General features: G+C 42.5%; 6 protein-coding genes across 11 annotated transcripts; 4 read left to right on the forward strand and 2 right to left on the reverse strand.

Moving 5' to 3' along the window:
* Positions 1-1,157: 1,157 nt before the first annotated feature.
* On the forward strand, positions 1,158-22,923 carry LOC115132074 (mitochondrial carrier homolog 1-like). The gene is made up of 12 exons (XM_029664305.2): positions 1,158-1,423; positions 3,213-3,297; positions 3,388-3,494; positions 3,751-3,828; positions 4,277-4,334; positions 5,783-5,834; positions 7,156-7,215; positions 7,529-7,622; positions 9,488-9,535; positions 9,746-9,813; positions 20,705-20,780; positions 20,905-22,923. The coding sequence occupies exons 1-12, from the start codon at positions 1,262-1,264 to the stop codon at positions 20,977-20,979; spliced, it is 963 nt and encodes a 320-aa protein (XP_029520165.1). The 5' UTR covers positions 1,158-1,261; the 3' UTR covers positions 20,980-22,923.
* Positions 22,924-23,659: 736 nt separating this feature from the next.
* Positions 23,660-29,549, forward strand: LOC115132073 (BTB/POZ domain-containing protein KCTD20-like). The gene is given in 8 exon segments (XM_029664303.2): positions 23,660-23,845; positions 26,956-27,183; positions 27,334-27,436; positions 27,994-28,114; positions 28,467-28,664; positions 28,963-29,073; positions 29,163-29,365; positions 29,368-29,549. Coding segments are annotated over 7 exon segments (966 nt in total). The 5' UTR covers positions 23,660-23,845; positions 26,956-27,049; the 3' UTR covers positions 29,464-29,549.
* A 2,790-nt stretch (positions 29,550-32,339) lies between these two features.
* Positions 32,340-48,370, reverse strand: LOC115132075 (serine/threonine-protein kinase 38-like). 3 transcript variants are annotated; one of them, XM_029664308.2, is made up of 13 exons: positions 48,293-48,370; positions 45,376-45,512; positions 43,992-44,043; positions 42,500-42,622; positions 42,312-42,395; positions 42,046-42,169; positions 41,503-41,657; positions 41,175-41,277; positions 39,234-39,295; positions 38,986-39,103; positions 37,417-37,636; positions 36,414-36,508; positions 32,340-36,171 (listed from the first exon to the last, which is right to left on the reverse strand). In XM_029664308.2, the coding sequence occupies exons 1-13, from the start codon at positions 48,293-48,295 to the stop codon at positions 36,032-36,034; spliced, it is 1,416 nt and encodes a 471-aa protein (XP_029520168.1). In that variant the 5' UTR covers positions 48,296-48,370; the 3' UTR covers positions 32,340-36,031. The 3 variants fall into 3 exon arrangements, with proteins under 3 accessions (XP_029520168.1, XP_029520166.1, XP_029520167.1); XM_029664306.2 differs by having other exon boundaries at positions 41,166-41,277; positions 48,293-48,369; XM_029664307.2 differs by lacking the exon at positions 48,293-48,370 and adding an exon at positions 47,794-47,949 and having other exon boundaries at positions 41,166-41,277.
* Positions 48,371-52,749: 4,379 nt separating this feature from the next.
* On the forward strand, positions 52,750-74,083 carry LOC115132076 (choline/ethanolaminephosphotransferase 1-like). Its single transcript, XM_029664309.2, has 9 exons — positions 52,750-53,022; positions 53,624-54,157; positions 62,695-62,842; positions 63,263-63,404; positions 65,249-65,333; positions 65,814-65,945; positions 66,348-66,506; positions 66,911-67,036; positions 71,019-74,083. Exons 2-9 carry the CDS (start codon positions 53,738-53,740, stop codon positions 71,193-71,195), a joined length of 1,389 nt encoding a protein of 462 aa, XP_029520169.1. The 5' UTR covers positions 52,750-53,022; positions 53,624-53,737; the 3' UTR covers positions 71,196-74,083.
* A 671-nt stretch (positions 74,084-74,754) lies between these two features.
* Positions 74,755-79,276, forward strand: LOC115132077 (DNA damage-regulated autophagy modulator protein 2). Of its 3 annotated transcripts, none has more exons than XM_029664310.2 (8): positions 74,755-74,843; positions 75,110-75,282; positions 75,653-75,720; positions 76,829-76,971; positions 77,348-77,525; positions 77,887-77,969; positions 78,361-78,453; positions 78,684-79,276. In XM_029664310.2, exons 2-8 carry the CDS (start codon positions 75,152-75,154, stop codon positions 78,804-78,806), a joined length of 819 nt encoding a protein of 272 aa, XP_029520170.1. In that variant the 5' UTR covers positions 74,755-74,843; positions 75,110-75,151; the 3' UTR covers positions 78,807-79,276. The 3 variants fall into 3 exon arrangements, with proteins under 3 accessions (XP_029520170.1, XP_029520171.1, XP_064876740.1); XM_029664311.2 differs by having other exon boundaries at positions 74,756-74,843; positions 75,147-75,282; XM_065020668.1 differs by lacking the exon at positions 74,755-74,843 and having other exon boundaries at positions 74,844-75,282.
* Positions 79,277-79,381: 105 nt separating this feature from the next.
* Positions 79,382-113,390, reverse strand: LOC115132078 (DENN domain-containing protein 2D-like). 2 transcript variants are annotated; one of them, XM_029664312.1, is made up of 17 exons: positions 113,025-113,390; positions 109,389-109,461; positions 108,978-109,064; positions 108,743-108,847; positions 95,848-95,907; positions 95,173-95,262; positions 88,836-89,011; positions 88,214-88,326; positions 88,014-88,083; positions 87,829-87,906; positions 86,617-86,757; positions 83,358-83,506; positions 82,213-82,384; positions 80,867-80,917; positions 80,594-80,675; positions 79,889-80,137; positions 79,382-79,733 (listed from the first exon to the last, which is right to left on the reverse strand). In XM_029664312.1, exons 2-17 carry the CDS (start codon positions 109,444-109,446, stop codon positions 79,666-79,668), a joined length of 1,749 nt encoding a protein of 582 aa, XP_029520172.1. In that variant the 5' UTR covers positions 109,447-109,461; positions 113,025-113,390; the 3' UTR covers positions 79,382-79,665. The 2 variants fall into 2 exon arrangements, with proteins under 2 accessions (XP_029520172.1, XP_029520173.1); XM_029664313.2 differs by lacking the exons at positions 108,743-108,847; positions 108,978-109,064; positions 109,389-109,461; positions 113,025-113,390 and adding an exon at positions 101,964-102,171.
* Between the last annotated feature and the right edge of the window lie 30,789 nt (positions 113,391-144,179).

Here is a 144,179-nt window from a genome sequence, read left to right on the forward strand (position 1 = left end):
TTGAACAGATTGGTTGATTGCTCAATTGGCTTGTTGACATTTACACTTTTGTTTAGTGTAGCTATATTCCCTATATCTCCCATAACCATTCATGTGGAACATGGAGAATTTATCATGGTCTGGGATTTAATGTACTAATCATTTGGTGTTATGTGTATGAAACTTAGTACTAGGGTAAGGCCATACAAACTTGCTTATCAGATTTTTTTTTTTTTTTACAAAGTGACGTGAGGGAGCAAGTAAAATAGAGAAATACAAGTGGACCACCTTGTTAAAATACTATATCGACCTAAGGGACCTTAATACTATAGCGAACTTATACCTAGTGACCACGTCAACAGATCTGAGCCTTTTCATGTAATGGTTAAAGTTTGGAAATGACAGTCACATGGATCACGGTTTGAGTCCCAGGCGCTGAGGCACAGTTCATTTTTCATCCTCTGAGAGTACGTTTGTTCTGTATTTCTTTACTGAAAGCTTGATGGCATTATTTACTATAATCTTTAAACTGTTCAGATGTGTATTTTATTTTTGAGAAATGTGAGAGGCATCTGTTAAACAGTTAATTCAATTTGTTATACAAGAGTAGCCTATCATATGTTTTTAAAGAAACACTGGATTTAATAACCAAGATAGGAGGAAAACACTTAAAAATAGATCTTATTTAATTGGCAGTTTAAAAACCTTGACATTCCTCCTTCCAGAAATGCAGAAATAGTCCTACAGTTTTTCCAAGGTGCAGGACGGTTTTTAATTATATATTGATCTCTTTTTCCATAAGTCAGATCACAACAAATGGTATATGGCTGAGGAACGCTCAACTGCATTCTCTTATATCGAGGTGGAGTTAAGTTTTGATAACTAACTGGTCGTGGTATTTGCTAGCGCCAAAATTGATTTTTTCTTTTAAATCTTATTTTAAGGTTAGGTTAAGGTAGATAGGGTTAGCAGTGTGGTTAGGTAAAAAAAAACTGATTTTATGACTTTATGGCGGTGCCAGCTACTGTCCAGTCTGCAGCGCTTCCTCATGAGTCATCGCAATAAATGCCAACCTGCGTATTGCACTGTCAATTGTCTTTGACAAACACTGCCATCTGCTGGATAGAAAAGTGCATGCAGCTCATTCCCTCTCCACATGGATGAAAAGTAGTCCCGCCTCCTGTGTTTTGGTGCGCCGAGGAATCACGTGACATGTCTATATTCTTGTTTTGATCATCTCATTTCCTACACAGTCTCCGAAATTCTCAATACCGCCGTAAAAATGGTGACACCGGAGAACTTGTCCGGCGAGACAGGTGCTCAAAGGGAGCCCAAATTTGACCGGGATGCGTCCACGACCGCCGTGGACACAGCAATCGTGCTTCTCGGAGCCGGGGTGACAGCGATCACACACCCGCTGCTGTACGTCAAACTGCTAATTCAGGTAGCTAGCTAAACTTGCAAACTCAATTTATCTAACTAAATCCACATACTTCGTTTGAGTTATGAATTATTTAGCTAGCAAGCGCGAAAGCTATCACTTTGAAGTGCCACCTCATTGGGGCGTTTGAGTTTGCTTGACGCCGGTGTTGTCCCGAAAATCCTCTCCCCCTCCGTTGTCAGTTTAGCATACATTTCACTGATCTTAGTAGCAGAAAGCATTTGTCTGCAGTTTTTGGTTTTGCTATTTGTTTATGTGGCGGTTCTAGCTTGTATGTCGCCCTGAGCGAACCCCCCTCTGTCCCATATCTTATTCGACTAGTATTTTTGAAAGTGTAAGGAAAAGAATTCAGCCAATAGTTGTTCTGAAATTTTACTCCCCCTTCTATGTTTAATATAACACACATACATTACTTATTAATTTCGGTTGTTTGTTCTATAGAAAGTATTTGACTCTGTATGCCACAGAAAGTATTGGACACTAGCCACAAAATTAAGAAAATTAGAAGGGGATTCTGGCAGGGGGGAAATTTTCGGCATAACACCGGCTAGCTGGGTGTCATAGGGCATCATCTCTCCTTTTGCCTAACCTCAAATAAACCACAATGCTCTCTCACATAAGTAAGTGTGTCTGGGGAAGACATAAAGCAATATTTTCATATATTATTTACATTAAATGTTAATGTAAATCATCATCCCTTCAAGTTCCTGTCACAATTAGATTTATTTGTTATTGTTTGTTTATTGGTATACACAAAATAAAATGAAAAAACGAAAAAGCTATGCTAAAATACCCTGCCTGGCGACCTGCCCTCTTTTCATAACTGTACTTGTCAAGATGCCACCCTTTCTTCTAACTGCAAGTGCATGCCAAGGTCCTAACACTACAACTAGCTATACAAACAAACATATAAACGCAACAATTGCAAAGATTTTACTGAGCTACAGTTCATATAAGGAAATCAGTCAATTGAAATCAATTCATTAAGCCCTAATCCATGGATTTCACATACCGTAGAAAACAATTGGGGCGTGGATCAGAAATCTAGTCATTATCTGGTGTGACCACAATTTGCCTCATGCAGCGTGACACATCTCATTTGCATAGAATTGATCAGGCTGTTGATTGTGGAATGTTGTCCCAATCCTCTTCAATGGCTGTGAAGTTGCTGGATAGTGGTGGAAACTGGAACACGCTGTCATAAACATAGATCCAGAGCATCCCAAACATGTCTGGTGAGTATGCAGGCCATGGAAGAACTGGAACATTTTCAGCTTCCAGGAATTGTGTCCAGATTCTTGCAACATGGGGCTGTGCATTATCATGCTGAAACATGAGGTGATGGCGGCAGATGAATGGCACGACAATGGGCCTCAGGATCTCGTCGCGATATCGCTGTGCATTCAAATTGTCATTGATAAAATGCTATTTTGTTTTTTGGTCTGTAGTTTATGCCTGTTTATGCCATAATCCCACCGCCACCATGGGGCACTCTGTTCACAATGTTGACATGAGCAAAATGCTCACCCACACAATGCCATACATATGGTATCTGGTTGTGAAGCCAGTTGGATGTACTGCCCCCCCAAAAAAAAATACACCCTTGCCTTTCGTGAACTAACACTCGCACTTTACTTTTTTCCTTCTTACTAGCACTGACTTTGCTGATGTACTTACTATGACTGAGATACTGTATGTGGTTGTCCCACCAACCTATCTTAAGATGAATGCACTAACTGTAAGTCACTCTGGATAAGAGCGTCTGCTAAAAATGACTAAAATGTAAATGTAGATTGGACATGAGCCCCTCACCCCAACTGTCGGAAGCACCATGTTTGGGAGGAAAGTGTTGTACCTCCCTGGATTCTTCTCCTATGGTGAGTGGGTCTTAATGGCTTATCATCCTAATTCCTCACCCTGAATGGGGAAGAAGAGGTGACAGGAATGTGATGTCTATCTGTCCACAGCACAGCACATCATAAGGGTGGATGGAAAGAGGGGACTCTTCCGAGGTCTGTCCCCTCGTATTATGTCCAGTGCCATCTCTACCATGGTCCGGAGTAAAGTCAAACAGGTGAAGGAATCCTAGACCCAGAGGAGAGGTAGTTCATACTCAGTAGTAACATATTACAACTGCTCTCAATCGGTCTTTGAAATGCGCCACAAAAGCTTATAATCCAACCAATCATTGGCGCTTGCTAACGTACAGTCAGAGTATCCTTATCAAATGAGAGAGACAGATGTAATTAAATAATACCTTTGTGACAGAATGCTGGAAGTACTTAATTTATGTAATTATTGAAGGCCTGACATGTTTTTTTTCTCTCCAGACCATTCCAGCAGAGGAGGTAGAGAATGTATCTGACAGAGATGACTTGAACACCTCCATCAGGAAAGTGGTCAAAGAGGTGAGAGGTCAAAGTGCAATAGGGCACATAAAATGAATGTATCAAATGTCAGGTGGGTCTATGTAAAGCCATTTGAGTTTAGTAAATTGTGAGGAATAGTTTTGTGAATCATTCTTTTGTGAATCATATCATTCTCCCTTTCCTAAACATTCTTTAAGTATTATGATTACGATAACTGTGTGTGTGTATATATTCCTATTTAAATAAACTCATAAATAAAATAACTTGAATGGCCAGCATACCTGTAACAAGTAATTAACAAATCCACTCTTACGTTTTAGTTGATAAAGTATAACATTATGTTGAGAAATTCTTAATTTGCTGGTCTTATCTTTGTGTTTGCACTAGCTTCCAGTATAGCCTACATTGGTGATTTCTGAACGGATTAGATGTAGCAGTTTTGCATAACTATGCCCGCTGCACTGTTTGATTTCCTCTTTCTCTCAAGACCTCACATGAGATGGTCATCCAGTGCCTGTCCAGGATAGCCACTCATCCCTTCCATGGTAAGTCCTAAGGCTATTGCTGTTTTTGTCTGTTTATTTTCTCTGTTTGCAAGGAGTTCATAGCTTTGTATTTTAGTGGACACTGCAGATTGGCCTTATTTATTTGTTAGCTCTAAGGTTTAGTTTCCTTGTGATGTTCTGCAGATCCAGTCACTAGTGAAAGCCTACACACCCCTTGCAAAGTCTTCACATTTTGCTGCCTTAAAATTTGATCTAAAAAGGAGTATATTTGTTTTTTTCCTCCTACTGATCTACACAACCTACTCCACATTTTCAAAGTGAAAGAAAAATGTCTAAATTTTGAATTTGATAATAATAATTTTAAAAAATGTGTATATATATATTTGTCTTGATTGTGTATGTCTTCACACCCAGAGTTAACACTTTGTGGAAGCACCTTTGGCAGACATTACAGCTGTGAATAAGATTTTACCAACTTTGCACAACTCTTGCACAGCTCAAGATGAGTAAATTTGGTTGGGAATCATTGATGGACAGCAATATTCAAATATTGTCTCTGATTTTCAAGCAAATATAAGTAATGATTGATACTGGACCACTCAATACCTCTTGGAGAGCCTTTCTAGTGTGTCTTTGGCGTTAACATTTGTGTAACTGTCTAGCTGAAAAATGAAACTATTGTAGGTTAGGTTTTCAGAAGATTGAAGTGGGTTTTCCTCTAATCTTTTACATGGGCTTTGCTCCTTTTATATTTATTTTGATCCTGATAAACTCCTAAGTCCATGCAGGTGACAAGAATACCCATAACTTGATGCTGCCATCACAATATTTTAAAATACAAAGGATCAACAACATTGCATTCACGCCACATTACTGGCCTGTATGACAAAGTGAAAAGATGAAAGCCTGTGTTAAAGAAATCCACTCCAAATCATCCATTCAGTTTTTTAAAATTAATTAATTTTTTATTTAACCTTTACTCAACAAGACCGTTAAAGCCAGAGTCAGTAAGTCTCAATTACATCATTTGTGATTATGAAATATTAAACATTAGGGGCGACAAAACAAACCCAGGCAAGACGTCATAACGTGCTCTATCTGAAAGTTCTCAAGCGGCCGCTGGGCCAGCTACCCTTTGATCGGTCAGTATCAGACAACTGGTGTTCTCGTTTGCTTGTAGCCTACAAAAGTTGTATTTTTCAGCGGGACAATTACACAAATGTTAATGTCAAAGACACACCAGAATGGCTTTCCAATAGGTGTTGAGTGTTCCTGAATGGTCCAGTCCACCCCCAAAACCAAATTTACTGAGCTTGAGCAATTTTTACAAAAACAATGGATATACTGTACACTACCGGTCAAAATCAAATGTTTTTTTGTTTAATTTTAAGGCAGCAAAATGGGAAGACTGTGTAAGGGGTGTGTAGACTTTCACTAGGCACTGTAACAATGTTTGCTCCCCTGATGTTCAGTTGTCCTGTTTTTAGTGATCTCAGTGCGCTGCATGGCCCAGTTTGTGGGGAGAGAGATCAAGTACAGGTAAGGTGTGACACATGCAGCATACCTCAGATTTTGTATGCAAATTTACAAAAAGAGTAGTTGACTCATACAGGGAGGAGGTGAGGGCTCTGGGAGTGTGGTGCCTGGAAAACAGCCTCTCACTCAAAGTCAACAAAACAAAGGAGATGATCGTGGACTTCAGGAAACAGCAGAGGGTGCACTCCCCCTATCTACATCGGCGGGACCGCGGTGGACAAGGTGGAAAGCTTCAAGTTCCTTGGGGTACACATCACTGACAAACTGAAATGGACCACCCACACAGACAGTGTGGTGAAGAAGGCACATCAGAGCCTCTTCAACCTCAGGAGACTAAAGAAATTGGGCTTGTCACCTAAAACCCTCAAACTTTTACAGATGCACAATTGAAAGCATCCTGTTGGGCTGTATCACCGCCTGGTACGGCAACTGCATCAACCGCAAGGCTCTCCAGAGGGTGGTGCGGTCTGCCCAATGCATTACCAGGGGCAAACTACCTGCCCTGCAGGACACCTACAGCACCCGATGTCACAGGAAGGCCAAACAGATCAAAGACATCAACCATCCGAGCCACTGCAAGGCTGGGACCGAGAGACTTAAAAACAGCATCTATCTCAAGGCATCAGACTGTTAAACAGCCATCACTAGCACATTAGAGGCTGCTGCCTATAGGCATAGACTAGAAATCACTTGCCACTTCAAGGAATGGAACACTAGTCACTTTAATAATGTTTACATATCTGGCATTACTCATCTCATATGTATATACTGTATTCTATACTATTCTACGGTATCTCATTCACTTAATGTTTACGTATCTTGCATTACTCATCTCATATGTATATATTGTTTTCTATACTATTCTACTGTATCTTAGTCCGTTCTGCTCTGACATTGCTCGTCCATATGTATATAGTCTTAATTCATTCCTACTAGCTGTGTGTATTGCGTATATGTAGTGTAATTTTGGGGGGGGATATTACTGCACTGTCAGAGCTTGAAGTACAAGAATTTCACTACACCCGCAATAACATCTGGTAATCACGTGTATGTGACCAATAAAATTTGAATTGATTTGACTTACCTGAATTCATCAAACATTTGGGAAGAATGTCATTACTGCAACTTAATGATTCTACTAACATGGTGCAATGCAGAATGTTTACTTATTATGCAAAAATGCTATATTAGAGGTCTACGTAGGTTGAAGTGGTAGAATTGATAGCTTAGTTGCATTAGAGGCACTCAAGAGGTTTTAAACACGTACATTATTAACACTTGGCTGAAACTTCGTCTTTATTTCCTCTGGGATTGACTCTGGAAGGGGGTTGTTCAGCTGCATAGCCAACATCTTCAAGGAGGAGGGCGTTGGGGGATTCTTTGCGTAAGTCATGCTTTTTCATACCACTTCGTAAAGTAATTTCATTTCTTAGCAGTTAGACAAGTCGGAGAAGTGAGACACATTTACTCTTTGGAAATAACCATCATTCTCACTGACTACATGACCGCAATGTTTATGTGGGTGTCCTAGTTTGTGTAGCACTATAGGTTGAAGGACATCATTATCCTTTATGTATACTACCTCAGCAAACCAAATTCAAATCATGGTATGACTCAATATTACTGGTTCAAACCCTTTGAAATGGTTTTGGCCTGTACTATATTTATGGCCTTGTCTATTATTGGTTTGTTTGCAGGGGGGTTGTGCCCCATGTCCTGGGTGAGGTCATCTTCCTGTGGTGTTGTAACCTCCTGGCCCACTTCATCAACACCTACGCAGTGGACAACAATGTAAGCACAGTACAGACACCTCTAAGCACTGGTCTAAGATCAACTGTCACTAAAATAACCTCGGTTGTAAACCCCTGTGAGAAATTGTTGAAATTGTAGATACTTGACGAGGCCATAAGGGTAGGAAGAATACAATAACCTACTTGTCTTGTTACCCACTCTTGAATAACATGAAGAGAATTCTTAAAACATATTCTACTTCATCCTTTGTCCAGTAACGGACATGAGTTTCCATCCGATGCAATCAGGGGTTGGAACCAAATGTGTTTTATAAGCTTTTTATTCTGAACAGAAACGTTTGTTTTTTTCCGTTCCACTTTTCAACCAAACAAAATACAGTTCTGAACAGGTTCGAACCAAAGAAAAGTACTGGTTTATATCATTCCTTTCTGTAGCTCTTTAACCTGTGAAGTCAACAGTTTTTAGCTCATTAAATTACTTCACCAATCAGTGTGGATAGAGCAGGAAACTAGTTGTTTACATGCGTGATGGACAGACAAGTGTAGCATATGGCGCAAGATGCGACTGAAATTTTTGCCGGTGGTGAGAGATTGTTGATGAGGAGGCTTGACATGTTGTTATGCCATGCAATATCGGAATTAGGTACCCAGAATTATACCTAGGAGGAGCGGCTTCAATTAAGTAACTTTTATTGTAACTTGCTAGCTCACGCTTGCAAGCTAGCTAAAAAGCTTGTGTGTATGCACAGTGGCACCAGAATTAAAAACCCGTCCTACCCTTTTGTAGTTAATAAATCCAACGTGAAACTTTAATCCATTCATCTCAAACTAATAAAAAAATAATCTCCCTATCTTCTGAATCGCACTCGTAACGTCAGTATAGTAGCCTATGCTTCGGATGTGGGAGGGACCGGTAGCCTAAACACGCGCCCACACACACAGGCAAAGATTTTCAACTGGCACTGGAATATGTTTCTGAGTGACAGAATAAGGGCTTTGCATAGGCGCTTTGTGTTTTTTTGTGGGACTATAAAAACATTTGTCTGAAACGTAAAATAACGTTATTAACTGGTTCTCGTGCTTTTAAAATAAAGTTTATGTTCCGGAATAGTATGGATCACTTTCGTTCCGTTTCTATTCATTAAAAAAATGATGTTTTCTTTCGGGTTCTGTTCCTGAATCGGTTCCATCCCCTGTCTGGATGCAATGTATTCTTTCTACTTTTTAATGATCTCAAATGGATAGGAATAGTCAAATATCATCATCATGCTATTCTGTTTAAAGTGAATGTGCACAGAGGGTGATGGTCCAGGGTTCAAGGCCTTCCTTGAATCTGTCTGCGGCAGGGTCTGGTAATCCAGTGACAATGGGGTACAGAGTAGGGGTTGATACCTTTCAGCTGAACACTGGGCTGGAGGGTCTGATCAATCCAGCAATGACTGGGTAGCCAGTTGACATCTGGCCCGCTCAATACTGGTTCAAGATCTAATAGCTCAGGGCAGATGCCCCAGAGTCCTGGGATGATAGAAGAGATCATGACGTCATGTGTTGGAATACAGTATGTTCATGACGGAGCACAGTAGAAAACCAACATGATGAAGCTAAATTGGAACATTTTCTGTCCACAAAACTCCCCTTGCAAAAGGTGACGACAAGAGTATGGAGTATAGTATAGTAATATTATGAACTCTAGTGAGTGTATCGCATGAAATACATTTTCACTGAGTTTAAATCCTCTTAAATAATCACAGCTTGCTCATGGACACCGTAAAATAAACAAGATACATTTTCACTAGAAATGTGAATAATACCGTATTTGTTTTGCATATTTCCGAGCCGTTTTGTGCGCAGAAAATGCCTAACACCATTATTTTATAAATGCTTCCCGCTCACACCTTTTTGCAGTTCAGCCAAGCCCCAGCAGTGAGAAGCTACACTAAGTTTGTGATGGGGGTAAGTTCAGCTGCACAACCTCTGCATGTCATTGTACTATATCTTTCTGAATGAACTGTGGCGGTGGGGCTATTTTGAGTATCTGTTTCCCTTGTTTATCACAGTTCTAAAAGCCTCCTTGTTTTACAATGCTAATCAGATGGTGTTGCACCTATGACAGTTGTGTTCACCTTGTTGTCCCATGTTTGATCTCCCTACCTCTGTCTTCAGATTGCAGTGAGTGTGTTGACATACCCATTTATGCTGGTGGCAGACCTGATGGCAGTGAACAACTGTGGGTAAGTGATTAGTAAGGCTGGGAATCACACCTCAGTTTTTCTGTCTGTTTAAAAAAAGTTGAAACGTTTTTAACTCAAGATGACCTGAGCACTCACAATAAAGTGCAAAAACGTGCACGCTTCTCATTGAAAGAATAGAGCTTTGATTGTCTGCTTAAAATATTCTGTTGGTAGGTATAATGAAGATCAAAATGCTGCTGCTCTTGTTGAAAAGATTGGGCTGAAATGTTGATTTGGGGTGTTTATGGTCATCAAGATTAGTTGTAATGAAGCACAGTTGAGATCAAAATGATGCTCCTGTTGGGAAGTGCTTGCGATCTCATCGAAGAGAGAACTTTGTCTGGCTCTGTAAAGCCTCTTCTTCCTTTTGTTTAGTTTACTTATGTGAATTCTCAATTTACTCTGTTTGACAGTCTGCTGTGTTATCAGACTTCTTTGCTATTCCCTTTGCCTTATTCCTCTCAGCAATTCATCATCTATCAATGGGGATTTGGCAGTTCTAACATTATGTTTCTTGATGGGCGCAGTTTCATACATGATACAGACTAACAAATATTTTCTCACATCTTCAACATAGAAGTCATTGCAAAACCTCTTGTATGATTGCTTATACACAATTTTAGGCCGTCTTTGGAGCTTTGTTTTTTCTAGATATGACTGTTATACTATGATCACTACATTGAATGGGTGTAGATACTGTTTTAGAACAGATTTCAGAAGCATTAGTAAAGATGTAATCAATACACGTGGGTGATTTTGTTCCTGTTCTGTTTGTAAATACCTTGATAGGTTGACTGATAACCTGAACCAGATTGCAGTCGTCGGTTACAGTTGAAAGCTTATTTTTGAGTGGGAAGCTTGATGACAACGAGTCAATATTTAGGTCACCTAGAAAATATACCTCTGTTGATATCACATAGTGCATTCGGAAAGTATTCAGACCCCTTGACTTTTTCCACATTTTGATACATTACAGCCTTATTCTAAAATAGATTAAATTGTTTTTTTCCCCTCATCTACACTCAATACCACATAATGACAAAGCAAAAACAACTTTTTAGAAAACGCATTCAGACCATTTACTAAGTACTTTTGGTAGCGATTACAGCCTCGAGTCTTCTTGAGTATGATGCTGCAAGCTTGGCATACCTGTATTTGGGGAGTTTCTTCCATTCTTCTCTGCAAATCCTCTCAAACTCTGTCCGAAGCACTTCTGCACAGCTATTTTCAGGTCTCTCCATAGATGTTCAAGTCTGCGTTCTGGCTGGGCCACTCAAAGACACTTCATAGACTTGTCCCGAAGCCACTCCAATATTGTCTTGGCTGTGTGCTTAGGGTCGTTGTCCTGAGCGCTCTGGAGTAGGTTTACATCTGGGATCTTCTGCTCTGTTAATCTTTCCCTCAATCCTGACTAGTCTCCCAGTCCCTGCTGCTGAAAAACATCCCCATGGCATGATGCTGCCACCACCATGCTTCACCGTATGGATGGTGCCAGGTTTCCTCCAGACGTGACGCTAGGTTTTCAGGCCATAGAGTTCACTCTTGGTTTCATCAGACCAGAGAATCTTGTTTCCAGCTCTAGGAAGAGTCTTGGTGGTTCCAAACTTCTTCCATTTAAGAATAATGGAGGACACTGTGTTCTTGGGGACCTTCAATGCTGCAGACATTTTTTTGTACCCTTCCCCAGATCTGTGCCTCGAAGCAATCCTGTCTCAGACCTCTAAGGACAATTCCTTCAACCTCATGCCTTGGTTTTTGCTCTGACATGCACTGTCAACTGTGGGACCTTGTATGCCTTTCCAAATCATGTCCAATCAATTGAATTGACCACAGGTGACTCCAATCAAGTTGTAAAAACATCTCAAGGATGATCAATGGAAACAGGATGCACCTGAGCTCAATTTCGAGTCTCAAAGCAAAGGGTCTGAATACCTATGTAAATAAGGGGTTTGTGTTTTTTTTTACTTCTCTAAACCTGTTTTAACTTTGTCCCTATGGGGTATTGTGTGTAGATTGATGAGGCTGTAACGTAACAAAATGTGGAAAAAGTCAAGGAATCTGAATACTTTCCTAATGCACTGTACATTATCCAACATTTCACACATATAGTCCAAATCCTAACTATTATTGCTCTGTGGTCTATAGCAATTTCCTACGAGAATAAGCTTTAGGTGAGGCAGATGAACCTGTAGCATATTACTTCGACATAATCTGACATGAGATCCTCTCTGTCTAACAGGAATAAGACTCTGGACATGCATAGCAACACCTCCTATATTTGCATTTCTATCTTTCCTATATATTCTATAACCATATATAGCTACTAGTGCATAATCAAAGGAATTATCGAAGTGTGTTTCACAGATGGCCAGGATATGAATGTTTTCTGATGTTAGTAGGTTGTCAATTTCATGAACCTTTGTTTCTCACATGCTGACCACCATCGCTCGCAAGTTGATTTTGTTCACCCACACCAGAAGCGATCAGGACACGTAGGTTGAAATATCAAAACAAACTCTGAACCAATTATATTAATTTGGGGACAGGTCAAAAAGCATTAAACATGTATGGATATTTAGTTAGCTAGCTTGCTGTTGCTAGCAAATTTGTCCTGGTATATAATAGGGCTGGGCGGTATACCGTATTTTATGATATACCAGTATTGATACAGGGACCGGTTTGGGTTTTTACTTTATTATTTTTTATACTTTACTTTGCTACTTGAGTGATCTCTCTCCACTCTTTCTCTCGGTGCCACTTTCCAACAGACCTAGCCACGCCCCCTATCACTCAAGATGCGCATTTGATGTTCCTCACGAGACACTTGCGTTCAGTCTGCATGGTCAATGCAGCACATGCAACAATGTTGATGACAACAATGCGTTTATCACTTTGCTTCTAAATAGCACTAGCGTTCTATAATTACACTAATAGTTTGTTTCTTACATCAGCAAACAGCTAGTTTGTCTTTTCTTAGCAAGTTGCCCTAAATCTTGACGCTAATTGTTAACCGCTAATGCTAATAGCTAGCTAGCTAATACGTGTACTGAGTAAGAGCAAACGTAGCAAGCTAATACAGCCTGATAATACCAGTGATGGTGTAGACCTAAATCAGCATGTTGTTTGTGCAACTGTATCTTCTAAATCAAAGATAAATATGCAAAGCAAGAATATGTTAGCTACATGAAGTAGCTAAGAGCTTATAGGGTCCACTAGGAAACACTTATCAACACTTTAGTCCCTACCATGTCACAATAACTCCTCCCTGGCATTTCAATTCCTTGTCATCTCAAACAACACTGTATTCAAAGTGCCCACTATTATATTTTAACTATAGAATTAGAATAGTCTCTCTATTTCCATAATTCCAACAGTTTTGCTCAAATTCACAAGTGAAATCGCAATTGCAACCTTTGGTTAAAAATAAATCGTAGATTATTTGCCCATATCGTACAGCCCTACATGGCAGTGTGGAAATTATCCAATTGAGCAGTTGTGTAAAGTACTTAAATGATTTGTACTTAAAGTACTACTTAAGTCATTTTTGGGGATATCTATTTTTATTTTTGACAACTTTTACTTTACTGCATTCCTAAAAAGAATACTGTACTTTTTACTCAATACATTTTCCCTGACACCTAAAAGTAATCGTTACATTTTGAATGCTTAGCAGGACAGGAAAATGGTCCAATTAACGCACTTGTCAAGAGAACATCCCTGGTCATCTACTGCCTCTGATCTGGAGGACTCACTAAACACAAATGCTTTGTTTGTAAATTAATAGTGCTGGAGTGTGCTCCTGGCTATCCGTAAATTTAAAAAACAAGAAAATGGTGCCGTCTGTTTGGCTTAATATAAGGAATTAGAAATGATTTTTACTTTTGATACTTAAATACATTTGATCAATTACATTTACTTTTGATACGTAAGTATATTTAAAACCAAATACTTTTAGACTTTTAGTAGTATTTTACTGGGTGACTTTCACTTTTAATTGAGTAATTCTCTGTGAACGTATCTTTACTTTTACTGAAGTATGACAATTGGGTACTTTTTCGACCACTGGAATTGACTGTAGGATCACTCACTACTCATAAAGCAAATGTAGAACTTTTATTATTCAAAAACTAAAAATTAGTTTCTCGTCACCTCTCCTCCTTCCTTCTTTTTCTTCTTTGGACTTTATTTGGCGGTTGGCAACCAACTTGACAGCATTACTACAGCCGACCAGAGTGTGGACCTAAGTTCATCTTTCAGTCACCCTCAAACTGGATGGACATCAGAAATAGAGGAAGGACTAAAAACAAACAAAATATAACTATTGTAAAATAGATTGTGTCTGTAAAATGTGTATAAGATGTTTAAACTGAAGGTAGCCTAAGTGTTTATTAGTTTACTCCTCTCTAGAATTCTGAAAACATTCTGCATACGGAGATCTGATTCTCCATGCTGATGTGCGGTGGTTGAGTCGCGGCAAGGTGCTCCAGCATTTTCTTGATTTGGTGCCTGAGAGTATAGATTTTCTGGAATCGAGGAACGAGGAGTATGAACAGCTGTCAAAGGACTCATGGTTGCTTGACTTGGGGTTCCTTAAAGATTTAACAGCAAAACTGAACCAGCTCAACTGTGAGCTGAAAGGGAAATACCGAAACACCCACATGATTAGCGCAGTGAATATATTCAAGGTCAAGCTGGGTATGTGGACCTCCCAGCTAAGGAATTGGAGGCTGACACACTTCCCAAACCTTGAAAATGTGTCACAAAACATTGAAGACAAAAACGCCTTTCATCCTGAATAATTCTATGCCGATCTGAACAAGCTGGCATCAGAATTCGACTGGCGATTTCAGGAGGTAAACCAGATGGAGAAAGTTGTTGCTTTTATTTTAATCCCTTTCCTTTCATTGACATTGAAGAGCTGTCAGCTAAAATGCAGGGGTTTGCTTTACCAACGGGAGCTGACATGGAGATACTTGATTTACAAAGTGACATTGAGTTGAAAGCTAGATGGAGAGACAAGGACTTGTGAGTAGAGCGAAGTATTCACTCGTTTCATTCTGCATTCTTAAGGTGGAGATCTTCTTTGGATCCACGTACCTCTGTAAGATGGCCTTTTCAGAGATGAAAATCATCAAGTCCAAATACTGCACTCGCCTTACTACTGCACATCTAACAGATTGCATTAGACTAGCCGTCTCAGACTATGAGCCGGATTACAAAACGCTTGCAGGAAGTGTGGAGTCACAGCCATCACATTGACTGAATGAGTATTGTACATTGTTTTTCAGTGTAAATATTGAGCTCATAACAGACAGAGAGATTGTTACTGTGGGGCCTCACTTTCATATGTAGTCTATATTGAGCCTGTCAGAACAGATTTAATGTTCTTGGAACAGAGATTCAGGACTGGTGCATTACTTTCCTGTGTATAGTGCATATTGAGCCTGTCATTGAACAGTTAAAGTGTTGTAACATAGACAGAGACCTATTCTTACTATTACATTTAAATGTTTTAAACATTTTATATAAATAGTGAAAATAACAGGTCTTAGTATTGACCCCTATGGAACACCTTTATGACCTGAGTCCTGTCACTAAGATAATTGTGAAACCATGACATGGTGTTAGAGCCCAGGCCAATCAAGGACAACTTGTTCAATAAAAAAGCATGATCAACGGTATCAAACGCATTTGACAGGTCCACAAACAAGGCAGCACAATTCATTTTAGCGTCTAAACCATTGACAATATCGTTAACAACTAATGTGGTTACTGTGCCCTGGCCTAAACACATATGTATTTATATTCAAAATACCATGGTCAGATAAAGTTTAGTTGCTTATTTAGCAAAGATTCAAGAATCTTAGCTAGATATGGAAGCCTGGAGATGGGATGATAAAAAATCAAGATCACCACTATCCCCACCCTTATGTAGTGGCAGCACATATGTTGTTTTCCATACTTTAGGAATATTTCCTGATAACATTGTTAGATTTACGATATGGGTTACTGAGCCAGCAATAAGGGGGGCTGCACACTTGGGATTACCGGGCTCCAATTGGTCAGACCCTGTAGTGTTCCTGGTATCAGTAGCAAGTAAGCCATCAATTACTTATTTTTCTGTGAACTGCCAAAATGCAACTACCATCTTCGGAGTCAATCTGTAAAATTCCAGAATCAGCATTTAGGTCTAGACGCTATTTCAAAAAGATAGCCTGATTTTAAAAAATGGCAGAGTTGAAAAAAAAAAAAAAGCCATATCTCAGACTGGCCAATAAAAAGAAAAGATTAAGATGGACAAAAGATAAGATACTGGACAGAGGAACTCTGCCTAGAAGGCCAGCATCCCGGAGTCGCCTCTTCACTGTTGACGTTGAGACTGGTGTTTTGCGGGTACTATTTAATGAAGCTGCCAGTTGAGGACTTGTGAGGCGTCTGTTTCTCAAACTAGAGACTCTAATGTACTTGTCCTCTTGCTCAGTTGTGCACCGGGGCCTCCCACTCCTCTTTCTATTCTGGTTAGAGACAGTTTACACTGTTCTGTGAAGGGAGTAGTACACAGATTGTATGAGATCTTCAGTTTCTTGGCAATTTCTCGCATGGAATAGCCTTCATTTCTCAGAACAAGAATAGACTGACGAGTTTCAGAAGAAAGTTATTCTGGCCATTTTGAGCCTGTAATCAAACCCACAAATGCTGATGCTCCAGATACTCAACTAGTCTAAAGAAGGCCAGTTTTATTGCTTCTTTAATCAGCTCGACCGTTTTCAGCTGTGCTAACATAATTGCAAAAGAGTTTTCTAATGATTAATTAGCCTTTTAAAATGATAAACTTGAATGTGCTATTGGAACACAGGAGTGATGGTTGCTGATAATGGGCCTCCATACGCAGATGTAGATATTCCATGAGAAATCGTCCATTTCCAGCTATAATAGTTATTTACAACATTAACAATGTCTGTATTTCTGATCAATTTGAGGTTATTCTAATGGACCAAAAATGTGCTTTTCTTTCAAAAACAAGGACCTTTCTAAGTGACCCCAAACTTTTGACCGGTAGTGTATATCTATCTCTATAATTTGGGTATATCGGCGGGGCTGTAGTGGAGCGGGTAGAGAGTTTCAAGTTCCTTGGTGTCCACATCACCAACGAACTATCATGGTCCAAACATACCAAGACAGTCATGAAGAGGGCACAACAAAATCTTTTCCCCCTTAGGAGAAAAGATTTGGCATGGGTCCCCAGATCCTCAAAAGGTTCTACAGCTGCACCATCGAGAGCATCCTGACCGGTTGCTTCACCGCCTGGTATGGCAACTGCTCGGCATCTGACCGTAAGGCGCTACAGAGGGTAGTGCGAATGGCCCAGTACATTACTGAGGACATAAAATTGTCAGAGACTCCAGTCACTCAAGTTATAGACTGTTTTCTCTGCTACCGCATGGCAAGCGGTACCGGAGCGCCAAGTCGAGGACCAAAAGGCTCCTCAACAGCTTCTACCCTGTTGCGGATGGGTCAACTTAGCTGTGGTTTGTCACTTCTAAGCCTTAGATTTCAGTTAGCTGGTTTGTCACCTAACACCCGAACGAAACCCATATTCACCTTTGTGTATCCGAACAATACCTATTTCTATTGTGTGGAATCTTGGAGCGAAGCACATTTAAGAACAACTCAGTTACACCTAACCTATCTGGTTCTTTATATCTCAGTGTTGATACCTTTTCCTTTTTAGATATTTAGTTAAACTTATTCCTTTATGGTAGTCTTCTCTCCCCTTTCTATAAGCCTAGGGTACTTCTCACCCTATGAGCGTTCTCTTTCGTCCTTCGTCGATAGCCTATATACTTAGTCCAACTATTCTTGTACAAAATAATTATCTCCCAGTTTATTTCTTTTTAGACCAATTCCTTCTTGATTCCCCAATGGAACCTTTTTGTTTTGTTGTCATTTATTCAAGCGTTATTCAATCAATTACATCAGTTGGGCAACAAAGCTTGTCAAGCAAGTACCCTTTTAACATCAACCACAGTTTTACAGAGTAATTCCTAACTTTTGCCTATATCAGCGGTACATTGTGTCTATCAGTGCATTTTTTTATATTTACCAGAAGTCAGTCGATCCTGAGGAGGGTAGATACTGTGCCCGGAGTTGATCTGAACAGGAATTTAGAATTTGGCTGTGTTCCTAAGTTTGGAACTCTATCGCTTACACTGGACGACACTCAGTACGTAGTAGCTTTCGCTGTAGACTCATATTCAGTCGACCGGCTAGAACCGTGTATTTTTGTAGTTAACTACATCACTTTCCAGTGGATTAGTGACCGGTAGACACGTTTATCCTAACAGGTTGTAGGTATGGTACTTTGAAATGTATAGTCAGGAAAGGACTAAGGTACTTCAACGAGCGTATAAGTATAAAACGAACTACGGTTTCCAATTGGTAACAGTGGTAGTTTTAAACAAGACAAGTAGTCTATGAGTTCAGAACTCCAGGTTGTGACCCTGTTCTCTCCTTTTAGCACAGTGTATATACCCTTTCTCAGTAGTTAGACCTTGAGTACTCAGCTCTTTGTGGTCACTACTTAGGCAACTCTAACTCCCTCATCAGAGTCATCCACACTTCCTCTTCGTTAGATTGTTGTGTTTCTAACAGAGGCGTCACTAACGGAAGCGGTTTCACCAAAGCCATTTTTGGTGCTATTGCGTCAACCCCCAAGCCATAAGACTGCTGAACAATTAATAAAATCGTTACCGGACAATTTACATTGACCCCCGCCCCCCCTCTCTTTTGTACACTGCTGCTTCTCGTTGTTTATTATCTATGCGTAGTCACTTCACCCCTACCTACATGTACAAATGACCTCAACTAACCTATATCCCTGCACACTGACGCAGTACCGGTGCCCCCTGTATATAGCCTCGTTATTGTGTTACTTTTTATTTTAATGTTCTTGGTAAATATTTTCTTAACCAACAGTGCACTTCAAGAAGAGTTAAGGGCTTGTAAAGTAAGCAGTTCACAGTAAAGTCTACACTTGTATTCGGTGCATGTGACAAATGAAGTTTGATTTGATTTTAAGTTTAGTCACAATTTCTGAGCAGCCTGAATAGTTTGCCACCTTTTTGGCATCATTTATTTTAACCATACGATTTTTCAATTCCTCATCGATCCAAGGGGCTCTAACAGTGCTCACAGTTAGTTTCTTAACAGGTGCACACTTGTCAATAAATTGGCAAGAATAATTTTACAAATACTCTCAGGTGCTGCATCTGGATTCTCCTCCTTATACACATCAGACCAACATAAATGTTTTACACCTTCAACAAAAGAGTCCTGAGAAAACATTTTGTATGATCTCTTAAAAACTTTAGGCCCTGCCTTTGTTACTTTGGCTTTCCTTGTTATTGCTACACTGTTGTGGTCACCACAGCCAATGGGGAGTGATATTGCTTTGTAGCAAAGCTCTGCAGCATTTGTGAAAATATGGATATCACAGAACCAACACTATTGGTATACACTGTAGTTGGTTGAGTGATAACCTGTCATGTTACAGGCATTAGTCACAGTAAACATTTTCCTCTTGAGAGGTCACCCAGAACATATATTTCTCTGTTCGCATCAGAGACCGTATCTAACATCACACACACATTCACCAGATTTTGACAGTTTGCACTTGGTGGCCTATAGCAGCGCCCTAAAAGAAGATGCTTCAGATGAGGCAGGTGAACCTGCAGCCACAGCCCTTCTACTTCATTTGTCATGAGATCCTCTGAGCTTAAACAGGAATGTCTCTGAATATATACAGCAGCCCCTCCCCTGTTTGACATTCCTGTCTTTTCTTTAGATGTTATCCTTGTATTCTTACTGCTGTATCATCAAAGGTGCAGTCTAAATGAGTCTCAGAAATGGCTGATATATTCATATCTGAAATGAGCAAATTTCTAATCATGAACTTTGTTTCTGAAGCTACATATATTTATCTGAGAGAATGTAGAACCTTTCCTGGGTAGCTTATCTAAAACTGAACCTGTAATAATATTAAAGGTTGTGTTTCTAATTCTATTTCTGAGGGGGTATGAGGTGCTCCCCTGTCGGCATGGGGCGGTAGTGGCGGGGGGGTATGGGGTGCTCTCCTGTCGGCATGGGGCGGTTGTGGCGGGGGGATGGGGTGCTCTCCTGTCGGCATGAGGGGTAGTGGTGTGAGGGGCTGCTGTCATGTAAGCATGGGAGGTAATGGGGTGTGGCGGTGCTGTCATGTCAGCATGAGGGGTAGTGAGTGGGGGCTAATGGGGTGGGGGGTTTCTGGCCTCTCTGGCCGAGTTAGTGTCTGGGTTTTATCATATAGTTGATTGGTTGGGGTTGGTAAAACTAAACCATTGCTAGAGTGGATATATTTAGCTGAACATTTTTAAATGCAGGCAATAAGAATAATAAATTGATTAGTTATCACTGTTCAATTCCCAACTGTCTGTGTACAACATCTGTCACAAAGTGTCATAGTATTATTTGCTGGAAGACAAGATTACTGTACATCATACATCATTTGTTATTACATAGGTAATTATTCAATTCCGTTTGTAAGGGTTCCAAGCATACCCGAGTCAGTGATCTCTCACTGAAGCAAGCCCAGCTTCTTTAAGTCAAGAGCACAACAACAGTAGAAAGTACCACTGATTATGCCCTTGTTATGGTCTGTTTTCTGTACTTAACTGTACTATAGCTGGTGCCAGTTGAAAATAGTAATAAAGTTGTATCTGTCTCAACTTTCATATGAAGTCAATACATAGACTTGATGGGATATGGTTTCTATTGATTTGTTTGATGTCCATTAGATCAATCCTTTAGCTTGTGGGTTCAGCTTTTAATGGATCTCTGCCTTGTGTGTTCACAGCTTAGTGGCTGGTGTTCCCCCTAACTCTCCCATCTTCAAGTCCTGGGTGCGCTGTTGGGCTCACCTGAGCCATGAGGTACAGTCCACTTATGTGGCGCAAATGGAACCCACTGATACTGGTTGAATTTGTGTGTGAGTATATTTTTGTTTTCTCTGGTAGCGCATGTCTGAAACCTGTCTTTTTGTGCCTCACCCACCAGGGCCATCTCTTCCGAGGATCCAGCTTCTTCTTCCGCCGCGTACCTGTGAAAGCGATGGCCTTAACTGAGGAGTGATGTCATCAACCGCCGCACAACCTGTGCCACTGTTCTCCCTCCTAACTGGTACCTCAGTGAGACCAACGTACAGCCCACCAAGTCAAACCTCCCCCTCACCTTAAACACCCTGGGGGGTACAGCAGGAGCAGCAAGATATCAATGGGCTTGGTGATCTACTGATCTTTTTTTTTTTTTTGCTGAATCAAAGTTACTTACAAAAGAAGTTGTTTTGTTAATTTGGTTTTTAATCTTAAGTATTAGTGTAGCCACTCAAAAGTAAAGAGGTTGGAGAATTCATGTGAGCAAATCAAAATGCTATCCAATAGATGTCCTCTTGGTTGAATGCTGAGAGTATAATCTCCTTTTACTATCCCAGCCTAAAGTTGCACAATTATTTTATATTTTTTTATTCAAATCTATCACTTCATTTAGCCATTTATTTATTTTTATATACAGTTTAATTAAGTTCTATGTAAGCTTTGGAATTGGATAGGTGATAACGTCATCTATTGAAATATGCCAAATGTTTATTTTTCAAATGATCTTCTTCCCAGAAGCATGATAAGTGTGCTTGCATTCAAAGGGGATCCTTTGTCTCCTATCAGAAGTGCTTTAACCAAGAATTATACCTATTCAGAAACATCATAAACCCACGATAACTGGAGTACTCTCCTTTCAACCATAAGATTAATTAGACAACTGGTTTCTCGCAAATTCTTACAAATTGCAGCTCTAGTGTTCGCCTGCCATGAGGAGTATGAAACGGGAGGAATTCAGAGGGCAACCAGTGGTTTTCAGGGATGTCTAAAAACTTAGCCTGCCATGAGGAGTATGAAATGGGAGGAATTCAGAGGGCAACCAGTGGTTTTCAGGGATGTCTAAAAACTTAGCCTGCCATCCAAAAAAGGTTTTCTCTGTGGCCATATTGACAACTGTCCTTAATGTATAATATATCAAAGAAGTGATATATCTAACTGGTGCAACATTATGGGTATGTTTGTGTTACCAATGACAAAGAAATGCTAAATTATGTGATGACAATGGCTGAGCATATTATGCATATTACGATACATTTTGCAGTCAGGCTAAGGGTGTGTGCCTGATCTTTGAACCAACCATTTCTGTTTGTTCCTTTTTGACTGCAGGTGAAGATCCCAATTAACCTGATAGTTTAGTTAACCACTTGTAGTAGCATATAAATAAAAAGGAATCACCTTACCTCCTCGTTAACATTATCATATTGTGTCTCCCCCTGCCCCCATGATCAGTGTTAACCACACAATGATCTTGACCGGGTTTGGTATAGGCTGTTTTTGTCCTTATTCCAGATTTTTTATTGCTCTAATCATGTCTACTTGAAATAATGTGTGGGAAAAAAGCTTGCAGAAGAGACCTGCTTTGCCAAGTGTGTGAGTGGGTTTATGATGTGTGCATCTTTATACCATGTAATTGAGAATATGATGTCCAGTGCTGTAATCTTTCTGTAATGTTTTTTTTCTTCTCAAAATGTCATGAGCATTCACTCGTGTGTGTGTGTGTGTGTGTGTGTGTGTGTTCCAGTCAAACATTCCCTGTAAACTGTGATCTCCGAAAGAGGGAGAAGCAATGTTGCTTTGCGACCTTGCATTTCCGATGTCTATTTCCCTGAAATAATATGAAACCTGGCATTCTTGTCTATTCTACAGTATCTGTGTTTGTTTTTAACCTATCGTTTGATCTGGTTTTATATTTTTTTTAAAAGAAATTACATGGATGATGTGATGGTCTACAAGTAGTCATTTCTCTGTGACCAACTGGGCAGACACACACACATTTTTGTGCCAGGCAGCAGCTTGAATGAGAGGGTCAAAGAGTGGTAATTTCCTGTAAATGTATTAGCTGGGACAGACACATACGTTTTGTTCCCTGCATAGTTAATCATTCATCAGCTTTTCATTAAACCCATTTGTAATATAAAATCTATCTGACCAGTTAAAATCCATTGTGCATGCCAGGAGTTGTTCTACATGTCCAGTCTGCACAAAGCAGTCTTTCTTTTACCCAGTGGGTCACAGCGGTGACCTGTCTTGCCATGAATGATGTTCAAAACCCCAAAAGAACTGGTTGTCCCTGTTGGTGAAATAACATAAACAAGGCACTCACCTTGCAACAAATCTAAAAAGGTTGTGTGTTTCTGATCCTAGCACACAAAAAAAAGTAAAATGAGCATGTTAAACTTACAATTTATAGCCAGACCAACAGAGCTCTTGCAAGGATTTAATAGAAGATGGATTGAAAAGAAGAGTTTTAGACTGTTCAAGACCCCCTGGGCAACATGTTAGCAACCTGCCAGACTGTTGGCCTAATGATGACACTAAGGTGAAATCTCTGGGCAGCTCCATCTCTAGGATTTTGTATATTTTACATGAGTAACAACTATAATATATAGTTGATACATGCTATATATCATTTAACAATGTGTTTATCCAAGCAGATATCCAAAATTCGTATATGTATACATTTGAAAGGGTAGAGGCACTATACTTTGTTGTTACACTGAGGTTATTCAATTGTTTATCATTTGTTTATTCCTGAATTAGGAAAAAATATTTAAACTCAAATACATTGATATGAACCTATGGCAATATAGATACAAATGTATTGACAAACACGTTCAGTGCCGCATTCAGGTTCTTGCGCAGCTGAGGCTAGAAGACTTCCCCTTATGACAGGCGCAGTATTCTGGCCATCATTGGTTCAGTTTGTACAGTACAAGGAAAGAACCTAAATGGAGCATATTTGAGTCATGGCGAAGGTTTTTCAAATTACTTGAAACCACATGAGGTGGCACCATGGCACATTTGAAATTTTGAACCGACCGGAGCACCGAGGGCATGAAACTGGCGTAAGTTTTTATATTTTAGGTACAGTAGTCTATGCAACATGTAGCAACTTGTCGCGGTAGTCCAAGTGACTATGCAATATTTGTATTTTCTCAGAGTAAGCAACGAAGCTAATGTATCAATGATTTGACTAACGAATGGCTGGACGAAGAGACGAAAGCAGAAAGATAGCTGACTGACCGTTTTTAAACTAGTTATCTGAATTAGGGCTTTCCTTCAGGACAATTATGTGCCTATCGACTAATGTAGACCTATTTATGAATGATGACCAGGGACAATGCGACTGTATTACAAGACTTCAATGTAAAAGTCACATGGTGTTCTCACAATAAAGGTTCCACACTACGTTCTAGAACTCCGGCGATACTGTAGATTGTAACACACATATATATCCTATTTAATTACTAGAGCGGGCTTGTCATAAACCCTAAACGTTCCAGAATGGTCCAAAAATGGCAGCCATTGTGGTCAGGGAGAAATCCAACCCAGTCTAGTTGCAATGAATGGCAATAGTCATAGGTTATTCATTTCCTGATTTTACTTATGCAGGAAAATAAAAGTAAGGCAGACATCAGAAATTATGTAATATTATTGTCAACGTAAAATATTGTCATATAAATTATAAACTATTTTTTGGGACACATTTTCTGTATAAATAGCCTCTAAAATATAAGTAAACTGACCATACATTTCGGCAGATTCCAGCCAATGTATGGTAATGGATTGACTGCATTGCTTGAATGGAATGTTGGCAGTTATTTAGCAAATTTATGGAATCATTCCTCTAAAACTGTCAGGCTAGCTAGCTAACAAACATACAGTGCAGATAATCTTCTTTACACTATCTTATCACAGCAATGGCTGACCATGGTTGACTAACTCCCTTACCAAAATGGCTGACCTTTTATACCACCATAAGAATGTTTATGTTCTAGTATTCTAATTCGTAATTCTATGGTAACACATTTGATATTACATATACATTTATGGTAATTATTAAACAAATAATTATTTTATGAGAGTCTAGGCTATTTAACTTTCAATTCTATTTTAGACAGCTAGACTGATGATTCAGAGGACAGTAATGTAGACTTGTCTAGCTGAACAGGAATGTACAAGTTGGTTCTGGTTGGTAAAGGGGCCGGGACAAACTCAATATTTATGCTGTTCACGAAATATGTTTCATAATTGTAACGGGCATGTTCCGTTTTTACAGTGCCTTCAAAAAGTATTCACACCCTATGACTTCAAAAAAATTGTGTTACAGCCTGAACCTCAAATGGATTAAATTTATATTTTGGGGTCACTGCCCTACACACAATACCCCATAATGTCAAAGTGGAATTATGTTTTCAAAATGTTTACAAAATAAAAAAATTAAAGCTGACATGTCTTAAATCAGTAAGTATTCAAATCAAATCAAATCAAATGTATTTATATAGTCCTTCGTACATCAGCTGATATCTCAAAGTGCTGTACAGAAACCCAGCCTAAAACCCCAAACAGCAAGCAATGCAGGTGTAGAACCCCTTTGTTATGGCAAGCCTAAATATGTTCAGCAGTAAAAAATGTGCTTAACAAGTCATAATAAGTTGCATGGATTCACTCTGTGTGCAATAATAGTGTTTGACATGATTTTTGAATGACTACTTCATCTCTGTAAATTACACATATAGATAATTGTCCCTCAGTCGAGCTGTGAATTTCAAACACAGATGACCGGGGCGGTTTTCCAATGAATTGCAAAGAAGGGCACCTATTGGTAGATGGGGGGGGGAGCAGACATTAACTTCACCATGCTCAAAGGGATAGTCATTAATTACACTTTGGATGGTGTATCAAAACACCTACAAAAATACAGGAGTCCTTCCTAACTCAGTTGCCATAGAGCATTTCGCTACACCCGCAATATCATCTGCTAAACACGTGTGTGACCAATATAATTTGATTTGATTTAGAGTAAGGAAATAGCTCAGGGATTTCACCACGAGGCCAACGGTGACTTTAAAACAGTTACAGAGTTGAATGGCATTGATTTGACAAAACTGAGGATTGATCAACAACATTTTAGCTACTCCACAATAATAACCTAATTTACAGAATGAATTACAGAATGTACATATTTTCAAGCATAGTGGTGGCTGCATCATGTTATGGGTATGCTTGTTATCGTTAAGGACTGGGGAGTTTTTCAGAATAAAAAAAATGTATGGAATGGAGCTAAGCACAGGCAAAATCCTAGAGCAAAACCTGTCTCAATCTGCATTCCACCAGACACTGGGAGATTAATTCATTTTTCAGCAGGAAAATAACCTAAAACACAAGGCCAAATCTACACTGGATTTGCTTACCAAGAAGACAATGAATGTTTCTGAGTGGCCGAGTTACAGTTTTGACTTAAATCTACTTGGAAATCTATGGCAAGACCTGAAAATGGTTGTCTAGCAATGATCAACAACCAATTTGACAGTGCTTGGAGAATTTTGTAAACAATATTGGGCAAATGTTGCACAATCCAGACATACAGACTTACTCAGAAAGACTCACAGCTGTAATCGCTGGCAAAGGTGCTTCTACAAAGTATTGACTCAGGGATGTTAATACTTATGTAAATGAGATATTTCTGTATTTGATTTTCAAAATGGTTTTCTAAAATGTTTAAAAACATGTTCACTTCATCATTATGGGTTATTGTGTGCAGATGGTGAGAGAGAAAAATCAATATAATCCTTTTTTAATTCAGGCTGTAGCACAACAAAATGTGGAATAAGTCAAGGCGGTATGAATACTTTCTGAAGGCACTGTATGCTGCTCATTGTAACAGCAGTGCCATGTGAATAGGCTACTGTAATGTAGCCATGATTAACTCATTCTTGAAATCACATACAGTCAATCGGCCTAAAGTCAATTTAAATGTAGAATAGCTAGTTTCTCGTACAACAGAACTTCATCTAATGTTGGTTTAAACTGGATTCTAAAGCATTTTCATGCTAATATCGTTGCAGCCCATTCAATATTCTCTCATGAAATCATCAGAATCCTGTTGATTTTGGAACAGACCTCAGAGCAGCTCACAATGGCATCCTCCACAGTATTTTTTTTTTTTTTACAGATCTTAAAAACAGCCAATCCTACAGTGATCTCCAAGTGGCCAGGTCCACCCACAGTAGAGGGAGAGACGGCTACAGGTAAAGAGACGCCGAAAGATGAGCGGATTGAAAGAGGGAAGAACGGACCCGGGTACCGTTCACCGTGAGAGGGTCACTCTGGTTGTGGACGGTAGCCATTTTGCGGTGGACCCCGCCACCTTCACTGCACACCCCAACACCATGCTAGGAAGGTACAGTGGGAAATTAACTTAAATAACTCTATTTTATTTCACTTACTTATGAATGTACAGTACATACAGACATGAAAATGTTACTTAGAGAAAACATAGTTGGTTAAGGTATCAAGGTTTGGGTTACATTTTTTCAAGTTGTCATTGCAGAATGTTTGGCCCAGCGCGACAGCACAACTTCACCAGGCCCAATGGGAAGGGCGAGTATGAACTGACAGAGGGCATCAGTGCCAGCATCTTTCAGGTCATACTGGTAAGTTGGCACAACTTGAATATAAGAACACTGTCCTAATGTTGAGTGGAACCCAACCTTTTGCAGGAAACTGTTGAGCGTGAAAACCTCAGCAGCGTTGCAGTACTTGACACAGACCTGTGCGCCTGGCACCTACTACGTACCCTGTTCAAAGGAACGGCACACATACACAACCCATGTCTCAATTTTCTCAAGGCTTAAAAATCATTTTTTAATCCATCTCTTCCCCTTCATCTAAACTGATTGAAGTGGATTTAACAAGTGACATCAATAAGGGAGCATAGCTTTCACCTGGATTCAACCTGGTCAGTCTATGTCATGGAAAGAACAAGTGTTGTTATAGTTTTGTATACTCAGTGTATGCTTTATAGGCTCGACTCAACTAACTTCTGGAGACCTTTTAAGTGCAAAACTTAAAAGCTCTCTTCCAGTACTTGTGATGGGACTGGCATTTTTAAAGCCAGTCTCTCATCTCAGTGAAATGACAGATATTGCCACAGCTGTAGAGGTACCAAAAACAGTCAGTTCATTCATTCCAATGTGTATTTCTCCGTTAGAACTTTTATCAGACGGGTGTTATGAGGTGTCCCGATGGCGTATCAGTGTCGGAGCTGAGAGAGGCTTGTGATTACCTCTGTATCAACTTCAGTGCCAGCACAGTCAAGTGTCGCGACCTCAGTGAGTATAACCACCCATTATGTGTACTCCATGTGTAAACTGACCAGATTACGGGATTGCCCAAGGTAGGGGTAGTGGCAGGCAAAAGGAATGGGATATGCAGTACAGCAGCCATTGCAAATATATCTTTACCAGTATGAGCAACTCTTATGACAGCACAACACGCCACATCTATGAATCTTAACAAGAACAAGTTGAGGTACTAAATGTTTTGAGTGAATATTTTGTTTGAGAATGATTGCAAAATGACTTCATAGCATTCAAACCTCCTGCAGTCTCAACAAAGACACATCCTTCACTTGATTATCATGATAGTGAGGTTGGTCAAGTGACTGTCTCTTTCTGTTCCCAGGTGCCCTGCTTCATGAGCTGTCCAACGATGGGGCACGGAGGCAGTTTGAGGGATTCCTGGAGGAGCTAGTGGTGCCTGCCATGGTGTCATGTGCCCAGGGAGGGGAGAGGGAGTGCCACATCGTGGTTTTGGCCGACGATGACATTGTGGACTGGGATGAGGAACACCCTCCACCCATGGGAGAGGAGTATTCCCAAAGTAAGGCATCAGTCACAACACACACATCACAAATCCTAAAGTACTCTGAAAAATTACCAACTTCCAAAATCCATGTCAATTCAAAATTGGTCACATTTAAAAGGTTACGCAACAGGAGACACCTCGTCATTTTTGGAAGCATGTTTTTGACGCAGCAGTGTTAGGGTTTCTGTCAAGAGTGTACGTAGGAGTGGTTGCTTATTAACTGTTAACCTTAGGTAGCTAGCTAACCATCTCGCCTAACTGTGCGCCGGAACAACTTCAGTGTTGAGTGAATTAATGTTTCTCTTCTGTCCAGTTTTGTACAGCTCCAAACTCTACCGCTTCTTCAAGTACATCGAGAACAGAGACGTTGCTAAAACCCTGCTGAAGGAGAGAGGTTTAAAGAACATCCGGATAGGCATTGAGGGTGAGTCGGGCTTGTTCTACCCAAGCTACCCCCAGTAAAATATTAATTGATATACATTACACATGGATTTCCACTGATCTGTGTCCCAGGGTACCCAACCTATAAGGAGAAAGTGAAGCGGCGTCCGGGAGGAAGGTCAGAGGTCATCTACAACTACGTGCAGCGGCCCTTCATTCAGCTGTCCTGGGAGAAGGAGGAAGGGAAGAGCCGTCACGTTGACTTCCAGTGCGTCCGCAGCAAGAGCGTGCCCAACCTTGCGGTGCCAGGGGAGGGGGGCGGAGGTGGGGCGGCCTGGGGGGCACCATGCCCTCCCCGCAGGTGGATGAGCTGGACAGGCTCAACGGGCCAGCGCCCTCTCAACTCCACCAGACTGCAACCAATGAAAGCTGAGACTCTCGGACCACACTCCCACCTCAAATCTGCTGCTACCCATCTCATCCCGAGGCTCTTGGACTATTCCCTTCAAACCAGTGGAAGTCGTTATTCCCTTGGAAGCAAGCATATTGGCAAGAGTACAGTGCTTGTCTTCAACAGGGGGCACATTAAAAGTTAAGGTATTGTTGGCCATGTTGGATATATTGCACCTCTGATAACTGCAAGACTGTCCTCCCATACAGAGGGCTATGTTACAGTTCTAACTAGGCACTTTTATTGTTTGGAATGCGAAATCGTCATTTTGGTGGATAGCTTTGAATGTCATATGACTATTTCAGAGATAGCTTTTATACACATACATGTGCAATATATGCACATTTTATGACGTTATGTGTCGTCTGTGATGGTACGCATTTAAAATACCTGCTGTTTTAGTCTCTGTTGTAGGCATGCAAATGAGATGTAGGCCTATGAATGAAGCCAATTTGTTTTACATTCCATTCCAAATGACATGTTCCCATGGCAACATGACCTTATGAATGTGTGCCACGTTCAACATGTTGATGCGTCTGCCATGTTACACTGTCTCCCTGAGCCTGTAAATCCTATAATCAGTTGTAGGCTAGATGAATGTGTGCCTTGAGTAATTAAAGAGCATTATACATATTTTTCATGACAAATGTGATGTGACATGGGAAGTAGCTATGCTGCAGTTCTTTCTTAACCCCTTTTATACCTTGTGCTAACATGTGTCCTGATCTTGTCCACATGTTTAAACAGGTGGTGTAGATCTGAATGTGATCAGAGCTTCATGACCATCACCAGAGGTAGTCTGGGATTAATTGATTGGTTGCATGAAAGCTCAGTGGGCAGAGCTTAGTGACAGGTTAGTGGGTGGAGTTTCCAAGTGAGAGTAAAATAAAGAAATTGGCTCCAGGGAGGTAGGATGGAGGTGGATGAAGGGTGTTAAAAAGAGTGTCGTAGGCCTCCCGGGTGGCGCAAGGCGCTAGCTGTGCCACCAGAGACTCTGGGTTCAAGCCCAGGCTCTGTCCCAGCCGGCTGTGCCCGGGAGGTCCATGGGGCCACGTCCATAGGGAGGGTTTGGCCGGTAGGGATATCCTAGTCTCATCGCGCACTAGCGACTCCTGTGGCAGGCCGGGCGCAGTGCGCGCTGACCAGGTCGATAGGGAACACCGTGCACCTCCGACACATTGGTGCAGCTGGCTTCCGGGTTGGATGCTCTATTCTAAAACAGATTAAATAAAACAAAAATCCTCAGCAACACACACACAAAAACTACCCCATAATGACAAAGTGAAAACAGGTTTAGATGTTTGTGTATTGTGTCGATTGATGAGGGCAAAAACAATTGTCCATTTTAGAATAAGGCTGTAACGTAACAATGTTGAAAAAGTGAAAGGGTCTGAATACTTTCCGAACGCACTGTACATCACCCCCTCTCTTTGAAACTTTGAGGGACGGAAACTAAGAGAGGAAATGTGGAAACAAATACACTTGTTTCTTACAAGTCCTTCTCCATAGTGTATCAGACAAATTATAGTTAGAGGGGTGGAATCCAAAAATACATGGGTAAAGTCGTAACAATAAATTTAACTAGATGTGCTAGACATTCTATAGAGAAAAAGGTGGTTTAAAAAAAAAAAATTGTACATACTTTGAGGAATACGAGCTATTTCAGAGGGGTTGTGGCTGATTTCAAAACCGTAGGATTCACCGGAGCATCCTTCGCGAGGAATCTTTACACTGCAGTTATTCTGCATCAAATACCAGCCAACTGCAGTTACAAAACTGCAGTCTAGGGGGGAAACCCTAAAACTGATATTTCTTCACTAATCTAAACCAACTGTACCCCTAAAAGACAAGGAATGAAAAAAAAGACATAGCAGGTCAGTAATGCTACCATCAGTGAAACAAGCGGACTGCCATTGACTGGCTAAATGTGCTCTTTCAAGGGAGAAACAATATAACTAAAAGCCCATTTAAGCCGGATTCGAAAACATGGTCAGAGGGGACAAATGGATGGTGTGACGCAATTGCGGAGCCTCCAGAGGCATTCAGAGGCCAAATTGAGCGCCATACTGCATCGCCTTGTGCCTCTCAAATTTTGTAACAATGCAGAGGGCTCCGTATAGCTCCACGTTTACATGTTTGGTTGACGGTAGGTTCTGTATAAACAAACTCACTTCCTTAACAAAAGCTCTGCATTGCTCGGCGAAGTGCAAGAAGTATGAATTCCCTGACTTCTGCAGAGACCATATCCCCGTAAATGCTGCATGGCCCAATGCAGACGTCAGATTGATCATACAGCCACTTTTAACCCACTGTTAAGTGGCTACCATATTCAAAAAGGATGCATGGTGGGTGATTCAAAATGAACAGAACACCCACCTCACCCTTCTTTTCGGATTGGGGGGGATTACTTAAAAAAAAAAATTTTTTAACTGGTTCCACTTAACAGTGAATCGGTTGAGTAGCAAAATGTGGAAGCCAAATTAGGAATAATTAATATTCTAGCCTTTTGCCTCAAGCTGTTAGTTCACTGCGTTTCCATAATTCCACCTCAGAACTACAGAAAAGTGCCAATTTAAGTTGTGGTTAGTTTGTAGTCAAAACAATTTCCAGAAGAAAATGTATAAGTCCTGCACATGGCTAGCTTGCTTGTTCAACCAGTAAAATGGCATTAATTCCACTGGTCCATCAAAACAAACACTCACTACAAAATTCTAAAGACGGAAGATTTCAGAGGTGCCCATTCTTTTGCTGTACAAATCAGACAGACATTAAGTGCAGGGTTAGTTATTCATTGTCAAATATTCCCACGCATTAAATTACAACCCCCTACTTTTGATTAAATGTTCACACACCAAAAGTTGACACATTCAAGAGTTTATTTTTACAGTTTTCTACATTGTAGAATAATAGTGAAGACAAACTATGAAATAACACATATGTAATCATGTAATAACCAAAGAAAGTGTTAAATCAAAATATATTTTAGATCCTTCAAAGTAGCCACCCTTTACCTTGATGACAGCTTTGCACACTCTTGGCATTCTCTCAAACAGCTTCACCATGCTTTTCAATTAGCAGGTGTGCATCATTAAAGTTAATTTGTGGAATTTCTTAATGCGTTTGAACCAATCAGTTGTGACAAAGTAGGGGTGGTATACAGAAGATAGCCCTATTTGGTAAAAGACCAAGTCCATATTATGGCAAGAACAGCTCAAATAAGCAAGGAGAAACAGTCCATAATTACTTTAAAGACATGAAGGTCAGTCAATACAGAACACCAAGAATTTTGAACGTTTCTTCAAGTGCAGAGAAAAAAACATCAGGCGCTGTGATGAAACTGGCTCTGAGGACCACCACAGGAAAGGAAAACCCAGAGTTAACTCTGCTGCAGAGGATACGTTCATTAGTTACCAGCTTCACCACTCACTCAGATCGCAGCCCAAAAAAATGCTTCAGAGTTCAAGTAACAGACATCTCAACTGCGTGAATCAGGCCTTCATGGTCAAATTGCTGTAAAAAAAAACATTACCAAAAAGAAGACTTGCTTGGGAAAACACGAGCAATAGACATTAGACCAGTGGAAGTCTGTCCTTCGGTCTGAGTCCAAATGTGAGATTTTTGGTTCCAACTGCAGTGTCTTTGAGACAGAGTAGGTGAACAGATGATCTCCACGTGTGGTTCCCACCGTGAAGCACGGAGTAAGTGTGATGGTGCTTTACCGGTGACACTAATTTAGAATTCAAGGCACACTTAACCAGCATGGCTACCACAGCATTCTGCAGCAATACACCATCCCATCTGGTTTGGACTTAGTGGGACTATAATTTGTTTTTCAACAGGACAATGGACCTCCAGGCTGTGTAAGGGCTATTTGACCAAGGAGTGTGATGGAGTGCTGCGTCAGATGACCTGGCCTCCACAATCAGCTGAATTCAACCCAATTGAGATGGTTTGGGATGAGTTGGATCGCAGAGTGAAGGAAAAGCAGCCGAAAGGTGCCCAGCATGTGGGAACTCCTTCAAGACTGTTGGAAAAGCATTACAGTTGAAGCTGGTTGAGCCAAGACTGCAAAGCTGTCATCAAGGCAAAGAATGTCTATATTGAAGAATCTCATTTTTTGGTTACTACATAATTTTGTGTGTTATTTCATAGTTTTGATGCTGTCACTACTATTCTACAATGTAGAAAATTGTAAAAAATAAAGAAAAACTTTTGAATGAGTAGGTGTCCAAACTTTTGACTGGCACACACAATTTATGCCTGGGGAAAAAGAACAGCATACACACCGTTGGGTGACATCTAGAAAATAACTTGAGGTTATCAGTGTGGGTTAATCAAACATCTCATTTTTACTGAGCATATCAACCATTCCTCTGAAGACAAGCAAATCACACACCAAGCAGCATAAATTAACAATACAATCATTTAAAAAGTCATATGCACATTCCCACCTCATCCGCCCAAATAGTTTTTAAACCCAGCATTACAGAATCATTTGGACATCAAGCATCAGTAAAATGATTAGAGACCAGTCTCGAATCAGCTGTCGCTCAGTTGTAAAAAATAAATAATCTGGCTATTAAATTTCAGCAAGTACTCTAAACTACCCAGAATACCATACAGGGATTTAAGAAAAGACCAGATGACATCTTCCCTGAGTGACAGAAACCTACCACTAATGGTGGCTGTGGCTACATTCCATTCAGCATTTTGGAATTAACATGGCATGAAATTAATCTGCCACTACACCTTGGGGATTACATTCGATTCAAATGACACAGCATTTGGGATTTTGTTTTAAGGACAGTCACATATAGCCCTGGGTAGAATTAAGGTCAGAGTTTCTCCCTCACACCTCTTGAAAAAAGTAAGGAACTTCCAGGTGACATATCCTTGACAAAACTTGAGACAAATGAAATGTTTAAAAACATTCCTCAAAGTTCAGTTGCTAAGAAAAAAAAAAACAAGCGACAGCAAGAGGAAACTATAGACAAGACAAGTAGTGAACGGTGACGTGAATGATCCGAACCTGGGGTCAGAGTACACAGAGTCAGAGTCCCTCAATCTAAAAAGGTGCTCCTTTTCTATTCCCCGTTCCTTCCAGCTCCACTGAACCAACTTGCCCTGCCTGCCACTTCACCTACCAAGCCCCTACAGACCAATGGTCAGGAAGTTGTTTTTTTTAACGACAAGGAAAGAGAGAACAAACAGAAGATTGATGTCTTGGCCTTACTTCTAGCTCCCCTACCACAAAAAGGTAAATTGAAAAGTAAACCAAAGAAATGGTCGGTACATGCACATTTTTGCATTTGACTTTGTGCTCCAGCTAAAGGATATGCATATCCAGAAAAAGTTATAGCGCTAACAGATTATTGGCAAATAATAAAAACTCAGGACAACATGAATGCTACCCTTCAAAAGTGGATGATTGTCAAATCTAGAATGAATCTAAACAAGTGGGCTTCTGGGAGGTGTAGTTCCATTTCAAATGGAATCATATTCCAGAGAGGTGATTATATTGCTATAAACACTTGCATAAATCCATGTATAAAAACAGCTCTGCCATTGATGGTATTGAAGTGACAATTACATGGGGACAAAGCAATTACATTGAAACCCTAAAATAATAATATTTGGTTAAGAGTTGCCTTGTTGCAACAGGCAACCTGTTGGAAGGCCTAGCACCCAAGATGCTTCAGAGAGCTTACTAAAAACTCATTAGTTCCCGTCAAATGACACTCCATTTCTAATAGTTTCAATAGGGGGACCTAATTTCTAAAGATGGAGAATTCGATTGTGTGTGGAGCATTTTTCTCTTGTTGAAAAAGGACTGAAGAGAAAAAAGCTAGCCCTTTGACAGAAAAGCGAGGCATATTGGATCCCAGGCCCTTGATAATTGGCCGCTCCGCTAAGACTTCAAAGCCCGTTTATGACGGGAGAAGTGAAGGAATGCGGGTATAGCCAGTTGAGTGTGGTCCGCTGGTGTGACAACAGGCTCTGGCCCCAAGGGTGACCTGTTATGCTGGTATCTTGGTTCGTTCCTGTGGAATAATGAAGCATAGAGAATCAGTCTTGGCCGAGTTGGACCGATGCTAGTGGAGATCCGAGAGATGTTCCCCAAACTAAGGAAATAACATCTCAAAGACTGCTCTTTGGTGGATCCCACTTGAAAAAAAGCTATGGGAAATTAAATACTGGGGCGGAACAGCATGTGAGTTTCCATATAGAAAAACAATTATTCCATGAAGAATTGAGCTTGCAGACAGTATAATGGGAACACCGTCCTTATCTTCCAGCACTGTACTGGCTTTTTTTTTTTTTTTAGATCGACACAGACTAGAGTTGGAGTAGGCCACACTTCTCTACACGGAGCCCTTCAACAAGTCCCATGCAAGGGAAGGAGGAACGTCCCTTCAGCAGGAAGGGCCCAAAACAAGGTTAATTTAGTGTCTTTTGGAGCTAGAGGAGTGGTCACTGGGCTCCATGGTGTATTCCTTTTGAATGCCAGTCTGAGGGGCAGGTAGAGTGAGTGAGTGAACAAAGAAATTATTCATCTCTTCCCTGTCTTCATGTAGGAGGGGATGGTCCCTCGGGCTGTGAGGCCCTCGAAGCGCTTGTAGGTGTAGTTGATGAAGACCCAGTCCTTGTTCTTCAGGTCTGCCTCAGAATGGTTAGACACCACAGGGGCAGCTGAGGAGGAAAAGTAAAGGATAAAAGGTACCAAATGAAAGAGAACTGACAACCTGGGAGGGACTACCAGGGGTGTATTCATTAGTCGCAGACTACTGCAAAACATTTTGCAAGGGAAAATGTTTACTCTAGGAACCAAACAGAACAGAAGGAACCAAAAAACAGGGAGGGACCTAATGAACATGATCCTGTTGATCTATGACTACTGACAGCCACTGGTGTTGTGACAATAAGCAACGTACCCGTTGGCTGGAGGATATCGGAGTCTGGGAACTCGTCAAAGTTGGACGTGTCGTCGATGCTTTTGATCTGGATGGGAATGGCAGCAGGCCTCTCTCTGTAGGGACAACACGGGACTCGTTTTACAAAGGGACTGTTCCCACCCGTTTTTTTAAATGCACCGCTACATTGTCAGAAAATTCTAGCCAGGATATTATGGAGGTTGGTAAATAACCAGCTAATAAACTTTTTAAAACATTTTTAATTGTTTGGATGAAAATACAAAGACCGGTCAACCTTGAATCATTTTTACAAGTACCAATTCACAGCACACGCAACTACAATGCTCAAATAATAGGAACATGCTAATTCATGTTTTGCCTAATAATGATGTTGGCAGAAGACTGCCTCCATAGGAATAGTAGGCTGTACAGATAGCTACTGAAGAGGGGGGGGGCAGTCAACTTAAAGTTGGAGAATTTTGCATTTGAAAACATGTAACTGCCATTTTCTGAAACCTAGAGTCTTAAATTATATTAAAAAATGTAGCCAACACACAAGTTTTGGGTTTGAAAATTAAATTGTGGGTCTTAATGACACTTGCATATTTTTCTTGGTAAAATTTAGGGGTAATGATTATTCTAATTAAATCGGTGTCTTTATGTGGTTAGCCCCTAGAAAATGTAAACTGTCTAATTTTGTTTGGGGAGACATTTTAATATTTCAATTACTGGTGGAATGTAGTAGTCTAGCTTACAGTAGGCTATTTGGAATATGAAACAACTGAACTTGGCCTATATGCGCTGGTTTCAGATCTCCATGTTCTCGCCCAAGTACTGACTCCACCTTCAGACGGTTGAGTCAAAAAACACAACATGACCATTTTTTACATATTATAGGGTAGTTTTTCATACCAGAGTACTTTGACCTCAAATTGCATGCATGGTATACAAAATGCATGCATGTTGGCAGGTCTGCACACACAAAGAAAAAAGAAAAGTGAACTATTCTTTTAAGCCCTCCTACCTGATGTGGTCGTAGTCCACCCCTTCGAAGAAGGCGTTGCCCTTGATGTCCTCCACCCCCGTCGCTCCAATCCTGTGCTCCTCTTCACAGCAAAACCTGAGGATGAGGTCCTTGGCCTTCTCGGAGATGGGCACTTCCGGGGGAAAGGTCAGCGTTTCCCGCCAGTTCATCACCTTCCTGTAGGTCTCCTGGGGGGTCTCCGAGCAGAACGGGGGATAGCCTGGAGCATAATACACACAAGGGATCAACACATAAGCCAGAAATTGGCCAAATGCATAGGAATGGCATCATTTTGTGACATTCATAATATGCACTATATTAGACACAAAGTATGTGGACACCCCTTTGGCGGTTTCAGCCACACCTGCTGCTGACAGGTGTATAAAAATCAAGCATACAGCCATGCAATCTCCATAGACAATCATTGGCAGTAGAATGGACTTACTGAAGTGCTCAGTGACTTTCAACATGGCACCGTCATAGGATGCCACCTTTCCAACAAGTCAGTTGGTCAAATTTCTGCTGTGCTGGAGCTGCGCCGATCAACTGTAAGTGCTATTATTGTGAAGGAGCAACAACAAGGAGCAACAGCTTAGCTGCAAAGTGGTAGGCCACACAAGCCCACAGAACGGGACCGCCAAGTGCTGAAGAGTGTAAAAATATCCCGTCCTCGGTTGCAACACTCCCTACTGAGTTCCAAACTGCCTCTGGAAGCAACATCAGCACAATAAGTGTTCGTCGGGAGCATCATGAAGTGGCGTTCCATGGCCGAGTAGCCGAACACAAGCCTAAGATCATCATGCGAAAAGCCAAGCGTCGGCTGGAGTAGTGTAAAGCTCGCTGCCACTGGACTCTGGAGCAGTGAAAACACATTCTCAGGAGTGATGAATCAAACTTCACCATCTGGCATTCCGACTGACGAATCGGGGTTTGGCGAATGCTACTTGCCCCAATGGACAGTGCCAACTGTAATGTTTGGTGGACGAGGAATAATGGCCTGGAGCTGTTTTTCATGGTTCAGGCTAGGCCCCTTAGCGTTAAGATTTCCCTTCTGAAACTACAATGACATTCCGTGCTTCCAACTTTGCGGCAACAGTTTGGGGAAGGCCCTTTCCTGTTACAGCATGGCAATGCCCCCGTGCAGCAAGCGAGGTCCATACAGAAATGGTTTGTCGAGATCAGTGTGGCAAACTTGACTGGCCTGCACAGAGCCCCGACCTCAAACCCATCGAACACCTTTGGGATGAAATAGAACACCGACTGCGACAGGCCTAATCGCCCAACATCAGTGCCCGACCTCACTAATGCTTCTATTCAGGCACAACAGCAAGTCCCTGCAGCAATGTTCCAACATCTAGTGGAAAGCATTCCCAGAAGAGTGGAGGCTGTTATAGCAGCAAAGGGGGGGACCGACTCCATATGAATGCCCATGATTTTGGAATGAGATGTTCGACAAGCAGGTGTACACAGATTTTTGGTCATGTAGTGTATGTTTGAAAGACAATTTCCAAATACTACCATCAATGGCTTTGAGGAGGCTCCAAGTAGAACATGTCAATGAGATCTTACCTATCAGCATCTCATACATGATGACTCCCAGGCTCCACCAATCACAGAGCTTGTTGTATCCGTTCTGCATGAAGACTTCTGGGGCGATGTAGTCAGGGGTGCCCACAGTAGAGAAGGCCTAAAGGGAGAGAGCAAAAACACTTTATTCAAGGCTTCATAGTATTGTATAAATGTGACTATAAGACCACACCAACACAAGTGTGTCGGTGTAGAATATGCTGCCTTCCCATCTAGCTTTATTTTCTCACCAGCTGTCTCCTGTTCCTCTTCCATGTCTCTGCTTTCCTCTTTGAGTTCATGTTATTGAATGCTGTAAAGAAAAATTAACAGTTCTATAAAATGACGCAACTTACATAGTGGTTCAACCGGTTTAATTCACCTTCAGGTTAAGATACAGTGCATTCGGAAAGTATTCAGACCTACACTTTACGTTAGTCTTTCTAAAATGGATAACTTAATTTAAAAAAAATAAACAACCTAAATCTACACAATACCCCATAAAAAGAACTGTTCGCTTTGTTATTATGTATAAAAAGTCAGAAATACCTTATGTAAATAAGTATTCCGACCCTTTGCAATGAGACTCGAAATTAAGCTCAGGTGCATCCTGTTTCCATTGATCATCATTAAGATATTTATACAACTTGTTTGGAGTCCACCTTTGGTGAATTCAATTGATTGGATATGCTTTGGAAAGGCACATACACAGCTGTCTAGATAAGGTCCCACAGTTCACAGCGCATGTCAGAGCAAAAACCAAGCCATGAGGTCGAAGGGATTGTCCGTAGAGCTCCGAGACAGGATTGTGTCGAGGCACAGATCTGGGGAAGGGTACCAAAACATTTCTGCAGCATTGAAGGTCCCCAAAAATCACAGTTGCCTCCAACATTCTTAAAATGGAAGAAGTTTGGAACCACCAAGACTCTTCCTAGAGCTGGCCGCCCGGCAAAACTGAGCAAGGGAGGTGACCAAGAACCCAATGGTCACTGAACGAGCTCCAAAGTTGGAGGAGTGGCCAGACGGTAGCCATGACAGCCCGCTTGGAGTTTGCCAAAAAGCACCAAAAGGATTCTCAGACCTTGAAAAACAAGATTCTCTGGTCTAATGAATCCAAGATTGACCTCTTTGGCTTGAATGCAAAGCGTCATGTCTGGAGGAAACCTGGTGCTAGCATCATGCTGAGGGGATGTTTTTAAGCGGCAGGGACTGGGAGACTAGTCAGGATCGAAGCAAAGATGAACGGAGCAAAGTACAGAGAGATCCTTGATGAAGACCTGCTTCAGAGCTCTCATGACAGCAGACTGGGGTGAAGGGTCACCTTCCAACAGGACAACAACCTGGGGTGAAGGGTCACCTTCCAACAGGACAACAACCCTAAGCATACAGCCAAGACAAAGTAGGAGTGGCTTCGGGACAAGTCTCTGAATGTCCTTGAGTGGCCCAGCCAGAGACCGGCCTTGAACCCGATCGAACATCTCTGGAGAGACCTGAAAATAGCGGTATAGTAACACTCCCCATCCAACCTGAAAGAGCTTGAGGGGGATCTGCAGAGAAGAATGGGAAGTTTCTCCCACAGGTGTGCCAAGCTTGTAGCGCCATTCCAAAGACGACAAGGCTGTAATCGCTGCAAAAGGTGCTTCAACAAAATACTGAGTAAAGGGTCTGAATACTTACGTAAAACGTGATATTTAAGATATTTTTAGACATTTGCAAACATTTCTAAAAACCTGTTTTTTGCCTTGTCATTTATCAGCTCTAATCCAGTGATTTACAATCCGGATATATTCAATGACTTTGTTAGTAAGCATTGTAAACATGCAACAACAAATATGTACACACTGGTAAATGCAACAACTTTTTATTTTTATTTTTTTTTAACACCTTTTATAGAATATAAAAACATACCTAAAAACAAATCTAAGTTCTTACCTTAAAAAAAAAAGCACATTTGAAATCAGAACCAGGTTTGTAGAGAAACATTAAAAAGGCTCAATCTGGGACATTTCCTACTGTTCAAATACATTTCTAATTCATAGAATTTATAAATTCCTATTGAGCTTAGTGCATCAGTTTTACTCCATCCTAACCCAAATATTACATCATTGTCATTTGAATGTTTGCAAACAAAGTGATACAGGGTGTTAGTATGTAAAGTAATGGATTGATTGGAGATGCCTGACTTTGCTTACTGAAGTCACTGGGGAGGCTGTGGTTGAGGTTCTTGTAGAACTCCGTACGATGGGCCCTCTTCAGACCCGTGCATAAACCAAAGTCAGACAGCTTCACATGGCCCTGGAACAATCAAAAAGGCACCTTCAGTACAGGATCATATTCATTGTTGCACACCAAAGCAAAAACTTTCTGCACCACAAAATGAAAACAAGCATTTCTTATTGGAGAAGTTTAGTCCGTTTTCTTCAGTTTGGTGCCTTGTGCACAACTGGGTCGAATTCACCTTATCCAAACCACCAGTCTGAGCTCATATTGGTGTGTCTCCATGTTCGTGCTCAAACTCACCCTGGAGTCTAGTAGCAGGTTGTCAGGTTTGATGTCTCTGTGGATGAAGCCTAGTTGGTGGATGGAGTCGATGGCTATCACTGTCTCAGCGATGTAGAACTGAGTGGACTCCTCAGTCAAAGTATCCTTCTTCATGAGCAGGGTCATCATGTCACCTGTAGAGGGCAGCGACATGTTAAAAATCACCACATTGCAACTGGACTTTGAGGCGTATTCAGTGAGGCGTTTGTTTTGGTGGAATTTCAGATAGAAATGTGTTAAACAATTCTGTGCATTTTGGACGATGGCAGGTTGCTTATTCTATACAAAACGGGTCTTTCTGCAACATTGCTTCTCATTACTGGGATCGTATTCAAAGCGTCTCAGATTAGGAGTGCCGAGTTTTTGGAGTCGAGTAGGCATGCCTACAATGAAAAACGATGAATACAAGCCCCAAGGTCTAAATACACATGCAAGACTCGCTAATCTGAGAGTTGCTCACTGGACAATAGTGCCTTAGTGTGGAGACTCTTCTGGTTTTCGGGGAGGGGGAAGGGGTCGTACCGCCAGGCAGGAACTCCATGATGAGGTAGAGGTTCATCTTGTCCTGGAAGCTGTAGAACATCTTGACCACCCACAGGCTGTCTGCCTCCACCAGAATGTCTCGCTCGGCACGGATGTGACCCACCTACGAATACACGCACGGCACCATACATTTCTTTTCTCAATTGCATGACAGGCACTCATGTTTGTATCAAAGACACTGCTTTGGATATTTGAGAGAAATTGCTGGCCATCGATGTATACCTCCCCTACTCCTTCCTTCTCACCTGTTCCTTCTCCAGCATGTCAGCCTTACGGAGGATCTTCATAGCGTACACATGGCCCGTGTCCTTTTTCTGCACCAGACGCACCTGGGGACAAAGAGGACCAGAACGTGCCAATAGTATATTGAATAATAAGATGAAACTCTGCAAGACTACATAAAATAAGTTTATACAAAGGGGATGATGCCTACCTCTCCAAAAGCTCCTCGGCCAATCACCTTGAGGGACTCAAAGTCCTCCAGGCCCAGGCGGGTTCGTTTGAGACGCAGGAAGTCGGTCTCTTTCCTGGCGTGCTGAGAACGCCGGATACACTTCTGCATAGGTAGAGGGGGCAATGGTTAGTGTCAAAAGGTTTGTCGTCTGTCAGGGTTTCCATTAGCTGGCTTTCGTCTGAAAAATATATTGAAAGCAGATCAAATTGGCACCAGCCAATTGTCCAGGAGAAGGAAAAGAAATCCCATTGTGTAATAATGCTTTTTAGCCTATTCATTGATGGAAATACATTTGACTGGTGAGGCTTAAAAGTCAATAGGTTATTTGCCCGTGTGTACAGCATAGTCGTTACCTTATCACATGCGTACAGCAGAGAGCCTTTGAGTGGGAAATCTGTCAGACAGCGTAAGCGCAGCATCTTGTGGTGCTTTCAAGACAACTGGGAACTCGAAAATACGTGGTCAAATCATGCCAGTGATCTTCAGGTCGGAAAATCCCCCCCCCCCCCTTAAAAGATTTAGATGCACTATTGTAAAGTGGCTGTTCCACTGGATGTCATAAGGTGAACGCACCAATTTGTAAGTCGCTCTGGATAAGAGCGTCTGCTAAATGACTTAAATGTAAATGTAAAATCGGAGCGCTAGAAAGAGGCCCGATTCCAGAGTTGGAACTACGAGTTGAAGACTATTCAAAATTATTTCCACCCCAGTCGGAACTCGTTTTTATTCCCAGTTGTCTTGAATGCACTGAAGCCTGATTTGAGTTGTTTTGAACACGGCATCAAATGGCAATGGAAGGCAGGCTTCATCAGCACGTCACATCACTTTGCATTGAGCTGGAGGCAGTATGCATTTTGAAAACATATACTTAATTAATTGTTTTCCTGCTAATTGCATTATGGAACTACCATTCGACTGGAGTCTACTGCATTGCCCGCATTGCTGCGCTTATGTGAAGAAATAGTTATTCAACATTAAGCTAAATGTTCTGATCTGTTGCAGCAGACTCATAGCTTTAAGTTATTTTTTTATGTAGCCTAGGTCTACTTGTTGTATGAATTTAGGATCTATCGTCACATGACTGTCCCAGTGTGTTTGGAATAGACCATTTCTCGATAAGCTGACCAATACAATATGTAGCCTAAACTTTTGTACTGTAGTAGATTGACATTGGCTAGTGATTTTGCTGTTAGTTACTCATCTTTTTGGCTGAGGAAAAGTAAATTCTAACATGTTCAAAGTGCACATCAGAATTCAGTAAGGACGGCACACCATTGCAACCTAGATGTGCATGTTCTGTTAATATGAATTCCCATATCTTAAATATGATTTGTCACCGAGGGTGGACACCCTGATAAAAAGTTATGCACTCAATGCATATGGGTCATTTTATTTAAATGTTCCCGGTCAAATGTCCGGCAACACATTTTTATAACGGAAACCCAGGTGTGTGTGTGCGAGTACACCTCACCTCTTCATCAACCAAGCCCTCTTGGTCCATCACCTTTTCCAACTTTTGCTGCCTGGAACAGAAATGCAAAAATATTTCACTTTCATTCAACTAATGTGTTGGGTTGATACTTTGTTCAAGAACTGACATTGCTTTGAGTGGAGATTGGTTCCAGCTGAGCCGCATAATTGTTCTCCTTTAACACCAATTAAGTGCACCATATAAACACAGCCACACATCTCTACCTTGAGAAAGAGTAACCCTCACTGGCTCATCTAGCAAAATGTGTAAGGGACTAAGAGTTTATTGCGTCATTGAGTAGTATCCTTCCAGAAAAACAGACAGGTGTCGTTCGATCCTTATGCCCACATGCTTTCTATGGACCAACCCCATCACCACAACATAAGGGTCATATTCACTAGGAACAACACAGAACATAAGAATTGCTTGTTTTAGTGTTCCGTTGCAAAATTATTTGCTACGGTGTGCACTAATGAATGCGACACAGGGACTTACATATTAGTAGTGTCATTTCCTTCTCTGCTCTGAAGCCGCTGAGATAAGAGACCACCGCGTAACCTTTGGTTGCCAGTGATATTAATAGGGCTATGTGCTAGTAGGGGTTGGATTGGTGCCACTGTGTGTCATGTTCACTGTTTATCAGTTTCCTCTTGAAGTCGACACAAACAAGGTCCTCCTGTGGCCATGAGGGCGAAACCGACAGTAGCCAACTGTCATATCTCCACCAGCTGCTTGTTTGATCATTACTCAGGTGACAGTGTTTGAACAGAAATGGTCCTTTACATACACTTTGAAATCATGTCAAGAAATTATGAAACATTCTGGTTTATTGCACTCAACTTCTGCCTACTTTTTCCAAGATCACAAGTTATAAATAAAATAAAAATGTAAAAAAGCCCCAGTCAGTGCCACATTCATTCTTCACACATCAGTTGTTTTATCTCGAAACTGAAATGACCTCAGTGTGCTAGAGCGCACACAGACAGGGTGTGGTTTCCATCAAAGAAAGCCAGGGAGGTAACATGAAAGACAGCAGACAATTTGCATTAGAAAGAGCATAGAGGCCTACCAAGCAAGACAGACAAGTGTCATCAGCCCAATATAAAAAAAAAAATGACAGGGGAGGGAAAAGCTACTGTTAAAATGTGAATATCTTCTACAGATATAATGCAGTGGCCACCATTTCTTAGTCTAAATCATCAGCCAACACATTCATAAAGCACAAATACCAAAGTTAGCAACCGCCACCTTGAATGTCATAAGGCATAAGAAGAATGTAGCAATAGAGAAATTGGAAAAGATGGCTGTCGGTAGAAAGCATTGGTAGAACATTGCCCATTGGCTCAGCCCAGACGGATGCATGCGTGTGCAGTCGGAGGCCTACCTCATCTCTCTCTCCTCATGTTGGGCGATAAGGTTGCTGTAGAAGTTCTCCAGGGTTACTTTGGCCATGGTCACGCGCTCCTTGGTGTGGTTACTCATCGAGGAGCAGGAACTCTGGCCCATCATTGCCATGGTTACCTAAGGGATGCACAGGAAAGGGGGGACTTTACCCCGACCTCACGATACGATAGTCACAATACTTAGGTGCCGATTCTATATCTATTGCGATTTGATACTGTGATTTTATTGCGATTTGATGTTCCAAACGTATTGATCACCATATGTCTGCTGCAGAAGGATGAGAGAACATGAGAAAATGAATTTTGTCAGGGAAATAAGTGCTGAAAACAAATTGGCTCCCTACTTAAAAAAAGATTGAGAACAAGCTATGAAAAGAAAAACTGGAGTTTTAGTGCAGGTACAGTCAACTACCGCAAAAACAATACTGTGAACTTGTCAAAACTATATCTATATCATCAAAAATAATATCCTGATGTGTTTTTTTGATTACCTTTTACATTGACAATTTTATTTTAGATAATATTTGGGAAAATAAATCCTAAATTAGTCATTTTTGCTGAATTCCTGGTGATTTTAAATTTTTCTCAACCAAAAAGGCTCACTTGCAGGTCAGTTTTAGCCCGTCAGCCACCTGTTGCCAACCATGATAGACAGAAAGAACTGCAAATAGGCGTACACTGGCATGATTAACTTCAAATCCAAAGGAAGTTGTAGTCTTCATAGTCCTTGTAAGTGTGCTGGTTTTCATTCACATACACCAGCCTATAGGCATACCCTTGCAAACACTTTCACTGGGTCATAACTTTGCTTCTAAACTTTCACTACAACATTTTCAAAGTGCTGGGACCAGCTCTTTCTAAAACAAGGTGCCAAGAAGAGTTAAAGACAATTGGTCTCTTTCAGTCATTGTACTGTAACTCAATGTCCACTCAGCGCATTCTGCATGGCTGAGCAACAGGGACACTGTACCCTTGAGGTAGTATGAGGATGGGCACGTGGAAAGAGTCTGCCATTTGGCTATGAGCTCCAAGCATATACAAAGCCCTTGATTTGTGTCTTGCCGATGCTAGAAGGTCAGGGTAATTCAATTCTGTCAGACATTCCGTTTGGCACTGAAAAATGTCATTAAAAGGAATGACTGGTGTCCTATAAAACGAGAATTAAAGTCGCCATGTGTATAGTACTACAATAAAGCCTGGTCAATAATATTGTGACAGAGCAGTTAAAATTATGGTGTGTAAATCAACTTCGTGCACCCAACTCTGGTGCGCGTTACTGTGACTCAGACGGGTAGGCTGTGTGCACAATCATGGAGTGTAAACTGTGCAGAAAGGATACGTCACCTCGTCTGTCCAAGCGGTTTAGAAAGTCCTACAAGACATGCAAACAACTCAAGTATGCCTTACTCACAAATAGCTACTTAATATATACAAATAAAATAGGCTAGCTAGCTGCAAGTCTGTCATGTAATAGCTTTGAATCTACTAGCTAACTAGTTAGCTAGCTAGTCTGGTTTAGGTTGACTGTCTGCCCTGGATAGATTCATTCGTTAACTTTAGCTGCATGTAAATAGCTAGCCGTTTAGAGTTATTGGCTAGCTCAATGACAAGTACAAAGTGGAGAGCTTCATCAACATATGAATGACAATTGGCTAAATAGCTGAAGTAAAATACCATCCAAGTTAACCAACACTATCAAACTTGTCACAACAAGGCGAGCGTGTCTAGCTAGGTAACGTTAGCTAGCTAAGAGACCAGCCTACAACCACCCGGCTAGCTATCAGTATCTTTGACCAAGCCATCAAAACCCATATTTGACTTTGCACACGTTTGTAGGTCTATTGATGTGATGTAGTCATCTACATCGTGGAGTTGAGGGAACACGCTTGGATAGTTAGCGGTATATAACTAGCTTGTGTTGTTGTGGCATTAAAGACAGCTTGCTAACTAGCCTAGCAGTTTACTGCTGCCAGGTAACGTTAACTAGTTCCGCAAACCCAATCAGAACGTAACATAGCTAGTAATGTTAGCTAGCAAACAAACGTACTAAATTCCACACCAAAGTACATTGTATATGCATTTCAAAAATTGTCTAACCACAGCCAGGTAGCTAGCTTAATCTAGCTAAGGTTAGATGGCATAGCTTCAACCAAGGTAGCTAGCTAAAATAGCACAGCGTAAAGGTGGGAAAATATCACTGGCTACACTACAACTTATAGTGTTTAAGTCATTGATGCCTGGCTGGCACTACTGTAACGTAACTAGCCCAAGAGACAACTAGAAGATAAGACGGGAGGGGGCATATTGACCATAACATTTAATTTCACAAAACTAGTAGACGTGTTATCGTATAGAAATTATATTCGGTTTCTCAGCAAGTTTGTCTTCTGTTATCTTACCTTCGCAGAAACGTCTCTCCTCGCTCTATCTGCTCGGCTGTGTGTGGCTCAACCTTGTGTTTCCCTTTCGCTTTAAACTCATCATGACGCTTGGTGGCCAACAAGGCAAAGCGCAACGATTTGATATTTGCCACACCGCTTCTTCTTCCGGTCACTCTCTCTATTAGTCTCTGCCTACTCACATTAATCCTCACCCTGTACCCATCTTCCTCTACCTCTCTCTACACTGCTTCAGCATACGACACATCCTGTACTACCTGACCCTAGCAACCTCAACATGACTTTCTCTCAACGGACACCTCTGATCTCCAGCCCCATGGGTACCCCCATAACTAACACACAACTTTCTCCACCGAAACTACACATTCCTTCGTATCATGCTCACATCTTGGACTCTTCCCCGTGTACATACTGCTGCAAACATGCCCATAAACTTGACACCTACAACGCTGAAGTATTTTAGGAACAAACGCTCTCAATGGATAACTTACACACCTACCATATGACTCTACATCAAAACTCAACAGAACAGACATCTTCGTTTCCCCAAGCACTCCAACTCATCCGCGTTGCACCAAACAGCGACTGTCACAGACAACGGGAATCTGTTTCGCTGTTGCTGTGTGCGTCAACGTTGAAATGCCTGAGTTAGATGACCTGGTGAAAATATAATTTAGAATTGGCTTTTTTAAGAAGGAAACTCGGTAGTAATAACCATGTTATTGTTTTGCCCCTACTTTTTAATAATATGGTTATTATGTTCTAAAAGTGCAAGTATTTCCCATCCCTATAATGATCTAATACACTCGTTCAAACAGGCGTTACTGCGCACTCACGTTTATCAATCGAATAATCTAATAACTGGACATTTCAGACTATACGCATACACTATTCTTACCTTCATTGTGCGTTAAGAGAACAAACGAAAAAAACGTTATTGGAACTGTCACTGAATGCTAAGAAAACTGGGGTTCAGTCCCTGTCAGTCTGCCCTCCAAATTCGCTACAACGTTCTGCTGTGTAGCCTAGGCCAACACCTTGCATAATGTGGACACCCCTTCAAATGAGTGGATTCGGCTATTTCAGCCACACCTGTTGCTGACAGATGTATAAAATCCAGCACACATCCATGTAATCTCTACAGACAAACATTGGCAATAGAATGGTCTTACTGAAGAGCTCAGTGACTTTCAAATTGGCACGTCATAGGATGACAAATGTCCAACAAGTCAGTTCTTCAAATTTATGCCTTGTAAGAGCTGCCCTGGTCAACTGTAAGTGGTGTTATTGTCAAGTGGAAATGTCTAAGAGCAACAACGGCTCAGCCACGAAGTAGTAGGCCACACAAGCTCACAGAAAAGGACCACCAGGTGCTGAAGCACGTAGCACGTAAAAATGGTCTGTCCTCGGTTGCAACACTCACTACCGAGTTCCAAACTGCCTCTGGAAGCAACGTCTGCAAAATAACTGTTCAACGGAAGCTTCAGGAAATGGGTTTCCATGGCCGAGCAGCAGCACACCAAGCCTAAGATCACTATGCACAATGCCAAGCATCAGCTGGAGTGGTGTAATGCTCGCTGCCATTGGACTCTGGAGCAGTGGAAATGCGTTCTCTGGAGTGAATAATCATGCTTCACCATCTGTCAGTCCAAATGACGAATCTGGGTTTGGCAGATACCAGGAGAACACTACCTGCACCAATGCATAGTGCCAACTGTAAAGTTTGGTGGAGGAAGAATAATGGTCTGGGCCTGTTTTTCATGGTTCGGGAAAAAATCAAATAAAAAAACACCTTTATTTAACCAGGTAGGCCAGTTGAGAACAAGTTCTCATTTACAACTGCAACCTGGCCAAGATAAAGCAAAGCTGTGTGACAAAAACAACAACACAGAGTAACACATAAATAAACATACAGTCAATAACACAATAGACAAATCTATGTACAGTGTGTTCAAATGTAGAAGAGTAGGGAGATAAGGAAATAAATAGGCCATGGAGGTGAAATAATTACTATTTAGTATTAACACTGGATGTGCAGATGATGTAGAGACACTGGGGTGCAAAAGAGCAAGAGGGTAAGTAATAATATGGGGATGCGGTAGTTGGGTGTGCTATTTACAGATTGGCTGTGCACAGGTACAGTGATCAGTAAGCTGCTCTGACAGCTGATGCTTCAATTTAGAGAGGGAGATATAAGACTCCAGCTCCAGTGATTTTTGCAATTCGTTCCAGTCATTGGCAGCAGAGAACTGGAAGGAAAGGCGGCCAAAGGAAGTGTTGGCTTTTGGGATGACCAGTGAAATGCTGGAGGGTGGGTGTTTCTATGGTGACCAGTGAGATGCGATAAGGCAGGGCTTATCTAGCAAAGATAATGACCTGGAGCCAGTGGGTCTGGCGACGAATGTGTTGTGAGGGCCAGTGAGAGCATACAGGTCGCAGTGGTGGGTAGTATATGAGGCTTTGGTGACAAAACGGATGGCACTGTGATAGACTACATCCAGTTTGCTGAGTAGAGTGTTGGAGGCTATTTTGTAAATGACATCGAAAAAAGTCAAGGAATGGCAGGATAGTCAGTTTTACGAGGGTATGTTTGTCAGCATGAGTGAAGGAGGCTTTGTTGTGAAATAGGATGCTGATTCTAGATTTAATTTGGGATTGGAGATGCTTAATGTGAGTCTGGAAGGAGAGTTTACATTCTAACCAGACACCTAGGCATTTGTAGTTGTCCACATATTCTAAGTCAGAACTGTCCAGAGTAGTGATGCTTGTTGGGTTAGAGGGTGTGGGCAGCAATCGGTTGAAGAGCATGCACTTAGTTTTACTAGCATTAAAAAGCAGTTGGAGGCCACGGAAGGAGTCTTGTATGGCGTTGAAACTTGTTTGGAGGTTTGTTAGTGTAACGGATGTGAAACGGCTAGCTTAGTTAGCGGTGCGCGCTAAATAGCGTTTCAATCGGTGACGTTACTTGCTCTGAGACCTTGAAGTAGTAGTTCCCCTTGCTCTGCAAGGGCCGCAGCTTTTGTGGAGCGATGTGTAACGATGCTTCATGGGTGACTGTTGTTGATGTGTGCAGAGGGTCCCTGGTTCGAGCCCGGGTATGGGCGAGGGGACGGTTTAAAGTTATACTGTTACATTGGTGCCGTGACCCGGATCACTGGTTGCTGCGGAAAAGGAGGAGGTCAAAAGGGGGGTGAGTGTAACGGATGTGAAACGGCTAGCTTAGTTAGCGGTGCGCGCTAAATAGCGTTTCAATCGGTGACGTCACTTGCTCTGAGACCTTGAAGTAGTAGTTCCCCTTGCTCTGCAAGGGCCACAGCTTTTGTGGAGTGATGGGTAACGATGCTTCGTGGGTGACTGTTGTTGATGTGTGCAGAGGGTCCCTGGTTCGCGCCCGGGTATGGGCGAGGGAACGGTCTAAAGTTATACTGTTACATTGATGCTGTTGACCCGGATCACTGGCTGCTGCGGAAAAGGAGGAAGGTCAAAAGGGGGGTGAGTGTAACGGATGTGAAACGGCTAGCTTAGTTAGCGGTGCGCGCTAAATAGCGTTTCAATTGGTGACGTCACTTGCTCTAAGACCTTGAAGTAGTGGTTCCCCTTGCTCTGCAAGGGCCGCGGCTTTTGTGGAGCGATGGGTAACGATGCTTCGTGGGTGACTGTTGTTGATGTGTGCAGAGGGTCCCTGGTTCGAGCCCAGGTATGGGCGAGGGGACGGTTTAAAGTTATACTGTTACATTAGCACAGTGTCCAAAGAAGGGGTAGGCCCCTATGAAGGGAAATCTTAACGCTACAGCATAAAATTACATTCTAGATGATTCTGTGCTTCCAACTTTGTGGCAAAAGTTTGGGAAGGCCCTTTCCTGTTTTAGCATGCAATGCCCCTGTACAGCAAGCGAGGTCCATACAGCAATTATTTGTTGAGATCGGTGTGGAAGAACTTGACTGGCCTGCACAGAGCCCTGACCTCAACCCCATCGAACACCTTTGGGATTAATTGGAATGGCGACTGATAGTCAGGCCTAATCCCCCAACATCAGTGCCCGACCTCACTAATGCTTTTGTGGCTGAATGGAAGTAAGTCCCCGCAGTAATGTTCCAACATCTAGTGGAAAGCCTTCCCAGAAGAGTGGAGGCTGTTATCAAATCAAATCAAATCAAATTTATTCATATAGCCCTTCGTACATCAGCTGATATCTCAAAGTGCTGTACAGAAACCCAGCCTAAAACCCCAAACAGCAAGCAATGCAGGTGTAGAAGCACGGTGGCTAGGAAAAACTCCCTAGAAAGGCCAAAACCTAGGAAGAAACCTAGCACACAAACCTAGAGAGGAACCAGGCTATGTGGAGTGGCCAGTCCTCTTCTGGCTGTGCCGGGTGGAGATTATAACAGAACATGGCCAAGATGTTCAAATGTTCATAAATGACCAGCATGGTCGAATAATAATAAGGCAGAACAGTTGAAACTGGAGCAGCAGCACGGTCAGGTGGACTAGGGACAGCAAGGAGTGTTCATGTCAGGTAGTCCTGGGGCACGGACCTAGGGCTCAGGTCCTCCGAGAGAGAGAAAGAAAGAAAGAATTAGAGAGAGCATATGTAGCAAAGGTGGGACCAACTCCATATTAATAGCCATGATTTTGGAATGAGATGTTTGACAAGGAGGTGTCCACATACTTTTGGTCATGTAGTGTATCTATACAAAGATGTTGTGTCTCAATCCAAAAGCAAAAGCAATTTGGATTAAGATACAAAGTAGTTGACTTTGGGTATTTCAAAATAAGAGTCCATAATACCACAAGGTCTTCATTTGACATACCACTGTTCATTCAATTTACAGTTCATTTAAGTCATTTTGATATTAAACTAATGCAATGGTTTATTCATATATTATTATATCATAAAAAGAGATTGAATGCAGTCAAGGAGCCGGTATTTTTAAATTGTGCGACGGAAGTGGGAAATCCCTACGCCTGCCTGTCAAAAATCTTTCCGCTCTTTCTCAAAGCCGCGGTCGAGTTTCGTGATATTCACTTGCATCAGCTGATCCTAGTCTTCCCGAAAACGGTTCTAACTCGTTGGGAACTAGACTGCTGTCGCTGCTCTATGCACTTGTTTTCTTGTTAGCTACATATAAGCTGACAGAAGAGGCCGAGGTTGCCGTAGTGTAGTAGGCACTAGCTGTTAGCCAGACAACGATAGAGGCCACCGCTTCCGTGTAACGGAATCAAGCTAGGTAAGAGATTTCCGAAGGACAACTGCATGTCAACTCAGCTCTTTATAACATTATTGTGTTGACAACCTATTTTAAATTTTATACATATGGTAATATGATAAAAATATATGTTGTGACAGTTGCCTTTAGTTAGCTACAGATAATATTGATAGATAGCTAGCTTAGCAAGGGAACGTTAGCTAGCTAGCCAGTTGATTTTGTTGGTAGCTAGCTAACTACGTTACCTAACAAGTATTGTAGGGCAACATGACATGAACCTCCTAACTAATTATTCAACATAGTTTTTTAAAAATGTATTTTTCGTAGACATGATTTGGTTATTATTCACTATGAGTAAGCATACACATATCTACCCAAGGTATATACCCTTGTAATTCAATGGTTTAACTATGCAAGTCTTGCATTTATTTATTTATTTTGTCTCACTGACTGCTGTTTGCAGTATTAGCAGAATCAGGAAACATATGATTAGCATGTATGGTTGATGAGTTCCTGTTTTACCAGCCCTCCCGCTGCAGCTTGTGCTCAGTGTGCTGCCACAGTCAAATTATGCTTAACATTACGGTCAAATAAAATATAAATATTTCTTTCTCCTCATTAGGCTTCAACCCAGTAAAACGGTTGTGGCCCCACTGTGGATTCCCTGGATTGGACCGGGGCGGAGGCAGTCGTAGGCAGAGCAGGCGCCACGTGAAGTGCGGTTTCGACTTCCCCTATGAGTAGCAGCACCGGTCAGAGAGCACCACGGACCCGGGCGGCGAAGGCAAGCCAGGGGACAGGGGGGACAACGACATGGACCCCTCAGGACCAGAGTGTGGACCCTTCATACAGGCCTACTACCACTGCAGGTCCAACTACAGCCTGCAGTGGTGGGGGGAGTTCCTGTGTCCTGAGTAAGCTCATCCAACTGCCGGCTCCGCCACTGTCGCGCCACCAGCTGAAGAAGTTAGAGGAGCACAGATACAGCAGTGCAGGTCGCTCACTTCTGGAGCCCTTCATGCAGCACTACTGGGAGTGGCTAGTGGCATGTGTGCCAGCATGGATAGCCCCCAACCTCATCACTATTGTGGGCCTGGCCATCAACATTCTCACCACATTGGTGCTGGTGTACTACTGCCCCACTGCCACTGAACAGGTAGGTCCATGCAGGGGCATCACTGGGAATTTTAGGCCCTGGAAAGAATTTGATGTTGGATCTCTTTAACACACGGCCACTCAAATGGCCCTCCCTCCCACTGAGTATGCATATTTTAATTAATTAATCAGCAGGTATTCCTACTAAGTAATAACCATGGATTATTAGGTCAATGTTTGTTGTAACGGCTGTAATAATATACACTACTGACAGGACATAGAGAGAAGACGAGGCCGTCAGTATTTCTTTCAGAATTTCTTGATTGAAAAGTATCGATTGGGCCTCCCGGGTGGCGCAGTGGTTAAGGGTGCTGTACTGCAGCGCCAGCTGTGCCACCAGAGACTCTGGGTTCGCGCCCAGGCTCTGTCGTAACCGGCCGCGACCGGGAGGTCCTTGGGGCGACGCACAATTGGCCTAGCGTCATCCGGGTAAGGGAGGGGTTGGCCGGAAGGGATGTCCTTGTCTCATCGCACACCAGCGACTCCTGTGGCGGGCCGGGCGCAGTGCGCGCTAACCAAGGTTGCCAGGTGCACGGTGTTTCCTCCGACACATTGGTGCGGCTGGCTTCCGGGTTGGATGCGCGCTGTGTTAAGAAGCAGTGCGGCTTGGTATCTGAGGACGCATGACTTTCAACCTTCGTCTCTCCCGAGCCCGTACGGGAGTTGTAGCGATGAGACAAGATAGTGTACATGAGTGTACAAAAGCTGTAGAACATGCACACATTCAGGTACTTTCCGTAGGTGCCGGAGTTGTAGGCAAACTCATGGAAAACAGAAAGGAAAGCGCTGAACACTGCTGCTCATGCTCCCAGGTGATATTTATTTATGACAACGATTCAACCCTAAGGTCTTCATCAGGCATCCATATCCCAGGTGGCGGTGGAAGGCCCTATATATAGGGGCAGTACTCCGTGACATCTCTTCCTGAAACAGGAGGGGAAAAATGTATAACATAAGTTCACAATATTAACATTCAATGTATCAAAATATATGATCATACACAAGGAATATGATCAATATTTATAGTAATATACATACAATACTCAATTAGGATAAAACATATTGAAACTAGCAGCAGTGTGCAGCGTTTTCCTTTCTGTTTAGGAATGTAGCCTGTCAATGCGAAACCAGTTTGCTTGCCTTAATGCTTTTGCTTAGAAGATGTGATACAGCAGGATGTATGTGTCACCACAAAAAGTGTTGTGCTTAAAAATGATTTAAGCAACATTATAGAATAGATCAAGGGCATTTTAAGGCTGTCAATTTGAACAAAGTAGATATGACTAGGCTATGACTTTGTGAATGGAAAAAGGTTGACCAATTATTGTTAGTTTATCAATATTTAACAATAGACACGTTTTGCTTTTCCTTTCTCTTGGTCACTGGGGCCAGGCTTGCACAATGCTTCATGTCATGTGTGCTTGTTTTGCTGTAGTACGTGGGGGATGCCTTACAGGGCTCTTGGGGACAGGCACCCCGTGTCCCCGTCCTCAGGTTTCACATCTAGCCTCAGGCCCCTTCTCCCACCTCCCGAGCCGTAGAGGGTAGGAATAGGCATTTAGAATGGTCTCCCTCAGACTAGCTTACTCAAGCTGGCTTAATTGTGAATCGATTAGAATCGAATGTGGGTTGTTATGTATTTTTCAGCTACACAGTCGCATGGTCTTTAGTATTTGAGTCATATACATACAGTACATTCAGAAATTATTCAGACCCCTTGACCTTTTCCACATTATGTTTCGTTACAGCCTTATTCTAAAAGGGATTAAATCTACACACAATACCCCATAATGACAAAGCAAAAACAGGTTAAAATACATTTTTGCTAATTTATAATATACTGAAATATCACATTTTACATAAGTATTCAGACCCTTTACTCAGTAATTTGTTGAAGCACCTTTGGCAGCGATTTATCGCCTCGAGTCTTCTCGGGTATGATGCTACAAGCTTGGCACCTGTATTTTGGGAGTTTTTCCCATTCTTCTCTGCAGATCCTCTCAAGTTCTGTTAGGTTGTACTCTCTGTACTTTGCTCCGTTCATCTTTGCCTTGATCCTGACTAGTCTCCCAGTCCCTGCCACTGAAAAGCATCCCCTCAGCATGATGCTAGCACCACCATGCTTCACCGTAGGCATAGTGCCAGGTCTGACGTGACGCTTGGCATTCAGGCCAAAGAGTTGAATCTTGGTTTCATCAGACCAGAGAATATTGTTTCTCATGGTCTGAGAGTCTTTAGGTACTGTATGGCAAACACCAAGTGGACTGCCATGTGCTTTTTACTGAAGAGTGCCTTCCGTCTAGCCACTCTACCATAAAGGCCTGATTGGTTGAGTGCTGCAGACATGGTTGTCCTTCTGGAAGATTCTCCACAGAGGAACTGTAGAGCTCTGTCAGAGTGACCATCGGGTTCTTGACCACTTTCCTGACCAAGGCCCTTCTCCCCCGATTGCTGTTTGGCTGGGCGGCCAGCTCTAGGAAGAGTCTTGGTGCTTCCAAACTTCTTCCATTTAAGAAGGATGGAGGCCACCGTGTTCTTGGGGACCTTCAATGCTGCAGAAATATTTTGGTACCTTTCCCCAGATCTGTGCCTCAACACAATCTTGTCTCGATGCTCTACGGTCAATTCCTTCAACTTCATGGCTTGGTTTTAGTTCTGACATACACTGTCAACTGTGGGACAATATATATAGACCGGTATGTGCCTTTCCAAATCATGTCCAATAAATGTAATGTACCACAGGTGGACTCCAAGTTGTAGAAACATCTCAAGGATGATCAATGGAAACAGGATGCACCTGAGCTCAATTTTGAGTCTCATAGCAAAGGGTCTGAATACTTCCGTAAATAAGGTGTGTGTATATATATATTTTTTAAAATAATTGTGCAACGTTTCTAAAAACCTGTTTTTGCTTTGTCATTATGGGTATTGTGTGTAGATTGCTGAGGATTAAAAAAAGAATCGAGCTGCAACAAAATGTGGAAAGTCAAGGGGTCTGAATACTATCAGAAGGCACTGTATGCCATTTATCAGACACTTTCATCCAAAGCGACTTAGTCATGAGTGGAGATTTTTCATAATGGTGGCCCCATTGGGAATCGAACCCAAAACACTTTCTCTACTGACTGAGCCACACAGGATCAGTGGAGAAATCAAGTTCATGGGTTTGTTTTGATCGGCTAAAGCTTTGGAGCTGGAGGCTTGACTGTAATATAGGCAAGGTTGTTAAGTTATCTTGTTTCTGAAAATGAGATCACTTGAGGATATTGTTTAATCTGCAATTGACTCAACCTCCCCTCCATAGTGTTACATTTCTTAGTCTACTGTATGTTGCGTTCAAATATTATCAGCTACAGTTTGTTATCAGGGAAGCTTGCACAACGGATACTAGATCCCTCCATGTATTCTTCCTCCCACGGCTAGTTAAGGGGCAGCTGTTCAAACAAAGTCAGTCTGATATTAAACACACTTGTCAATACTGTATGCTGACACATGGGAAGGTTTCGGTTACTTTCAACCCAATCAGTTGAAAAATATTTTTAATGGATCTGTTGTTGTCAGGGGTTAAATTGGGCCGGGTCAAATGAAAGCCTGGTGGCTTTCAAATTGCTGCCATTTAATTTTCCTCAGCCAACAACACAAATAAGCAAAGGCAAAATCAGATGACCCCATCTTGGAATAGTTTACCTTTTCAATTGGCCAGCTTGTCACATTCTATGCGAGAAGTTTCTCTCCAGTGCTTTCAAACAGTGAGTGCTGCACAGCGCATAGGGAGAGAAACATGCATGCCCAGTCATTGCACAACATTGTTAATGCAGTGATAAGAGAACACACCTTCTGATAGCAGTTTTGATGGCCACTGTAGGACCTGAGAACTTTCTAGTGTTACTACACTTTTTTTCTTTCTCAAATCCCCAACATTTGTGAATTGCAGCTTTTCAGAACTAGAGTTTTAACAGCGTCAGCGCTTGCCAATGTCGTTTTAATGCATAGGGTAGACTGGGGCTAAATGTAACACAAGTCAGGTGCAACTGGTAGGCCTACATTAAAGTAACTGTACATGGAAAATGTCATATTCTGTTAACTCTTACCCAGGTAATGTTGTCAACTCATCCTGTACTTGTATTTGTGGCCAAAGCATACATTGGGGAAAAAACACAACTCAAACAGACCCGGGACATACTTTTCACAGCATTCCGCCTGGTGGGAGGTACTATACATCACGTTGGGCTTAGATTTCAGTGCGCGTACGTACGGGGGCACACATCGAGTGAATAAATTCCACAATCCGGACAACATTGCCCTTAGTCAAATATATCCAATTTTCACTGAAGATTTACCTCAGTGTTTTAGCTTCTTGTGGTCAATTTGCAGTTTTGTAGTTATGTTTGCAGTTATATTTGCAGTTATATTTGTAGTTATGTTCTATATCGTGGAGCTTCGGCCCATAGGGGAGCTCTGCTCCTAGTGGTTTACCCCACTGCCTAGGCAGTAAATAGCCTGAGAGAGAACTATGCACACACCTGCAGCCAATGGGAGTACAGGTGTCCCTATATAAGGGGATGCTTCCCCTCAGTCAGCCTCCCGTTATTTTCAGCGACTTGGACTAGACTGAAGAAGCCGAGAAGGGAAGATAAGTCTTAGGACAAACCCGCCGTCGATATCCAAGTGTTCGTCGTCCCTCTAGAATGAGCATTCCAGATTTTCCACCTAACTCAGAAGCTCTTGAGCTCAGTGTCGCTGCCCCACCATGGCGGCTGTGGACACACACGACTTGTGTCTAGGATCTCACAGACCCCCGGAATGCCCAAGCTGCGCCCTCCTATCTTTTAAAGGAGAGGAAACAGTGATTGGTGTTCTTTAGGGAGGATATCCCTCGAGGACGCCATGTCTGTGTTAGCCTCAGGTTCTGAGGCATCATATGATGATGCCACCTCTAGAGAAGATGAGGATATTGGGAAGTGTGTGGATGTTTCTCCGGAACAGTCTAACCCACTGACCGATTTTGATAATAAAAAAAACTAAACTCCCTATGGAGAGTGCAAGGATGAGACGGGCTCTGAATTTTCAGCAGCCCTCTCCTATGCAACCGCCTCTTTGCGCTCTGATTTTCCAGGGCTCGTTGAGCGGGCTGCGAGTCGGTTTGAGATCATGCTGCCCTCCATCCCGGAAGTGGACATGATGTAGGGCGGCCCCTACTCTCTAACAAGAAGGGTGGCGGTGCCACTGGCACCAGCTATGCCCTCGCTCTGAAAATATGTGGAAGGTTCATGGGGGTCACCTTTGAGGGTGAGAGTGCCGATAAATGCTAACACCCCATTCACCAGAGGGACTGCAGATGGCCCCAGGGGATCCCCAGGCTCGGGCACGCCATGGCTGCGTACCTCGTCCTGGTTTGAGCTCCTGGCAGTCATCCAAAAAGCCCACTCTACCTACTACAAAGGACAGGCTCACAGCTCAGCTGGTAGAGAAGTCCTTTGCATTAGGTGTCCAGGCTGTAGCAGCAGTGAACAATATTGCCAACAATATCCTGGCAGCCTCTCTATCCCGTCTCACCACGGACAAGACTGAGCTGTCATGAGAGGAGATAGGAGCCGTACTTCATCTCACCCAGGAGTCGGCTGTGTATGCGGGGAGGTTGGGAAACGACACCTTTGGCTGTCTCTGACGGCCATGAAGGAATCTGACAAAGCCACCCTGTTGAACGCCCCCATCTAACAGCGGCCTCTTTGGAGCCGGCGTCAAAGAGGCAACAACGCGTTTTTCGGAAAGCTGGAGGAGGGGAGGGAACAATTATCTAGACACCTGCCATTGGCAGGAGGATCTAGATCACTTTCCAGAGAGCCACCTAGTTTCACCGTCTCCAGTAGACCCTGGTCTATGGCCAGACGGATAGCCCGAGGAACAGCAGCATCCAGCTCACCGAGAGTGGGCCTTTCCACTCCCGCAGCGCCAGAGAGAGCAGCCGCTTCACCGGCGAGAGAGGTGGTCATGACGTCACCCTGGCGACAACCTAAGGGCAGCCAGAAGCAACCATGACAGGACAAGGGGGAGAAGAGAGGGAAGAGCGTAACGCTCTGTTCAACAGCGCCTACTATTCCCCCCGCTCCCCTGCAAAGAGATGGGGGAGCCAACGTGTTTGTTGGATCAAGACTAGATTCCAATTGTATTTGTCACGAGAACCTCTTTTCCATAATAAACCAGAGATCGTTCAGGTTCTCTCTCTCCACTCTGTGTGTAGTACAGTCCACCATGGGTGCGTAGCTGAGCACACACATGAGGACGCTATGAATGGCAATGATAAGAGGGCAGCAAAGCGGACACTCTTGATGAGCCACCATGCTATACCTCATAAAAACCCTAGACCCCAGACTCCTAGGAGTAATGTGGCTCAGGGTTTAAAGAACAGCCTGTGTACACAACCCCGTGTTGGGTTGATGACTCAATCGCTGTTGGAGACTGCTCACTAACTCAGGCAATAGCCTCAGTGCAGTTCAGACCCGTGCTGCGTTCACGGAGGGCTGGAACCACAAGGTTACGAGTGTAACCGTGTTGTCGCTCCCTTTTCTCACAGAACGCGCTAATATTTCCTCCCCCTTTCGAGGGGGGCCCACCCTGGGCTGTGCCACCACTTCTATGTCGGAGGACAGCGGCGGCATGGGCCATAGAGGAATACAGGTCCTTCCTACTGAATGCACCACAACTTCACTCTCTCCCGCTCTCAGATCATTATTGGGAGTGGCACTGAAGTTGCACCCTCTCCCACTGGCTAAGCTGGACGCTGGAGAAGGGTTACCGGACTCCTCCACCGTTTTCGACCGTGGTGGAAACTGTGATGAAATCGGCAGAGAAAGTAGCCGCTCTTGTGAAAGAGATTACGGTACCTTTGGTGAAGGAGGAGGTCACAGTATTTCCCCGATTAGAACAACGGAACAGCAGGCTATATTCGCCCTACTAACTAGTGCCAAAAAAGACTGGGGGTATGAGGCCATTATTGGATCTACGCATTCTCAACGAGAGCGTAGCCAAACGGCCCTTTCGAATGCTTACGATAAAACGCCTGCTGGAATGTGTCCACAACAAAGACTTTTGTATAAGCATAGACCTAAAGGGCGCGTCCTTCCATGTGCCGGTTCATCCGCATCACTGGAAGTCTCTGCATTTTGCCTTCCAAGGGGTGGCGTACAAGTATGCGAGAATACCATTCGGGTACATCCTGGCACCTTTTCCAAGTGCGTGGAGGCGGCAATGGACCCGTTGCATCGTCAAGGGATAAGGGTCTTGGCCTACCTAGACGACCTACTGGTTCTCGCCCCGTCAGCAGTGCTGGCAATCGCACACACAACACAGACAGTGATTCATCTCAGGCTTCTGGGGTTCGCTGTAAATAGGGAAAAGAGCAGACCATGGCCCAGTCATCGGATTGTCTACCTGGGACTGCAGCTAGCCACTGACTGAAGGCTTGAATTTGGGATCCTCAACATGCTGCCCTGTTGCTAGCCCTACGAAGGTTGGCCCATTTTCTGTTATCTGCCCACTAATCATTGGCTTTGGCTAATGGATTGAGTGTGGCGGGTTACACTGAGGAATCAGTGAGCATGTTTTACTTGGTTCAGCCTGCACTCAGCATTGCTGATGGGAGGACTAGAACTAAAGGGAGAGGACCAATGGACAGGGTTCCATCAGTTCTGCCTTTTCCTGTTAGAATGACTACATAGCATGACTCCTGGCTGAAGGTTTAGTACAGTAGAGTCATGTTTTCTAACCTGCCCACAAGTCTATGACTGTTTGGGCGGAAGGATGAGGGATATAGTTTCTTTAACTGGTATTACAAAACTATTAGACCAATTGTTTAATATTGAAGTATCATCTATCTGCTTGTACAGATTAGTATGGCTCATATTGTGTTTTATCTGCCCACTAGTCATTGGCAATGCCTTTAGACTGAGTAGGGCGGATTGGACTGAGGACGCAGTATATTGGGACAGTGTGTTACAGTACTGCGGGACTTAGTCGCAGCCATGGCTGAGCCCGACCTTTTCATTAAGTGGGAAGTGTTAGGCTCGGCAGGAGTACATTTTGGAGCGTTGCGCTCCGCCTTAAACCGTTAAGGAGCGGCGCTCCCCTTTGGGGCGGAGTTCCACGACATAGAACGATAGTTACCAGAGTTGTAACTCCAGTTCTATGAGTGGAGCGGAGCCCCATGGGACTTATTTCTAGAGGGGGAAATTATATTTTAGATGTCAGTATAATTTTATTTTAATTCATTTTGGAGTAGAATGTCCTTTTTAAAAAGTCACCTGAACTGACCTGTCTTTCTCCCAAAAATGAAAAGCTCCACCCCCCCCCGGGTGTGGCTATGAACTAGTAGGGACTTCCCAATCCCAATTTGACCTATGGATTGGACATAACATCCTATAACCCAAACATAGAAATTGTGTTCATAAAGGCCGAAACCCATACTTTTCTGTGGAAGTCGAGGAGCACTAGTAGACCGTCTATTGTAAATGTTGAATGTTTGTTCCCTTTACCTTTCAGGCACCGCTGTGGGTGTACCTGTCTTGTGCAGTGGGCCTCTTCATCTACCAATCACTGGACGCCATCGATGGGAAACAGGCACGGCGCACCAATAGCAGCACCCCACTGGGAGAGCTCTTTGACCATGGCTGTGACTCCCTTTCAACAGGTGTGTGTGTTGGAGCGTGTGTATACCGTCTCAAACTACCATAAACAACACACTCACAGGCTACAAATGACATGGAAGACGGACACAACAAATATGCACTTAAAGACAGACACAATATACCCATAAATGTACACAACACACTTACAGATGTAAACAACATTAATGATTTAAGACTGAGAAACATCATGTTGTGTAATTGAACTTTCTCTCTATCACTCTCTCTCCCTCTTTTGCATGCATTGATGTCACTGGTACTAATATTTTTTTCATTTCCACACACAATTAAGACAAAGTGAGGAATCAGAATATACCTGCCTCTTTAACTCTTACTTTCTATCACCCACCTGCTCTCTTTCTCGCTCTCTTTCTCTATATCTCTGTCTCTCTCTCATATTCTCTGACTTCTCTCCCCTCTCTTAGTGTTTGTGGTCTTGGGCACCTGTATCGCCGTCCAACTTGGAACCAACCCCGACTGGATGTTCTTCTGCTGCTTCGCCGGCATGTTCATGTTCTACTGTGCTCACTGGCAGACCTACGTGTCAGGAACCCTGCGCTTTGGCATGTGAGTGGGTGGGCACCCCGTCTGAGCTTTCCTTTAAACTACAGTCTAGTCAAGAGTTTAGACACACCTACTCATTCAAGGGTTTTTCTTTATTTAAAAAAACTTTTCTACATTGTAGAATAATGGTGAAGACATAACTATGAAATAACACACATGGAATCATGTAGTAACCAAAAAATGTAAACAAATCAAAATATATTTGAGATTCTTCAAAGTAGGCACACTTTGCCTTGATGACAGCTTTGCACACTTGGTATTCTCTCAACCTGCTTCACCTGGAATGCTTTTCCAACCGTCTTGAAGGACTTCCCACATATGCTGAGCACTTGTTGGCTGCCTTTCCTTCACTCTGTGGTTCAACTCATTCCAAACTATCTCAATTGGGGTGAGGCCAGGTCATCTGATGCAGCACTCCATCACTCTCCTTCTTGGTCAAATAGCCCTTACACAGCCTGGAGGTCATTGTCCTGTTGATAAACAAATGACAGTCCCACTAAGCGCAAACCAGATGGGATTGCATATCGTTGCAGAATGCTGGTTGTGTGCCTTGAATTATAAATAAATCACAGACCGTGTAACCAGCAAAGCACTCCCACATCATCACTCCTCCTCCATGCTTCACGGTGGGAACCACACATGCGAAGATCATCCATCCGTTCACCTGCTCTGCATCTCACATAGACACGCCGGTTGGAACCAAAAATCTCACATTTGGACTCATCAGACCAAAGGACAGATTTCCAAGTCTCTTCTTATTATTAATGTCCTTTTAGTAGGGGTTTCTTTGCAGCAATTCAACCATGAAGGCCTGATTCACACAGTCTCCTCTGAACAGTTGATGTTGACATGTCTGTTGCTTGAACTCTGTGAAGCATTTATTTGGGCTGCAATTTCTGAGGCTGGTAACTCTAATGAACTTATCCTCTGCAGCAGAGGTAACTCTGGGTCTTCCTTTCCTGTGGCGGTCCTCATGAGAGCCTGTTTCGTCATAGGGCTTGATGGTTTTTGCGACTGTACTTGAAGAAACTTTCAAAGTTCTTGACATTTTCTCGATTGACTGACCTTCATGTCTTAAAGTAATGATGGACTGTCATTTCTCCTTGCTTATTTGAGCTGTTATAATATGGACTTGGTCTTTTACCAAATAGGGCTATCTTCTGTATACCACCCCTACCTTGTCACAACAACTGATTGGCTCAAACGTATTAAGAAGGAAAGAAATTCCACAAATTAACTTTTAACAAGGCACACCTGTTAATTGAAATGCGTTCAAGGTGACTACCTCATGAAACTGGTCATCAAGGCAAAGGGTGGCTACTTCGAAGAATCTCAAATATGAAATATATATATTTTTTGTGATTACTACATGATTCCATATGTGTTATTTCATAGTTTTGATGTCTTCACTATTATTCTACAATGTAAAAAATAAAGAAAAACCCTTGAATGAATAGGTGTTCTAAAACTTTTGACCGGGTGTGTATCAACATTTGCTTATCTGTTTGGCTTTCGGGAACAGCCACAACAAGGACAAGGGACAAATGTCCTGGGAGTATGGTTGATTTGATATGATGTAAGCCCTTGACAGAGTAAGTAAGAGTTATAGGTTGTCCGCCAGAAAAAAATCAACCTTATCAGATCAGGTTCCTCTCAGCCTTTTGAGGGACATGTTCTCTACATCCCCCCCACACACACTCACAACTAACCCACAACCCAGAGGAATGGATGGTGTTTGTGCAGGACCTGCTAGGGGGTGCTATGTGCATGTTGATTTTGATAACTGTGTGAAATGTGAAATCACTTAACCGTTTGCATATGATTCCTCTGTCTCTTTGCCTGTGCAGCATTGATGTGACTGAAGTGCAATTCTTCATTATAATCATGTATTTGCTGGCTGCCATCGGAGGACCAGCTTTTTGGCAGTTCTTGGTAATTAATTTAACCCATTTGATTCAGCAAATTATGGCCTGTTCCTACTGCTTGGAAATGAAAGAAATGACCTTAATGCTAATTGTTACATGCATTGTAGTTGTAGTTTGATGCATTTTCTATCCTTTTTTTGTCCTTGTATTGAATCTAGTGTAACACACTGTTATACATGCAGTTAAACATTTATAGCCTCAAGAATGTCAAGACTTATGTAAAAAAAGTAATGTAGGGAAGTTATAGCATGTTGGTTAACGTGTTAAGACTCGCGTCCTTGTTGCCGATTTTGCTGAATGCATCCTTTCCTTGTTTCCTGGAGGTAAGCACAGATCTATAAGGTATTGGATAGGTGAAAGCCCAGTTGCCGCGCTATTACTTCCACCAATTGAGGTCTGTGTTTACTTTAAGGAAGGTAGGAAAGATGGATGTGTTTCTAAAATATTGAAACAGGGCTATGCTACTACTAATCCCCCAAACACACAGATCCCTGTGGTGAACATCCAGATTAAGCTCATTCCAGCCATCCTCACTGTGGCGGGAGCCATCTTCTCCTGCACCAACTACTTCCGGGTCATATTCACGGGAGGAGTAGGAAAGAACGGGTCCACCATAGCGGTGAGGATGACGTGATCCGTCCTGACTAACGAGGGTTGAATTGTATGGCTGATAAAAGATGACTTGTTGTGTGGAAGTATACAGTTCGTGGGAATTTGTCACAAAACCGTACGATTGGTTATTTCAACTTTGGTTTATAATATGATCCATATTACATATTACAATTTTGGGTGAAGTAGCCAGTCTTTTCTATTGCTTAAATACCAAAGCACTTGGCATGCTTCATTTCTAGGCCTCCATAAAATAGTGACATGAATGACTATCATGCCCGTTTCATTGATATCAGCCAAGCTACTAGTCAGAACTTTACCTTGTGGTTTATTTATCACTTTAGAGACGGATAAGGATAGTGGAATTTTCAGCTGTACAGTGATTGTGACAGCCATGTCCCTTCTTCCTCAGGGAACGAGTGTCCTGTCGCCGTTCTTCCACATAGGGTCAGTCATCATTCTGGCCGTCATGATCTACAAGAAGTCTGCGTCCCAGCTGTTTGAGAAGCACCCCTGTCTCTATGTCCTGGCCTTTGGGTTTGTGTCGGCCAAGATCACCAACAAGCTAGTGGTGAGGAACCAGGTGACCTGGATCCTGTCCGTTAGGGCACACTGTAGCGAAGTGTTGTGTAACGGAACACAAGCGTTTTTTGATTGGACAAGTTCAGATAGTACCTCTGTTTCGCATAGATTTCTTCCATTCTGTGCCTACTGAACATGACCGTGAAACATGAAATGCTGAAAAAGCCAGTCTACATTCCAATATCCACACCCGCCACTTGTTTTGGTATAACTGTCGGCTCAAGGGTAAATGACTCTTAAGTCTGTTATAGTGCGCTATAACGTACCTTGCATTGAATTTCAGCCCTAGTCCAATGTCTTTAATTGGACTCAATATAGTTATTTGGTCTTTACTCTATTTACTCTATTATACGTTGCTGATTCTCTCTCGTTTTTTGTTTGTTTGTTTTACAGGTAGCTCATATGACAAAAAGTGAGATGTATCTCCATGACTTGGCTTACCTGGGGCCAGGGCTGCTCTTCTTGGACCAGTATTTTAACAGCTTCATAGACGAGTACTTGGTCCTCTGGGTGGCACTGGTAAGTCACCATAGCCCTTAATAGCTTCATCCATGTGCATGTATAGTACCAGTCAAAAGTTTGGACACCTACTCATTCAAGTTTTAAATTATTTGTACTATTTTCTACATTGTAGAATAATAGTGAAGACTACCTCGTGAAGCTGGTTGATAGAATGCCACGATTGTGCAAAGCTGTCATCAAGCTGTCATCAAGGCAAAGGGTGGCTGCTTTGAAGAATCTCAAATATATAAAATATATTTTGATTTGTTTAACCTTTTTTGGTTACTTACACGATTCCATATGTGTAATTTCATAGTTTTGATGTCTTCACTATTATTCTACAATGTAGAAAATAGTAAAAAATAAAAACCCTTGAATGAGTAGGTGTGTCCAAATTTTTGACTGGCACTGTATGTGCCAAGTAGGGATGTGATTGTTTAAACGTTTAAACAACATTTTATAGTTAATGTTAAGAAAACTGTTTTCGCCACAGAATTTAAATCACAGTGCAGTTATCACAAAACTAACACTAACAGGTCCCGATCATCATCAAGGGAAAAATGTAACAAATAGGCCTACCTAACGCATCAATGCTGTAACTTTATTAAGGGGGATATGCATCTTTCAAATGATTTGCCACGGATATGAAGTGCTCTGCACGTCATCATTGTTAACAGTTAGGGTTTAAAAAACACTCAATACAGAAATTGCTGCAGTTGATATGCAGTCATTGTCAATGGCCTACTTGAGTTGTGAGGTCATTTCCTAAATGAAAGACTGCAAGCTCCATTTGAGCCGCGACTCGCGCTACTGAAAATGTTGCCTCGTTCTCGTCAATATCACTGTTCACCATTTCCTCCATTTTCTAAATGGGACATTATAGCAGTTCGCAAAAAAAACTGAAAATAAACGAGACAAATATATTATTCCTAAACTGTAGCTCATAGTTGGAACACATTTCCCTACTTTAATCAACCAGTCCGTTTATAATTTGTGATGAGGCTGTCATGATTTAGCAAGGAATGTCGCTTGTTTACAGTGTTGTTTGTGTAGCCCATCAGTTGGGTACATTTTTATAGGCACTAATTTCTATAGGCCTAATGGGAGCTTGTGTTCGCAGCACCCGTGTGTGTGTAGAGGGAGCGGTTGGATCGGAATTGAGGTGAGAAACGCGTAACGGAGGTAAAGGAGAAGAACTGTGATAACTTGGCTAGGTTTATTTTTTTGTTGCGAGTCGCTAATGTATGTAACAAATGGAAAGAACACTAGAGTGAATTAAACGCTTGTCTTCGGGACAAAATTTCACCTGCCTGGAGGACGGGTGCAATTGTGGCCCATAATTCGGCGTGTTTCTGCATGTTGGCATTCCTGCATCTGCAGGAGCCCTTCTTCATACTTTTATTTATCCATTTTTAAGCCGGTACACAGGCGGGAGGCAAGGGTTCTCCTGTACAGTAGGTGGCGGTAATGCACCATAACGTTGGATACCAACCAACAGAAGAAGAGGCAGGTGTGACAACGGTAGCTAGCTTGCTAGGACAACGGTCGGGTTCTGTTAATGTGGGCAGTTGTAAGGCAGGCGTTTAATACACTGGGTGCTAGCTAGTTAGCAAGCTAGGACTCCAGTACATGGTGGGTGGGATAGGTAGCTGGCTATTTTGCCATGAGGCTGAGTGAAAATGTTGCTGTATTTAGAGCTCAGAGATTCTTGAAAGACGGGACAATCAACTTTTTCCCCACAAATATTTGTCTTACTAACTAGAATGACACTATGGAAAGATGAGACTCGCAACATGTAAAGTGTTGGTCCTATGTTTCATGAGCTGAAATAAAAGATCCCATAAACTTTTCATATGCACAAAATGCTTTTTTCTCATCCCTGTTAGTGAGCTTTTTTCTTTTTTTTGTCACACAACACAATGCCACAGATGTCTCAAGTTTTGAGAGAGTGCGATTAACATGCTGACTGCCCACCAGAGCTGTTGCCAGAGAATTGAAGGTTCATTTCTCTACCATAAGCCCAGGACCTCCACATCCGGCTTTTTCACCTGTGGGTCTGATAGCTGAGGAAACCATGGGTTCTTCAATGGCCTGCATACTCACCAGACATGTCACCCATTGAGCGTGTTTGGGATGCTCTGGATCGACATGTACGACAGCAGGTTCCAGTTCCCGCCAATATCCAGCAACTTTGCACAGCCATTGGGGCGGCAGCGTAGCCTAGTGGTTAGAGCGTTGGACTAGTAACCGGAAGGTTGCGAGTTCAAACCCCCGAGCTGACAAGGTACAAATCTGTCGTTCTGCCCCTGAACAGGCAGTTAACCCACTGTTCCCAGGCCGTCATTGAAAATAAGAATGTGTTCTTAACTGACTTGCCTGGTTAAATAAAGGTAAAAAAAAAAGAAAAGAGGAGTGGAACAACATTCCACAGGCCATATCAACAGCCTGATCAATTGCGAAGGAGATGTCGCACTGCATGAGGCAAATAGTTGTCACACCAGATACGGAAAGGTTTCCTGATCCATGCCCCTACTTTTATTTTTTAAGGCATCTAAAGATACAAATCTGTATTCCCAGCCATGTGAAATCCATAGATTAGGGCCTAATGAATTTCTGTCAATTGACTGATTTTCTTATAGGAACTTTAACTCAGCAAAATCATTTAAATTGTTGCATGTTGTGTTCATGTTTTTGTTTAGTGTAGATATAGGTACAGACACATCAACATTTATTCCTTATTATTTATTTTTGACTGTCACCATTTATGATTATGTTATTCAATGTGTTTCTATGGGCTATAGTAGTAAAGGCCAAATTAAATATTTGATCAAATAATATAAAACATGTTTGGGGGGGATACCTACAGGGATCCTAAAATTCAAAATCAAATAGCTAAATGATCCATGGTATGAACATCTTAAAACAATTCCATATCTTAGTATAATATTTGATTAATCAAATGTTATGCAAATCTCCAAACTTATTTTTGTTTTGTCTTGTCTTCTATTAAATGTTCCAGAGCTAATTTCTTTAGACTTTCACTTCTCTGGAAACAACTTTGATGGACATTCATGTAGTCAGTATTTCAATTGCACACTCCATCAACTAGAGACATCTGTGGCATTGTGTTGTGTGATACAAGTGCACATTTTAGTGGCCTTTTATTGTCCCCAACACAAGGTGCACCTGTGTAATGATCATGTTGTTTAATCAGCTTCTTGATATGGCACACCTGTCAGGTGGATGGATTATCTTGGCAAAGGAGAAATGCTCACTAACAGGAACAAGAGAAAGCTTTTTGTGCGTATAGGAACATTTCTGGGATCTTTTATTTCAGCTCATGAAACATGGGACCAATACTTTACATGGTGCGTTTATATTTTTGTTTGGTAGCTAGGAAGACTCCGGTACATAGCAGGGGAGGCGGGAGTGACACCGTGCATTTATATTTTTGTTCAGTAGCTTGGAAGACTGGAGTGACACCGGTAGCTAGGACACTATGTCCTTCACGCCTGAAAAACTCTGATGCTTTTATTTCCCTTAGACCCACATTTTAAATTACATAGACAATCAGGGGTGCGTTCCTGCAGATTCAGGAATAGCCACATGCAGGAACGCCCCGCAATCACACTGTTGCCTGGCAGGTTCAACGCAGATTCCAGAAGCCTAAGCCTACTGTAGGACTGCGAGAGAACTTCATTGCCCCCTATCGGTCATACCACACACAATAGAATTTCATGAACATGACAAGGAAATTGTCATTTTGCAGATAAACATTTGACTTCACAGACTGATTCTAGCCAAAGTAATATGTCAAAACCCCATAGTTGAGTGGTAAAGTAGTATACCAAAGTCCATCACTGTTGTGTAGATTGCCTAGCGTATATTCATGCAATTATTTTCAGGGGCAAAAGATGATTGACATTAAACAAATTCTGTAAATAAAGAGCCTTAAATGTACTTTATTTGACATCTATTCTGTCTCTTGTTTTATCTCCAGTTCCTGTCCATCTTTGATCTAGTGCGCTACTGCGTTAGCGTCTGCAACCAGATCGCCTCTCACCTGCACATCTTCGTGTTCAAGATCAAACCCCCCAACCTACGGTCCGCCTCTGCCTCTCGGTCAGGCAAAGACGTCTGGTGTAACTGGTCTGGTGACACTACTGACAGGTGGTGACACCGTCCGGCTGGAGCTGGTGGAATTACCTCAACCGCCTCCCCCTTGTCTCCACAGGGTTCCCATTGGATGAGACGAATTGGAGGCAGTCTTTCTACGAATGTATAATGCTGCGTTCACAACATCTCTTCATTTCGTAAATACCAGCATACAACTGGGACAAATCCACATGAACGCCCTTCCAACTGGTAATTACTAGTGGGAAACTATCATCCCTGTGCTCAGTTTCCCACTTGCACCTCTCTGACGTCATTTGTCAACAAACAAGACAGCAAGCTTGCCGGTATTTTCAGCAGTTGTTTATGGTAAGAACAAAATACAAATTGTTAATACAAAATTGATTCTGTTAATCTTCCTTTTAGATTTAGAAAGTGAAATATGGATATACTTTTTATGGGCAAAAAATAGCAAAACAATCAGAAGCCTTCTAATGACCTCCACGTTTGATAATATTTCCCAGTTCAAAACGTGAATACACCCAACTGATAATTACTACCTTCCCACTTGGTTATGAACGCAGTATTAGCCAATTCAATTATGAATACATTGAGGGTGGGGAAAATTAGATTTGTTTTAATTAAGATAATTTATTTCAGTCTGGTGTGCAATAGTGATACGTTTTTGCAGATGTGTGGTGTAAAAGGTACCTAGCCGAAGAGGAGAATGAGGAATATGTTTTCTGTTGAGGTGTAGTTTGTCATAAAAGAAGAACCTGGTTATTTGGTAACAAACTATTTGAGATTTATCAGTTATCTAACCAAAGGTTATGGATAGGGGTTAATGTTGCTTATTATAACCATGCTACCACTATCCAAATGCACTGAAAATAAAATGTTATCCATAGGAAGGAGCAGGTTATACCTAACCAAATGATATACTTAGCTATGAGAAAAACGCTTAGTGTATTCGCGTGTTTCTGTCCGAGCAATATGACTTAAATGCAGGTCTGTTCTTTCAGTAATGGTACTTGTTCAGCACTACATACAATTCCCACCTGTATTCCACTCCAGAGAAAAATGCTAGTTCTCTGTTTAAGGTGTAGCACAGAGTATTTCTTTATAGTATTTCTGCATTCTGTTTGAACCATCTGAAAAGCTGTCATTAGAGATTGCGAATAGCATTGTGGAAGAACACATGGTCATGAGCGAAGACTGCCTTGCATTTCTGTTATTGATCCTATGTCATCCTTGTCCTGTATAGCCTACATCAGGGTTATTCAACTCTTACCCTATGAGGTCTAGAGCCTGCTGGTTTTCTGTTCTACCGGATAATGAATTGCACACAACTGGTGTCCCAGGTCTAAATCAGTCTCTGATTAGAGGGGAACAATGGGGGGAAAAGCTTTGGAACTGGCTGCAAGCTCCAGGGTTGAGTTTGAGGGGCCTGCATGATCTATGACACTGAATTGTATTATGTTCAATAAGCCCCAAACAAGGGGACCATTGTCTCATCATGTTTACATGATATGGCTATGTACTTCATTTTCTCCCATGTAATTGCAGTACAAATGGACCTGCATTAATACTACTGTTTCTGAGAGATGGAACACAGTTCCTGCTGTATGCTTCCAGTTAACTTGTGCCGTATGTGATGCAAGTCAATGGAGCACTTCTCGTTATCTGTTACATGCGTTCAGACTCTTAACCATTAGGAATCTAGCTCATCATTATGATATTCAAGCAACAGTTATGAGTACCGGTATGTGTTCTGTCCACCGCAAGTCATTTTTGTCACCAAGGATGACAAAAAAAATATGTTTGGAATGTTTTAGTGATAGGTGTTACTCCAACCTCCTCACACTCCTTTTACAATATTCATCTGTTTTTTCTCTTTAAAAAACAAACATTTTATATATATATTTTTTTTAAATTAATTCAACTGTGTTGCTTTTTAGTTGAGCTTTGGTTATACTGTAGCGTTGATGAAATAGGAGTCGATCAGGCTGGCACCCGTGTTAATCAGTTCCTCCAAGTGGGGATGTATGTGAAAAATGCAATAGTCGGTATGCAGCAGTTGCCTTAAATGCTAAGTATTTGCATTAGATGGGAAGGTTTCAAAACTACGGCCTGAAAAGGCTAGTGTTAGACCTAAGTGTTGTGCTATAAATGCTTGATTAGTAACTGATGAATACAATGAAGGGTATGTTTAGATGTTCTCTTCCACTTCACTCCCTGATGTTACCCCTACAGCCACTCCAACTCCCCCAGAGCAACACTGGTGTCATGGCAGCTGCATCCCCATTTAGGTTTCTCTCTGTTCATAGTTAGTGAACTTTGGTCTGTTACACAATAGCCCATCAGTTATCTCTCCTGTGTGGAACAGTTCACCCATTTTGTACGGGGTCTTATCATTAACCAAGTATTTAACTATACCTGTAGGGACGCAGTACCGTCCATGGTCAAACATAAGGAATGTTTTTTTTTTAAAGCAAAAATTAAGGAATGTCTACCCTACCAATTTAGCTAATATCAAACAGTGATGCACAGAGTATTAACATGTCTACCGTTTAATGTCTCTTCATAACAAGAGAAGAGCTTGTCAATGTTTGTATCCGATGCATGGGATGGGCATTACAACCCACTGTAATGTTCAGTCAATGGCCACATGGATATGTAACTGATAGTGTTCAACCAATTGAAACACCGCCTCAAGCGTAACTAATTTTCCCTTGGATTGTTTATTTTCTGTGCAATGCAGAGATTTAAGATGACTTGCAAAGGGTGCATCATTGGTCAGTGTAAAAAAAAAAAAAAAATGCTTTTTAGTGTTTAATGATGTTCAATGGTTTTAATTTGTTGTTTGGTCAAAATTGTTACTTTTCTGTTAAAGAAAACCATTCATTTTTGAATAAACAAGCCTATGTAAAATAAAGATGGCTATATTTATAACAGGGGATCTAGTCTATTGCTAGCAGCCTTTTGTGTCTATCATGACCTCTTTAGTATTCTGCAATATTGTTCTCCAGTACAAATGTATTAGTGTGATGAAGATGGACAAAGTGACTAATGATCCTATGCAGTCCTTTGACCTTTTGACAGACTCTGCAAAATTGGAAACAGACTTGGGGTTTGATGTGTAGCGTTGTGATATTCTACTTGTGTTTTAATTAACATATGTATAAGTGCCATAATGGGGCAGTTTCCCTTACACAGATTAAGCCAAGTCCTGGACTAAAAATGACTTTAAATGAGATGCTACGTTTAATCTGCATCTGGGGAACTGCCCCAATATTTTAACTCTTAGGGATAATTGTTATTAAGTATTTTTTTGTCATGTGTATGCCTCTTTGGCACGTGCGTGTGGGGTCAGCCAGCACTAAGTTAAATGAAAGTCATACTGTCTGGGAGTCAGCTGGTTTTAGGCTGCGCAAAGAACAGCAGACTAGTCACAAGTCCTGTTTGAGGGGAGGGGTGTGTCTGAGTTCTTAGACTGTCTGTATGGAACAGACAAACACACATTCTCTTGCTCTCACACACACAGTTCTGTTCTCTGCATCTCCCATCAAAGCAGTTTCCCAACTGACTAATAAAAGCAGGGTTTCACAGAGACCGACCAACTTTTCTCACGCTTGAAACCTGTGTCTATCTAGAGCTATACTGCTCTTGCTGCGTTGAATGGCGTCCTGAGTCTCTCGCTCTGCCTACTACTGTGAGTGATACCACCATTGAGATTATGTGCTGCGATTTAATGAAAACAGTGGGACTAAGATTGTGAATGGTTGTATGGTGTCAGTAATGGGTTAGTGTGTGTAGTAGGATGTAGAAATCTGGTTGAGAAAGCGTGGGTTTTTAAGACTGATTTGTATAGTGGTTGTGTGGGGGGGGGGGCTTTTTGAACAGGAGGTTGACTTAGTGACTAATGGTGGAATTTGGACATGATTATGTGATCTGTGTATTCACTTATGTATGTGTTAGGGACTGCTCTGACAGGACCCCTTCCTCCCCATCCCAGGGGGTATGTGGTGGTTCCAGAGGGGGGTATGTGCCCTCCCTGCAGCCTTGGTCACCTGGTCCTTGTCCACCTTTGTCGTCAGCTATGTCACCGCTGTGCTGCTGGGCCACGTCGACCTACTAGTGCCCTACATCAGGTACTGGACCAGGGCCTGCCAAACTATATGTGTGTAGGGTGAATCCTAACTTCCACTTAGTCATGCATTGATGTCTGAAGTTGGGATTCGCTCCTATGAGAGGAAGATGAGATGCTTTTGGACAACTTCTGGTTTGTGCTATAAATAATTACAGGATGATTCCAATACCAAAAGATTTGAAGAACGCAATTTTTTTTTACCCAGTAACGGAAAGGTTGCTGGTTCGAATCCCCGAGCCGACCTAGGTGATAATTCTGACAATGTGCACTTGACCCTAATTGCTCCGGATAAGAGCCTCTGCTAAATGACTAAAATGTTGCCCTTTTGGTCCTGTGTATAACAGAGATGATTGTGGTGTGTTTCCTTACAGTGATGCCAGCGCAGTGGTTCCCGAACGCTGTGTCTTTGGGTTCATGCTGAGCATCTCTTCCTTTTTAGGTAAAACAAAATGGACACACCATATCAGGTATAATAGTTGTGGTCCCAAAATAAAAGGGGAATGCAAACTCCTTTCACTAGAATTTAGTGGCTGAAAATATTAAAGTGGGTGACAGTTTGCAGGACGACTACGTCTCCTCTGTGACCTAGTTCAACACGCCGCTCAAACACTGACTTGATTGTATTCCAGGTTCAACATTTCCAGGGATTTGTCATGGTTGGAGAAAGAGTGCCTTTGAATGTCAGCCAATGAAATGACTGCTACATACAAATCTAGTTTCATGGATGTTATTTGTGAAGCAAAAAGTATGTGTTGGCCCTGTCAGACCTAGCAGGGGATTGTAGACGAATTAGTGTGATCTATGTGGTTTCGTTGTTAAATCAGTTAAGTGGGGATTTTTGTCAGTGGTTCACACATGAAAGACCAAGTAAGAATCACTTAAATTCATATTCTGGTTAACTCCTACCCAAATAATGTTGTTGAATCATCCGCTGGTCGTAATTGTGGTCAAAATTAAACTCCACCTCAAACAGACAGTTTAAAAAATGCTTGCCATTTCCTCATGATCTGGCCAATCAGTGGACTACTCGCATACATTTTATTCATGATTTATACGCCCACACCATTCCAACACAAAATCTTGTTTTGAACATACTTAAAGATTACGATGTTGTAATCGCTCCACCATTTCCTGGTTGCAAAAATTGTAGTTTGTGACAAAGCAAGTAGAGTGTATAAATCATTGTACCATCTAAAACGCGGCGAAATATATTTTCCATAACCAGCTGTCGGAAACTGGTGTACAAGGCCGGAAGTAAATTACGCAAAAACGAAACTTAAGAAGGTGAAGCATAGAAATAGCACACAGAACATATCTATTGCCTCTTAAACTTACTTTCAATTAATGATCTATAACACGTGAATTTGGTCAGGTCACCCAAAAAGTTACTTATTTCAGCTTTAATTGCCATTTTTTTGGGAAGGAAAACGTTCACTCATTGTAATTGGTAATATTTTATAAATCTGGAGACACTGGATAGTTACTTTAAAGCACACACTTCCCATTAATCTTGTGTCCATCCCTCCTATATGTGGTTGACTCTGCAGGTGTAGCCACTGTCTATGTGCGATACAAGCAGGTCCAGGCTCTGGCACTAGGGGGCGAGCTTAAACTGCATCGACTTAACTGTGCTGGCATGGTCCTGGGTATCATGAGCTCAGTGGGCATGTGCGTCGTCGCCAACTTCCAGGTACATACAGCGTTGCCTACCCCACTTTTCCATTATAACTATCCTCTTATATAAATACCCAAATCCAAATCAACCCTTAAGCAATCATTTTGCCATATAGCTTACACTTATCAAACCCTCTCAGATCTAGCATAGGGGGTAAGGAATGGGTCGATTTGGAATTGGACGAAAGAGCCAGCTGTCAGTGTTGAGAAGGAACACACACACACATTTCAGTGTTCTCAACTCTTCACTGTTCTCTGAATGATGATGGACATATCACATTTGCTCCCTCTTTCTCACCTCTTGAGTCAAAGACCCTGGATTTTCATCCTTCTGGAAAGTGTGAAAGCTTGGGTCGGGTATGAAATCCATTACCACCTCTGCCCTTTTGCAGAAAACCACCATCATGTCAGTGCACCTGCTGGGGGCGGGGCTGACCTTTGGCTGCGGGGTGCTCTACATCCTGGTTCAGACGGGGGTGTCATACCACATGCAGCCTCGCTTCCACGGCCGAGACATCCTGTGGGCGCGCACCGCCGTGGGGCTGTGGACAATGGCCAGCGTCATCATCTGTATCCTTCACCATACTAGTCTGACTCTGGAGCACACACAGAGCAGTGTATAAAGGGAAGTTGCAGACATTGACACATTAGAAGGGGATACAACAGTGGGGAACTGAATGGCTTTTGGATGAAAACAACTGTGAAAGCATTGCATTTTGGGGATACTTGGACCACCTGTAGGACCAGTTTCCTGAGCTCAAATTAAGTCTACTCCTGGACTAAAAAGCATGCTCATTGGTTTGGGGAAAACCGACTCGGTCCTCGTTTAAAATCTGATACTGTATTGGAAGTGTTATGTCTGTCCCTCAATAATATGACTACATCTTCCACTGCTGCAGTTCTAGCCCTTGACCCTTTCGCCCTCTCTCAGCGTTTGTGTCGTCAGCCATTCTGTATGATGACCTACCAGGCGTGGACGTGGACAGAAAAATACGCTGGAGACCAGAAGAAACGGTGGGCAAACATCAGGGTCCTCTACACTGTGATCCTACTAAATATTATAAGATTGGAAATAGTGGCTACTAGTTTGTTCTATGTAGATTGTTGTCCAGCAGCACCCAAGTACAATGTGAAGTACGTACAAATACATGAGGCATGTAGGAATGCTACTTCCTACTAAAATACTAGAACATGGAGATCCTTTCCTTGTTAATATATTGTCTAATATGGCTCAGCAAGAGACCATAATATCCCTTTGTCCATGATCATTTCCATAACAATGCTACTAAATTGGTTGGTATTTTACTAATTGAACTTAAATCATAGTCGCTCAAATTACCTTTGTCAACTGTTTGAGTTTGTTTCTAATGGTTTCCTCTGGGGTCAATGGTGCCATATCTTGCAGGGTTACACAGCCCATCTGGTCAGTGCTGTGGCTGAGTGGTGCCTGGCCTTCTCCTTTATCTGCTTCTTCCTCACTTACATCCGAGATTTCCAGGTACGGTCTTCCTGCTCTCCCCAATGGCAAAGCAAAATAAACACTTCCATTGCAAGACTTCATTCTCAGATCTGTTTTGTATAACAAATTACATTTGTATGAGTAGAGCTGAATGTGATACATTTAATATGTTACAGCTCATTCTCAGTTGTTTCATCAGCTAAGGAAGATGGGTTGAATGGCCTTTCACCATAGAAGTCTCAGGTGTATTCATGTTCTTTGCTCCCCAGAAAATCCAGTTGCGGGTACAAGTTGTCATGCAGAGTAATCACCTGTACGACTACGCCCATTACGACGTGAGAGAGCATGCCCACCATGGAGAGCATTCGCCACTGCTGGCTGGGAGCATCTGACTACACTGCCCCTTTCTGTGTCCACACTGCAGTCCCACCCCAGGAAAAGCATCTCTGTGCCCCGAAATGACTTCCCTTCTTCATCTCTTGCTAAATGGAAGGTTTGAATAGGCTGGAACAATAATGCATTTGCCCATGTGATTTGGAGTCTGTGATTTAAGGAAAGGAGGCAAGAGGATGCCATTGGAGACTCAGCACTTCATTGACTGAACTGTGTTGTGTTCATTACGTCACACAATGGAAAATTTGTTTCCTTATTGGACCAGTCCAGGCAGTCCCTCCCTGCTTCAGTTTGGTGCCTAATGAACACAAGTAAAGATATTTAGTGGGTCAAAATGTTAATTGAAAGTGTGATGCATCAGCTTTGACTTACGGTCCATGAGTTAGCCTTTGCTGTATCTGTATTGTACAGTTTGCTGGAAACATTTCTGATATTTTACTTTTCTACAAATAAATCTGTTTTTTAATGACTTGTCAAAATCTCCCACTCTGACCTCTTGTGCATGTATGCACACACGTGCTTATTTAGCAACTTCATTCTTGAAACTGACTGAAAAAAAACAGGAAAGTTGGCGTAAAGGTTCAAAGATTCAGTCTTTATTAGAATTTTTTTCTGCTTAATAATAGCAGGTTCAGATGGTGACAGATTTGAGCCCAACACTCATTCTAACAAGTGGTCTTGTCAACCGTCTATCATATACAGTAGCAACACATAAAATACCCACTGTTACCCCAACACATAAAACTATAAATACAAATGATTCACTTCCAATATTTACATCTCAAATCTATTTTATCACATCTACAGTAAATCCCTTATATACACAATCAGCCTCGTTTACAGTGTATTCACAAGACACTATCTCTTCTTTGCCTTCTCTCTTTTCTTCTTTTCCTGGTATTCAACAATCTTTTTGTGGAAAATCCCTGAAAAGATGAGGGTGTGATGATAAATGAGTAAATTAATGATAAGCGAACAAGAGGCATGTTATCCCCCAAGAACAACCCGGCATCATTATCTTTAGATATGTTATATAGCTTTCAAATTCTCATGTTATGCAAGTATGTATTAAAGCTCTCACCTTGCTGGGGGCTCGCTGGCTGCTGCTGCTCCAACTCTTGGATAAACAGGTCAAACATCTGGGTCTGGAGGAACTTCTTGACAAAGTGCCGCGTGGTCTTGGACTCGATGGCCTTGTAGAAGGCCCTGCTCTGAAACACCCCCGGCTGCCCTCTTCCTTTCCGCGTCACGTATGAGGCAAAATGGCCGACAGTCTTCACGAAGAAGGGCAGGAAGGCTTCCGAGACAACCGTGTTCAGCTCCTCCACAGCTGCGTGGGAAATGGTACACACGTTTAGCCACAGACCAGGTGGTTTCAACCAAGGTGTGTTACTTGGCCGTGCTCGAGAGCCATAACGTCAACCTTGAGTGTGATCAACCAGTCTCTTATGATGACGTGCTAATTTTCCTAAACCTCACATTACTTTGAAAGGATCGAATAGAGCATAAAACAATCTATATTCAAAGGTTACAGTTAATTCATCAGTATGGCCATCTGCACACTTGATGTGGTACTGTAGGTGAAAAAGAGCAATGCAATCTCTAGAATAAATAAATAAAATATCCCATGCAACAGCTCTTTTTCCTCTTGCAAAAACATCTGATGGAAAACCTATTTTCCAATTGTGAAATCAACTAAACTAAAATGCACAACCTTATAAAGCTGTTTTCCCTTTCACATTTGTTCAGGCATTTGTTTCAAAGGCTGATATCAAAATATACTCACTGGCTTCTTCTTTCCTATTTCTTAGTGCCTGCAGTATTTCATCTTGGAGCTTAGGGGGCAGAATAGACTTCTCATCTCCGCTCTATAAAACAGTTACAATATTCAATGGTATGACAAAGCAAAATTCCCATTTCCCCCCATAGTATTAAGTGCAAAACAGTACAAATAACAAACTGAATTAATTCAAAAGAGCATACAAAGGCATAAAATGTGACTTTTTTTTTTTAAACGCACATTTAGGCCATTGCTCCACTCTCGAGACTACACACTTACTCGAACTAGGAAAGTGTCCCCCTTATCCTCTGACAAGTCCACAACAAGCAGCTGTGTTGGGAAAAACAGAGCCTACAATCATTATTCCAACACCAATCCATCACTATTACTATCAATACTCCCAAACTTCTCATCCAGTCATTCAGGGGCTCTTTCTCAATCTTTCCTTGATTCCTCGCCTCCTCCTCAAAATGGATTGGAGGTCTGAGGCTAGGGACCTTAGACCATCTCCTCCAATACATTGTGAAGGAGGCGAGGAATCAAGGAAATCAATTGAGATTAGCGCCAAGGTCTGATCCAGGAACAACCCCATTGCCCCTACCCCTTCCTGTGCTTTCAGTCAAATAGGATAGCAGACTTCTATCCAGTCTTTTCAGATATATACATGAGGTTTAGGTGTTGTTTCTGGACAGGGCCCATGTCATTAGTTCTACGTTTGACATTTAACTGGTAATGTGCTAACTTTGTTGTAGTCTCACTATTTATTTTAAAAGCCTGGGGGAGAAGAATTTTATTGTTTGTGTAGTGTGACAAGGTGAAAGACGTATTTTGTTATGATTGTTAAGTATGAATTTAACTGTTAGGAAATTAAATAAATCAAAAATAATCACAGGGCCATCCTTCCAAATCTCGTCTCGTTGACGCAACTATTAGAAGTCACTATTGGATTTTTGTTAACACTCACATTTGATTGGCTCTGAGAAGACATGCCATATCCCCTCAGTATATCCCCTCAGTAGAGGCATTTCACTTTTATTGTTTTGTCCGTGCATCTTTTCCTACCATCTAGGACAAAAGTTTTAGTAGCCTATGCAGTGTTATTGTCCCCCACGATGAAATCGGGGAGGGGACTGTGAATCTGTCTCCGTCCGTTTCTATCTCTAGACAGCATTGGGACGATTTTGACGAAACTTAGGTGAATGATGCCATAGAGATCCGGCATTAACAAAATTACACGGATCGGCCTAAGGCAGTGGCTATGGTAATAAACTGAAATGTGTTAGTCACACAACTCAATTGGCCTAGGGGGAGGGGCTGCATCATTCGTGGGGGACAACATGTTTACTGTTGCTTTGGGTTTTTTATCTTATGTTAGGCACCTTGTTGCAAGTCAGTCAAATGTTCAGAAACCACCTCTGTTTGGAGTTTGACCAATGCAAAAATATGTGATTGGTTTGAGAAGTGGGAATTCATCATTAGAGTTCATCTACATTCTACCATACTCCACCCCTTTTTTGTGTGTTTTCCTGCCAACAACTTCCCCAGGCTTTCGTAACGAACGTGAGCGAAGCTGGTGTGTCGAAGCCAACATTTCTGTAACATTATCACAGGTGGGGGTGACTCACGTCGCTCTGGTCCGTGACCTGTTCCAGGAGCCGCTTCTGCACTCCCAGCAGGTAGGGGGTGGGGGCCATGACCACGTCAATGAGGATCTCGGGGACGATGGAGATGAAGGTGTGCTGCCAGGTGAAAGGGTAGAGCAGGGCGACCACGGCGTGGATCACCTGGGACAGGGTGCTGAGGAGAGACAGAAGTTAGACTTATTCAGTGCGTGTGTGTATGTGTCAGGGGAACCAGTTCAAGGAACAGAACCGAAAACAAAAGTCACCCATACTGTTCCAGAACAGAAATGTTATTTTAAAAGCATGAGAACCGGGTAACAACGTTATTTTAAAGTTTCAAGGATTTTCTTGTAGTCCCACAAAAAAAGCACCTATGCAAAGCACTCCCTCTGTCACTCAGAAATGTATTCCAGGGTCTGCCTGCCAGTTGAAAATCTTTGATAGTGTATGCTTAGACTACCTGCCCCTCCCCATCCAAAGCATAGGCTACTATACTGACGTTACGAGCGTTATTCAGAAGATCGAGATTTTTTTATTAGCTTGAGATGAATGGATTAACTTTTTCAAAGGCTAGTTATGGACACCATAGGCCTAGATATCACGTTTCATGTTGAAAAAAAAAAAAAAGGTAAGACAAGCACGCTTGTTAACTAGCTAGCTCAAAGGACATTCAAAGTTCCTCCATAAAAGCCACTCCTCCTAGGTATAATTCACTGTTTGGTAAAGTAATTTAACGAGCTAAATGTAAAAAAAAAACTTAAAAAACTATCACAGGTTAAAAAAGGAACGATATAAAACAGTACTTAACCGGTTCACTACTTTATTTCGCTGGTCGGAATAGTGCAACAGAACGACAAAAATAGAGGTTCTGTTCAAAATGAAACGACAATTGAAAAATAATTTTGTTCCAACCCCTGGTATGTGTGTCACTGTGGGAACAATGTGAACTTCCAATACCCCCTTGAAGCTTCTCATTGTGATTTTAAGTTTTTATTTCTGAGTGGTCCTCAACGTGTAAGGAGCATCTCGATTCATATGCAATGATGTTTTTATAATAGGCTCCCATTGACAGAGTTGATGCATTCGTCTCAGACGACTATGTTGATTTGACTAGTAAGTAATAACCTGTGTGTCTGTGCGTGCAGTACCTGAGCTCCTCCGCTATGAAGACGATGCGTCGCTCCATAACGGCGGCGGCGAACACGAGCAGGACCTCCTCATCGGTCAAGCAGCGAAAGAGTGTGCGGAAGTCCACATGCTCTAGCCACGAGTCCAGCGGCCGCGTCAGACTGATGATCTAGATGGGAGAGAGTCAACTCTTATCTACACGTCACCATTGTTGCCAACATGTTATGTACAGTAAATGTTACCACCGTCACCAACTTGTTATATACACCAAAGCAATACAAAGTTGATTTACTAACGGATTTAATTTCATGAAAATTGAGGCAAGCGAGCAGGGAAAATAATTGACCCCATGGAGATTTTAGCCTCTTAATAATGTTGGCTTGACTCTTGGTATAATGGCTAGGGTTTTGGAATGGAAGTCACAGGGACCAGAGTTTGAGTGCCGGTAGACATCGCACCCTAATTAACTACAACGGTATCAGAAGTGGGATAGCACCATTGAAAGTATGTCCCGGCGGAGTTTGAGACACAGTTTATTTTTCAGAATGAGTGTGCTTGCTGAAATATATAGCAGTTTAACTAAAGTAATCAGACCTAAACATACAGATAATATACAGCTACCACTAAACAAATAGTGTGCGTGGGGGTTAACTGGGGAAAAAAGGGCCTGAGAAATGGAATGTTGCAGGATGGGATTGGAACATCTCACCTCAGTAATACCTCTCCTATTTCAATGCAGTGTGTGTGTGTAATTATGACAACATCCGGAGGACGTTCTTCAACCTATCAAAGCTCTTGCAGCATGAACAGAGAGCAAGAGGGAGACATAATGGGCATGGCATTCACCACACTATAAATAATCTCAAGTGAAAACCCAAAGTTGGGGAACCCTGCTCTATGAAGACGCTTGTCTTCCCGGCTTAACATTGATGTTCGCTGTGTGTGTGTGTGTCACCAGCATTATTCCAGGAAAATAGGATGTTTTCTTTTCATTTCAGTAAATACATCTTCAACTGATGACATTGTGTCTTCTTTTTCACTAGCTGTGTGTGTTCCTTGTCTTGCTCTGTGTCCGACTAGCTTTGTGCATCTTGTTAGTCTTGTCTCCTCACTTTAATGTCTCCCCCCCTCTCTAGTGGTGTGCTTATCGTTATTTTCTGTAGCTTGGAAGGTGAGTACCCTTCACCCAGGGGTGTATTCATTAGTCGCACACCATAGCAAAACCTTTTACTTTTTGCAACAGAAACCATTTTTTGTAGGATCCTTCCCGTTCCCTTTGGTTCCTACTGAATACACCCAGCCCTTCTCCTCTCCTGGCCTGGATGATCACATTAGTGACAGGGCCTGGGTAGGTGTCTACCCTAGTGCTTTCCCTCCCCACCTGTCATTCATAAAAATTGTGAATAATTTTAAAAGTTTTGAGATAAATCTATTCACGTCACCAAATAATGTATTATGAGAACACACTGTTTTGCAATGAAGGTCTACAGTAGCCTCAACAGCATTCTGCAGGGTAGCACCAAGGTGTAGCAGGAGGACAACTAGCTTCCGTCCTCTTTTGGGTACATTGACTTCAATACAAAACCTAGGAGGCTCATAGTTCTCTCCCCCTTCCATAGACTTACACAGTAATTATGACAACTTCCGGAGGACATCCTCCAACCCATCAGAGCTCTTGCAGCATGAACTGACATGTTGTCTACTCAATCAAAGGGTCAGAGAATGAATCTAGTATTGAAAGCATAAGCTGCAGCTAGGTAGCACTGCAGTGAATAAAATGTGGTGAGTAGTTGACTCAAAGAGAGGAAGACAATAGTTGAACAACTTAATTTCTTCAAACATAAGAAGCAAGAGAGCTATATTTGGTCACTTTTTACTGACTATAACTATCCAACACAAACTCTTCCAAGTCAAGGTTAGCTTTTGGTTTTACAAACGTATTGCCACTGGGGCCCACCGGTCTAACTGCTAAACTGCTTACTGACTCACTGTAATGAATGATTGTACCGGGTTAGTTCTATTACCTATGTTGAGTATGATGTTATATGGTTTGGCTCGGATTTTTTCCCCCGCCTGGTCAGGTGACGTGTGCATTGAAGTCCACAAGCGAAGGGATAAGGTGAGGAGGAGAGTGTGTAGATGCGAGAAGGAATACAACGTGGCTGCTATGAAAGTGAACTGTGTTTACGTGTAATCAGGGGTGTATTCATTCTGTCGATTTTGTTATAACAAAATACCACCTTGCATACCACTGCTGGCTTGCTTCTGAAGCTAAGCAGGGTTGGTCCTGGTCAGTTCCTGGATGGGAGACCAGATGCTGCTGGAAATGGTGTTGGAGGGCCAGTAGGAGGCATTCTTCCCTCTGGTCTAAAAAAAAATATCCCAATGCCCCAGGGCACACTGCCCTGTGTAGGGTGCCGTCTTTCGGATGGGACGTTAAACGGGTGTCCTGACTCTGAGGTCATTAAAGATCCCATGGCACTTATTGTAAGAGTAGGGGTGTTAAACCCGGTGTCCTGGCTAAAATTCACAATCTGGCCCCCAAACCATCACAGTCACCTAATAATCCCCAGTTTACAATTGGCTCATTCATCCCCTGTACCTATTCCCCAGGTCGTTGCTGCAAATGAGAACGTGTTCTCAGTCAACTTACCTGGTAAAATAACGGATAAATAAAAATAACGTTTCGCAAACGGAATGAAACTAGGATAAACATACCCACATTTGTCCAATAGAAACTCTCGTTTGCAACTGTTGGACTAATGATTACGCGCTAGATGCAGGCATGAGTGTGCAAGGCGGTATTGAATGTGTCACTGTCGGTCACCTCAAATCTCTCTGGACTTGTGTGCACCTACTGTACGTTGTAAACTTTCATTCATAGGCTAGGTTGTAGGAACCTCATGATGGGTATAGGGAACATTAGAGTATCATGTATTTGCCTAAACCAATATGTTACATTGAACTGGGTGAATGGAATATGAATAACAGTCATCCAATATGCTGTAACAGAAATTAGGCCATGCTCATAATAAAAAAAATATCATCCTCCCTCATCTTAAATGAAACTGACCGCTAGTGCTATCAATGTGGATGTTTCTCAACTCGTGGAACTGTGTGTGCTGGTTTTCATGACATCTAATTACAACCAATTATTCCAATCCTAACATTTTGCTACAGTGTTCCCAAATGAATATGACCCAGGTCTCAAGGAACAGCATGTCATTGTGCTATGCCAACTTAGCCATGTGGCTACATCGGACACATCAGGGTGCTAACCTCAGTGCCTTTGTCGGGGATGAAGCTCTTGATCTTGACTGTGTTGCCTGGGGCGGGGAACGCCGCCTCCCTCAGGCTTTGCATGAACGGGTAGATCATCGCCATGGAGATCTGGCGCCGCTTCTCCACCTCGTCAAAGATCTACGTTAGAGAAAGACAGGAATAATCTAACTCTGATATCATGTGATTTTGCACCACTGGAATAAAATACTTAGCCTACACAATTTCCTGGGTGACCTTTTTCAAGGCAGAGACTGACAAACCACAGTAAATGGTGTGGCAGTAATAAGTATTTAGTAATAAGTATATGATGAACTGTGGGGCTTAGTGTTTCCAGTAGCCTACGGGACAGTTTGGTGGTGGTGGTGATGATGATGTGTGTCAATATTCACTTCACAAGACTTGGGGCACCACTGAAAGGCAGCAAATTATGAACAAAACAAATACAGCGACTTGGATCAAAGACAGGGGCTAATGATAAAGGGCCACTAAGGGAGAGAAGGTATGAACTGTGCTGCAAATAGGGCATTTCAAAACCCAAAGGCCAGTCTAAGAGGCTCATACTCGATGCAGAGTAATTTGCTAGTACCATAACACACTGTTCTATAAACACAGTAGTTACGAGAAATTCAATTTCACACCGATTAGCGTTACGAACGGCTGTCAGATTTACAAGAGGTCCCCATCACTTTCAGTTCCACGTCAGTGGAGGGAGGAGTGTCTTCTTCTTGTCGTTTTTTTCTCGATATGGGAGATTGTAGAGAAGTTATTAGCTGTTGACATTTTCAAGGGAGTACTGGGATAAGTGAGAGCTATCTTTTCTCTTTAAAGAGAAAGTACACTTCATGAAAGACGAGAGTTGCCATTTCCTCATGAATGTGTTTAAGTTTATCAGCTGGTTAATTAAGAAAGGCCAGAAGATCCTGGCTAGCATTTTTGAAGCATGTAGCAATGCTAGTGGAAATGGCTTGTAAATCCCTTTGAAATCTGAGCACGTGTGGTGTTATCCAATGTTGGCTTAATTCCTTTTTTACCACGTGCACAATGTTGTCAGCGTGATTCCTAACTGAAGGCCCAGGGAGAGATTTACTCAGAAGTATGAAGCATCGTTACAGCCAGGGATCCACCCAGTTCAACTCATCCGGGCTTACGTCTCTGGGTAAAACACTCATTTCTGACAGCCAAAAGCCAATGACATTCGAGGCGTGTTACCTTGGAGAACAGTCCGAAACAAGCCAACCTGCTAATGATGCAGTAGGCCTCAGGTGGGCGAGCGCCGTTGCCGTGGGGCTAGACGAGAACAATGGAGAAACAGAGAGAGAGAGAGAGACAGATAATGGGCATGGCATTCACCGCACTATAAATAATCTCAAGTGAAAACCCAAAGTGAAACATACCAGTAGCCTCCTACAGTATCCGTTCCTTCTGCTGCCGTCGATCTCAGTCAAGACAAATGAGAATGTCTCACTAGAGGGAGCGAGTGAGAGAGAAAGTAAGTCTATTGGTAGCTTTAAGACATCAACATTGGAATGACTCAACAATACACCCATCTTCCCACATTGATGATGATGATCCTTCATATTAGATGCAGTGTTACCTGTGGTACTCTGTTAGGGGGGCCCAGTTGATGCCCTCAGGGAAACAGAAGAGTGTGATGGCCTTCAGGGTCTTTTCCTCCTCCTCTCTTTGGAATCTCACCATCCCATCCCTCTGAGAAAGAGAGTGCGAGAGAGCAAGAGCAAGAGAGAGATTAACAGAGGGAGAGGAGAGAGAGGGCAACAGAGAAATGGAGAGAAAGACCAATATATTTGTCGGAGGGATGTAACTTGGGCTCTTTCTCAATTAATATTTATTCAATTCCTCTCTCCTTGCCTCAAAACACAAGAAGGTCCTAGGGGAGAGACCTTAGACCTTCTCCTCCAATACAGTTGAGGAGGCGAGGAGATGGGAAGCGAGGAATCGCGTAAAGACAAATTTAAATAGAGCCCAAAGAAGGCATGTCATGTGACGTTGAAACGTCAGTATATCTAATGGAATAAAGCCTGGAATTTAAAAAAAATCGTAATAATCTTCCGTGTTGAAGGCCTACCTGAATTCTTCTCTCCTACCTCCCTCTGACCATTCAATGACTTCCCTTGCGCTTTTCATTTCTTATCCACATTTTTCTTCTTTATCCCTTTTGGGAGACATGCAGAGTTTCTACTAACTAGCGGACTCACTTTGGGGAACTGGTAGGTGATCTGTGGCTCGTAGGCCCCCTCTTTGGATTTCTTGAGGCTGACCACAACCAAGTACTCAAAGAAGTACTGCCCACTCATGTAGCGCTGCTCCTTGGCTGGGGTGTCTACCGGAGCTGGCTCCAAAGACTCCTGAAGGGGTGGCTCCTTCATCACCCCTGTCGGGACAACAGAGTGTTAAGGCAGAGGCTTACTAATAACATATAGTAAAACCAAAGGCTTATGGTCTGGATAGCTCAGCTGATTAGACCATGGTGTCAGCAGCGATAAGGCAGCAGGTTCTATCCCCGTACCGGACACATTACATCTTACTGATCATTTGATTTGAGTACTTTTCAATACATCTCTGTTGAAAGAAATATTTGAAAATACAATATCCACTTGAGGGTGAAAACAAATCCTTTTGAATATCTCTCCCTTTCTATCTCTTCCACTGTACTTCCTAGGCAGCAGCAGATCTACAGTATCAGTTACAATAGAAGAGGTATTGCTGCTCATTGCCTGAGGTAGAATCCCAGGAATGTGGCCAATAAGAATGCTATCTGGTTTGTTTCTTACTTTTCCAACACAGAATATTGAATGGAACTCAACTCATGTGCTGGTGCTGACAACCTCAAATCAAAAAGCACAATGGCTGAGATTTGCAAAACTCAATACAGGTCGACTGACTAATACTTGTGCTGCCGTTGCACCATACAATGTGCACCATACAATGTGATTCCAGCCATAAGGATGTGTGAATATACAGCTATGATAGGCGTATGTTTTTCCAACAACGTATACAATTATATTAAAAATGTACATTACATTTATTACCACTATGAATTGAAAGTACTTATCATTACTAGCCAGAAGACACGTATTATTCTGAGATACTTATAATACATGCATGTTATTTATGCAGTATTAATGAGAACAACCACATACCAGCAAAGTGAAAACAGGCACAACAGACACCATGCCAAAATAAAAAAAAATGGAATGTTTTGCGAGGTTTTTAAGTATATGAGCACCAGCCTGTTTTAAAAGATTCTTATCAAGAGGTTTCTGAGATGTGAAATGATGACACATTTGGTTCTTAATCTGCTTATTAATGTCTAGAAACTAAGGACATGCCCATCCCCCACCAACCTCTGCCACATGGTGTGTTTACAGTTGGGTAAACCCTGCAGTTTGACCTGCTGAACAGCAAACAACACCAAAGATAAATATTGGCTAATCTTTTCTCTCCTCTGGGTTTTGTGAAAATGTTACGGGTCTCTTGCTTTTTTTTTTCTCCATTGCTCCTTAGAAATAATAGTAGAGCCGGGCTGCCCAGACAAGTTCTTTATGCTGCACTGCCGCACACACTCAGTCTGTCTCTCGCATGGACACACACACACACACACAAAAGAACCGTTCTGTGACTCAGCCTACTGTGACAGGTTTCACCTCCAACTGCTTTTACCATGGCAACAGTCCCTGTGTAAGGCATGACTAACCCATTACACTCCACATTATTGTACAGTACCAGACAAAAGTTTGGACACCTACTCATTCAAGGGTTTTTCTTTATTTGTACTATTTTCTACATTGTAGAATAATAGTGAAGACATCCAAACTATGAAATACACATATGGAATCATGTAGTAACCCAAAAAGTATTAAACAAATCACAAATATATTTGACATTTTTCCAAAGTAGCCACCCTTTGCCTTGATGACAGCTTTGCGCATTCTTGGCATTCTCTCAATCAGCTTCATGAGGACTGCTTTTCCAACAGTCTTAAAGAAGGAGTTGAAGGAGTTCCCACATATGCTGAGCACTTGTTGGCTGCTTTTCCTTCACTCTGCAGTCCAGTGATAAAGCTAAGCTAAACAAATGCATTACTGGGTCTGCAATAACTTACAGGTAATTGGCACAACTGGAAAACCAAATCAATCATAACTAGGGCTGTGGCGGTTATGAAATTGTCAGCCGGTGATTGTCAAGCAAGTAACTGCCAGTCTCGTGGTAATTGACCGTTAATTAACAAACACATTTAGCACCTCTTGGCTTCCACGCATAGTCTACTCGCCACTGATGCACACCTTAAAAAGGTTCAAATTCATTGAATATACTGTACCCTTCATCATCACAATGAACCCATTATTTTCGACAGGTCTAAAGAAACATGATGTGAAGAAAATGTAGTCTATTTCAGAAGACCAGAATAGCATACTCTGAGTTGTCCTTATGTTAGGCCCTGATACGGTTATACCATTTGGCTGTGGGCTACATTAGTTCATTTAGCAGACAAGATTAGCTTACAATTCTGTGGCGTTATTTTAGAGTATAAAGAAGACAAATGAACATAGCTGAATAAAATCGAAAAGGATATTTCCAAGGTAGTGCATGTGGCTACTCTGTGTTGAGCGGTTAACAAAGAAACAGGTTCTCCTATATGCTTCATTTAGAGTTATTTATGCAACTTTATTTGATATTTAATATATTAATACAGTCTGCATGATGAGATTGAAAAACATGTGCATGAAAGGCATGAGCTCGGACTTGTTTCTTGTGCAGGCTGCACACACTTCATCAGTCTCTCATTCACAATTTGACAAGCACTTGATAATATTCTCACCGGCCCTCGAATTTCCCAGCGGCATCCCCCTTGTGTGGCCGTAATGCCCCCAAAAGAATCCATGCCTTTTGCAGCCAAAGTGGCCATTGTACCCTTGGGCTGAATATAATAATTAGAATTCCCTTCTCCTGGCTGCCATGCACCAAAGAACCTCTCACTCACATGGCTCTCTCAGATATCTCAATTCTTATTAGCCAATGCCTGTCACGTGACCAGGTCCTTCTCACAGGCATCTCAGCTATGAAGTAGGCTACAAGTGAAGACAAAGACATCGGGGACGCAACTGCGTGCATCCTCTTATCAAATTCTGAGGTGCATATTGAAGATGTTAGATGGACTGTCCACATTTAGCCTACTTTTTGTCAGCCAACAAGCTGAGTAGGCCTAATGAACAGCAAAAGCACTAGTCTGTGTCAATCTACTACCCCCCCATAGTTAAAAAGTTTACCTATTCTATTGGACAACTTGTCCTTCTGTGCAATAAATATATATTCCAAACATACTCTGGGACAGTTGTGGGATGCGATAGATCCCAAATTAATACAACCACTCACATCAAAACATTTTTTTTAAAGCAATGAGGCTGATGTACTAGATGGGAACGTTTAGCTTAAAAATGTTGATCAACTATTAACCTATTTCTTCACATTATAAGTGCAGCAATGCGCACATGGCTGGCTCTAGGCTATAAGCGCAAATGTTCCAAAATGGAATCAATTAGAGGGAATACACTGTTCTCAACAGTGACCGCAAATGCGATTATGCATTATTATAAAAAGGTGCCTTTTTTTTATCGTCCCCAAACTTGAAACTCACGTGCTGCCTATGTATGCCAGTTAGGCTCTACACTGGTTGTAAAGCGGATTAAAGTTATTTGGACACTTTAGTTGTGAATGATGCCCAGCGTGTTTGTATCATTAAGTGACAATACATCATTCACAAGTGATAGGCTAATATTGTCACCCATCAGACTACTCTTAAATTGATTGTCTTTACATGTACTAAATAATATATGTGTGAAATTAGTTTGGATTAAGAATGGACCATTATCATGCAACTGTCTAGGAACAGGGGCATTGGAAAAAAAATCTATGCACTTAAATAGCGAATGGAGGACACTTTTCCCATGGTTCATTTTCATGCCAGCCAGGTAGGCTATACTCCTGTTGTAAAGCGAAGCAATGTGCTTATTATTAGGAAAGTTGATAAATAAAGTAGGCCTCGCATATAGAAAGCTGATGGGATCCTCCTTTTTAATTGAGGTTTTCTTACGCAACTCTCAAAAAGTGTTTGATTTGATTTTCCAAAACATTTGCATTGATGTCAGAGTGATCAGAGGGACAATAGAGTACAAGGCAAATGAGCAAGTTTGGTGGGCTAATGACCATCAGCAGCATCAGAGCTTGGAAAATCCTAGTTGCAGTAACTAAACGGTCAAACGGAATTTGACTACGGTCAAACGGAATTTGACTGCGGTCAACACCATTGACTTGCACCAGCCTATCCATTCTCATTCAGTGTCACACTAGTCAAAGATCTAATTTACTTTGGAGTTAGGCAAACCTGTTGGTCCTGTCTAAACAAATGACACCTAGCTAGACAGAGTGTAAGGTGAGGCCATTACCTCTGTTTAGCCTACATTCATCCAATCATTTATGATCTACTATACACAAATGCCTATGCCCTAGGTGGGTAGGGGTTATTCTGGACAGGGCCTTGGTCTTGGTAAATTAGGAAGTATTGTGTGTGAAATAGGAAGTACTTAATAGAAAATAAGAAGTGTTTCTAAGTAACAAAGCGATTCTGTGGAGCATTAAATAGTGATGTTAATGGTTAACCATGAATCGGTTAGCCACTGAAAATACATTTGACCAGTCATGCTTATCAGTCTATAGGTTCATTTGCATAATTTTGTGGAATTAAATTGGAGCGTGTGTATTAGTCATTAGTCCTCATGGATTTTATTTATCACACTCGCATAGCATACAGAGCCTAGTTTGAGGAGCGGAATATGCTATACCACCTGTCAGACAGCATGAGAGCAGTTCCTCAAAAAGCTGCTACTGGAGTGAAACGTGCTTTTGTAAACCTAGACATTGCACAACAAATAACCTAAATGCAATCGTGTGTTAAACTGTTTTGATGGCCATGGTTAAAAAGTGCTACTATTTTTATTTCTCAATCTCAACTCGTAATTAAGCAGGCGATCAGTGCGTCACCCACCACTTTGCAATGTGAGTTTGAGGCAGTATAATTGTCTGAAACCTGAACCTTTTACCATCCATCAAATAATGAAGCATGTCTTACCTTGCTTCAAAGTAGCCTAGCCAAAATCCAACCATAGAAACGTGGTGGCAATTATTTTCAATGAACTTTCTCATGCCATTAAGCAGCATTTCCCTATTGTTATAATGGTTTCTTATCAACTTTTTCGTTGTCTAGAAGCCAAAGGCACAGTCCTAGAAATATTAGCAACCTTTCCTAGTTGTTGCTATATGATCCCCCCTCTTTCTACATTTCAGAGATTTTTCTTCTCTGTCACATAGGAATCCGCTCGTATTAGAACAGTGTTTTCCCGCGAATTGCATTTTGGCAAATGTTTGAAAATTAAGTTTTATTAGCTGCTTCGTTACAGGAGTTTTATTTTCAATAATAAGATTGTTAATATGTGGCACGTCCAATCGTCTTCGCTTAGCTTCCCCAAAAGTAAATTGAATTTGCCAAAATTATATAATTAAGCTACTCCCGTCTAAATTATTACACCAGAGAACATGATTTAGGCATAGAGGATCATTAGCTTATTTTAAGAAATAGCTGTGGTTTGTTTTAAATCACAAGCCCATAGACTTCAGTTGGGAAGTGCGCAATATTGGAAGCAGAACATTTCAGAGCTGATTGTTGCGTTACGGCAGGCAGTGAAACGCATCTAAAATAGTGCTAGGCCTATCAAAATATTTCAAAATAACAATCGCTGGAAAAACACATACGAGAAAAGACAAAAACAACTCCTATATGTATTTTGTTATCAGAATTCTCAACTCCCAAAGTGAACAATAGCGGCCTATAGCCTATGTTATTAGCACTATCGGAGAGCATTGCGCATACTCACGGTCTTTATCATTGGGTGAGTCAATGCCACTGGAAAGTTATTTTAGGACAATATCATTTGGACGTCATATTGAACAATGTGTACCTCACCTTTTCGTGGGCCGAGATTAGATGGTTGCATTCAAGACAAGGTCGTTTTTATTGATGTCAGTTTGTCATTGTCAGCAGAGTAGGCTAACCTTGTGATGGAAAGTGTTGTAGAATTGCATGAAATTTGTTTTTTAAAAGACAGATCTTCCTAAAATATGTTCCTCTAGCTGGGGCTGTGCAAAGGGAAAAAAAACGCATCGTCTATTTATCACCTTAGGAATATTAGTTGTTTTACATAAGTCTGCAAATGTGATGATGCATTCAATGCTTATTGGCTAAAGGTGATGTTTTCAGTGAAAAGATCCATTTAAAATGTTGTTCTATGGGCTTGCTATTGTTGCACGTTTCCATTAAGCTCCTAATGAAAAATGTAAATTCCTTGTATAGTATTTTCTGTTGGGCAGGTCATTTGACTGTTTAGATTTTTTGGGGGCTATTTGTTGACCATTTAATAAGGGTCGGTTAGTCGGCAGCAAAATGTAACGCATTTTCTTCATCCCTAGCCTTATACTCACGGTCTTTGTCATGTTTGCCCCGGAATGAGGACCACATGGTGCTTAGCCTCTTGATGGCACCTCTCTCACCCTCGCTGGGTTGGACGGTGCCTAGAAGGGACCACAGGACCAACAGATCATTAGTACCTCCTACACAAGGATCGTGTTCATTAGGCACCAAATGGAACGATATGGACTGTGCTCCTCTGACCTAATAGCTTAATCATCAGCTAACTAATCTAAGCTCAAATAGCAAAACTCCTCATGGACAATAGGGTCTGAGCCCAGTGATTTGGCATCAACATTGCATCCCAAAATTTGCTAAACTAAATTCATCCTGAACACTAACTCTCCAAACTTTGATCACTACAATGCTAACGCACTAACATAATGCCCTGGACCAGAGCTAGGGCACAGACTGGTATGTCGAGTTCAGGCTGCGCACCCACATACCATATGAAATGCAAAGACACCATCTGAGACACACAAACATCCCCTTTGAGAGTCGCAGACCAGGCGGTATAAACCCACATAACCTGCAGCTAGATGCTTCCCTCCACAGGTTCCTCCAGAGTTATCATTATGTCACCTCTAAAGTGTATATTTTCCCTTGACGTCACACTTTTGAACACACTGTTAGAGCTATAGGTAAAGTCACAGTTGAAAAGGTGTACCGCGCCCAATGGGGCTACTCACTGAGGTCAAATGACAGGGCGTCTTTCTCTTTCCCATTGGCGGCGCTTTGAGGTTGCTCACCTGGACAGGAGAAAAGACACGCAGGTCAAAACACAACTCGTGCAGGTAGTTCTGTGAATGCAGTGAAACTGGGTTGTCATAACGTTTCCACAACATCCGATGTTCTACGTTATTTCAATACTGATCATAGATACTGATCCAACACCACTACCTTAGGATGTAATAGACGTTGGCTTACTGCCAAAATTACCATATGGTTTGCCATTTCATGTGTCTTGTCACACAATAGGCATTAACTAGTGTCTATGTGTGTATAACAGCTAAACCAGTAATGGACACTAGTGCCACAGCCAGCCAACTGACTGAACAAGTGCCACATTTCACTTCCATGCTTGCTCATCATAATGGGTTGCAGATCAGCACTGTGGAAACACAAGGTCAAATACATGCACACCTCAGCTATATAATAAGTAGCTTTCAGTTATGCAGTTGCTCTCGTCAGCGACTTGGGCTGTTCCACAGTAGTGGTGCTTGGGTAAAATCACTGGGGAAGCCAAGCCATTCAAGAAAAGCCATACAGTGCCTTTGGAAAGTATTCAGACCCATTGAATTTTTCCACTGTACAGCCTTATTCTAAAATGGACTCAAAAAATAAAAATCCTCAGCAATCTACACACAATACCCCATAATAAAAAACTGAACAGGCAATTTTACTACAAATAAAACAGAAATACCTTATTTACATAAGTATTAGGACCCTTTGCCATGAGACTCAAAATTCAGGTGCATCCCGTTTCCCTTGATCATCATTGAGATGTATCTACAACTTGATTGGAGTCCACCTGTGGTAAATTCAATTGATTGGACATTTGGAAAGGCACACACCTGTCTATATAAGGTCCGACAGTTGACAGTGCATGTCAGAGCTTCAATGCCATACAACACTCCTTCCGTGGCCTCCAACTGTTCTTAAACGCTAGTAAAAACCAAATGCATGCTTTTCAACCATTCACTGCCCGCACCCGCCCGCCCGACTAGCATCACCACCCTGGACGGTTCCGACCTAGAATATGTGGACAACTATAAATACCTAGGTGTCTGGCTAGACTGTAAACTCTCCTTCCAGACTCATATTAAACATCTCAAATCAAAAATCCAATCTAGAATCGGCTTTCTATTTCACAACAAAGCCTCCTTCACTCACGCCGCCAAAATTACCCTAGTAAAACTGACTATCCTACCGATCCTCGACTCCGGCGATGTCATCTACAAAATAGCTTCCAATAGCCTACTCAGCAAACTGGATGCAGTCTATCACAGTGCCATCTGTTTTGTTACCAAATCACCTTATACCACCCACCACTGCGACCTGTATGCTCTCGTCGGCTGGCCCTGGGTTGAAGGTTCACCTTCCAACATGACAACGACCCTAAGCACACAGCCAAGACAACACAGGAGTGGCTTCGGGACAAGTCTCTGAATGTCCATGAGTGGCTTAGCCAGAGCCTGGACTTGAACCAGATCGAACATCTCTGGAGAGACCTGAAAAACACTCCCCGTCCAACCTGACAAAGCATGAGAAGATCTTCAGAGAAGAATGGGTCAAACTCCCCAAACACAAGTGTGACTATCTTGTCGTGTCATACCGACGAAGACTCGAGGCTGTAATTGCTGCCCAAGGTGCTTCAACAAAGTACTGAGTAAGGGGTCTGAATTATTATGTAAAATGTTATATTTCTGTTTTATAAAAATTAGCAACATTTTCTAAAAACCTGTTTTTGCTTTGTCTTTATGGGGTATTGTGTGTAGATTGATGAGGATTTTAAAAAATAAATTTTCGAATAAGGCTGTAACCGAACAAAATGTGGAAAAAGTCAAGGGGTCTGAATATTTTCCAAAGGCACTGTATTACAACCTATGTGTTGTGATAATTACGTTGTTTTCTCTATAACCTGTTCATATGACTTGAGACTGATGTCTCAGCCTTAGGCCTATATAATAAGACACAGTGGAAGAATAAATTCAATCACATCTTTGTTTCATCACAAAACCGGAGAGCAACATCTGTCTGGTGAAGTCCATAAAACATATTGCATGTAACAAACAGTCAAGCAAGTTAATTTGGTCAAGCAAAACATTTTTCGGACTATTGATTTAGAACCACATGTCAAAGAAAATAGCCGCTGCTTCCACTATTCCAGCACCATTTCATCCTCTAATCTTAGTCTAATACAGTGACAACTAAAAGATACCAAAAACGATTTAGTCCATTTAGCGTAAGCTAAATATGATGTGGATGTCCATGGTACTGTGTGTAAGTAGAAAAAACATGTTGACTCACACTATTTGTAGAGAAACGCCAATGTCAGCCTCCTCTTACATGTTGCCTAAACGGTCTATGACTCTGTTATATATGCTTTACATTTTTGTTGTCCTAGGCTACCTGGCAAAATTGCTTGCTCGCTAGCCCAACTTCCATTCATGGGCAACAATGCGCCAGGCCAGCTAGTTAACATTAGCCTAACGTTACTACATCTAGCTACATATTGAACTTCCATCCTCTCAGGCCATATAAATAAACTTCCAGTAATTTATTGGGTAAAACACCAACATTTCGGCATCACTGTGCCTTCTTCAGGGTGGTTGAATCAGAATCGCCATTATAATTATTGGCCAGTACGGAGAAGTAAAAACACAAGTCCAAATCCATCTCCATCCATGCCAAATTTTAGCTAGCTAGCCACAGGAGGACAATGACACAACAAGATGTAACGTTTGGCTTCAAATGTAAATTACGTTTGGCTTCAAATGTGATTGGTGTGAAGCCAATTCCAAACTGCCTCCCGTGACACTTTTTTTGGTGCGCAAGGACCATTCACAGCTGAGCTCACTCAGTTGAGCTATTATTTTAGATTTCTTTTTTAATCAAGGGAGGCCAAATGCTCGCTGGCTTCCTTTGAATTCAATGCTAAGGACGACAGCAATGTCATACACTTTTTGACCAGACAGCATAGATGGGCTACACAAAGACAGAGGGGTGGTGTTTTGTTTGCTTGGATGCTTTCTCCGGTGAAATACATTCAGCCTATTGAAGGACATTTATGAAACACAGATAAGTTATTTTACATGTTTTTTTCCTTGGTCATTTTTTTTGGGGGGGGGGGGGGGCTGGCTTCCCTTGGCATTCACGTATACATGCCACTGCTTTTCCAACCACCAAATGAATACCTTAACTATCTTTCCTAGTTCCTGAGCTGCCAAAAGAAAGATGTAAACAAACGCTGTCTTTTAGAGACTCGTGCTCTAATTCCTAAACCTACCACAGCTCCTACGTTTATCCATACTGATCTAAGTTCAACAGTCTCAGTATGATCACAAATGTTTGAACACGCAGAAAGAGATGAAACGTTACCTAATCATTACCACATACCTACTCAGCAGATTTTTACCAGAACACCGACCGTTTCTCAACTATTTACGCCTCTTCTCACAGTAATTCAAATGGCTCTCTTGCTAGCTGCACTGCAGACACATTTACTAGGCACATCATTTGGACCTGACACAGTTGGAAAATAAATGGCTGGGAAACATGTTGGGAAATGACTTTTTACCTATATTTGCTTTTTTCTGTCCAGCAATTGGACCTTTTTCTACATATTTATTTACCACTAATTTCAAAGTTAAATACAGGGAACACACTTGGACCTCCAAGGAGGTTTTTCGTTCAGACCTAAACACTGAACAAATACTGACTTTAGTTTTTTTTTAAACTAAAATTGCACACCTAACTCAATTAGTCAACTAATCACCAAGCCCTTCAGTATTTGAATCAGATGGGCTAGTTCAGGAATTCATAAAATAAGTGGAACTGTCTGGGTTACTCGAAAAGAGGCTTGGGAAACACTGCACTAGAAGAATATATGAACAGCAAGGCTTACATACTGCGTAGGTGTAACAGCCATTCTCCATCACAGGGCGTGCTGCCTTTCCCTCAGGCTATATAACATGTTACAACAACATCTCTGGCAGCCAGCAAGTCTCAACTACATCCAAAGAGGGATAGGTAACTTTATTCTGGCATGACTCTCACTCCCTCTTTCTCTCAAACTCACTCTCTGCTTCCCTAAACCTTTACCTGAATGTCATCTTTTAAAGTATTATTGCACTTGAGATATGACCAAAATAGTTCGCTAAAGTCCATGCTTCATGGTTTTGGTCCTGCGGCTTCAAAACAGTCTCACTCGTCTCTAATTCATTTTTGTGTCAACAGCCACATTCCAGTCCCTAATATGTGCAGTCAGCTGTTAAAGGTCCCCGTAATGCCATACTAGTCGACCAACTGCAATTTATTTGAAAGGTGCAATGGCCTTCAAAAGGAGAGGGATCATCTGTAGCATAGGCAGTGGTGGAAAAAGTACCCAATTGTCCCCCAGTAACATACTACTTGAGTAAAAGTCTAAAAGTACTTGGTTTTAAATATACTTAAGTATCAAAAGTAAATGGAATTGCTAAAATATACTTAAGTATCAAAAGAAAAAGTATATATCCTTTCACATTCCTTATAATAAGCATACCAGATGGCATCATTTTATTTTTTATTTATGGATAGCCAGGGGCACACTCCAACATAATTTACAAACAAAGCATTTGTGTTTAGTGAGTCAGTCAGATCAGGCAGTATGGATGAGCAGGGATGTCTCTTGATAAGTGTGTGAATTGGACCATTTTCATGTCCTGCTAAGCATTCGAAATGTAACAAGTGTATGGAGTAAAAAGTACCTTCTTTTCTTTGGGAATGTAGTGAAGTAAAAGTTGTCACAAATATAAATAGCAAAGAACAGATACCCCTGAAAATCTACTTAATTAGTACTTTCAAGTATTTTTACTTAAAATTAAGTACTTTACACCACTGAGCATGGGTTACTAAATCAAGGCAAAAAAACTAGCAGACAGGACTACAAATAGAACAATATAGTTAAGACATATCACAAGTGAGGTGGAAACATATGAATGTATGTTTCAACAAGGAAGTGATTTACAATGTTAGAAAGAAGAACCCCCCCCCCATCAAATATAGTGCTGTTAGATACATTTAGTTTGAGTAGACCTAACTATATGTATTTCTTCACTCCAGTCTGAACAGTTTTAGGCTATACCAAAATGTGGACAGTCACGAGGCTGGCGTGGTATATGGCTGGGGAAACATGTCTTAAATCAGGGGTGGAATATGTCGCTGTACACCTAATTATTTTCAAATGATAAATGGTAAATCGAGATGATTGGAATACTGATCGTTTAAAAAAAAAAATAACTGGACGTTTCCATCAGCATGCTAGTAGCTACAGGAAGTGTTGTTGAATCCAATGGGTTGCTTTAACATTAGCTAGCCAAATGACAAAAACAGCAGTTTAATAAAAAAATTGCAGTACTTCAATCTTCTCCATATATAATTTTGGATAATGGTATAATTAGAGGAGTACAGGGCCCTCACACGTCGATGGATAGAGGTACATTTCCCAAGGCTTTCTCATGCCAGATCTTGCAGTGTCCTGATCATGTGGGAAGGTGCAATAATGGTGCTTTCAAATCATTTGGGAACTCGGCTCGGGTAAAAACGATGTCAAATCATGACGTCAGTGATGTGCAGGTTGGAAAGTCGGAGCTCTAGAAGGATGCCCGAGTTCCCGACTTGAAATTCATAGTTGGATGACCGTTCAAAGCGATTTTCCCAGTCAGAGCTCATTTTTCCGAAGTTCCCAGTTGTCTTGAACGCACTGAAGTCCAAGATTTCCGAGGTCCCAGTTGTTTTGAACGCGACATTATAGGCTACTCAGCCCAGCTTCATGCGTAGTGGCCACACCATGTTAAGTCAACAGAAAAGCTGTTCAGGTTATTTGCCTCTCTTAACAAGAGGATCGTCATTGAAAAGCATTTTCCCACGGCAAATATACTTTTAGGACGAAAATGACTACAATGTTGCGCTAGCCTATCACTTGTTGGCACTGGCGGAGTCGGACCGCGAGTTGTGACTTCATTGAAACAGCTTTAACAGTTGATGTAAACAATTTACATTTTTAAGACTATACATTAGGTTGATGTAATGATAGTCTACTCACTCCATCTCTGCTTCGTATGTTTTAGTCCATGTGTTTTTCGAATCCTCCTCTGCACCTCATCTCCACTCATGGCTCTCACAGGTTTAACACTCAATGTTATCTTATTTCTCTGGATCGTTTCCTCAGACTATTTGTTTTATCGACCTCATTCCGTTTGTAGCGTAAGGAGAGTACACAACGCATGCTGTTCACGGGTTGGCTTCGCTGGACGTCGAGTTACACTGTAACTGTGCGCATGCGCGCGCCTATGTTTTAGCAATTGTCACCCTTTTCCCTTCACGTGGATGTGCTTCATCGGCTACAATTACGCGCTACCAATGTGTATAACTATTCATTTGATAGTAACTGTAGAATTACAGGTCGTTGCATCTCGTGAGTCAAGAAGACAATAGTAAAAATATAGCTGCGAGCAGCAATGAACGGGGTTCACAGGATGACAGAAAGGACACAAGATCAGTTGGATAACAAAGCAATCACTCTATCATGTAAGAACTATCTTACATTATGTGCAATCAGTGATGACATTATTAGAAGATTAAAGTATTTTTAGAATTAGCATATGTGCTAAAGTGCATCTATAGGTACAGTGTGGCCATATTTGAATGCTGCAACAATCTTTTCTCAAAACCATTAAAGATGATGTAATAAGTCTAAATACAAAATCTGAAGTGAATCTGACTTATGGTTCAAGAGGAGAAGATGATTGCAGATGAAGAATGAGTTATTTATAGTTTCCTTGTTTTTTGACACAATACCAAATGTATCTTAAGGACATTCATGATAGCGATGAAAAGCTTCAAGTTGATAGGCCCCTCTGGAGTGGATTTACAGTGGTTTAAATGGACACATAAAATCAGACTTTCTGATTTGTCAATAACTCAGCCAACACTTAGATTTTCTCAAACTAAGTTAAATACTTTTTATGGATCAAATCCCGTTAGCGGGATCAATTTGACAACATCCGGTGAAATGGCAGAGCGCCAAGTTCAAATTAAATTATTAGAAATATTTAACTTTCATAAAATCACAAGTGCAATACACCCAAATGAAGCTTAACTTCTTGTTAATCCAACCACCGTGTCATATTTCAAAAAGGCTTTACGGCGAAAGCAAACCATGCGATTATCTGGACAGCGACCCATCATACAAATGCATGACAAACATTTTTCAACCAGCCAGGCGTGACACAAAACTCAGAAATAACAATATAATTCTTGCCTTTCCTTTGAAGGTCTTCTTCTGTTGCCACTCCAATATATCCCAGAAACATCACAAATTGCCCTTTTGTTCGATTAATTCCTTCGTTATATCCCCAAAATGTCAATTTATTTGGCGCGTTTGATTCAGAAAAACACCAGTTCCAACTTGCCCAACATGACTACAAATGATCTAATGAGTTACCTGTAAACATTGTCCAAACATTTCAAACAACTTTCCTAATCCAACTTTAAGTATTTTAAAACGTAAATAATCGATCAAATTTAAGACTGTAATATACTGCGTTCAATAAGGGATAAAATGAATGTGGAGCGAGTTCCAGGTCGCGCGCCCCAAACAAAACAGTCCACTAGGCTTGACACCCAGAAAAGAAAAGGCTTCTTCTTCATTTCTCAAAGGAAAAACATCAACCAATTTCTAAAGACTTTAGACATCTAGTGGAAGCCATAGGAACTGCAAACAGATGCCTCATAAATCTATTATCCCATAGAAACTAATTGAAAACAGTCATCTCTACAACAAAAAATTCCTGGATGATTTGTCCTCGGGGTTTCGCCTGCCAAATAAATTCTGTTGTACTCACAGACATGATCTTAACAGTTTTAGAAACTTTAGAGTGTTTTCTATCTAAATCTACTAATTATATGCATATCCTAGCTTCTGGGCCTGAGAAACAGGAAGTTTACTTTGGGCATGCTTTTCATCCAGACCTGAAAATACTGCCCCCTATCCCAAAGAAGTTAAGACATGTGCCATGCTGTAATTTTGTCCTATGGTTCATGAGAAGAAGATTTTTAAAGTATATTTTTTTCTTCATATTAGTATATGTGCTAATATGAATCTACTGATATGATGTGGCCATCTTTGAATGCAGTAACACTATTTTCTCAAACTCTTTAGGGACTATTGTGATGATACAACATTTGGAGTGAATCTGACTTCTAGTCCATGAGAAGAATATTTTTTATGATTTTTTAAACATTAGCATTACATAATCCAAAAAGTTAATTGTTAATAGGTTCCTTATTTTATAAGACATCAATGCCAAACCTAACATGGTTCATCATGGTAATAGGCCATTATGCAGTGGAATTACAAAGGACTTACATGGACATGTAATATCTGATTTCCTGATTTATAAATAACTCAGCCATCTATTAACCAATCCACTTGGAGATATTTGGACATATGGTTCATGAGAAGACATTTTTCACAAAAAAAAGAAGAAGTTCAATACAGACAAAAATCTATCCTGACAGACCTTATTAAGTCCCATTAAGGCAAATTTGGCCAGCATGAGGAAAGATACCTACAAACATAGGGACGCGGATATGAGGGTTTAAGTGAGACTGCTTATAACAGCGCCACCTATAGGATGATCAGTGACATTATTTTTGATCGAAGTTACGCATGACCTCTAGTTTTTGTGTGCCAAATTAGAACAAAAGTTACCAATCTATGCTTGAGTTTATATTTGTATTTATTATCGATCCCCCATTAGCTGCTGCCAAAGCAGAAGCTGCTCTTCCTGGGGTCCAGCAAAATGAAGGCAGTTTATACCATTTTAAAACATTACAATACATTCACAGATTTCACAACACACTGTGTGCCCTCAGGCCCCTACTCCACCACTACCACATATCTACATTTCTAAATCCATGTGTATGTATAGTGCGTATGTTATTGTGTGTGTGTGTGTGTGTGTGTGTGTGTGTGTGCGTGCGCGTGTGTGTGCATGCGCGTGTGTGTGCATGTGTCTGTGCCAATGTTTGTGTTGCTTCACAGTCCTCGCTGTTCCATAAGGTGTTTTTTAATCTGTTTTTTAAATCTAATTGTACTGCTTGCATCAGTTACTTGATGTGGAATAGAGTTCCATGTAGTCATGGTTCTATGTAGTACTGTGTGCCTCCCATAGTCTGTTCTGGACTTGGGGACTGTGAAGAGACCTCTTGTGGCATGTCTCGTGGGGTATGCATGGGTGTCCGAGCTATGTGCCAGTAGTTCAACATGTCAATACCTCTCATAAATAAAAGTAGTGATGAAGTCAATCTCTCCTCCACTTTCAGCCAGGAGATTGACATGCATTTTATTAATATTAGCTCTCTGTGTACATCCAAGGGCCAGCTGTGCTGCCCTGTTCTGAGCCAATTGCAATTTTCCTAAGACCTTTTTTGTTGCACCTGACCACACGACTGAACAGTAGTCAAGGTGCGACAAAACTAGGGCCTGTAGGACCTGCCTTGTTGATAGTGTTGTTAAGAAGGCAGAGCATCGCTTTATTATAGACATACTTCTCCCCATCTTAGCTACTACTGCATCAATATGTTTTGACCATGACAGTTTACAATCTAGTGTTACTCCAAGCAGTGTTGTCATCTCAACAAATTTCCACATTATTTATTACAAGATTTAGTTGAGGTTTAGGGTTTTGTTCCAAATACAATGCTGGTAGTTTAAGAAATATTTAGGGCTAACTTATTCCCTGCCATCCACTCTGAAACTAACTGCAGCTCTTTCTTGAGTGTTGCAGTCATTTCAGTCGCTGTAGTAGTTGACGTGTATAGTGTTGAGTCATTCGCATACATAGAATCTCTGGCTTTACTCAAAGTGAGTGGCATGTCGTTAGTAAAAATTGAAAAAAGCAAGGGGCCTAAACAGCTAACCTGGGGAATTCCCGATTCTAACTGGATTATATTTGACATGGTTCCATTACAGAACACCCACTGTGTTCTGTTAGACAAGTAACTCTTTATCGACATTATAGCAGGGGGTGTAAAGTCATAACACATACATTTTTCCAGCAGTAGACTATGATCAATAATGTCAAAAGGTGCACTGAAGTCTAAAAAGACCCCACAATCATTTTATCACCAATTTCTCTCAGCTAATCATCAGTCATTTGGGTAAGTGCTGTGCTTGTTGAGTGTCCTTCCCTATAAGCATGCTGAAATTCTGTTGTCAATTTGTTTACTGTAAAATACCATTGTATCTGGTCAAACATAATTTTTTCCAGAAGTTTACTAAGGGTTGGTAACAGGCTTTCTGGTCGGCTATTTGAGCCAGTAAAGGGGGCTTTACTATTCTTGGGTAGCGGAATGAGTTAGTTGACATTGTAAAAAAAAAAAAAATTCTAAGAATAAAAATAGGTTTCATGTGAAGCCCTAATAAAATGGGTATATGCGGAGCCTCATGTTGGGATGTTATCTAAGATTTCGGCGTGTTTCTCTTTCCAGGTGTTGCTGAAACATGCCAAATCTTACAACGCCTGGATAGGTATTTTACATATCTGCTAACCACATGTTGGTCACGTTCCCCTGCTTAGATGTGGAATGCATCAACCAATGGTTGCGTGCCACATCATTGACTGGGCCGTTGGGCACCAGATTGCTATAACATATGTGGTTAGCTGTTACTTAAAATACTTATCCAGACGTTGTAAGATATGGTATGTGTCAGCAAAGTTTGAGCAGGGGAGCACGACCCATATGTTATAGCAATCTGGTGCTCGATGGCACAGTCGATGACGTGGCATTGGTTGATGCATGCAACGTCTGAGTAGGGGAACGTGACCCTCATTATGTTAGCTGTTTGTCTTGCAAACATAAATTTTATGGAAAGATTATGGTTCGTTTTGAGCAGGGCGCGCCTCCCTCACCGGTTTGGCCCCAGTCACGTAATGGGCCATAACCAAGTGCAACCCGGGCCAATTGAATCAAATCCCCTCTATGCATTTACAGGTGTGCTTCTCCTACTCAGGTAAACAATGATTAATCATCAAGCACATGACCTTAGGTGCAAATTATTCATAATTCAAGAAATTACACTGTTGTTTTCTTTTAAAGAAAAGTAGACAAAACATATGTCATCCCTATTCTTTACGTTTTCTTCCTCAAATAGCCTAATATTACTGGTTCACAGCCTTAAATAAAGTGACACTTCTTGTTTTCAGTAGTTATGTAGGCATACTAGTGCACATAAAAACAGTGAAGTATGACTGAATTGCAAGTGAGAGGAAGTTGAAGAACACACCAACATGAGGTCTCCAAACTCATTCCTAGATGTTATCAACTTGTATTTTGAACTTTTATTTTGGTAGTAGCTTGTTTTTTGGTAGTAGCCTACACGATCAAATGCCACCAATAGTTCCATAATGATGGTTCTCACCATGAATTGCCCTCTCTCCATTTCCTCTTTTTAACGCAAGATCCTACATGCACAAGCTATCCTATACACGTGTCCTATACACTTATTCTATACAGATTAGTGATGTGACATTATTCAACACATACAGTGAAGCATCATCCTGGACTTCCTGACGGGCCACCCCCAGGTGGTGAGGGTAGGCAACAACACATCCGCCACTCTGACCCTCAACACGGGGGTCCCTCAGGGGTGCGTGCTTAGTCGCCTCCTCTACTCCATGTTCACCCACGACTACGTGGCCGCGCACAACTCCAACACCATCGTTAAGCTTGCTGACGACACGACAGTGTTTAGCCTGATCACCAACGATGATGAGACAGCCTATAGGGAGGAGGTCAGTGACCTGGCAGTGTGGTGCCAGCACAACAACCTCTCCATCAACGATGGCAAGACAAAGGAGCTGATCGTGGATTACAGGAAATGGAAGGTCGAGCACACCCCATCCACATCGACAGGGCTGTAGTGGAGTGGGTCAAGAGCTTCGTTCCTCAGTGTCCACATCACTAAGGAATGATCATGGTCCACACACACCAACACAGTCGTGGACAAGGCACAACACTGCCTCTTCCCCATCAGGAGGCTGCAAAGATTTGGCATGGGCTTTCAGATCCTCAAAACATTCTACAGCTGCACCATTGAGAGCATCTTGACTGGCTACATCACCGCTTGGTATGGCAACTGCTTAGCATCCGACCGCAAAGCGCTACAGAGGGTAGTGCGTACAGCCCAGTGCATCACTAGGGCCGTGCTCCCTGCAATCCATAACCTCTTCACCAGGCAGTGTCAGACGAAGGCCTTAAAAATGGTCAAAGACTCCAGCCACCCAAGTCATAGACTGTTCCCTCAGCTACTGCACAGCAAGCGGTACCGATGCAGTCTGGAACCAACAGGACCCTGACCAGCTTCTACCCCCAAGCCATAAGACTGCTAAATAGTTTGCCCACGTAGCTATTGGTTAACTATTTAACTATTTGCATTGATCCTTTAAACTCTTTTGACTCATCACATACTCTGCTGTTACCGTTTGTTATCTGTCCAGTTGCCTATCACTTTATCCCTACCTATATGTCCATATCTACATCAATTACCTCGTACCCCTACAGATCAACTCGGTACTGGTACCCTGTATATATAGCCAAGTTATTGTTACTCATGGTGTATTTATTCCTTGTGTTATTATGTTTTTCTATTATTTCTTTTTTTCTCTCTCTGCATTGTTGGGAAGGGCCAGTAAGTAAGCATTTCACTGTTAGTCTATACCTGTTGTTTATGAAGCATGTGACAGATAACATTGCTTTGATTTGATCATAGCATCCATGATGTTGAGAATAGTTAGGTGAATAGTAAGGTATGTTTACTCTTTAGCCGGTCAGCCATAGGTCTCAGCTGGACCAGATGGGTGGGTCCTCCTGAGGCGCCCGTCACAGGAGCATCAACCTCCTCCCTCTCCTCTAGAACCCTCTCTAGAAGAAGAAGAACCACAACAACAGCAATTCATCCTTTACTTGCATGTTCGGTATAACACTGTTCATGTTCAGAGAGAGAAGGAGAAAGAGAGAGCAATGGTAGATGTTTAGGTGACGGGCCACTCACCGTTTTTTGAGGCCTCGCGCACCGAGGAGTAGAACTGCTGCCCTCTCCGTCTAAATCCAGTCTCTTGGCCATCTGTTAGCTGTTTACCTTGGATTGACATTAAGCATCAAGAAGTTCTACTTCAACCTCTTTTGGAATTTACACCAAACTTCTGTGATGTACATGTATATGAAGGAATGTTTAATCACAGTTTCGAAAAAATGGACAGTAATGATGAATGTTCATGCAAGTACTGTATGTATCAACTTAGCTAAAATAATATAATAATAAATGAATAAATATGATTTAATAAATTATAACACTGACACACCGTCAAGACAGTTAAAAATGTTTTTTTTTTGTCAAGGCAAGTGCCATCTGCCTGTTTTGAACACCTGGGCCAGTGAATAGAAGGATGACATGGATGCTCACGTTTGGGATAGAAAGAGGAAAAGCTCCAGCTTCTTCTCTGAGGACTCTCTCCCTCCATCCTAGCTCTCTTTGTCTGGAAGAGAGGGGGAGAAATAGTTTAGATTTTTTTTTTTTAAGGAATACAATTAATTGAAAGGAATGACTCAAATGTCAACATCCAAACCTCAACTACTTAAGATTGTTTTGCGTTGATCATTTTTTGTTTGTTGATTTTAGTCCGAGATACCGTCCCTGAATGTCATAGCAGCATCACACCTGATCCTCAAGCACCTGATTCCCTGTCTCGTGAAGGTCATCCCTGTGTCACTACTATCCAGTATTCATGCTCTCCCATCTGTCTGCCTGTCAGTTTACGTACTTTACCAGAGACACAGGCTGTATGTGCACATCATGGATCTGGATGGGAATGCATCTAGCTAGACTATTTATAGCTGACCAAAATGACAGGACACGGAATGCCCCATGGGAAATCTCCCTGATGATACAACCCCACAGTGTTGGGAGGGGACGCTAACGTTATGGCCTGGTTGTAGTCTCTAGACAGACGGGTTGCCTCCCCCGATGTTCCGGCTTACATGTCTGTTTTTGTTCCGGGGTCAGTGGGGACAGAGAGGACGAGACGGAAATGGTTGTGCGCCACCGGTGACGTCACTGCCGTATCCGCTTGTTGCCCTAGCTAAACATGAGCACCGCATTTTAAACCCGTTTCAACCAAACTCGTGATTTGTTGAGAGTTGTCTGAAGAGGACCCTCCCTGCAAAATGTTGTCTCCTTTTGAAATGAGAATCTGACATCGTCCCAAGACCTTGTGCCATTGTCTAGCTTACGTTGGTCCAAGGTCTGGGATTTCCAAAACTAGCGTGGTTGTGGAAACATTGTAGGAATGTTGTGTGCTGTAGCTTAAGAATGACAGTTTGGGTTCCACTACCACTTTTTTCATTGAACAGGGTGTAGTATGCCCTGTGATGGTAATGGAATATTTAGTGGCCCAGTAGGCCTATAAAACATCATAAACAAGTGGACAGAGTCTTCAGTGTCTTTTCCTAATCTTTGTCATAATGTGATAATTTGAAGATTCTGAATTGTGGGCTAAATCAGAGGCTAATAGAGTGTGAATGCCAACACACAAACCCTTCACTTCAATGATAGATCCAGGTCTATTTTTACTGACACCTAAGTCAAAACAATAACTTTACTGAACAAAAATATAAACGCAAAAATGGCACATTTTTTACTGAGTTACAGTTTATATAAGGGAATCAGTCAATTGAAATATTTTAATTAGCCCCTAATCTATGGATTTCAGATGACTGGGAGGGCATATGCCCACCTCCTGGGGAGCTAGGCCCGGCCAATCAGAATGAGTTTTTCCCCACAAACTGGCTTTATTACCGACAGAAATACTCCTCAGTTTCATCGGCTGTCTGGGTGGTTGGTCTCAGAGGACCCCGTAGGTGAAGAAGCCAGACGTGGAGTTTCTGGGCTGATAGAGAAATTAAAGACATTTTTCTGGCAACAGCTCTGGTGGACATTCCTGCGGTCAGTATGCCAATCGAACGCTCCCTCACAACTTGAGACATCTGTGGCATTGTGTTGTGTGACAAAACTGCACATTTTAGAGTGATCTTTATTGTACCCAGCACAAGGTGCACATGTGTAATGATCATGCTGTTTAATCAGCTTCTTGATATGTCACACCTGTCAAGTGGATGGATTAGCTTGGCAAAGGAGAAAGGCTCACTAACAGGGATGTAAACACATTTTTGCACACAATTTGAGAGAAATAAGCTTTTTGTGCATATTTCAGTTCATAAAACATGGGACCAAAACTTTACATGTTGCGTTTCCATTTTTGATCAGTATGGAATCTGCATCCGTGCTCTTCTGAGTTATAGAGGGAATTGCTCCTAACCGCCCATTCTAGATTTGGGTCATGCTGTCCTCTTGGGATCCCCTGTCCAGTGAAATGTGACTTGGTGTACAACTAGGACCACCCCTCATCGCAAGTGCAAACACTGAGGGGGTATTTTAAGCCTCTGGGAACTCGGGGGCTGGGCATTGTGTGTCTGAACTGTCAATGACTGGATTGGCCTGTACACATTCGCCCAACCTGGGGCTCTCTGTCCACTGTTCACTTTGAATCTAACCAGTAGCCTACTGTAGGTACTGCACCTATTCCCAGACTCAACATTTGGGACGATTCCAGATTGTGTGAAATTAACTTTGGTCAGATTCTGTGTCCTGTTCTCATACACACTACCCTCCTAAAAGCCAGAGTTCACCAACTGACAAGCCCCTACTAGTCCCAGTGTCGATGTCATTCATTATCTCAATAACAGGTTTCTACGTATCATGAACACCTGCTTTTTCCCCCACTGAAATGTATTAGGGCAAATAAAATATCTGACTTGGTGTTAACTCTCTCTCTCTCTTTTACCTCATCTCCTAAGTAATTGTAGTTACTGGTAATCTGACTGAATATTAGGTTCGAAAGCTTATCTAAAATCTGACATATTGTGCTTGCCGTATGCTGCAGCTTGTGGTTGTGCAATGTTAGAACACTAGGAAAGAAGACACACATCTAACACAATATTGTTCTGTCATTTATTATTACCTACCTTTTTATTGTATTATTTGATCATATGTGTTCATAAATAGCTTACAAGCTAACAAGCTAAACAAGCTAACTCGGTTGAGCTAACAATTAATCAAGTCTATATACTGGGCTTTTACAGTGGCTGCAATGTAGTACAGTATTGCTCTTTGCTGTATATAGTGAGTTGTTCCCTGCGCCGAAGACGTGGAAGTTGATTAATAGAGCCCTCCGCACCTCTCTGATTCAGAGCGATTGGGTTAAATGCGGAAGACACATTTCAGTTGAATGCATTCAGTTGTAGAACTGACTAGGTATCCCCCTTTCCCTTTTCCATCAGTATTGCAGAGTGTAACCCAAACCTATGGAGGGCACTGAAACACAAGCACAGCCTTGTGTTTCAGTCACAACCACCTGTGGCACAAATAGTCCTTTTTATACTCAAATAGGACTGTACTCAAAAAGGACTGTATTTATGGCAAGTCTGATGTCTTGATTTCGTTATAACAAGAGGAAGTCACCAAACACAGTTGTTGTGCTGTTACCACTAACCACAGGAAGTAAAAGTACAATTGTGTTAGTTTGATAGCACCAGCATCCTGTCAAGTAGATCACATATTTCTCCACCCTTCTCATCATGTGATGTTTATTGACAGGAAATATTTTAAATGTGCCTCTTACACAACTATTGAGATGATTCTAAAGAAATCTGCTATGGCAAAAATGATCAAGGTTTGATAAAAACAGAATAGACAATACACTTTCTCTTGATCTAATAACCCCCCCGCAAACAGTGCAATGGTTTATACACTTAGTGATTATTTTCAGGTTTTTGTCCTCTTTCTCTATCAGGTATTTATCTTACTTTTACAGTGTATTTACCAATATCCATTTAGCTTTACTTTGCCTGATGCAACATTATTTCTGTGCCTCTGATCATAGGCCTAGGTCAGAATCCCACAGGTAATGCTGCGTAGTGCAACCTTGAACTCAACACATGTAGAACACATGTTAGTCAGACCGACTAACATACCGGTACTCACCAACGTGCAATCTCTTGCCCAATCAGAATCAACCTGTAGGTATATCCACTGATCGTGTCCTCCAATTGTGTTTGATAGAACAATCCACTGCTTGGTTCGTTTTGCAGTTCACCTCAACCCAGGCAGACACCACTGCTAGAGGATATGGCAGCGGATCATTCGGTCAAGTTGAAGTCCCCATAACTTTCTCTCACTCTCTCAATTCTGTCCTTCCTTGCCTCTTTACTTTCAACCTATATTTTTTTATTTCCTTTATTTTTATTTCACTTTGAAGTCTTTTGTTCGTACTCTCCTTGTCTCTGTATGTTTAGCAGTTCCAAAGGTTGCTGGTGCCCTACACTATGAGGAAGTGTGCATGTTGACAGTGTGTACAATGCACGCCTCAGTTAGTAGAAGTCGACTTTAACCCAGGCCCAGGGGAATTTCCTCTTTCAATAGGAGTTGTGACTATTGCATATGCATCTGTATGCATAATACATAGACAGGTGTGTATCATGTATCACCAATCTCTCAATTTCACCCCTTATCCTCCCTTCGCAGGATATTGTTGACAACCAAGTAATGCTGCTAAAAGTTGCTATCCCTTTCTCTAACCTAATCATTTCTGACACACCTTTGCCTATCCATTTGACACACAGCACTCTACTTTATGGGAAGTTATGTCGGCCAGCTAAATAGGGTTACTTTATTTTTGCAAAATGGGCTACAACATGAATGTGAAATGGATTACAACATGAATGCAGAATGTTCTTCATTAACATATAGGTCAATGGTAACCTACGGGAAGTAGCTGTAGACAAACTCAACTGCACCGCATACTGGTTCTCTTCTATATGAGAGTGTGTTACGATTTGTTATCTCAGTCATCTGCATGTTGTTGTTGTCTTCCTTCTACTGTATATGACAAGACCAATGTCCACCAACTCCCAAGAAACAGTTTCCTGGCACCAATCTAACCCAAAGGGTTGGTGGGGAGGAGGAGAGCGGCTCTACAATATTGATCTGTGACCAGGTGCAAACTAGCCCGAAGTACTCCAAACAAAGTATGCTTCACTATGCATAAACAATGCATCCTTTTCGCCCTAGTGTCTTTATATTATATAACCCGTGCCAACATCTACTAAGCATCTCAGCTAAGCACATCTCTTAACATTCAGCTGTTGTATGTTGGAATGACACATGACAATTCTGATAGAGTATCAAACAGGTGTGTGTGTGTGCAATAACTATACTGTAGGCAGGTCTGGGCTTCATGCACTGAATGATACACCCTATGACTGCTTCTGGTGTATTGACGGGGTGGGATCTGAAAAGAAATGAGTCCTTTCTGGCATTTCGCAAAAGGCTCTATGTGATACTGATTGCACTATACATTTGTGCGTGTCGATATGGTTGTTGTTGTTCGATAGAGCCATTGGATGTCTTTCAGTGATGTTCCTATCAGCGGATGAATTTCTAAATATACAAGCTGACCATTTTTTTCCAGTCTCTGAAAGACTAAAACTTGTGTGGGATGGTGCTTCGTGCTCTGGCCCCTTCCCTACCCAAAGGCAGGCTTTTTTGAAGCAAGGCGGACACTAATAACAATCCTTTGGGCAAAACTGAAAGAACTGACCAGACCACAATGGCTTCGAGTCAATCCTCTCATCAACACTAATTTGATAATAGAGCATTTTTGGATGCTCTATTAGCTACGTGGTGACATACATGTTTCAACTGGAATATAGCGAAGAGGATTCGAAACCGAGTTGGATTTAGCTAGAAGGCCAGCTACAGCCAATGCTGTATGAATTTTTTAAATTTTTTTATTTTTATTTAACCAGGCAAGTCAGTTATTAAGAACAAATTCTTATTTTCAATGGTGGCCTGGGAACAGCAGGTTAACTGCCTGTTCAGGGGCAGAACGACAGATTTGTACCTTGTCAGCTCGGGGGTTTGAACTTGCAACCTTCCGGTTACTAGTCCAACACTCTAACCACTAGGCTACCCTGCCGGCTAGCTAAGTCGTTTTTCCTGCAAGCCACCTAGCTAGCTAGCTAACTTCAGTTTATTTACTGAACCCCACATTGTGTATTGCTGGCTAACATACTACTGTGTTACAGTGGGGGGGAAATCTAATTATTTTTTTCTGTTTGCAACTTAGGTAGCTAACTTGCTAGCTAAGTTAGCTAAACAACTACAGGTAGCCATATCTATGACTAAAATAGAAGAGGTTTTACAATCTGAGATCTATTGAATGTTGATTAAAAAACATCTTCTCTTTTTAGATATGACTACTAAACAGCAAGCTACAACATTACAACCAGCCACCTAAAGCTAGGTTTACCAGCAAACATTAGCACGTGACTGGAGTTGGCTAGCTAGTTAGCAGGCGCCAGGGTAACTTGTTATGCGCCACGCCTCGTGTTTGTAACTTGTTAGAAAATGTGTAACATAATTGACGAGGGTTGACATTGGTTATGATTATGACTGTGAATGGCCCCCCAATGGTGGAACAAACTCCCTCACGACGCCAGGACAGCGGAGTCAATCACCACCTTCCGGAGACACCTGAAACCCCACCTCTTTAAGGAATACCTAGGATAGGATAAAGTAATCCCTCTCACCCCCCCCCCCCCCCCCCTTAAAAGATTTAGATGCACTACTGTTTCACTGGATGTCATAAGGTGAATGCACCAATTTGTAAGTCGCTCTGGATAAGAGCGTCTGCTAAATGACTTAAATGTAAATGTAAAAATGTGAATGCATTTCAATCTCACATAATTATAGGCATTATGCAAGCTAGGATTCCAAACATATGTAAATAACAATTATTGGCTTACTAGGTAACAGTGATGAGAAACAATAATACAACAATTTACTGTTTAAATCTGAAACTGATAAGCTGGTTTAACTATAAAAATATTTGCCTAAGCATGCCTGATAGACATGGCTGTAGCTAGATAGTAAAAAAAAAAGTAGCCAGACTATTTCTACCATGACCTGTTCTAATTTTTGGTACTGTTAGAAGCAAATGAGAATGGGACCGTAATTGCTATTCATTTACCAACCTGACTAAAAAAGAACAGAGATAAAATGGCATTTTACCCAATGGCCTTATAAATCAGTGTATACCAGTGTTTAAGGTCAATGACGACCAGCCAACAGCGCTGTAGAGATCCCAATGATGTGTTAGATGTTTTTGAGGGCTGCATGATACACTGAATCAAGTGCTCTCATGGTAGTGGCTGAGGCCTACATATATATAACATCACTAAAATCTAAAACCACCAGTAATGTACATCGTACCAGCTCCTTCCTGGCCTCAAAAGAAAAACAAGTCTTATGCCGGTAATAAAAACCTATTCTCAGCTTGAGCCTCCTTATCAAGTTCTCTACATGCACAGTGAAGTTCAGCTAATCATCAACCCAGACACGATATTTGTACACATAAACTTGCTCTATAGTATGTCCAGCCAATGTAGCAATGACATGATTAGTAACATGCCTGGCATTTGAAAATACCATGCATTTTGTTTTACCTGAGTTTAGAACCAGCTTTAAATCATACAGATTCTGTTGTATGATGTTAAATGCTCTTTAGGCATTTTCAAAAGCTGAAGATAAACTAATACCACTTGAATAAAGAACAGTATCATCTGCATAAAAATTAACATCCGGTGTTTCAATAAGATCCCCAATGTTGTTGATTTACAAAATGAACAACAGTGGGCCCAAAATATAACCTTGCGGAACACCTGAGCACACCTCTATGGACCTAAAGTATATATACAAAAGTATGTGGACACTCATTCAAATGAGTGGATTCAGCTATTTCAGCGACACACGTTGCTGACAGGTGTATAAAATCACACAGTCATGTAATCTCCATAGACAAACATTGGCAGTAGAATAGCCTTACTGAAGAGCTCAGTTACTTTCAACGTGGCATTCTATGCCACCTTTCCAACAAGTCAATTCATCAAATTTCTGCACCGGTCAACTGTAAGTGCTGTTGTGAAGTGGAAAGATATAGGAGCAACAACGGCTCAGCCGCAAAGTGGTAGGCCACACAAGCTCACAGAACGGGACTTCTGAGTGCTAAAGCGCATAAAAATAGTCTGTCTTAGGTTGCAACACTCATTACCGAGTTCCAAACTGCCTCTGGAAGCAACGTCAGCACAAGAACTGTTAGTCGAGAGCTTCCATGGCTGAGCAGCTGCACACAAGCCTAAGATCACCATGCGCAATGCCAAGCGTCGGCTGGAGTGGTGTAAAGCTTGCCGCAATTGGACTCTGGAGCAGTGGAAATACGTTCTCTGGAGTGATGAATCATGCTTATTGCTTCAGTACAACGGACAAATCTGGGTTTGGCGGATGCCAAGAGAACACTACCTGCTCCAATGCATAGTGCCAACTGTAAAGTTTGGTGGAGGAGGAATAGGAGGTTCTTTCATGGCTCAGGCAAGGCCCCTTAGTTCCCGTGAAGGGAAATCTTAACGCTACAATGACATTTTAGATGATTCTATTCCCAAAACAGTTTGGGGAAGGCCTTTTCCTGTTTCAGCATGACAATGCACCATGCACAAAGCCTGCACAGAGCCTTGACATTGACTGAAGGGCTTTAGAAATAAATGAATAATTGTCTAACCTCAGTGCACAACCTCACCTAGGATAGGATAAAGTAATCCTTCTCACCCCCCCCCCCTTAAAAGATTTAGATGCACTATTGTAAAGTGGCTGTTCCACTGGATGTCATAAGGTGAATGCACCAATTTGTAAGTCGCTCTGGATAAGAGCGTCTGCTAAATGACTTAAATGTAAATGTAAATGTAATGCTCTTGTGGCTGAGTTGAAGCAACTACACTCAGCAATGTTCCAACATCTTGTGGAAAACCTTCACAGAAGATTGTATTTAAACCCTTCATTTTCCTCAGTTCTTTGCTCTGTGTTTGAATGTTAGCACCCAGCCCCAGCGATGCTGTGAACATTTGTTACTCCAGTTGGACTCTCTTGTGGTACTCTGTTTTTGTTCTTGTTTATTTATTTTTGATTACGTTTTGAGGCTTTTCCCCTGATGTACCTACCACCTTGTGGATTTACCTTTTCACTTGGAGGATTACCTTTTTCTCTTGGAATTACTTTTGACGTTGTGTATTTATATTTTTGCCTGAAGTACTTTCCTTTTTACTTTATTAAAACACCGTCTCAAGTACTGCTTTGTCTGCCTCATCTCCTGGGTTCTGCCGACTATTAGTGGCTCAGTTTGCTAAGTGACTGTTTCTCACACTTGTCGTGGCGGAATCAGAATTATTTGGGTAACATTTATAAATAATATGTTTTATTATTTTTATTGCATGCTTATGTGAGATATGTCATTAGAATGTCTATTTTTGGATAATACTGTTGGCCGGTTGCAGTTATCTGTTCTCTGTCAGGTTTCAGTTACTTGGGCCGCAGAGAGGGGAGAGGTCAAGCTTGTCTTATGTAAACATATATTTTAAACCAATTATCTCTTGGCTCCACAATGTCTGTGTGCCAGTCACTGTGTCTTTGTGATCAAATCAAATCATCAAATCAAATGTATTTATATAGCCCTTTGTACATCAGCTGATATCTCAAAGTGCTGTACAGAAACCCAGCCTAAAACCCCAAACAGCAAGCAATGCTGGTGTAGAAGCACGGTGGCTAGGAAAAACTCCCTAGAAAGGCCAAAACCTAGGAAGAAACCTAGAGAGGAACCAGGCTATGTGGGGTGGCCAGTCCTCTTCTGGCTGTGCCGGGTGGAGATTATAACAGAACATGGCCAAGATGTTCAAATGTTCATAAATGACCAGCATGGTCGAATAATAATAAGGCAGAACAGTTGAAACTGGAGCAGCAGCACAGTCAGGTGGACTGGGGACAGCAAGGAGTCATCATGTCAGGTAGTCCTGGGGCACGGTCCTAGGGCTCAGGTCCTCCGAGAGAGAGAAAGAAAGAGAGAATTAGAGAGAGCATATATGGGCCAAACAGGAAGGATATAACCCCACCCACTTTGCCAAAGCACAGCCCCCACACCACTAGGGGGATATCTTCAACCACCAACTTACCATCCTGAGACAAGGCTGAGTATAGCCCACAAAGATCTCCGCCACGGCACAACCTGGGGGGGGCGCCAACCCAGACAGGATGACCACAACAGTGAATCAACCCACTCAGGTGACGCACCCCCTCCAGGGACGGCATGAGAGAGCCCCAGTAAGCCAGTGACTCAGCCCCTGTAATAGGGTTAGAGGCAGAGAATCCCAGTGGAAAGAGGGGAACCGGCCAGGCAGAGACAGCAAGGGCGGTTCGTTGCTCCAGAGCCTTTCCGTTCACCTTCCCACTCCTGGGCCAGACTACACTCAATCATATGACCCACTGAAGAGATGAGTCTTCAGTAAAGACTTAAAGGTTGAGACCGAGTTTGCGTCTCTGACATGGGTAGGCAGACCGTTCCATAAAAATGGAGCTCTATAGGAGAAAGCCCTGCCTCCAGCTGTTTGCTTAGAAATTCTAGGGACAATTAGGAGGCCTGCGTCTTGTGACCGTAGCGTACGTGTAGGTATGTACGGCAGGACCAAATCAGAGAGATAGGTAGGAGCAAGCCCATGTAATGCTTTGTAGGTTAGCAGTAAAACCTTGAAATCAGCCCTTACTTTGACAGGAAGCCAGTGTAGAGAGGCTAGCACTGGAGTAATATGATCACATTTTTTGGTTCTAGTCAGGATTCTAGCAGCCGTATTTAGCACTAACTGAAGTTTATTTAGTGCTTTATCCGGGTAGCCGGAAAGTAGAGCATTGCAGTAGTCTAACCTAGAAGTGACAAAAGCATGGATTAATTTTTCTCCATCATTTTTGGACAGAAAGTTCCTGATTTTTGCAATGTTACGTAGATGGAAAAAAGCTGTCCTTGAACTGGTCTTGAAATGTTCTTCAAAAGAGAGATCAGGGTCCAGAGTAACGCCGAGGTCCTTCACAGTTTTATTTGAGACGACTGTACAACCATTAAGATTAATTGTCAGATTCAACAGAAGATCTCTTTGTTTCTTGGGACCTAGAACAAGCATCTCTGTTTTGTCCGAGTTTAATAGTAGAAAGTTTGCAGCCATCCACTTCCTTATGTCTGAAACACATGCTTCTAGCGAGGGCAATTTTGGGGCTTCACCATGTTTCATTGAAATGTACAGCTGTGTGTCATCCGCATAGCAGTGAAAGTTAACATTATGTTTTCGAATAACATCCCCAAGAGGTAAAATATATAGTGAAAACAATAGTGGTCCTAAAACGGAACCTTGAGGAACACCGAAATTTACAGTTGATTTGTCAGAGGACAAACCATTCACAGAGACAAACTGATATCTTTCCGACAGATAAGATCTAAACCAGGCCAGAACATGTCCGTGTAGACCAATTTGGGTTTCCAATCTCTCCAAAAGAATGTGGTGATCGATGGTATCAAAAGCAGCACTAAGGTCTAGGAGCATGAGGACAGATGCAGAGCCTCGGTCCGATACCATTAAAATGTCATTTACCACCTTCACAAGTGCCGTCTCAGTGCTATGATGGGGTCTAAAACCAGACTGAAGCATTTCGTATACATTGTTTGTCTTCAGGAAGGCAGTGAGTTGCTGCGCAACAGCCTTCTCTAAAATATTTGAGAGGAATGGAAGATTCGATAAAGGCCGATAGTTTTTTATATTTTCTGGGTCAAGGTTTGGCTTTTTCAAGAGAGGCTTTATTACTGCCACTTTTAGTGAGTTTGGTACACATCCGGTGGATAGAGAGCCGTTTATTATGTTCAACATAGGAGGGCCAAGCACAGGAAGCAGCTCTTTCAGTAGTTTAGTTGGAATAGGGTCCAGTATGCAGCTGGAAGGTTTAGAGGCCATGATTATTTTCATCATTGTGTCAAGAAATATAGTACTAAAACACTTGAGCATCTCTCTTGATCCTAGGTCCTGGCAGAGTTGTGCAGACTCAGGACAACTGAGGTTTGGAGGAATACGCAGGTTTAAAGAGGAGTCCGTAATTTGCTTTCTAATAATCATAATCTTTTCCTCAAAGAAGTTCATGAATTTATCACTGCTAAAGTGAAAGTCATCCTCTCTTGGGGAATGCTGCTTTTTAGTTAGCTTTGCGACAGTATCAAAATGGAATTTCGGATTGTTCTTATTTTCCTCAATTAAGTTAGAAAAATAGGATGATCGAGCAGCAGTAAGGGCTCTTCGGTACTGCACGGTACCGTCTTTCCAAGCTAGTTGGAAGACTTCCAGTTTGGTGTGGCGCCATTTCCGTTCCAATTTTCTGGAAGCTTGCTTCAGAGCTCGGGTATTTTCTGTGTACCAGGGAGTTAGTTTCTTATGAGAAATGTTTTTAGGGGTGCAACTGCATCTAGGGTATTGCGCAAGGTTAAATTGAGATCCTCAGTTAGGTGGTTAACTGATTTTTGTCCTATGGTGTCCTTGGGTAGACAGAGGGAATCTGGAAGGACATCAAGGAATCTTTGTGTTGTCTGTGAATTTATAGCACGACTTTTGATGTTCCTTGGTTGGGTTCTGAGCAGATTATTTGTTGCAATTGCAAACGTAATAAAATGGTGGTCCGATAGTCCAGGATTATGAGGAAAAACATTAAGATCCACAACATTTATTCCATGGGACAAAACTAGGTCCAGCGTATGACTGTGACAGTGAGTGGGTCCAGAGACATGTTGGACAAAACCCACTGAGTCGATGATGGCTCCGAAAGCCTTTTGGAGTGGGTCTGTGGACTTTTCCATGTGAATATTAAAGTCACCAAAGATTAGAATATTATTTGCTATGACTACAAGGTCCGATAGGAATTCAGGGAACTCAGTGAGAAACGCTGTATATGGCCCAGGAGGCCTGTAAACAGTAGCTATAAAAAGTGATTGAGTAGGCTGCATAGATTTCATGACTAGAAGCTCAAAAGACGAAAACGTCTTTTTTTTTTTTGTAAATTGAAATTTGCTATCGTAAATGTTAGCAACACCTCCGCCTTTGCGGGATGCACGGGGGATATGGTCACTAGTGTAGCCAGGAGGTGAGGCCTCATTTAAAACAGTAAATTCATCAGGCTTAAGCCATGTTTCAGTCAGGCCAATCACATCAAGATTATGATCAGTGATTAGTTCATTGACTATAATTGCCTTTGAAGTAAGGGATCTAACATTAAGTAGCCCTATTTTGAGATGTGAGGTATCATGATCTCTTTCAGTAATGACAGGAATGGAGGTGGTCTTTATCCTAGTGAGATTGCTAAGGCCAACACCGCCATGTTTAGTTTTGCCCAACCTAGGTCGAGGCACAGACACGGTCTCAATGGTGATAGCTGAGCTGACTACACTGACTGTGCTAGTGGCAGACTCCACTATGCTGGCAGGCTGGCTAACAGCCTGCTGCCTGGCCTGCACCCTATTTCATTGTGGAGCTAGAGGAGTTAGAGCCCTGTCTATGTTGGTAGATAAGATGAGAGCAACCCTCCAGCTAGGATGGAGTCTTTGCTATAAATGATCTCAGTTGCAATGTGTAAGGACTCTCAGAGAATTCATTGATAAACACTGAATTGATCTGAGAGTCACAGGGTTGTGATGGAGCTCATATAATTAAAGATGGACTATGATAACTCTGACTTGTGTGTGGTTTGCTCTCATGATTTGGTAAATACAGGAAATTTCCACTACACACCGGAGACCCGAGTTCGTAACCGGGTCCTGACATTAACCAAAGATTTTGGTAACCATTACTGAGAGTTATAGGATAGGTACTGTTTGATGTAGCGCAGAGAATTTTCGACCAACAGCTTGGCGACGCGGTCTTACATTTACATTTAGGTTCTTCATCATATGTTGTTGTGTATGGGTGATTGAGGAAAAATGGCACATTTCAATCACAACAATACATTTACTGTCTCTAAGCACAACCCTGCACAATCTAAAAAAAACTCCTCACTTCAAATGCCTATCTAAAAACCTTCCCAGCCCATTGACTGACAGGTCATTCCTGTCAATAGTTGCCCTTAGCAGGGGATTTTTGTAGACGTATCTTGATATTACATTTTGAGAATCTGCAGAGTGCAATGAGGTGGTTGTGTCATTATTGTTGTAGTCTTGATTTTATACCTTTCAGTGTCCTTTGATGGTTTTTGTCCCACAATCTTGTGGTGCTCCATAACCACAAGGTGTGTATCCCTCCCTCATGCTCGTGTACCCAAAATTTCACCGTGTTGGGGTATTTTTCAGCAGGGCACTGTGGAAGGACTCCAGATAACCTGAGTTTTACAAAGAGAAAAGGTGAACTAAATGTATTACATGGTCTGGAAAGTACTGTGTTTCCTCAGGCTTCATCTAGCCACCTGTAACTCCATACAAACACTACCCAATTCATGTTTATGCCATGATTACTGTAAATGTTGCTATCTTAGCCGTCAGCTTGTAAATATATTTGCCAACTTACCTTCACCTTGTGCAGAGCCAAGAGTTGGAAGCACATGCTGGTGTAATCAGATGCTGTACCATCTACAACAAAACTCACAACAATACACAATTTAACCATCCCACTAATTGTATCGATCTCTATTAGACTGGCAAGCTTAGCACACATAACATGGACATTTCAATATTTTCAGCTTGCTGTTAGCTAGCGTCAATAAATTGACAGCAAGATTGCTAGCCAGCTGAGAACCAACTAATCAACCATAGACAATTTATACAAATGCATCATTGCTACCAACACATAAACAGAGAGTGAGTTAGCTAGTGACAATTCAATTTTTAGGAACAGGGTGTTTTGCATAAAAGGGTGGAATAGATTGCAACCAGATCGAGCTACTCTAATGTTAGCTAACATTAGTCAAAGATAGAATGAACAAACAAAAATGTTCACTCTGCTGAAGGTACCAGTCTAGCTGCTAGACATGCACCACTTCCTGTGAGGAAAGGTCATACTCTACGGATGTTGTAGAGCATGAATCTATAGGAGCAAGTCACTGCTTTGATGTTTGTAGAGAACAACAGGGTGTTGTCCAGGCCATGCCAAGGTTCTTTACACTTTGGGAGGGGGACACTGTGGAGTTGTCAACCGTGATGGAGAGGTCTTGGCGAGGGCAAGTCTTCCCCTGGAGGAAGAGCAGCTCCATCTTGTCAAAGTTGAGGTTGTGGGCCAACTTCCATGCTGAGATGTCCTCCAGATACGCAGAGATGCGTGTCGCCACCTGGGTGTCAGAAGGGAGGAAGGAGAAAAGTAATTCAGTGTCATAGCAATGATAGGAGAGACCATGTGAGGATATGAGGGAGCTGAGCAACTTGGTGTATAGAGAAAAGAGGAGAGGGCCTAGAACCGAGCCCTGGGGGACACCAGTAGTGAGAGCACATGGTGCAGACACAGAGCCTTTCCACATCATCTAATAGGAGCGACCTGTACAGAGCTCTTAGATGCCCAGCCCTGAGATGGTGGAGAGGAGGATCTGATGGTGTTGAAGGCAGTGAATAGATCTAGGAGGATGAGAACAGAAGAATGAAGCAGCTTTGGCAGAGCGGAGAGCCTCCGTGACACAGAGGTGTTTCAGTTGAGTGAACCGACTGGTTAAGGTCAAGAAGATCATTCTGAGAAAGATAACGAGAGTTGGTCATAGACACCACGCTCAAGTGTTTTGGAAAGAAAAGAAAGAAAGCATAGCGGTCTGTAGTTTTTGGTGTCAGAGGGGTTGTCGTCAACCTTTTTTTCAGTGGTTGACAAAGTTGTCCGCAGAGAGGGGGGGAAGGGGTAGAGGATTAAGAAGGGAGGAGAAGATGGAAAATAATTTGCTAGGGTTAGAGTGATAGAAAGTGGGTTTAACAGCGGATACAGACAAAGAGAAGGTAGAGAATAGGGAGTGGAAGGATGATGGGTCCTCCGGAGGTTTAGTTTTCCTCCATTTTTGCTCAGCTGCCCACAGCCTTATACTGTGAGCTCGCAGTGAGTCACTCAGCCACGGAGCGGGAAGGGAGGGTTGAGCTGGCTGAGAGGAAAGGAGACAGTGAGAGTCAAAGGATGCAGATAGAGAGGAGAGTAGGATCGAAGACACAGGAGGGAAAGGATTTAGCAGAATGGAGAGATGATAGGATAGGAGAGAGTAGTGGGAGAGAGAGCGAAGATTGCACCTACTGGAGAGCTCTTATTGGTGTACACCAGTGACGGTCGCTGACGTTTTAAGATGGAGGACGATACATTTTTTTCATGAGCATGGCCTTATTTCTATTAGAGCATATTGGATGACTGTCATTCATATTCCATTCAGCCACTTCAATGTAACGTCGATAGGTTTAGGCTGCTACATGATATTTGAATATGCCCCATACCCATCATGAGGTTGCTTTAACCTAGCCTCTGAATGAAAGTTTACAACGTAGGCGCACACAGGTCGAGAGAAAATGTTGAGGTGACAGACAGTGACACATGGACAGACAGTGGCACATTCAATACCGCTTTGCACACTCTTGCCTGTATCTAGCTGCTCTAGGGTGTAATCATTAGTCCAACAGTTGCAAACGCGAGTTTCTATTGGACAAACTCAGGTATGTTTATCCCTATATTGTTCCGTTTGCTTCTGTTTAAGAAACGTTTTTCAACAGAATCGGCAGAATGAATACACCCCTGATTACACGTAAACACGGTTCACTTTCTGTGAAAAGATTGGCTCCAATCCCAATCCCAATCCCCCCCCCCCCTTCAGCAGTGACGTAATGGGAGCAGCCACCTGCCCAAAACCCCGGATAAACCTCAGGTAGTAGTTGGCAAACCCTAAAAACCGCTGCACCTCCTTTACCATGGTTGGAGTCGGCCAATTACGCACGGCTGCAATGTGGTCACACTCCATCACCAACCCTGATGTGGAAATGCGATACCCAAGGAAGGAGACGGCCTGTTTGAAGAACAAGCATTTCTCAGCCTTGACTTACAGGTCATGCTCCAACAGTCGCCCAAGTACCTTGCGCACCAGAGATACATGCGCGGCGGGTGTAGCGGAATAGAGCAGATTGTCATCGATACACACCACCACACCCTGCCCATGCAGGTCCCTGAGAATCTTGTCTACAAAGGATTGGAAGACTGCTGGAGCATTCTTCAACCCATACGGCATGACGAGGTACTCATAATGGCCTGATGTGGTACTAAACGCTGTCTTCCACTCATCTCCCTCCTGGATACGCACCAAGTTATATGCACTCCTGAGATCCAGTTTTGTGAAGAAGCGTGCCCCCGTGAAATGACTCAATCGCCGTGGCAATGAGAGGTAGCTGGTAACTATACCCCACCGTGATGGAATTTAGACCTCTATAGTCAATGCACGGACGCAGACCTCATTCCTTCTTCTTCACAAAAAAGAAACTCGAGGAGGCAGGTGATGTGGAGGGCCGAATGTACCCCTGCCCCAGAGACTCAGAGACATATGTCTCCATAGCTACCGTCTCCTCCTGTGACAGGGGATACACATGACTCCTGGGAAGTGCAGCGTCTACCAGGAGATTTATCGCACAATCCCCTCGTCAATGAGGTGGTAATTGGGTCGCCTTCCTTTTACAGAAGGCGATAGCCAAATCGGCATATTCTGAGGGAATGCGCACGGTGGAGATTTGGTCTGGACTTTCCACCGTCGTTGCACCGATGGAAACCCCTACACACCTGCCTGAGCACTCCTCGGACCACTCCTTTAGAGCCCTCTGTTGCCACGAAATCTTGGGGTTGTGATGGGCCAACCAGGGGATCCCCAGCACCACCGGAAATGCAGGAGAATCAATGAGGAATCAATGAGGCTTTGCCTGAGAGGCAGGAGATGAGGGCCTTCACGCTCTCACCTCCCGAAGGAGCCGGATGAACGGATGCCAGGTATAGCTCCATCTGGATTAAGAACCCTTGGCACCCGGCGGTCCCATCGTACCCCCTCGGGAGCGCGAGTCAAATTACACTGGGACCAGGCAACGAAGGAGAGGGTTGTGGGACTGGTTTGGAGTGTGGCTCCTCCATAGACGTTGGGAGCGCGTCAGCTCCTGCTGACTCCATCGATGGTGCGGGATTCTGTGAAAGATTGTGTTTAAAGGTGGGTGAAGGAGTCAGGCGCAAGAGAGCAGAGATGTCCGAGATGCGTAATTTGAATGGGCAAGTCCACCAACATACAGGTAAGGTATGTACAATACCAAAATCAAACGCCCTCGACAACAGATAAACCCGTTACTCACGAAAGGAGGAACAAACAAAGTTCCAAAATATATACACACTCAGTATAAAATATGTGAAGCAACATGGGCACAACCTAAACGAGCAACATCACAATAAATAATCCTGCACAAACCTAGGCAGGCAACAGGGTTAATTCTACACAGAAATTAAGGCAAATGAAACCAAGTGTGAAAGAACCAAAGACAAAACAAACAGAAAAGGAAAAAAGGATCGGTGATGGCTAGTAGGCCGGAGACGCCGACCACCGAGCGACGCCCGAACAGGGAGAGGAACTACCTTCGGTGGAAGTCGTGACACTTTCATAGCAGCCACGTTGTATTCCTTCTCGCATCTGCACACTCTCCTCCTCTCACCTTTTCCCTTCACTTGTGGACTTCAATGCATAACACACCAGCTGTATATGACCAGATTAAAAAAGCCAAACCATATCATAACCGCAACACACAGCCTACATCATTGTCACAATATTAGCTAAGGTAACGTCATAGTCAATATAGCTAATAGAACAAATGCATTAGTAAACCCGCTACAATCATGCAGCGCAGTGTACAGTTAGTAAGCAGTTTAGCAGTTACACAAACGGACCCTGGTGGCAATAAATTAGTAAAACCAAAAGCTTACCTTGGAAGAGTTCCAGTGTTGTGTTGGATAGTCATAGCCAGCTAGCTAACATAGCATCCCTCTGTTTGAGCCAGGTGTTTGAGCAGGCTAAACTAGCTAGCTGCATTTGCTAGCTAAGTAAGTGAAAGTGAAAATAAATGACAAAATATCTCACTGTCTCTTGCTTCTCCTTAATTTTAAATTAATTTGTTCAAAACTGTTAAACTATTGTCTTTCTCTCTCTTTGAGTCAACTACTCATAAAATGTTATGCACTGCAGTGCTATCTAGCTGTAGCTTAAGCTTTCAGTACTAGATTCCTTCTCTGACCCTTTGATTGGGTGGACAACATGTCAGTTCATGCTGCAAATAGGTTGGAGGACGTCCCTCCGGAAGTCATAATTACTGTGTAAGTCTACGGAAGGGGGTGAGAACGATGAGCGTCCTAGGTTTTGTATTGAAGACAATGTACCCAGAGGGCGGAAGCTAGCTGAACAATTTAATGTTTTAGATTAATGCCAGCAAAGCCACAACACAACACTAAACAATACATTAATTTCACTATAACGGTGACAAACGGTGCCCACAAACTGTTGAGGCCTACATAAAGCTGTCCCAACAGCAGAGTCCCAACACCTTACCACTGCTACACCTGGCTATCAGCGAAAAAGTTAATTCAGTTTCATTTACTGCTTTAAAAAAAAGCATAGCTGATATGGCTGACTTGCTTAAATAAATGTTGTTTCTACTGACAATTGAGATGTACAAACTATGGCATTAGGGGATGACTAGCGGAAAAGAGGCAATCCGTCATTTAGATTTAAGACATTAATGAGCGAGCAAGGAAGGACGTAGACAATATAACTATTTGTTCAGCACTTTTGAAATGTACAGCAGCAGAATTCAGAACATCGGCTGTTCATACAGATTTCTCCCAAGTCAGAACCGTAGAATAAATAAAGGGGGTATATAAGCAGACAATGAAAGCTCTTACAATATATATAATATGATTCCTTCCAAACCACTCATTGCTGAATTTGTGATTTCCAACTTGTTGTGTATTGTGTATGTCCAATGGCCGATGAGCACATTTCTCTTCATATGACAAGGATTGAAAAGGATTTGTCAGTAGATTGTTGACTTGATTCATGATGATGACTGCTAGCTTGCAAGCTAAGATTTTGAAAGTATGATGTTGACATGATCAGTCCAATCAAAGCTACTGTAGCTATAACGTGATTTGATGTAATTTTATCTGTGGCCAATGACCTTGAGCCTTCTTGGATGGGCACTTGTAATGCAACTCTATGGCAGCACACAAGGGACTTTAATTTTTTATCTCTACCCATAGATTTTGCAGTGATGTAGTGTCCCCATGAGTGACAGAAGACTGAGCCAATCACGGTGCAACTAAAGAACATTACCAACCCCTCCGCTCCGCATTTTCCGGTGGCTGCCACACCACTATTGAAAGCACTGAGCCAGGCTGAAACCCCTGCATTTTGGAGCAGCCTTACTCAAGAAAGCAAAAGAGAGATCATGTTTGTATGCATCTTTATTAACTTAACTTAATTTTTTAATTACATTGTTTGCAAACTGACACGTATTAATGACAAACTAACATGCAAAACAGGTAGTGCTCAAGACTGAATGACGGGTCACCACTGAGGTAGTGTAGTAAACCAGCAAAGATTTCAAAACTAAAACTGGTGAAAGTAGTAGCAAAAAGTAGTTGTAAAAAATACACTTTATCTAGGATTTGGCCTATATCCTAATCTGACTTTGGTGCAGGTCATGTTGTTCTTCACATTACCATCTCTGGTAAACACACACTATATCAAGTAAAATGTACGTTTATTTGTCACATGCACAGGATACAGAAAGTGTAAACAGTACATCAAAATGGTTACTTGCATAGTGGAGTCTTTTGTTTAGACATGTAGCTAGCTGGCTAAACAATTAACCATAATCCCAACTCATACTACAGAGGCGGGCATCTTTGAGAAGCATTTGATAGCCTTCGATAGTGGCTGTACTAGAGAATTTAAAACCTTTATTTGTAAGAACATAGTATATGGGACTGATTTTAAGAAATTTTGCTAAATAAATTTGATTGATATTATGGTGCTTCTATTCCAATAAAAACTAAAAACCCTCTGGGTTGCCATTAGGATGGAACAGAAAACGTGACAACGGGAATAGGCTACAGTACTGGGCTATTTAGCTAAAGAATCCCTGTGTTGTGTGGGCATGAGTGAGACTGGGGTTCAATTCCCCGACGGGGAGGAAGGAGTAGGCTGTCCATGTAAATAAGAATTTGTTCTTAACTGAATTGCCTAGTTAAATAAAGGTTACACTAAGAGCATAACGTTTCTACACACTAATTGTATAATTGTAGTCTAATCAATTCCCAAAAGGAGATTCAGTGAAAATAACAATCTTATTGATTATCAAGACCAGTCCCCATGCTTGTCTCAGAGCAGTGCGAAACGGTCTGAAAGAGTTGTAGGCTATTGCTTCTAACTTCAATATGCTCTTTAAATAAATAAGACCTACACAATTTATTACTCAACACTAGTGAGACTCATGTGTCAGCCATTGTTGCCAGAATTGCGCAATTTTCCACCATCTACCACAAACGGTCTCGGCACAAGCTCAAAACTTTTAAAGGAAGAACCACTGAACATAACAGCAGGACTGTGAAGAGTCTCACACACACAGGTACAAAAACACACAACATACACTCTATACACACATGGAGTTAGTTGTAGTAGAGTAGTGGCTGGAAGGCACACAATGTATTGGGAAATCTGTTGTAAAATGTTACTTTTTTATTATAATGTATATTATGTATATTACTGCCTTTATTTTTGCTGGACCCCAGAGAGAGTATGTGCTGTCTTAGCAGCAGCTAATTGGGATCCATTTAAATATAAATACAAATTAAAATGCCTTCTGTTCTGTTTTCGACTCTACACATTTGGCAATTATATCTCTGCTTCCACCGTGTATTCCACTGATTTCAAAACTCAGTCAACTTCTTCTGTGACAACAACACTGTTGATTGCCATTTCTTCCCCATCATTGTCAACAGAAGACTCTACAATGTTTGGTTCAATTATAATGTTTTGACCTAATCCAGGGATTTCCTCATCGTCAATCACCACCTTCCGGAGACACCTGAAACCCCACCTCTTTAAGGAATACCTAGGATAGGATAAAGTCATCCCTCTCACCCCCCTTAAAAGATTTAGATGCACTACTGTTCCACTGGATGTCATAAGGTGAATGCACCAATTTGTAAGTCGCTCTGGATAAGAGCGTCTGCTAAATGACTTAAATGTAAATGTAAATGATAATTTTTTTTATGCAAGATCGTCTTCCAGAAAGTAGTCCATCACAACTTTTCCCCACTGATCTTTGTCGATAGTGCCTGTTAAATTCAGCGCAGCAATGTTGAGAGCAGTAGCAACCCTTTTTCAGTTCTTCATTTCTTTCAAAAAAAGCTGCGGTAGAAAGGATTACAGTGACTTAGTAAAGTATTCAGACCCCTTGACTTTTCCCATATTTTGCTACGTTACAGCTTTATTCTAAATAATTTCCCCCCTCATCAATCTACACACAATAGCCCATAATGACAAAGCGAAAATAGGTTTTTTGACATTTTTTGCACATTTATAAAAAATAAAAAACAAATACCTTATTTACATAAGTATTCAGACCCTTTCCTATGAGACTCGAAATTTAGCTCAGGTGCATCCTGTTTCCATTGATCATCCTTGAGATGTTTCTACAACTTGATTGGAGTCCACCTGTGGTAAATTCTATTGATTGGACATGATTTGGAATGGCACACAACTATCTATATAAGGTCCCACTGCTGACAGTGCATGTCAGAGCAAAAACCAAGCCATGAGGTCGAAGGAATTGTCTGTGGAAATCCGAGACAGGATTGTGTCGAGGCACAGATCTGGGGAAGGGTACCAAAAAATGTCTGCCACATTGAAGGTCCGCAAGAACACAGTGGCCTCCATCATTCTTAAATGGAAGAAGTTTAGAACCACCAAGACTCTTCTTAGACATTTTTTATTTTATTAATATTTACAGATAGCATACAAGTTTGTTATTAAAGCACATGAAAGTTCACATATTCCAGAAGGAATTTCTGCCAAAAGATGCATTTTGATTAAAAAATGTTTTTTATCTTCACGTGTCTCCTGTGAGGTGGTGACGTGCGACACAGGCCTAGTTTCCTGAAACCGGTCACATATTTTGGGTTCTGATAGGGTACGACAGTTCAACTAAGGTCATAAGGCATTTATAAGTTATATTTTTCAAGAACCAATAGGTACATATTAATTTATAAGTCCAAAAATGTCTGTAGCAACTATTGATTTCTTACCATTATGAAAACATTGTGCCAACAGTAGGAATAGTAACACCAATGATGGTAACACTAATGAGACATTTTAGTTTGTTGATGAGTGTAATGAATTTCCTCCTCCTCCTCCGAAGAGGAGAGGCGAAACGGATCTGAGGACCAATATGCGTCGTGGTAAGTGTCCATGGTTCTTTTTTAATGCGTTAAGGTACACATGAACAACTGACTACAAAAAACAAGAAATGTGAAAACTCAAAACAGTCCTATCTGGTGCAAACACAGAGACAGGAACAATCACCCACCAACACACAGTGAAACCCAGGCTACCTAAGTATGATTCTCAATCAGAGACAACTAATGACACCTGCCTCTGATTGAGAACCATACTAGGCCGAAACATAGAAATACTCAAATCATAGAAAAACAAACATAGACTGCCCACCCAACTCACGCCCTGACCATACTAACTAATACAAAACACAGGAAATAAAGGTCAGAACGTGACAGTACCCCCCCCCCCAAAGGTGCGGACTCCGGCCGCAAAACCTTGACCTATAGGGGAGGGTCTGGGTGGGCGTCTGTCCGCGGTGGCGGTTCTGGCACGGGACGCGGACCCCACTTCAACATTGTCTTAGTCCGCCTTATTGTCCGCCTCCGTGGCTTTCTCACCATGGCCACCCCTCTCAATGACCCCACTGGACAGAGGGGCAGAAGCTCTGGACAGAGGGGCAGAAGCTCTGGACAGAGGGGCAGAAGCTCGGGACAGAGGGGCAGGGGCTCGGGACAGAGGGGCAGGGGCTCGGGACAGAGGGGCAGGGGCTCTGGCGCCTCTGGGCTGAGGGGCTCTGGCGCCTCTGGGCTGAGGGGCTCTGGCGCCTCTGGGCTGAGGGGCTCCGGCAGCGGCGCCGGACAGGCGGGACGCTCCGGCAGCGGCGCCGGACAGGCGGGACGCTCCGGCAGCGGCGCCGGACAGGCGGGACCACCTGCAGGGAGGAGACAGAGAGACAGCCTGGTGCATGGGGCTGCCACAGGAACCACCAGGCTGGGGAGACCTTCAGGAGGCTTGGTGTTAGGAGGAGCCTGAAAGACCGGGCTGTGGGGAGCACTGGAGCTCTGGTGCGCAACCTGGCACCACTTCCCAGGCTGGACAACTACTCTAGCCCGGACCCTCCAGAGTGCAGGCACAGGTTGAACCGGGCTGTGGGTAAGCACGGGAGATCTAGTGCTTACTACACGCACCTCTCCCTTTGGCTCCACTCCCACATTTGCCCGGCACGAGCGGAGCGCAGGCAGAGGACGCACTGCACCCTCCCAGCGCCCCGGAGACACAGCACGCAGAGCCGGCGCAGGATAACCTGGACCAAAACTGCGTACCGGCGACCAGACCCGCTGAGCAGGCACCATACGCCCTGGCTCAATGCCCACACTCGCATGGCACTCTCGGGGGGTGCCCTATAGCGCACCGGGCTATGGGCACGCACTGGCGACACCGTGCGCTTAACCGCATAACACGGTGCCTGACCAGTAATGCGCTGCTTATCATAAGCACGAGGAGTGAGCTCAGGTCTGCTACCTGGCTTAGTACCACACCTCGTGTGCCCCCCCCAAAAACATTTTTGGGGCTGCCTCTCGTACCTGTCGCACTGCCGTGCTGGCTCCTCATATTGCCGCCGCTCAGCTTTCGCTGCCTCCAGCTCTGCTTTGGGGCGGCGATTTTCCCCAGCCTGTGCCCAGGGTCCCTCTCTGTTCAGTATCTGCTCCCATGTCCAGGAGTCCTGTGATGCTGGCCGCTGTTGTTGCTGCTGCTGCTGTCGTCGCTGCTGTTTACCACGCCGCTTGGTCCGAGTTGGTTGGTGGGTAATTCTGTAATGAATTTCCTCCTCCTCCTCCGAAGAGGAGAGGCGAAACGGATCTGAGGACCAATATGCGTCGTGGTAAGTGTCCATGGTTCTTTTTTAATGCGTTAAGGTACACATGAACAACTGACTACAAAAAACAAGAAATGTGAAAACTCAAAACAGTCCTTTTTTAAAATTTTTATAAAAATAGTTTATTATCTTCAATACCATTCATTCTTTACAACTCATTTACATTTACATTTAAGTCATTTAGCAGACGCTCTTATCCAGAGCGACTTACAAATTGGTGCATTCACCTTATGACATCCAGTGGAACAGTAGTGCATCTAAATCTTTTAAGGGGGAGGGGGGTGAGAGGGATTACTTTATCCTATCCTAGGTATTCCTTAAAGAGGTGGGGTTTCAGGTGTCTCCGGAAGGTGGTGATTGACTCCGCTGTCCTGGCGTCGTGAGGGAGTTTGTTCCACCATTGGGGGGCCAGAGCAGCGAACAGTTTTGACTGGGCTGAGCGGGAACTGTACTTCCTCAGTGGTAGGGAGGCGAGCAGGCCAGAGGTGGATGAACGCAGTGCCCTTGGTTGGGTGTAGGGCCTGATCAGAGCCTGGAGGTACTGAGGTGCCGTTCCCCTCACAGCTCCGTAGGCAAGCACCATGGTCTTGTAGCGGATGCGAGCTTCAACTGGAAGCCAGTGGAGGGAGCGGAGGAGCGGGGTGACGTGAGAGAACTTGGGAAGGTTGAACACCAGACGGGCTGCGGCGTTCTGGATGAGTTGTAGGGGTTTAATGGCACAGGCAGGGAGCCCAGCCAACAGCGAGTTGCAGTAATCCAGACGGGAAATACCAAATAATGGTATTTTAAATAAACTAATTAAACTAAAACATAAACCACAAACAAAACCTCAGGGGAGCATCTTCCCTCCCCGTTACCCTACAAAATACCTCTCCCTATCTCCCCGTCCCTAATCTATCCTCTTACAAATCTAAATGACACCCAGCCCTAAACCCCCCTTCCACCTCTCCCGAGCAGCATGCTGCCCCCACTTCCTCTCCTCCCTCTTCATCCTCCCCTCAAATCTCCTTCCACCCTCCTCACTATCCCTTCCACCCCCAATCTTTCCCTGTCTTCACCATGTTCTGCCTTGCTTCCCACAGCCCCCGTTTAAAGAGACTCATGAGAAGCCAGAGCAGAAACCTGTCCCTATCCGTCCCTCTCGCTCTCCCTACACCCCTCTCTAACCTGGCCCACGTCAATACAAAATCCCCTTTACCAAACCTAACAACACCCGTGCCCTAGCCCATACTACTCCGGCAAAGGCACAGTCCCAAAAGACATGGCGCACAGTCTCCTCCCTGCCACAAGAGGATCTTAGACAGGTGGGGATTGCACCAAATTATACCGGTACAAGATGGAACGTACCGGCAAACACTTATGAAGGCTCAACCAATTCAGGTCCTTGAGCCTGTTATCCAGACCCCGCGCCTGCACTCCCTCCCAGACCACTTCCGAGATGCCCACTACAGGCGCCGGACTCCCTGCCTTTCTGACCTCCTCGTACAGGTGCCTGTGATCTAAACCTACTCGGGCAACTTCAACCTCAGGGTGCGCACGCAGCCACTTGGCCGCATGACCAAAGTGCCACGGCAGCTGTTCCGCCCGAGGACCCGTGTTAGACCACACCATTATGCTTCTCGCCTGATACGAGAAAAACACCCGCAGGAGGTAACCGGACGGGTGTATCACTGGCTGAGCAAGCTCCGTTAACAAGAAGGAAACAAAAATTGAGTCCAGCTTGAGGGGGAAATGTGGTACCCCCTACCTCCCTCCCCGATGGGACAGATCATGCGTGCCCTGGCGACCCACTCGCACCTGCCACTCCACATAAACTGAAACACAAGCCTCACTAGAGGCCTCCTCAGACAAGCCGGCAATGGGTAGATGTATGCCAAATACAAAAGAGACGGCAACACATCCACCTTTAGGACCAGGACTTTGCCCATAAAAGACAAATACCTAGCTTTCCACATTGCTAGCTTCCTCTGTACCACTGCGATACGCATGTTCCAGTTTAGCGTCGCTGAGCCGGATGTCTCAAAATGGACCCCGAGAATCCTCAGGGCCCCTCACAGAGAGATAACCCCCAGGCACATCCGTTCTACCGCGCCATCTTCCGAAAAACTTGACTGAAGACTTTGCATGGTTCAGAACTGCTCCCGACGCTCGGGTGAAATCCCCAAAGATGGCAAGGGACCTTGTCAGGCACGAGTCCTTGCACAACAGCAAGGAAGTGTCGTCGGCGTACTGCGTCATCTTAACACGCAGCCCACCACTTCCAGGGATCAGCAAACCTTCCACCCCTGTGTCTGCCCTAATGGCAGCCCCCAGAGGCTCCATGTACAGAACGAAGAGGAGAGCCGAGAGTGGGCACCCCTGCCTGACCCCAGACGAGAGGTAAAAAACATCACCCAAGTGACTATTTACACTAACTTGGCACCCCGCTCCGACATATAATGTACGAATCCATCCTATAAACTTCTCCCCAAATCCTAATCGACCTAACACTCTGAATAAAAAGGATCTATTCACGCGATCGAAGGCTTTCGCCTGATCTAGCGCTGCTACCATTAAAGGCAGACCTCTATCTTCAACCCAAGCGATGGAGTCCCTGATTAACTGTAGGTTCCATCTAATAGAGCGGCCCTCTACCCCGCACGTCTGATCCTCATGAACGACGTAGGGAAGGGCTGTGCGCAACCGGTCTGCTAAAACCTTTGCAAGTAGCTTGTAATCTACACACAGCATGGTCAACGGCCGCCAGTTGCCAAGGTCTGTTACTTCCCCTTCTTATATAAAAGTGACAGCACACCAACAGCCATTGATCCCCCGGGACCCCGTCTCAAGGATGGCCTTCAAGACTTCGAGGACCGCTGGTCCAAGTATACCCCAAAACTTGAGATAAAACTCAGCCGGCAGCCCATCTATCCCAGGCACCTTCCCTTTTCCCATCCTCCTAAGAGCGCTCTCAACCTCTTCTAGTGAGATCTGGGCCTCCATCACTTCTCTAATGTCCTCCGGCAACCGCCTGGACAAGTGTTCTAAAACACATTTCCCTGCTCTACATCTATTTCCCTTTCCTTAAATAAACCTTGAAATGATCAGTTGTCACCCTGACCATATCCTCTGGTTCTCTAACTATACTACCATTTTCTTCCCTAACACCATGCATTACCTTCCTACTCTGTCTTGCCCTAACCAACTTAAAGAACATAGCAGAACAAGTCTCATAATGTTCTAGAAAGCCACTATGCGCTCGCTCAAGGAAAGCTCGAGCCTTCCGCTCCTGCAACTCCCTGAGCTGCGCCTTTAGGGTTGCGGATCTCTCCCAGTCAAACGACCCGCCGAGGTTGCCTGCCTCGTATTCGAGTTCAATTAACCTCTGGATACGATCCACCTCCCTCCTCTCCTCCCTTTTTTTCCTCTTGCAATACCCTATTATAAAAGCCCTAATCCTCACCTTAACTAATTCCCACCACTCTAACACCCCCTCGCACATGGACCGGAGGCCCTCAAGCCTCCAAAAGAAACCATAAAACCCGTCAACAAAAGCCTGCTCCTCCAGCACATCCCGATCTAGCTTCCAGTACCCTCTACCAAAGAGGCAGACTGGCGACACCACCTGCAGGAGCACCCCGTCGTGATCCGAAAAGAAAACAGGCAACAGCCGCCCAGACAACTTACCCAAAAAAATATAGCCGAGCCTCCACTCAACCCCCCTGGAGTTACGCCATGTAGGACCGTCCATTTTCGGAGTAGTGTGCAGACCACCATCTACCAGACCATGGCAAGCCATTAGCCTGGCAATGGCGCCCGCACTGCTATCCCCCCCTCTTCCTAAATCTGTATTAAAATCCCCCCCTATCACTAATTTCCTATTTGTGACACACAGGGGCGTCAGACAGTCCACCATCTCCCTTCTGTCTGTCACCACCTGTGGCCCATACACCACCACTAATCTAAATTTACAATCCCTTATCGTGACATCCACCCCTATAACCCTCCCCTGCATTACCACAAAAGAATCCTCCACTTTTACCTCCCTGTGCCCACACAAAATCCCTACCCCGATGAGTGCACCCCCCAACACCCCAAACCGACTCCCCCTTGTCCCACTCCCTCTTAAACCTAATAACATCCCCTCCATCCCTCAGGTGAACCTCCTGTAAAAACAAAAATCAAACCCCACACCCTCCAAATAACTAAAACCGCCCTCCTCTTAACAAAATCCCTTAAACCCCTTACATTTAAACTAACAAAAGTAAAATTAGACTCCATGAAAAATAAATACATGTAATACACTCAAATTCTAAACCCAGACAGAAAAAAACATAAAACAGGAGACTCACCCGATGCTCCCTGCTCCATATCTACCGGTGAGAACACCATCCGTAATCCCGACATCCCCCTCTTCCTCCATCACACCCTCCCAGGATGCAGGAATAGTGTTTGGCTCCGGGGTGCCCTGCACCCTGGGTCTACCCCCACAATCCTCCCCTCCCCAGTGTTGCAGCTGGTTTGGAAAAAAAAATTGGGGAGGCTGAGTCCCCAAACAAAAACTCCCCACCTCCTCTTGTACCCAGTCCTGAGTCTTGTTATGTGTGTCCCCACCCAACAGAAGTTGAGGGCCTGGGGAAACCAGCAGCAACCCAGAGGTTTCTCCCGCCCCATCACTCTCTTGGCCATCCCTTCCCCTCACTGTCGGCCAATCGCCCCCTCCTCTTCATACTCTTCTTTGGTGATGGCGGCAGTGAAGAGATACCACCCTCCCCCCCGCCAGCTCCTCCATCATACCCCTCATCTCTTCCACCATGGCACTTTCCCCCAGTCCACTTTCTCTTCCACCGTCTCCTTCTCCACCACTCCTCCCTCGCTTTCTTCTCTCTCATGCTCCTCCACTCGGTTGCCTTCTTCCGCCGCATTTTCTGGTTCTCCTACTCCCGTGCCTTCCGTTTCCTTCTCTCTTCCATCCGCCGCTTCTGGCTCCTCCTCCTTCCTTGTGGCCTTCCCTCTGGACCTGAACTCTGGTCATGAGGCGTGCTTCCTTCCCCTTCTCTTCTTCCCCCATCCCCCGCTCCTGCTCCCCCCCAGCCGCAGACGCATATGACCTCTGACGGGCCGGGCACCCTCCACAGGTGTGCTGACGAGCCACACCCATGGCACGCCTTAGGCTTGTCACAATCCCTCGCCTCGTGATCCTCAGATGCACAAAATCTGCATTTTCTTGCACTGCATGAGGCGAATATGTGACCATAGGCCATACAGCGTCTGCAAAATGGGGCTGATGTGCATAATACAACGTCCCCCTGTCAGCCCCTAGGGAGAACATAGCAGGAGGATGGAGGTAGCCACCATGTCCCTTTGGGTCCTCTCTGAGGAGGGCCTGGAAGCCTCTCCTCCCATTCCAAAACCCAAGGGAGTCTTTGAGGTGCCTTGCTGAGGAGACGTTATCCATGTATCTCCCCAGAAAAGCCCTCACCTCTTCGTCCTAACGTAAGGGTTGTAAATGTTTACAGTTACAACCCTAAAGTTATTCTTCGCCAGGCTTGTTATTTCGTAGTGGCACATCGGCCTCTCACCTCCCACTGCTCTTGCCCTTCTCAGGATATCATCGTGTTTTTCCTCTGTATATAGTGCAACGTCGTATGCTCCCTCCAACGAGTTGCCTTGGAAACAAAACACGTCCTTCACCGTCAGCTTTAGAATCCCCATCAATATTATCCTTCCAAAGGATTCCCGTCCTAAAGGCTCAAACTCCTTTTCCTTCCAAGCAAACCGAATCGTGTTGGCCAGCCCAATCCCAGGGACCGACCGTGTTGATGTATTTAGCACCATCTCCGCAAGGAGAATGGCGCTCGTTCTCTTCTCTTCCAAAACAATTGAAAAGAAAAAAACAAGTGACTGAGCCTATCTGGTGAAACTACACAGAGACAGGAACAATCACCCACCAACACACAGTGAAACCCAGGCTACCTAAGTATGATTCTCAATCAGAGACAACTAATGACACCTGCCTCTGATTGAGAACCATACTAGGCCGAAACATAGAAATACTCAAATCATAGAAAAACAAACATAGACTGCCCACCCAACTCACGCCCTGACCATACTAACTAATACAAAACACAGGAAATAAAGGTCAGAACGTGACAATGAGGTCACAGATGCTCACATCTAAGGTCATTAACCCTTAATAATAATTTACTAAAGTGATATGATTGTAAGGACCGACGCCAGACAGGAGAAGCAGGTAAGGGGAGTCAGACATTTATTCAGGCACAGACAAGGGAACAGACAAGGAAACAAGACAGGAACAGTGTCGGAACACAGGTAACACGGACATGAGACAATTAATCCTGAAGCAGGGAACAGAGCTAGGAAACAGACAGATATAGGGAAGGTAATGACACAAGTAATTGAGTCTACATGAGTCCAATGATCGCTGATGCTCGTGGCGGGGGGAAGGCAGGTGTGCGTAATGAGGATGGCTTTGACTGCACAATGCTGGGAATCCTAGCGTCCCCGAGCGCCGGTGGAGGAAGAGCGGGAGCAGGCGTGACAATGATTTATAATTTTGCCCACAATATAATTTCCCTTCATTTAAATTGAGTAACAGCAAATTATCAATGGAATCCTCAAATTTATGACAGGTGTGATTAGCTAATAATTAAATTTGATTTAATTTGCTATCGACCTCTTCCCAGAGGAAATGCTCAAGGTCGTTGTATATGTTTGTAGTGAGTGGTTTTCAATGAGCGCCATACCAGTATTTTTATTTTATTTGAATAGTCTTTGTTTTTATTGAACTATGCAATATATCAAATACTTTTGTTCACTTTCTAGCATTCAAAATAATAGATATCTCTAAATGTCTCTACAACTTTAGTACTTTACACCATGCATAAACAAAGTTTTGCAGTATAAAGGACTTGCATTATGTTTTATCATTGATAAACAGTTCAACATAAACAAAAACATGGACATTTTTGTTATTTTAAAGTGTTTTTCATGGTTGCAAAGACAAGAGATGCAAATGCCACCACAATTCATGAACGACTCTGTAGTATGAACAGGAGTTAATGGCCAAGGACCCCCATCTAGTGGACATGTGTGGCACGTTCTCTAACGGGAAAAGCTGCAGTACATGATGCATAGTCTCAATCTAGCCTATCAATGTGTCTTTCATGGTATCATTTGATAACTGAAGCAACCAGGCCATTAATTTCATTCTAGTTCATCAGTAGATTAGAACAGAATAGAATATAACTTACATCCTGTTAGAAGTAGAGAAACGTTAAAACATTATATATTCTTCTCAACTGCAGCATAAATCCATCAAATCTATACAGAGAAAAAAAGCATCCATAAACACTTAACCTGTTCCATATATCCTGAACAAAAATATAAAAGCAAACATGTGAAGTGGGTGGAGCTGGCTTCCAAGTGGGTGGGCTTATGCCCTCCCAGGTCCACCCATGGCTGTGCCCCTGCCCAGTCATGTGAAATCCATCGATTAGGACCTAATTCATTCATTTCAATTGACTGATTCGCTTCTATGAACCGTAACTCAGTAAAATCTTAGACCAATGTAAAGGGAAACAGCCACCACTCTGATAAAAAATAAAATATACTGAACAAAACTATAAACGCAACATGCAACAATTTCAAAGTGCATCACTCGGATGCTCAGGGTAAATCTGTTGCAGCATGAATGTTTAGAAATAATCAGAAATGAAGATATACAATGACATCAACATCCTTACACACACACACACACACACACACACACACACACACACACACACACACACACACACACACACACACACACACACACACACACACACACACACACACACACACACCTAGTCCATGTCTGATAATACCTCAGACATGTTTGTCTTTTCCACTTGTTCAAGGAGATCGAGCTCTTCATAAACAAGCTTTAATCATACATCCCGCAAAAACTAGTGGCACAAAAATGGCCTAAAACGCACTAAATGAGACAAGATTGACTGGTGACAACACATATAGGACCACAGTCATGTCTGTTCTGTCCTTAGGATCTTCATTTCATTCCCTCTCATTTAATTAATCTCAATGGTCTTGCTCATCCTGTCACTCATATCATCCTTACCCTTCAGGCCCTGTTTTAGATAACAGAGATATTTATTTACCACGTCTGTCACTGTGCGTTCTGCAAGTGCCACTAAGTCTGGTCATTCCCCTCAGAAAAGGTCAATGTCTAGACTTGGAATTTAACCGCCATCTAATCAACAGCGAATGGTCCTTGTCCTTTTTTTCAAGCATTTCGTCATGTTTCTCCGGTAAACCAACCAAGACGTTTTGTTTTGGACTTGATGTTAAACAAACATATCAACAGTCAGACTGACAGAAAAACAAACAAATATGTTTCAATCAGATGCCCCTGAAGAATTCCTACAGTATGTTCCTATTCAGGACATTTAGTGGTTTTGCCCTGTCACACTATACAAAGATGATTAGGGGCTCTATTCAATCGACAAAGTGGAAGTTCAGCTTTACAGCATGATTGGAATTTAAAGGCAATGTTTCAGCTTTAGCAGAGACTGCATTCATGGTAAATGCTGCATATGTTGGCTCAATCGGAAATGACCTTAAAATGTATATAGCGGAATCTGTAACACTTTACAGATTGAATAGAGCCCTTGGTCTGTGGTTTTGAATGGCCAGCTTTTCCCACTGTCCTGGCTCAATTAGAAAGTTGTTGACAAAAACTCCCATTGCAACAAGCACAGCTGTGTGACACAGCAGGTGCGTTTATCAGGACCAGGTGGGTTTCAGTTGACCATGGCTGTGTTCACACTCAAGTTGTTCAAATCCAATTTCCGACTCATGTTATATTGTGCCTGTGTGGACACAAATAAGCATTATTCATATGGGTAGAATTGAATTCCTCTGTGAAATAGTACCATCCTATAGCAAAAAGAATGGTTTGTAGCATGCAAGCCTATTTCCTTTGAAGTCAGTAGAATGATATGTTCCTCCCTAGTATTGCAGGCCAGACCTTTTTTGTGTGAATTTCATATGTATTGAGAGTTTGCAGTGAATTTTCATTTAGAAATTGAGTACCTTGTTACTTTCCATGATTTACCGTGGTTCGCTGTGTTTCTCTTCATTGTTTTCTTAATTGATTTATTGTAGACCCCTGATGAGAATTGATCAACTAACGAGCCACCTGTGCTCCTTAAAATGGAGCTTCCAGTTTATTCTCGGGCTGCTGCTGGAGGGATAACACCAATGCAGAACCACAGCTGCCAATGACCTGGCTCATGGTCTGAGTGCCATATACACTTGATGACAACGGACGATGCAGAAAGACTGGCAACCGACTACTGACGAACGAATGAACCAACCAACCAATGTAGCGATCGTCAAGTGGTGGCAGTGGCCATCTTGATGACCCACCAGCAGCATGGGCAGTATTCTCTGGGACTGCGTTTGATGTGCGCGTGAATGGGGTTTTTGAACGTGTCATCCACAGGAATCTCCAGATAAAGAAAATGTTTTTACCTTTACATCCTGATATCTCAGAACTTGCACATTGACAAATACATTGGACATTCCTGTGCACATCGTACAATAGGTGAAATACAGTGATATGTAAAAACAGTACTTCATTATATTGGAGAGAAAAAAACCATGTTAAAAACACAAGACAAAGGGCTTGAAGATAAATGGTGTGTAGTACAGGAGCAGCACAGACACCAGACACAGGACTTGTACTTAAACGGGCCCATTGACTTTGAGGATTCTGACAGCTGGTCCCAAATTGCTCTCTAGCCCTTGCCATTGGCTCAAACCCTTGGATGTTGGCAGATCGAAGCAGTCGGGTAAAATCCGTGCAGTGGTGGAGCTTACACCATCTTTCTTCCACCTTAAAGATACTTTTGGTCATGTAGTGTATGTGGACACCCACTCGTCAAACATCTACATCCAAAATCATGGGTATTAATATGGAGTTGGTCCCCTCTTTGCTGATATAA

Source organism: Oncorhynchus nerka, linkage group LG7 (genome assembly GCF_034236695.1).
Source record: "Oncorhynchus nerka isolate Pitt River linkage group LG7, Oner_Uvic_2.0, whole genome shotgun sequence".
NCBI lineage: Eukaryota > Metazoa > Chordata > Actinopteri > Salmoniformes > Salmonidae > Oncorhynchus > Oncorhynchus nerka.

What these genes read in the sequence shown, in the direction of transcription:
- LOC115132074 (XM_029664305.2), top strand. Translation starts at nt 1,262, where the DNA reads ATGGTGACACCGGAGAACTTGTCCGGCGAGACAGGTGCTCAAAGGGAG. An exon ending in TCCGGAGTAAAGTCAAACAG is followed by an intron (nt 3,495 to 3,750) that starts GTGAAGGAATCC and finishes TTTTCTCTCCAG; the next exon opens with ACCATTCCAGCAGAGGAGGT. An exon ending in ACACTAAGTTTGTGATGGGG is followed by an intron (nt 9,536 to 9,745) that starts GTAAGTTCAGCT and finishes CTCTGTCTTCAG; the next exon opens with ATTGCAGTGAGTGTGTTGAC.
- LOC115132075 (XM_029664306.2), bottom strand. An exon ending in ACATGCTGGAGAAGGAACAG is followed by an intron (nt 42,170 to 42,311) that starts GTGAGAAGGAAG and finishes GTGTATTCGTAG; the next exon opens with GTGGGTCACATCCGTGCCGA. An exon ending in AGAGGAACAGGAGACAGCTG is followed by an intron (nt 39,104 to 39,233) that starts GTGAGAAAATAA and finishes CTCTCCCTTTAG; the next exon opens with GCCTTCTCTACTGTGGGCAC.
- LOC115132076 (XM_029664309.2), top strand. Translation starts at nt 53,738, where the DNA reads ATGAGTAGCAGCACCGGTCAGAGAGCACCACGGACCCGGGCGGCGAAG. An exon ending in CTGTGACTCCCTTTCAACAG is followed by an intron (nt 62,843 to 63,262) that starts GTGTGTGTGTTG and finishes CCCCTCTCTTAG; the next exon opens with TGTTTGTGGTCTTGGGCACC. An exon ending in GGAACCCTGCGCTTTGGCAT is followed by an intron (nt 63,405 to 65,248) that starts GTGAGTGGGTGG and finishes TTGCCTGTGCAG; the next exon opens with CATTGATGTGACTGAAGTGC.
- LOC115132077 (XM_029664310.2), top strand. Translation starts at nt 75,152, where the DNA reads ATGTGGTGGTTCCAGAGGGGGGTATGTGCCCTCCCTGCAGCCTTGGTC. An exon ending in GAGCATCTCTTCCTTTTTAG is followed by an intron (nt 75,721 to 76,828) that starts GTAAAACAAAAT and finishes TTGACTCTGCAG; the next exon opens with GTGTAGCCACTGTCTATGTG. An exon ending in GCTGGAGACCAGAAGAAACG is followed by an intron (nt 77,970 to 78,360) that starts GTGGGCAAACAT and finishes CATATCTTGCAG; the next exon opens with GGTTACACAGCCCATCTGGT.
- LOC115132078 (XM_029664312.1), bottom strand. Translation starts at nt 109,446, where the DNA reads ATGGAGGGAGAGAGTCCTCAGAGAAGAAGCTGGAGCTTTTCCTCTTTC. An exon ending in GCGCGAGGCCTCAAAAAACG is followed by an intron (nt 108,848 to 108,977) that starts GTGAGTGGCCCG and finishes TTCTTCTTCTAG; the next exon opens with AGAGGGTTCTAGAGGAGAGG. An exon ending in TCCCCGACAAAGGCACTGAG is followed by an intron (nt 83,507 to 86,616) that starts GTTAGCACCCTG and finishes TCTCCCATCTAG; the next exon opens with ATCATCAGTCTGACGCGGCC.